Below are 118,715 nucleotides of genomic sequence, written 5' to 3' on the forward strand. Positions count from 1 at the left end.
CGTGAGTGCAAGCGTGTGTTCACGTGTGCGTAGCCCCCAGGCCAAGGCACTAGAAAGCATCGAGCGTCCTTGGCCAAGACCTTGGTGGAGGGAGGCCCCTCTGCTGCGCGCTCCTTTCCACACAGTGCAGAGGAATCTGGCAGTGCCCGCAGAGGCAGCACTGGATGTGACACAGCTGGGGAAGCGGGACCTGGGGGCAGTGCCTATGTGGTCTGCTTCACCCAGGTGGGGAGGTTGAGAAGAAGTTCTGTAGCTGAGATTTCTCACCTGCCTTTCATCTGCTGGGCTCTTAGGATGCTCTTCTCTCTATAGCCATCATATGAAGTCCCAACACCTCAGCTGGATCGAAACCCAGCCTGAAAAGACACGAGCGGTGGAGCGATGGGTAAGGACTGGTGCGTGGGGAGAAGGTGAAAGCCACCTACTTCTTTAAAGGACATTACCACACCTGCTCTGCCAGCTGCTGTCGGTTCGGTGCTGTACTTTTCATGTGAAAAGCACACTCCTGCTCCTTGTGCCATCTCTCGCTCTTTCCTTCCAAGATTTCCAAAGGCTGAAATTTCAGCTTGCAGAAGGGGCTGTAGCCAGTATTACCCCTGTCGTAGCCAACTTCAGAAGGTGCATTTGAACTTGGCAGTTGTTTCCCATGCCTAAGCTGGGAGATAGAAATGTGTATGGGGAAGAGAGTCCCAAATCCGGTACCTGTTCTTTCTTACCCACCACAAATCACTCCAGTCTGGCAAAAACACGTTCTTCCACTGGTCTTGGGCACTTCAGAAAAGGGATCTCCAAGCAATGGGACAATTACCGGTCTCCTCAACTAGGACATCGGACCCTTCATTGTTCTCCACCTTTTGACCTTAACTCCGTCTTGCCGCCTGGAACCTTGGCAAAGAAATCGGCTTCCTCTGAGCTTGGATGTGATGGATTGATGGAAGGACAGGTGGGGCAGCTCTGGGGGAAGGGGAACATCTACGTCAAACGTACAAATGCCCCTTCTTTTCCTCATCCCCTGGTTAAATCCAGAAATCCGGATCTCCTGGGGGCAGGCGGGAAGACTCCAGCTAATAGAAACGCTGAGGGTCTTAAAAAAAAAGAAAAAAAAGTTGTCAGACCTTAATGGATATTTTTCAGCACATTCCCACTGCCCCTAACTAGTTTGCACTATTCAAATTTGTCAGCAGTGGGTTTGTGCTGATAGTACTAGAAAAGCTTGTTATAGGCAAAACTCATCTGCTAAATATCTTTCTCCCTTTTTATTTTATTTTATTATTTTTTTTTTTTTTGGTTGGTTGGAGGATTGTCACCACAATGGTTGAATAAGGCTAAAAGGAGAGAAAAATACCTTTCTGATCTCAGCCTCCAGTTCTGTGAACTGGGCAGAACACTGCTGTCTGCTCAGAAATATATATATATATTATATATATATATATAATTTTTTTAATAAAGAAAAGCTAATGTTTTAACAAGGTTAAGAAGCTATGGGAAAGATGGAGATGGCAGCTAAAAGTGAAAATGCAGGAAAAAGAAAAAAAAAGTCTCCCTTCCTTGCGGTCTCTGCAGCCCGGGCCTCGAGAGGAGCGCTGAACCACTGCCGGCGCTGGCGCATCCCTGTCCCCAGCCAGCTCCCGCGTCACTCGCGGGCGGAGCCCGGCCACCTTCCATCCGCCTGGGACTTGCAAAACGTGACTGCGATCTTCCAGTTGCAAATGGTTGGACTCTTAACGTTGGCTCCCTGGCCCCAAAATTCCTGGCACAATTGTGTGCTTGCACTTTTTTTTTTTAAATTTTTTTTTCTCCCCTTCGCAGCTGCGTTGTTCCCCGTCCCCTCTGCGAGCAGAGGTGCCACCCAAACCGTCCCGGCACTCGGAGCCTCTGCTCAGTGCAGGAGCTGTTTCTGCCGCGGGGGTCTTGCCTCGCTGCCCGAGTCTCGGGCTTGACAGCAACCGGCAGAACGGCTGCTTCAGGGCTGCCGTGCTAAATTCCGCCCTGCAGTGCTCTATACACGTGAAGGCCGGGCCTGCTGCCCTTTGGCAAAGCAACAGGTCCTTGGGATTTGGGAACAGGCATTCCTTAGCGCTGGTTTGGGTCAGCAGGACGGTGGGCAGAAGTGCTAGGGGTAAAATAGTGGCTGTTAAATGTGCAAATGTGGTCTCTGCCTGCTGCTTGCCCAACTGCGTTTGTCTGAGGTTTGATTTTCCTTTTATTTTTTACTTATTTTTTACTCCAAGGTCCCAAATTTGCATTGCTAACCTGTTTTGCTGTCACGCTGACCATCAGCACAGCCTTCACACCAATCTGTAGCCACGAGGGTCTGACATCGTGCCCAGACCTGGTCAAATTCTTCCAAAATTTGGCCGCATTTCACGCCCTGGAATTAGAAACAAGCCAGGACCAGGAAGAGAGGGGACGGGAAGGAGGGAAGGCCGGTTAGCACCTATCCCTCGTGTAGCGAGCGGTGGTACAACACGCATGGTCCCCCCGGACAAACAAAAACCTTGTTCTGGTCAGTGGTTCAGTGCCGAAATCCCTGGGCAACAACAAAATAAACTTGCAGGAGGTTGGGGAGAGGTACTTAATGGTGAGCTTGCAGTCAGGAGGCTGGAACGTGCTGTACCGGGCTCCGCACCCCTACTGGGAAAATATTTGGGAGCCCACCCATCAGCAGAGGTTGGAAAGAAAGGGCTGAATTCAAGGAACGGGGGTCGCAGGCAGGATCGCTGTTAGAAGCGGGGCGGGCCGAGCTGCGCGGCATCCCTGGGCCCCCCTGCTCGGTGCTGGCCGTGCCGTTGATTTTTTTGGTGGCAACAGTTTGAGCACGAAGCCGCTCCGCTCGCCGGGGCTCCCTGGAGCAGGGAGGGCGGAGGCTGGAGAGGACGAGTCGGGAGGAGACGTATAGCACTTACCCATTCTCCGACACCTTCCAAAGGCGCCCGGCCCCTTTGGGTGCTCCTTGTCCGATCACCTCAACCTGTCCCAGAGCCAAAGGTCCCTTTGGCAGATTGAGGGCAGAAGAGGGGGGCACTGCTGCAAGGTCGACATCAACCATTTGTATCTCTCTGAGAAAAGAAAAAAGAGGGAGAGCAGGGGAAAGAAAAAATAAAAGCTAAAGATTATCTGTGTTTCAGTTGCACTGGGGTACGTTTCTTTACCCGTTTTGATGCTAATGTCTCATTTAGTATGTTGCATGTGTCTTTTTTGTTTTGTTTTTTTATTAAATAAAAGAGAAAGAATGTGTATATTTTTGGCAATTTAAGGTAATGTAGCTAAGATATATTTTTTTCACGCTGCTTGACTGTTCTTTATTATAATAAATAATATTAATATTAATATCAAAGACTTTTTCAATACAGCTAAGGTTTCAAACATGCAAACGAGAAGAGGGTCTGCGTGATTAGCTTCCCGTGCACGTGCCGAGCGCGGTCCCGTTGTCCGCAGCGCGGGAGCTGCACGCCCGGCCCCGTCCCGAGCGGGCGACGCTCTCGAGGCAGCGGCGAGGCCCAGGGAGGGTTCTCAGCCTGGCTTTGCACCCCAGCGACGACGGGCGACCGAGGAGCAGCTGGGTGCTGTTCCTTAGCAAAAAGGCCCCTCCCAAAAGAACAGCGGTAGCCCGCGCTGATCCGCAGAGATGCCCAAAACCACACTTTCCAGCTGGCTCCTCCGTCCGCCCCTCTCCCAAGAGTTTGTTTCTCCTCAAAGGGAAGCGCCCGCGCTGTTTCTGCTTTGTTCCGTTTCTGGGTGACGAGGTCTCCTCCACTACGGTTTGGAGAGGTGGCCTGCTCTTGAGAAAACCAGCTTCCCCTCTCCAGCGCTCAGCTCTTGATCTGGCTTGGCACTTCGACGGGCCGTGCTTCAAAGCCGCGTGCTTTTCTGTCTCGTAGCCCGCAGGCGCCATGGCTCTGCCTTCTCTTTCCGCTTCTCAATCACAGGCGGGTTTTACTGACCTTGTGCTTTTCCCCAGCCACACGTGCCCACATCCCATGGGTGAGGTGGGTTCTGCTTGCCTTCTGGCTTCACGGGCTCCTTTAAAAGGCCCAGGAGAAGTCCTCCCCCGGAGCCGATCCTTCTGCAGTGCTTTTCTCTCCCTTACTGACCAGCAGTCAGCATTGCCACCTGGGGCGGGGGGGAATCGGAAGCCAAAGCATTTGCCCAGGTTTCTCCAGACAGCCCAAGAGCTGTCAGGAAGGGAGCTCAGAGTGAACTGGAGACGCACGGGTTGAGAGTTTTATCTTTCAGAGAGGTTTTGGTCAGTCAAAGGGCCATCCAGAGGAAGCAGAATTTGGCATGCAAAGGCTGGTCTTGCGGAATTGGCTCATCGAACGCTCTGGGTCTTTGCAGGGAACTTCCAGCTGGTTTTTGAAGGGAAAAGGCGGTTTGGTGGCCGGCTCTGAGGACTCGGCTGCTCTCTGCAGCAGCTCGTAGCTGCAAAGCCTCTTCTGCACCCGCGAGCGGTTAGTGCTGGGGTGCAGGCTGGCAGGGAGAAGCAGGGGATGCCTGCGGAGCACCAGGGTCATGGATCCAGTTCTGCTGCGTTTCTTGGAGCCCCAAAATATGAAAAAGCTGAATATTTCCACAGAGTTATGTTGGCTTATTCCTGGCATGGTTCTTCTCTTTCCACTGTTTGGCTCTTAGTAGCATTTCTGTTCCTGTTTTGCATGGATGGGGACTGGAGAGGCAGGAGAGGAAGGTGCTGAGCGATGTTTGATGGTTTTGTGCCCAACGAGCAGGTCATGGCACTTCTTGGACCAGGATAACGGGAGAAACGCATCTATAGCGGGTGCATGAAACGCGGCTGTCCCAGCAATCCTGCGCAGAGCCCCTCTCTTCCACAAGCTCAGATCCTACGTGCTCGGCTCCAGGTCTCTCCCCACGGGTCACCGGTGTCACCTGGACGTAGCTCTTGCAGGAACGGCGGCTCCCTCAGCCCTGGCACCCGCCGAGCTCTGCAAACCCCAGGTTTTCTCTCTGCTTCCACGCTGGCACAGTGCTCCAGCTGCGAGCCGGCTGCCCCAGCGGGACAGGGCTGGTTCAGGCTCCGGCACCGTCCCTGCGGACCGCAGGGATGCAGATGGCTTGAGCCCCTTGGCTCCGTACCAAAGACAATAAAGACATAGATGAGATCTTCTCACGTGCTCAGTAGGAGCCTCCCGAGGAGACATACCAAGCAGATGGTGTCATACATTTTGGGGTGAAACGTTCGGGCCAGTTGGCAGGGCGAGAGGTGACCATGCCTGAAGCGAGCAGGGATCCAGGCCGCTGCGGTGGCGGAGCGGATCCCTCGGGAGCTCGGAACAGGCTGCAGTTGTTTGGCATGACCGGCAGATTGGAGCTGGGACACAGAAGCTTTCGGGCTGCAGAGGAGAGCTGGAGAAAGGGACGTCTGCCTGGGGGCTTCTCTGTTCAGCGCCAGTCCAGCCCTTGGTCTAAAGCTCCTGCCTGTCCCCAAGACCTCTCTGAAGGACAGCGTAGGCACAGCTTGCACCAGGGGCCCGCTGCGCACAGCGGCGGTGCCAGTCGCTCCAAAAAAACCTTTCAAGTTTGTCATGGTTTAGCCCCAGCCAGCGGCTCGGCACCACGCAGCCGCTCGCTCACTCCCCCTGCCCCGATGGGATGGGGGAGAGAATTGGAGAAGTAAGAGTGAGAAACACTCCTGGGGTGAGATAAGAACAGTTTAATAATTGAAATAAAGTAAAATAGTAATGATAATAGTAACAGTATAATAATGATAATAATAATAATGATATCCAAAGCAAGTGATGCACAATGCAATTGCTCACCACCCGCTGACCGACGCCCAGCCCAGCCCCGAGCAGCGATCGCTGCTCCCCGGCCAACCCCCCCAGTTTCTATACTGCCCATGACGCCGTACGGTATGGAACAGCCCTTGGGCCAGTTTGGATCAACTATTCCGGCTGTGCCCCCTCCCAGTTTCTTGTGCCCCTGGCAGAGCATGGGAAGCTGCAAAGTCCTTGACTGGTGCAAGCAGCACTGAGCAACAACTCAAACATCAGCGTGTTATCAGCATTATTCTCATGCTAAATCCAAAACACAGCACTGTGCCTGCTACTAGGAAGAAAATTAACTCTATCCCAGCTGAAACCAGGACAAAGTTAAAGCCTGGTTTGGTTGCACGCCCCTCTCCAGTGCACGCGTCGCCCCACCCAGATGGGGATAGGGGCTTTGCTCTGTTTGCCGGTGCGGACGCCTGCATCGCCTGCCACCTCCCATGCTCTGCTGTCACGGACGCCTGCGTCGCCTGCCAGCTCCCAGCCTGGCTGGGGCCGAGCGGGCAGCCCTGCGCCCAAAGTGGTTTTTCGAGGGCTCTCTTCCAACCCAGCCGGTCCGTCAGAGCTGGCAGCTCACGCTGCTTCGTTATTTACCATTGCCCTTGGTATATGCTGTGCTGTGCGGTTTCTTAAGCCCATGTAAGTAAAAATAATCAAGTGCCTGTGATCAAAAAAGCCTCGAGGCAGGGAGCTGAATGGGTCCCCGGTGCCTCTCCTTTGTGCATTTCATCTAAGAAATGGAGTTGTCATAAAGGCTGTGGATGTCACCTTTGCAGGAAAGGGTGAGGCAGCAATAATTTTCATAGTAACTTTGCAGCAGTGTGTCTGGAACTGCAATTCAGAGGTGCCCTCTCTGCTCCCATTTTCCAGATGGGGAAGCAGAGGCACAGAGAGGAGGAATTTGCTCGGGAGCCCGGTCTCCTGCGCTTTGCTCTTCCCGCCCCTCCACCCAGCAAAGGGCCCCCGGCTCCGTGGTACCCACCAGCGGGAAGCGTGGGCTCCTGGGTGTCCCTCGTGGCTGCAGTCCCGCAGGGAAGCCTCCTGGGAGCCCGGGATGCAGAGGCAGCCCAAGAGCTGGCAGCTTTGCACAGCTGCCGGCCCTTCTGCTCTTTATAGCGGAGCATAACGGGCCCAGCCCAGCTCCGTGCCCGTCAGGGGCAGCGAGGGCAGGTGGAGCCTTTCCTTCAGCTCCGTGGGTTTTGCGTGAGGACCCTCAGCACAGAAAATCCCCTCCTCAACCCACTGCTGCCTGCCTCAGGACACCAGAGCCCGGCATCGCTGCGGAGGACAGGCGGGGGTAGGTGGGTGGGAGCAGCAGCAGCGGTGCTACAAGGAAAGGTTTGGGTTTTTTGCTGGTGAGGCTTTCGGCGAGGTTGTGCTCAGAGGGTTTGGTTCGGGCTCGGCCGAATCGCACGCCCCCTTTTAGCCCTGACGGGCTCCCCCGCGCAGCTCCTGCCGCAAACCCGCTGCTCAAACCGGAGCAACGTCTCGCCTGATGGAGGGAGGGAAGCTTCACGTGGGTTGTTTTTTTTTTTAATTGATATTTCGAAAACTATCAGAATTTGAAGAAATTGGTTTGTGCTACTGATGCTTAAAAAGTAGGAAAAATGGAAAAAACCTGTTTAGTTAACGATTATCATTTTAACTTTGGAAAGTCATCAGGATCCTGCCCAGCAGCGCCGATCTGTGACCGCGCTCCAAATTACGTCTGACATCGCAGCTGAAGGGTAAAGTGCAGAAAACCCCTCCAGGGCCTGGTTTGTATTTTTAATTTAAGCAGCAAATGCAAAGTTTTAGCACCTTGCCTGGGCTGTAGGGAGCCTCGGCTGACGGCCCCCCGTGGATGTAGCCTCTGCAAGACGGTTTAATCAGACGGCGCTTGCAGAGCTAAAAGCCGCAGCGAGCAGGAGGGGCCCTGACCCAGGTTTCGGGGGGATCCCACCAAATGATCGGCTGCAGACAGGTCCCTGCCTCGCCACGGCCTGGGCTGCTCCGGCCCCTCGGTAGCTGCGTGGGAAAGTGGAGAAGCTGCCGGGGTCCGCCGCTGCTCAGGACAGCCCCCACCCGCGGGCGCAGCCTGGATTGCCGAGGGCTTGGAGCTCGTCCGCAGAATCCGGAGGGCTCCCCGCGGCAAAGCGCGGCCAAAGAGGGATGAGCATGGAAAGCGAGCGGGGAGAGAAGCGGCCAGCTGCAAATACGAGAACATAAATGCATAAGGGGATATTTGTATGGTTGTTTTGGTTTTTTCCTAAGAAAACGTTTTTGTTTGAAAGCTACCCGGGCAGATCTGTAGCCGGGAACTTGCTTACGTATCTCTACAACTGCCGTGTGTCGGCGTCTTCCGCGCTCGCTGTGGGAGGCTGGCGGGGAGGACGCTTTCCGTTTTAATTTCTTCCTAAGGACAAAAACCAACTCAGGTGCTAAGGGCAGCAGGATGTCTTAGAAAACCGCGCCTGTTGACCCTTCTTCTGTCTTCAGCGGGAAGTCAGCGAGCCTCATTGGCTCTCCGTTGTGTGTAACGCAAATAACATCTTTGTATCATTGATGTATTTGTATGACAGGTATTGTCGCAGTCCTTGTTCTTTTTATTAAAAGAATGTTTTCAAAAAAATAAAAAGTAGGCTAAAAAGAGCCGCTTCCGTGTCCGCTGGTTTTCCCGGTGTTCTGGGCAGGCGGCAGCGCTCCGTGTGCCGCGGCAGGACGAGGCCGCTCCCGAACGCCTCGCAGCCCCCCGGTAATCCGGAAAGCCCAACCCGCGGCGGGCAGCTGGGCTGCGGAGTGACACGAGTGTCCTGGTTTCGGCTGGGATAGAGTTAATTTTCTTCCTAGTAGCTGGCACAGTGCTGTATTTTGGATTTACATGAGAATAATGCTGATAACACGCTGATGGTTGAGTTGTTGCTCAGTGCTGCTTGCACCAGTCAAGGACTTTTCCGCTTCCCATGCTCTGCCAGGGGCACAAGAAACTGGGAGGGGGCACAGCCAGAATAGTTGATCCAAACTGGCCCAAGGGCCATTCCATACCATGTGACGTCATGCCCAGTATAGAAACTGGAGGGGTTGGCCGGGGAGCAGCGATCGCTGCTCGGGAACTGTCTGGGTGTCGGTCGGCGGGTGGGGAGCAATTGCATTGTGCATCACTTGCTTTGGATATTATTATTGTCATTATTATATTGTTATTATTATCATTATTATTTCACTTTATTTCAATTATTAAACTGTTCTTATCTCACCCCAGGAGTGTTTCTCACTCTCACTCCTCCAATTCTCTCCCCCATCCCACCGGGGCAGGGGCAGTGAGCGAGCGGCTGCGTGGTGCTGAGCTGCTGCCTGGGGCTCAACCACGACAACAAGACAGCGAATTTCCAACCTCCTCCGTTGCAAATGTGCAGAGGTGGATGTTCGGATGCCTCCAAGGCACGCTGTGCGCCGAGGCAATGAACTTGGGGCTCGGCGTTTGGGAGTTGCTGCCCGGAGGGGAGTTTTCTACCCCTGCCCCGGGGACGGAGGCGCTGGGGAAGAGCCCTCGGGGCGGGGGGCACTTCGGAAAGGCAAATAAAATGCCCTTGGGGTGGGGTTTGTCATTCTACCATTCTACGACATTGGGCTCGACGCCTCTGCAGGGCGACGCGCTGGGCGCCCGGGCCAGCCCCTCGCTGCCGCGGGAAGCTGGGGCGGTGGGTGCCGAGCGTGGGGTCCCCCCCGCAGGACCGCGGGGGGCCGGGGGCGCTGACCCCCGGGCCGGGTGGGCTCCTGCCCCCGGGGGCAGCTCGCCACGGCCGCCCGCAGAGCTCGGTCATTGCAGCTGTCAAAAAAGCGCATTTTTTCCCCGTAGTGAAATGTTTAAATAAAGACGGGGGGGCGTGGGGGGAGCCCAAGCTTTTGATAGATGGGGGGGGGGGCACCATGTGGCGAGCAGAGGGGGGACCCCCCCCGCCTGCAGCTCCGTGGGGGGGCCGGGGCGAACCCCCCAAACCCCGCGGCGGGGGGAGATGGGGGGGGCGGCACCAAAGGGCTCTGCACGCCCCGCGCCCGCTTCGACCGGACCCCCCGGGGGGGCCGCCGGGCTGGGGGCGAGGGGGAACCTTTCTGCAGCGAGCAGCCCGGCTCCCCCGAGCCCGGCCCGCCCGTTCCTTCCGGCGGGGCCGGGGGCGGAGCCGCTCCCGGGAAGGTGACCGGCTGCGGGGGCCATGGCGCTGCTGAGGCCGGCTGCGCTTGTGACACTGATGAGCGCCGCGGCGGGCGGCGGCCGGGGGCGCCGGGCCCCCCCGGGGGGGCTGCAGAGCCCTTCGCTCTCCTCCTCGGCCCCCCCGCAGCCGCTGATCGCCGCCAAGCAGCCGTTCCCGGTGGAGCTGAAGGCGGGGAAGAAGTACGGCTGGTGCGCCTGCGGGCACAGCAAGAGCCAGGTCGGACCGGGGGGCTCCGCTCCCACCCCCGGCCGGGATGCGCGGGGAGGCGGCCCCACGGGGACCCCCGGCCCGGGGGGTGGGGGGGGGCTCGGAGGCTCCGCCGCCCCCCCCCGGGGCTCCCGCAGCACCCCAATGCCTGGGGGATGTGCTGGGCCCTGGGCAGCGCAGGCTGGGGGGGCATGGAGGGGTCGCGGTGCCCCCCGTTTTGTGCCCGGAGCGGGGGAGAAGAGCGCAGGCACCCCCCAAACCCCCCCCGTCACCTGCCCCCCGTTTGCTTTGCAGCCCTTCTGCGACGGCACCCACAAGACAGCGGCCCCGGGGATCTCCCCGCTGCGCTTCACCCCGGAGAAGGACGGGACGGCCTGGCTCTGCGGGTGCAAGCGCACCCGCTGCCCCCCGTACTGCGACGGCACCCATAAGGACGAGGCCGTGCAGGGCGCCCGGCTCCCCGCGCAGCCCTGACACGGCTGCACCCCGCCGGGACGGAGGTCACGGAGCCCACGGGAGCTCGGGGCCGCAGGGATGCTCAGCCCTCTGGGGAATGGGAGGGAGCGGGGAGGCGATGCCCAGCTCCCACCCCAATTAACCTTAATTACCGAGCCCGGAGGGCTGCAGAAAACCAGCCTGACCCCACCGTGGGGACAGCAATTTTGCTTTCTGCCCCGCTGGGGCCCTGCCAGGGATAAGGAGGGCTCAGCAGTGGCTGGGGGGGGGAAAAAAAAAAAATCCGCTGGATAATGGGACTTTCAGGAGTGGTTTCGCACTGCCGGAGCTGTGGGTGCCCATCGGGATGCGGGACGGAGGGACCCTGGCAGCTGCATCTGTATGCGCAGACGAAGGGAAGGACGGTCTGCAGCATTTATTACATTTACAAAGCTGTATAGTTATACAAATGTTTAACCAATAACGATATATGAAGATCAGAATATATTACAAGACATTAAAACGTCGTACAGGATGCAAACATACAGAGCAATTTGGTTTGTACCATATAGGAAAAAACAGAAAACAAAACAACCCCCCCAAAGAGCCCCACACAAACCCCAGACCGAGGCACTTCAGCTGCCTCCCTCAGTCCATTCTGGCCTATTTACAAGGAGAAAAGGGGTGTCCAAGTCGAGACGAACGGAGCCCCCCGACATGCTTCGAGCCCCTCGCCCAGCCCTGGGGTGGGGTGAGAGGAACGCAAGGGCCCCCGCCGCAGGGAGCCTCCCCGGGCCCCATCCCCGGCGCCCGGAGGGCAGCGGAGCCCGGGGCTGTGCTATAGCAAAGGTGCCGCTGGCGAGTCCGTGATGGGGGTGCGGTACTTCCAAAAAAAAAAAAAAAAAAAAATTTAAAAAAAATACCATAACAACATCCCATGTTTCCTGACCTTTGGAGTCGGGCTGTTCATACAATTCCCGTGCCGCTTTCCTTTGGTTCTCACCGTGCCGTCGCGGGCGGCCGCAGCCGCTGCCGGGCCGTGGGGTGCCGTCCGGGCGCTGCAGGCACTTGCTTTTTTTTTTTTTTTTTTGTCATTCATCCCCCTCCCCAGCAAGAGATGGAGAGAAACCCCTGGGGTCTGCACTCCCCGGGGCTTGTGTGCTTTTTTTTTTTTTTTGTCAATGTAGAAAGTTGGTCCCTTCCCCGGAGCGCACGGGCAGCCAGCGACGCCAGTGCCGCTCCGCTCCCGCCCGAAACACGGCAGCACCTTCCCACGCTCGCCCCTCACCGAAGCCTCCTGGCTAAAGGCACTGTAGTCTTATATTTTTATTTTTTCTTAAAAAAAAAAACCAAAACACCCAACATGGGGGCAGGAGAAGAGGGTGGGAAGGGCAGGGTGGGGGGACAAAAAAGAAATGTTCTGAAATGTGGCGTTGAAGCCATGGGGGTGAGCGGGGAGCCGGCAGCGTGGGGGTCCCGCACCCCCAGACCGGGTGCTGCACCCACCCTGCGCTTGGGCAGGGCAGCGGCGTTTGAAGCCCCTGGATCCCACGCAGACTCACCCAGCGCTGCCAAAGCAGCCCCCGACGGTTTAGATGCCCCCCCAGCCAAAATTTGCCAGCAGTGCCCGGCGCTGTTGGCACCCGGCACTGCCCGTCTGCCCCGGGGAGGTGGCAGCTCCCTCGGAAAGGAAAAAATATTTAGCGGGGATTGTGCTCCCCCCCCCGGTACGGCTGGCCCTTCACCGCCAAGTTGCAAGCATAATTTTTTTAAGCTGGGGGGCAATAAAAAAAAAAAAAAAACCCCAACCAAAACCAAAGAGCCTACTTACTGTGCATAAAGGGAAGCGTCTGTGTGAGGCTTTGCTAGATCAGAGCCTGAAACACCGTCCAGAGACAGACAGGAAAAGCAAAAAAAGGAACAGAAACATGCACGGCAAGGCAAAGCTGCGGGGGGCAATGCAGTGAGCAATGCGCGGTGCCAACAAATGGACCCCCGGTCCCAGCGGGCCACAGGCACCGTGTTAGCAAACCTGGTGCCCAAAAAACCCCAAATGAACACAGAAAAAGCAAAAAAAACCCCAGGGCATGGCAGAGCTGGAGGGCAGTTTTTTTGGCTTCTGTGCTTGGCCCTTACCTGTGCTTGGCCCTTACCTGTGCAGCCGGGCGTCCCCGCTCACGGCCCCGTCTCGCTCCGAGCAGGCGCGAGGGGAGAGGGATGGGGAGGAGAGTGAAAAGCGTTAGAGAAAATGAGCAAGGAAGGCGGCAGCGCCTGCGTGGCTCCCAGCTCCGGCATGCAGCTTACATTAAGTTAAAATTTAAAAAAAAAAAAAAAAAAAAAAAAAAAAAATCATTTAAAAATATTCAACCACATTTATGTGTCTTATTTGCATTTTAAATTAATCTGGTCAATCAATAGAAAATAAGTATGTATAATTTTTTTTTCTCCCTATGTACACATATATATTTATATATGTATATATATAATATATATAGATATATAAAACCCAGCCAGGAGTCCCTGTTTCGTCGTCGTTTAGGTCAAGGCAGAGGCCGTGCTGCCGTTGACAGTCGTTTTGCGGCACCGGCCAGCGGCGGGCGGCAGCGGGTGGCAGTTCGAGGTGCCGTTGAGCGCGGTGCCGGTGCCGGTGCCGGCGGGACCGCTGCCGGCGGTGGAGCTGGGCGAGCCGTGGGACGGGGTGCCGGGGCTGGGCAGGGAGGAGGAGGTGGCGGGCAGCGTGGCAGGGCTGTGGGCTTTGTCGCTGACCGACTCGCACTCGGAGGCGCCGCTGGTGTTGATGCACTCGGAGGTGGCCGGCTGGGACAGCTTGAGCCGCTTGCAGGCGGGTTGGACGCGGTATTTCAGCGGCAGGGGCCCGTTCTGCAAGCGGGAGAGGGGCAGACGCGTGGCACCCGGCACCCCACAGCAGCCCCGGCGTGCACCGCCGCACCGGCCGCCCACGCTGGCAGCATGGCCGGGTGCCGGCCCCCAGCCCTCCCGCCTGCCCCGGAGAAAGGGGGAGAAAAGCACGTGCAGCCCCCCCAGCCTCCTAAAAATCACACCTGGAGCAAACACCTCGAGAAGGAGGGGGCACCTGGGGTTTATTTGTTAACGTGCTCCAATTTTTCAGCTCTCCAATTTTTCAGCTCCCCAATCTTTAAGCTCTCCAATTAAGCCCTCCAATTAATATTTTCAATTCTTAAATTTTTCAATTTTTAAGTTCTTCAATTTTTAAGTTTTTCAATGTTTAAGCTTTTTAATGCCTTCAGCCTTCCCCTAAAGGTCTGCTTTTCCAAGCCTTTCTCCAAGACAAGCCCCGGCCCCGGTGCCCATGGTGTGGAAGGCAGCAGCTCCGCTTACCCTCCTCCAGGGATAGATGTAGGCGATGTCCATCAGGGTGTAATACTCCTTCAGGGGCTCGTCTTCGTAGAGGACTTCCACCTGGCGCAGGGGACAGCGTCAGTCCCCCGGCACGGCGGCAGAGGCACCGCCAGCCCCCACCGGAGCCGCTCACGGGGCATGGGGGCTTTGCCGTCCCTTGCCAAAACCCGGAGCGAGTTCGCAGTTCACATGCAATGCGCCGTAAGGGACGGATCCTGCCCCAGCACCCACCCGCTGATGCAAAGCCTGGGCTGCCGCAATATTTGGGAGCCAGGAAAGCACGGCCTGTTTGCAGCAGGGGATGCAATACGGGACGGCCAAAATGGCATCGTCCCCTCCGAGCCCACCGGAGCGCTCCGAAAGCCGGGCAGTGAGCGGACCCCGGGCACACGCTCACCTTGTACTTGCTGGGCACGTCCATCTTGTTGCGGAGGAACTTGGCCAGGTGCATGATGGTCATCGCGGCGGGACAGCGCAGGAACCGCACCCCATTCTTCTGGGGACGCAGCGGGAGGGGGCCGGGGGGAGAGGCGTTGCTGAGAGTCCGCCGTGCAATTAATGGGCAGTTCCCACCTCCTTCAGCAGGCGGTTTGGGGTGCCCTCCTGTCCCCCCCACACCCCCAAAGCCCGGGAGGCAGCTGGACACGGAGCTCTCCATGCCATGGTCCCACCACACTCACCTTCTCCTTCTCCAGGTCCCCGTTCTCAACAGGCCCTTTCTTCTCCTCTCTGGCGGGAGGAAAGCAAACACAGGACAAAGTTTATGGAGGAATAAAAAGGCGGAGAGAAAAAATAACCCATCAGAAGGGCTGTCCATGGAGGGGCTACAAGGGGAAACATCCAGTGACCTTCAGCCAAGCTCTGGCTTCACCACCCCTGACCACATGCATGCCCAAGTTGCTGCATTTCCAATCCAGCACGCTGCAACCACTGCCCAGGCTGCCGCCTTCCCTGCATCCCTCTGAGCTGCCGCTCCGGATGCCGGTGACATCCTCAGAGGCCACCACCGGCACCAGGGACGCGGCAGCCCTTGGGCTCTGCTGCCTGGGAAGGAGCCTTCCCCTGCCTGCCTGGGGAGTGGCGATGCAGGGACCCCGCTGCATAGCAAGCACCCACAGAGGATGCAGGGTAGGGGACCAGGGCGGATGGGTTTTGGGTGCTCCCGTCCATTCAAGCACCCCAGGAGATGCTGAGCCCCGAGCAGGGGCTGTGTCAGCCATCACCACCTGGCATCTCAGCTCCAGGCGGAGCTGTGGGAGTGGGAAGAGAGGGGGCGAGTTTATTCACAACCCCCAAACCCAGGCAGAGGCACAGCAGCAGCCAGAAAACGATACCTGGACCCTTCATAAAACTCTATGGACAGGCTGACGATCTCATCGTCCGTCAGGTTCCCCTTGTCCTGCTCAGAAACTTCCCCGCGATCTTCGTTGGACCCATTGGGAACTGTGGGAGCAGAGGGACGAAGAGGCTGAGCCGCTGAGGGGGGCACAGCCGGGGCGAGGGGGGTCCCCGGGGCTGACACTCACCCTCTGCCATGGGGTAGGCTGCATAGAAGTCGCGCCGCCTCTTCATCTCATCTGTGGGAAAAGGGAAGAGGAAGGTGAGGGGGGAAAAAAAAGTCACACCAAGGGGGGAGATGGGTGCAAAGAGAAGGGAGCAAGAGGAAGCCCCAGATTGCCGAGAGCCTGCTCCCCGCCAGCAGCTCAAGCAGGAGCTGCCTGGTGCAGATGGACCCGTAGGAGAGCAGTCGCTTCAGCAAGCGCAATCGAGTCGTACCAGTAAAACCCTCAGAGCGGCTGCAAATCCGCTGCTGTGAGAATGCCTTTACGGCGGCTCGACTGTCCTCAGTCTTTCCACACCTGCAGACCCCCACACTTTTTCCCCCGAGGACGGGCAGGCACTTGGAGAGCAAATCCGCAGCTCCTGCTCCCAGCTTTGCTTTTCGTGGTTCCCCCCAGCAGCAGCCCCCGGGCTGCCGGAGCGCGGGATGGGCACTATCCGGAGGGACCCATCCCTGTCCGTTCGCATCATGCATTTTCCTGCTGTCCCCGTTACACGGGCAGGGGCGTGCGTGGGCAGCGTGAAATCCGGGGGACCGGTTTCACTGGTGGGTGGGAGTGAGTTACAAACAACCTCAAACCCACACAGTTATAACTGTCCATGGCTGTACCTTTGAAAAGCCCCGGGACCAGTTTGTACACTATGTCCTGTAGGGTTTTGTCCGACCTGGGGGGAAAAAAAGAAATAGGAAAAGAGAGAGAAATCAGCTGGATGGGAGCAGCTGGCTTCCCCGGGCTGCCGAAAGCTGCCCTGCACCACGCGTGCCCCGGCCAGCCCGAACGCTCCCCATCTCCCCCCCAGCACAAAGCCCCAACTCCCCGTCCCGTGGTGATGCCACAACCCTGTCTCGCAGGCAAACCCGTCCGCCCTCGCGCTCACCGCAAAGGGTTAACTCTGGAAAAAGAAAGAAAACCGTTTCAAAAATCCTTGTAATTGCTAGGGATGATGACAGCAGGATTTTGGGGCCAGGATCCATTTCAGTAGTCAAAATGATTACAAAAACACACCGAGAACTTACAAAAAAAAAGAAAAATATCTGAGATCAGCAAATGTTTCTGCAAGTTTTAATTTGCATCTAATTTTATTTTTGGACTCGGCTGCACTTCAGGGCTGAGGCTTTGACTTCCCTCTGCTGTAAGGGTGTCAGGACAGCCTCCACTGTCAGGTTGTTACACAGGAAAGCAAAGCGGATTCCCTGAAATGTGAACATCCCAAGGCAGGATCTTCTAAAGCACTCGAGGAACTGGGGAAGCTCAAGTCCCATCCTCAGCACAGAGCCGGGAATGGGATCTTGCTGGAAGGCTCAGGCTTGGGACCCTGCAGGCACAATTTAAAAGCAGCAGCTCAGCCGAATAAAAAAAAAAAATCTCAAAGCAAGAGCAGTGGGACGGGTGAAAAGTAAATTATATCTGCAATTATTTCCATTTTAATAATAAGGCCTTTATTTTAAAGAAAAACAAATGACCGTACCCTATATTATTTTTAGCTTAGCCATGTCTTTCATCCCTAATTCCTCGGTGATGTCACTCTGGTTCGCGAGGCCCCGCTGTGATTTTATTTATAATACATACCCAGGGAATTTGCTTTATAATTTACAGCAAGCTAATGAAAAAGCAACCTCAGCCGCTTGATTGGCAGTTTAATTACCAGCCGGTCGCCGCTCTTGCATGAGTCAACCCCGCTCAGCCCAGCGCGGCGGCGCTGGGTGGGGGCCGGGGTGCCACAGGGGATGCGGTGGCCACGCGTGGGCAGCACCCTTGGCACCGCGCAGCATCACGCCCGGGGCGCGGGTGTTTCGGCGCTGCCGCGGCACCGGTTTGGGAGGCAAAGGGGAAAGCAAGCCCCTCGTCGGTGCGGAGAGTTTTCTATGGCACCACGTCTGGATGAGGCCCCTGTCACCTGCAGCAGCACCTCTGCCCACACGTGCCCCGTATTTCCCCCACCGGGACCAAACGGGACGCGAAGGCACCGCACCGCCACGACAGCCGGGGCTCGGGGCCGCCGGCGCAGCACCGTTGGCGTGCGCGGTGCCCGTCTGCGGCGCGGGCGGCTGCGTATCCATCTCTGCACGCAGGCAGGGATGTTTCAGCGAGGGAGCCGTGGGAGCCAGAGTGTAAATATTTCATAGTGAACCAGAAAAAAAAAAAAAAAAGAAGGCGGAAAAAGTGTTACTACAGAAACGGATTTACATGGAAGAGGCTAAAAAAAGGAGGGGAAAAAAAAAAAAGCCGAGTGATGTATTGCAGCCTTTCATGGTTTCTATGCCAACCACCTGCAGAGCCAATTCCACAACTGACGGGACGTGTCTGGCTTTCCCCAGCCAGATGCGGGGCCGGGGCAGAGCCGGCGTGAAGCCACTGCCACCGCGGCCGGGCACCCTTTCACCTGCACCGCTGCGAGCCCACCCTGGCATCCCCCGAGGGGCACAGCACCATCCCCACGGGGGACAGCAGGGAGTTAGAAAGCACAGGCGGTCCCGGGTTAAACTGCTCCTGGTGGGACAGCAGGGATGGACAGATGGATGTCTGTGGTCTGGGATGCGCAGGGATGGGCGCAGGGCAGCCCCTGCTCTGGCTGGCACCTGCACCAGCCGCTGCCTCCTGCCACAGAGCCGTCCCTGGGTCCTGCCCCCTCCACCACCCCTGTTCCCCTTCCACCCGGACAGCACCCCAAATCCCCACTGCTGCAGGGAGCAGGGTCAGGAGCAGAGAGGTTTCACGCTGCAAGAGATGCAATGGTCCCTGCTCGGCTGCACCACCACGCTGCTGGCTGCGGAGCCCCGCTCCCCATCCCGGGGCGCTCAGGGCTGCACCCCAGAGCAGGCACAGGCTGCAGCGACACGGGGCTCGGCGCGACGCAGGGGCATGGCGTGCGGGGAGCCCCCGAAGCTCACCTGATGCTGAGGAGGGGTCTGGTTTTGTGCACTTGGACATCACACATGGGGCAGTACTTATTCGTCTCCAGGTAGCGAACGATGCAGGTTTTGCAGACTGTGGGGAGAGACTCAGCATGAGCGGGCGGACGGACAGACGAGGGGGCAGAGCCCCCGTGCCAGCCCAGCGAAGCACCCCACACCCCCGCAGCGGCTCAGGGCCGGGACCCATGCTCGCCCACCCTGCTCCAGCCCTGACCACACAGCACAGGACCGACCCCGCAGCTCCGTGCGGCAGCAACGCCCGACGCAGGATGGGTTTGGGCACTGCGGGAGGGTCTCGGCGCAGCACGGCCACCCTTCCCGGGGCTCGGGGCACCCTTGGGTGCAGCACAGCCCCAGCCGGGGCCCAGGACACTCACAGGAGTGCAGACACTCCACGATGGTCGTGGCGTCTATGAAGTAGCCGCCGCACAAGGCGCACATCAGGTGGGGGTTGAGCTCGGTGATCTTTATCCTGGTGGTCCTGTGCATTTTGGAGCAGCGCCGGGGCAGATCCTCCCTGCAGAGAAACACCCGGGGCCACCCTTAGCGGCCGCTTCGTGCCAAGGATGGGACCTGCGGGACCCACTTCAGCCTTTAATGGACAAATGCAGGGCAGGCTGGGGGTGCCGGGTGCTCCCCCTGATGTGCCGCACTTGGCCCTGGGAGCACTGGGGCAGCCCCAGCCCTGCACCCTGCCAGCTCCGGGGGTGCACAAGCAGCACCCCCACACCTCCCCGTGCAGCCCCCGGCCCCAGGCACTGCCCAGCTCCCTCTGCCTCATGTTTGCATCTTCTGGGGGTCCCCAAGTGGGTCCCCACCACGCTGAGACGCCTCTGAGAGGGGACAAATCACCCCTGTTAGCCAGCCCCTTGCCTGCAGCTCCCCGGGCTCTGCACACACACACACACACACACACACAAAGTGTATTTTTGTTTTGTTCGATGGAAAAGGCATTTTCAGCCACCACCTCGCGGTTTCTATAGAAACTCCCGAGTCCGGTGTTGGCCACCTGCCCGCGGCCAGGAGCACCCACAGCACCTGCGCGCATGGGTGCGCGTGGCCGGGTGCGCACACGGGGCACAGGCAGCGTCCCCCGGCGCGGGGCGTGGACATGGGGGAATCGCTGCCTGCCCGCTCCGGCGCTTCCACGTTTACAATGGGAGACGGCAGAGCCGGAGCCCGAAATCGCTGCAGTTTTATTGTTTCCATGGCAACCCCGATACTTGGCGAGGAGCCAGAATATTATTACAACCATCCGAGGCGAGGGGGAGAGGGGAGAAGAAACCCTGGGTTTGTGTAAATGAGCGTGGGCGCGATGGCAGCACCAGGGCGCACCGACAGCAACACCCGTACGCACCCACACCCCCACCCACACACAGGGAGACACGCACACATGTGCGTACACACATACTACACGTTCACGCACGCATCCCCTACGTGCTCGCGGGCGGAGGTACACACGCACACACCTGCACCCCTGCGGTACAGGCACCCGCACATGGCCAGGCGTGGAGTGGTGTGACCGGCCGCCTGACGCGGGGCCAGGCCCTTTGCAGACACCCGACTGACAACGAGACAACAGCCAAGACGACCACCGAAGGCACAACGGCTGCCGTGCGGGCACCGCAAGCGGGCGAGGAACGGGGTGAACCCCATGCCCAGGGAGCACACGGGATGCACACGCATGTGCGTGCACAGGGCTGCGTGCGCAAGGCTGTGTTTTTGTGTGTGCGTGTGCAGGAGCGTGCGCTCGGGGCTGCACACGGAGCGGTGCGTGTGGGTGTTGGTGCAACGCCGGGTCCGGGCCAGGCGCCTGCCCTGGGGAAGCCGCCCCGCGCTCCCGCTCGCTCCCTGCGGTGCTTCTCCGGGCTCCGGTCTGGGTCCCTCATCTCCTTCAGCCGCCGTGGAGTCCCTGGGGGCAGGTGTGCAAGGATGGGGACACCATGGGGACCGGGATGGAGACACTACAGGGATGGGGACACCATGGGGACTGGGATGGAGACACTACAGGGATGGGGACACCATGGGGACTGGGATGGAGACGCTGCAAGGATGGGGACACCATGGGGACCAGGATGGAGACACTATAGGGATGGGGACACCACGGGGACCGGGATGGAGACACTATAGGGATGGGGACACCATGGGGAAGGGATGGAGACACTACAGGGATGGGGACACCACAGGGACTGGGATGGAGACACTGTGGGGATGGGGACACCACAAGAACTGGGATGGAGACACTGTGGGGATGGGGACACCACAGGGATGGTGACACCACAGGGACGGGGATGGAGATGCTGCAGGGATGGGGACACCACAGGGACCAGGATGGAGACACTGTGGGGATGGGGACACCACGGGGACGGGGATGGAGATGCTGCAGGGATGGGGACACCACAGGGACCAGGATGGAGACACTACAGGGATGGGGACACCACAGGGACCAGGATGGAGACACTACAGGGATGGGGACACCATGGGGATGGGGATGGAGATGCTGCAGGGATGGGGACACCACAGGGACCAGCATGGAGACACTGCGGGGATGGGGACACCACAAGAACTGGGATGGAGACACTGCGGGGATGGGGACACCACAAGAACTGGGATGGAGACACTGCGGGGATGGGGACACCACAAGAACTGGGATGGAGATGCTGCAGGGATGGGGACACCATGGGGACCAGGATAGAGGCACTGTGGGGATGGGGACACTACAAGAACTGGGATGGAGACACTGCAGGGATGGGGACACCATGGGACCAGGATGGAGACGCTGCGGGGATGGGGACACCATGGGGACCGGGATGGAGACGCTGCGGGGATGGGGACACCATGGGGACCGGGATGGAGACGCTGCGGGGATGGGGACACCATGGGGACCGGGATGGAGACGCTGCGGGGATGGGGACACCATGGGGAAGGGATGGGGATGCTGCAGGGATGGGGACACCACAGGGACGGGGGTGGAGATGCTGCGGGGATGAGGATGACACGGGGCTGGGGACCACGAGGACACCCCTGTGCTGGCGGGGCAGGGGCCAAGCTGAGCCCCAGGGTCTCCTTGCAGAGAGCGGCCCAGGGGTCCGGGGGTGTTTAGGACGGCCCAGGCCCCCCGGGCTCAGCTCGCACCCCTGGGCACCCCCGGGCGGGCACAGCGGGGTGCCCTGCACCTCGCTGCCCACGGGTGGGTGCCCTCAGCCCTCCGCAGCCCACGGGGGATGGGGGGGGCCACTGCCAGGCTCCCCCCGGCCAGCAGAATACCTGGGGGGGCCATGGTTCCCAGCCCCGGGCTCCCCCACCGACCCCCACCGGGGGACCACAGCGGGCACCAGCCGCCCACGCCGGGCCGCAGGACCCACGGCTGCATTTTGGGTGGATTTTGGTGCTTTTGGCGCTCGCAGTCACCAATGGCGGCCCGGGTCTCCGCGGGAGGGGGGAGCCTGAGCCACCGGCGCAAACCAGTTCTAATAAACCGGGTGATAACAACTGCGATTTCCTGCCGCGGGGGCGAACAAAGCCCCGGACCCCCCCGGGTCCCCCCCGAGCCCGGAGCCGGCCGCAGCCCCGGCCCCACCGGAGCCCTCGGGGCCGCCCCGTCCCACCGGCAGCACCCGCGGCCGGCTCCCCCGCACCTCCGGCCCCGACTTTCGGGGTCTTTTGTCTCCCAGGGCGGTGGCCCGGCACGGTGTCCCCCCACCCCCCTCCTCCCCAAAATCCCCCCGGACCAGGCACGGGTGGGGAAGGACGTTTCAAAGTCACCGGTAACTTGGAGCCGACCGGCTGCCCCCCCCCCTCCCCGCGGGTCCCACCGGCGGCGGCGAGCCCCGTGGGCCGGGAATAAACCGGGACGGCTCTCGCCGGCACTGCCCGCTCGCTCGCACGGCGGCCACGGGCCCCCCCCACGCAGCGGGAACACGACAAAAAGGCGCCGGAGCGTGAACCCGCGCCCCCCGCCCCGACGGGACACCCCCCCCCCCCCCCCGCCGCCCCTCCCGGGGTGCGGGACGCGGCCGCTGCCGAGGAGCAGCGCGGGGAGGGCACGGACACGCGTGGCCACACAGCCGCGAAGGGACAAGGACACGCACCCCCCCCCCCCCCCCCCCCGCACACACACACATATGTCCCCGCGGCGGGACGTGTCCGCGGTGCGTGACACCCGCCGGGCAGCGGCGCGCGGGCGCGGGCACGCCGTGGGCACGGACACGCCGTGGGCACGGACACGCCGTGGGCACGGACACGCGTGGCCCCGCGCTGTGCCCCGGGGGTGCCCGGTTGCAGCCCGGCGGGCAGGCCCGCCCCAGCGCCTTTTTTTTTTTTTTTTTTTTTTTTTTTTTTTTTTTTGGGAGGGGGGGACACGAGCACACGGACGACGACACCGACACGATTTGGGGCCGGGGGTGGGGCAGCCCCGGTGAGCCCGCCGCGCTCCCGGTGCCCCGCAGCCCCTTGCACCCGGGGCCGCCTGACAGCCCGCCCCGGGGCCCGGCCCGGCCCCTCCGCCCGCCCCGGGGGGGGGGTCCCACCGCGCCCCCCCCCCCCCCCCAAATCCCGGCCGTACCGCACTGCCCCGCTCCACGCCGCGCCGGGCCCGGGCCGGGGGGGGGGCGGCGGCAGCCGGGGCTGTCAGGGCTCCGTAGCCCCTCGCCGGTGCCCGCCGTGGCGGGGGGGTGGTCACGGCCCCCCCCGGGCAGGAGCGGGGCCGCGGCACAAAGCGGGGGGAGGCGGCGGCCATCGGCCATCTTGAACGCGGAGAGAAAAGGGCGCGGGGGGGCCCGGCGGCGGGGCCCGGCGGCGGCGGCGGGGCGGGGGGGGGCCGGGGCCGCGTCCCTACCTGGTGGCGGCGGCGGCGGCGGCCCCGCGGCCCCTCCGCTCCCGCCGCTCGGCGCGGCTCGGCTCGGCTCGGCTCGGCGCGGCGGCCGGGGCCCTTTTTTCTCTCGCTTGGGTTTTTTGGTTGTTTTTTTTTTTTTTTCCCCCCCTTTTCTTTTTTTTTTTTCCCTCCTTCCTCCTCCTTTTTTTTTTTTTAATTTTTTTTTCCTCCTTTTTTTTTTATTTTTTTCCCTCCTCCAGCCGCCGCCAGGCCCCGCCCCGCCTCACGTGACCTCATTCCTTTGGGGTGTTGCGGAGGAGGGGAGTGAGGGGCCGAGATTGGGGGGGGTCCCGTGTGTGTGTCCCCCCCCCCCCGCCGCCCCGCCCCGCCGGGACACGGCCCCCCCCTCCCCCCCCCCCCGCCTCGGTGCCGCCCCCCGACGCTGCCCCGGTGCTTGCGGAGGCCCCCGCTGCTGCCGCCCCCCCCCCCTCCGTGCCCCCCCCCCCCCCCGGTTGTGCTCAGGGAGAAAAGGAGAGCACCCTAAAACCCGCTGGAATGGGCCCAAAATCCGCCCCGGGGCGGCGGCCGCGCTCCGCTCCCCGCTAACCGGTCCCCGTGTTCCCCCGTCACGGCGGCACTGCTCGGGTGGTCCCCCGGGAATCCTCCCCCCCGCCGACCAGCGCTGGAGCCATTTTCGGCCCCAAATTGGGGGAATTCCCACCCGGGAGGCGACGCGGGGCATCCCGGGCCCCGTGGGTCCTTCCCCGGGACCCTCGGGCGGGGGTCCGGTGGCTGCCGGTGCGCGGCGGGGCCGGCGGGAGGGGAAAGCAAAGGGAAGGGGGGAAGAAAAAAAAAAAAAAAAGGAAGGGAAGAAAAATAAAGGGAAATTAGAGGAAGAAAGGGGAAAATGGAAAAGGAGGGAAGAAAAGAAAAAAAAGGGGATGGGAGGAAAGGAAAAAAGGAAGGAAAGCAAGAAGGAAAGGAGAGAGGAAAAGAAAAAGGCAGGAAAAAAGGGAAGGAGCGGGGGGGAAAGGGAAAAAGCGGGAAAGACATAAAAGAGGGGGAAAGGGAAGGAAGGGGAGCGGGGCGGGCGGGCTCCCGGCGCCGGTTTCCCCCGCGGGGAGCTCACGGGGGTTTTGGAGGGGTGCGGGCAGCCCGGGCGCCCACGCGTGTCGGCGGCCGCTCGTTCCCGACGTCCCGCGGCCCCGCTGCCCCCCGCGCGTCCGCGGCTCCCGCGCGGGTCCGGCCCGGGCTCGGTGCGACCGAGGGCGCTTCCGTACACCCGGGGTACCGGCTGCCCGGCCGGGCGCAGCGCCCACGCGCGTTTCCCTTCGGCTCACACGGCTGCGGCCGTGTGATTAATTCCCCGCCCACTGCCGGTGTCCCGGTGCCGGTGTCCGGTGCCCGTGCCCGGTGCCCCAGTGTCCCGGTGCCAGTGCCGGTGTCCGGTGCCCGTGACCAGTGCCCGGTGCCCCAGTGTCCCGGTGTCCCGGTGCCGGTGTCCGGTGCCTGTGCCCAGTGCCCGGTGCCCCAATGTCCCGGTGCCGGTGCCCCGGTGTTGCGGTGCCTGGTGCCAGTGTCCCAGTGCCCGGTGTTCTGGTGCCGGTGCCTGGTGTCCCGGTGTCCGTGCTCAGTGCCTGGTCCCGGTGCCTTTACCCAGTGCCGGTGTCCTGGTACCCGTGTTCAGTGCCCGGTGCCAGTGTCCTGGTGTCTGTGTCCCGGTGTCCGGGTGCCGGTGTCCCGGTGCCCGTGCCCGGTGTCGGTGTCCAGGTCCCGGTGTCCCGGTGCCCATGCCCAGTGCTGGTGCCCGGTGTCGGTGTCCTGGTGCCCAGTGTTCCGATGCCAGTGACTGTGTCCTGGTGCCCGTCCCGGTGTCCCGGGTCCCCGTGCCTGTGCTCCGGTGTCCCAGTGCCGGTGTCCCGGTGGCCGTGCCCAGTGCTTGGTGCCGGTGCCCGTGCTAGTGTCCCGGTGTCCCAGTGCCCATGCCCAGTGCCTGGTGCCGGTGCCCGGGTCCCGGTGCCCGTTCTCCAGTGTCCCGGTGCCCGTGCCTAGTGCTTGGTGCCGGTCCCGGTGCCCGTGCCCAGTGCTTGGTACCGGTGTCCCGGTGCCCGTGCTGGTGTCTCGGTGTTCCGGTGGCCGTGCCCAGTGCCTGGTGCCGGTGTCCCGGTGACCGTGCCGGTGTCCCGGTGCCCGTGCCCAGTGCTTGGTGCCGGTGCCCGGGTCCCGGTGCCCGTTCTCCAGTGTCCCAGTGGCCGTGCCCAGTGCCTGGTGCCGGTGTCCCGGTGCCCGTGCCTAGTGCTTGGTGCCGGTCCCGGTGCCCATGCCCAGTGCTTGGTGCCGGTGTCCCGGTGCCCGTGCTGGTGTCCTGGTGTTCCAGTGGCCGTGCCCAGTGCCCGGTGCCAGTGTCCCGGTGACCGTGCTGGTGTCCCAGTGCCCGTGCCCAGTGCTTGGTGCCGGTGCCCCGGTGCCCGTGCTGGTGTCCTGGTGTCCCGGTGCCCGTGCCCAGTGCCTGGTGCCGGTGTTCAGGTGCCCGTGCCCGTACCCGGTGCCTGGTGCCGGTGTCCCGGTGCCCGTGCCCGTACCCGGTGCCTGGTGCCGGTGTCCCGGTGCCCACGGGCGCTCCCGGGGCGGCTCCACCTGAGTGCGGCGGCCGCGGCGCAGCTCCTCGCCGCGGTCTCTGTGGCGCAATCGGTTAGCGCGTTCGGCTGTTAACCGAAAGGTTGGTGGTTCGAGCCCACCCAGGGACGGAGCGAGTTCTTTTACCTCGCTTCTCCTTTTTTTCGCCCCACTTTTTCCAGGGCCGGTCCGAGGGAGCGGCCGAGGCTGGAGCGGAGGTGGCTGGTCCCGGCCCCCCGTGGGACGGGCAGGGTGGGTTTTTGCTGTGCGGGAGCTTGGTGGGGCTTCCCCCGCTCCCTTGGGGTGCCCCTCGCCCTCAGGACCGTGCTGAGCTGGATGGGGAGAAGGTGTGAACGGGCAGAATGTGGCCCCGGTGCTCCCCGTGGGCTCACCGCTCTCTCTAAGGTGCTGGGCAAGGGGGAAACGAGCCCCCAGCGTGAACAAAACCATTTCTGCTCAGCCTGTGATCCCCTCCACACCGCAGTTTCTCCCATAAGCAAAAGGACATGTTGGGACATTAAAAATGGAGCAGTTGAAAGCCTGTTCCCATCCAGAGTCCATATTTTGCCTTAAAAATAAGCTGAAGAGGGTCCAAAATCTGTATTGCTGAAGTTCCCCTCTCTTACAAAGTCTTGTAAAATCTATTTATGTTTTCCGCTTGCCCTGATTTTATTTTCATACCAGAAATAATGAAGTTAATGTTTTAACGCAGGGCATAAAGCCATGCCATGAAGATCCCTGTTGTTTCAAAAGCCCAGAGCCACAAAATGCTCCCATGGCCAAGCTCAGTGGTGCTGGGGCTGGGGAAGCACTGGGGCTCTCGGGCCAGGGAGGGGGATTGCTGCTGCCTTCCTGATCCGAGAGCACGAGCCCGACTGGAAAGCGAAGAGAGAAGCAGTGCCCAGCGGGGATCAGCTCCCCGCTGCCACCCGAGACAGCCAGCGCTGCCGAAATCTGCCTGTGGAGCTATTCCCGTCCAGCTCTGCTGCTTGCGGGGTGTTCCCACCAGACAGAATGCGGCCTCTGACTTCGTGCCTGCAAGAAACTTTTTACGATGGGAAACACTTTAAAAATACAACTGCCACGGGACGGGCTGCGCCTCCGGGGCTCGGTCCTGGGCGGATGAACAGCCCCTGTGCGGGCCGGAGGTTTTCATTGAAACCAGGCGGGCTGATCTGTTGCGCACTTGAGAGCGTTTCCAAACACATGGATCTCTTTCCCTTTGGCACAACATCACTCCCCTAAATTAAACGTTTAATCCTGTCTCCTCCAGGAGAGGGGAGAGCTTTCGAGTGGGGATGGGGAAGGAAATCCAATACTCTGCAGAGCGCAAATCCCCCTTTCAGTTGCTCGCTGAATAAAAAATGCCCTCGCAGCCACTTGCCAGGCCCCTTCCCCTCCCTGGGATGGGCCGTGACTCACTGCTTTACGGAGTGACTTTACAGAGTGACTTTACAGCGCGACTTTATTGTGCGAGCATTTCCCAAAGAGATTTTTTTTTTCCCCTCTGAGGAGACTCGCTGTCCCTGGCCCCCCAGGGCGAGTTTAGGGGATTGCCCCTGGGTCCCAGAGGTGCAAAAGCGGACAGTGGGTGTGCGAGGCCTGACACGCACCAGGGCTCCGCACGGTGCAGTGGTGTGGGCTGGGTTTCCTAGCGTGCACATCCAGCTGTGCCGTGCCCTGCATGTCCCTCCAGATGTGCTGTGCCCCCAGAGGCATATCCAGCTGTGCCATGCTCTGCATGTCCCTCCAGCTGTGCCATGCATCTGTGGGCATATCCAGATGTGCCATGCCCTACACAGTCCCTCCAGCTGTGCCATGCCCCTTGCATGCACATCCAGCTGTGCCATGTCCTGCACATCCCTCCAGCTGTGCTGTGCCCCCTGTGCACACATTCAGCTGTGCTGTGCCCCCCTGCGCACATCCAGCTGTGCCATGCCCTGTGTGTTCTTCCAGCTATGCCATGGCCCTGCGTGCACATCCAGCTGTGCCGTGCCCCCTGCACGTCCTTCCAGCTGTGCCATGGCCCTGCGTGCACATCCAGCTGTGCCGTGCCCCCTGCACGTCCTTCCAGCTGTGCCATGGCCCTGCGTGCACATCCAGCTGTGCCGTGCCCCCTGCACGTCCTTCCAGCTGTGCCATGGCCATGCGTGCACATCCAGCTGTGCCGTGCCCCCTGCACGTCCTTCCAGCTGTGCCATGGCCCTGCGTGCACATCCAGCTGTGCCGTGCCCCCTGCACGTCCTTCCAGCTGTGCCATGGCCCTGCACGCACATCCAGCTGTGCCATGCCCCTGCGTGCACATCCAGCTGTGCTGCGGCCTGCATGACCTTCCAGCTGTGCCGTGCCCCCTGCGTGCACATCCAGCTGTGCTGCGGCCTGCATGACCTTCCAGCTGTGCCGTGCCCCCTGCGCGCACATCCAGCTGCGCACCCCGCTGGGCCCAGCTGTGCGAGCCCCCCCCCTCCAGCTGCGCCCCCGCCCCGCCCCGCCCGCGCAGTCCGCCGCCGTCCCGGCATGCCCTGCTCGCTATGACTCTTCAGTTTTCTCCCCCTCCCTCAGCACCGCCGCAACCAACCATCTCCGCCCCGCGGCGAGCCGAACTACCAATAGGAAGCGGCGGTTTGCCGGGAGGCCGCGGCGGCCGCCAATGGGAAGAGGCGGGAGGCGGGAGCGGCGGGGCGGTGTGCGGCGCGGCCGGAGCAGCGGTGCGGGGCCTGCGGGGTCTGTGCAGCCGGCGCCATGGTGAGCGCCGGGACGGGGCCGGGACGGGGCCGGGACGGGAGCTGGGCCCGGCAGGACGAGGCCCGCGGGTGCCCGGGGGAGGCGGGTGGGCTGGAGGCCTTCCCCATCGCCGCGGCGGTGCGTCCCCGTGGGCCTTCCCTCAGGCCGGGCCTTGGCGGGCGGCGGGAAGCAGGGGCCGTGAGCCACCCGCTGTGGGGTGGCCCCCAACAGTGGAAAAACGAAAGGCAAAACAGCGAGGGAGAGCGGTGCTGGCTGCCCCCCGGGGTGGCGGCGGCTGCCGGTGCTGGGCTGGGGCCGGAGGGGGGTCCCCGGGGTGCAGGAGGCCCCTCCGGCCTCACCAAGGAGCCGGCGCGGGAGGCGCACCCCGAACCGCGGCCCCGGCGGTACCTGCTGTCCTGCTCTCTTCCAGTCTATTATGTCCTATAACGGCGGGGCCGTAATGGCCATGAAGGGGAAGAACTGCGTGGCCATTGCTGCGGACCGGCGGTTTGGGATTCAAGCGCAGATGGTGACCACAGACTTCCAGAAGATTTTCCCTATGGGAGAAAGACTGTATATTGGATTGGCAGGACTGGCCACGGACGTGCAGACGGTGTAAGTGAGACTCCCGCCCGCCCGTGTGTTCCCATACTGAGCCTGTAAGAGGCATATTTACAATAAATACCAAGTGGCAGCCTATGTTGAGCATAAATGTCTTTGTTTTTTCGTGGGGGAAGATGTAACAGCTGGGTGCCAGCACTCCTTTTCTTGGTCTCCCTTCAGTGGGAGTTTTTTAAATAAAACTGCACGTGATTTAAGATCACGTCACTACTAAGATTTAATAACTTCAGGTATAAAAGGAGCTGCATCTGGAATACCTACCTGCCTCAGGCATGCATCAGGAGCTGCTGTCTGTCAGCGTGCAGTAGAACAGTTCAGACCTGGGTGAAGATGAAAGAAAAAGGGACCTGCTTCTGCTTTAACGCTGATTCTTGTCTCTTGCAGTGCCCAGAGACTGAAGTTCAGGCTGAATCTCTACGAGCTGAAGGAAGGCAGGCAGATCAAACCTCAGACTTTTATGAGCATGGTTTCCAATCTGCTCTATGAGAGACGGTAACTGTCAAACAACGGAGTCACTGTTTACGTGTCAGTGAATGCTGTGGTTGTTGGGGTTGACCTGATTCTAGAGAGGTGGGAGGCTGAGGAGGGCTCCGTGAAGACTGCTTGTGGTATGGCAAAAGGAGACTTTAATCTAGTGACAATGTTATCTTCAACCTCCTTGCAAAAGAATATCGAGTATTGTTAAATAATCCTGTAGCAGTACAGGTTTGTTCTGCTTGCCATGCTAAATCCATTGCAGGGTGCTTCCAGGTTAACCTGAAAGGTGTCCGTCCCCGTCCCCCCAAAAAAAATCATCTGGGGGATGTTTTCCTCCTGTGGATATTTACATGGGATGTGGAACTGCGTCGAGGTGGCTGGACTGCTCTATGCCATGTTGTTCTTTACAGGTTTGGACCTTACTACACAGAACCAGTCATTGCCGGGCTGGACCCCGTAACACACGAACCTTTCATCTGCTCTCTAGACCTGATCGGCTGCCCAATGATAACCGATGACTTCGTGGTCAGCGGCACCTGCTCCGAGCAGATGTACGGCATGTGTGAGTCCCTGTGGGAGCCCGACATGGTGAGTGAGGTCAGGCTCAGCTCCGATTCTTGGATTCAGCCTCCTGCTGTTAACTGCAGAACCTGAGATAATGCAAGTTGGATGAAAAGCTCTGTCCTTTGGTACTTCCCGAAGGAGAACAAAGAGGCTGTAGCTTGCAGGAACAATCTTGCAGCATCTTGGATGATACTTGGGGTTTGAAGTAAATCTGATGACTCAACATTCAATTTTTACACCAACTAAAATAGCTTCTGTTCCTCAGGAACCCGATCACCTCTTTGAAACGATCTCGCAGGCCATGTTGAATGCAGTGGATAGAGATGCCATATCTGGAATGGGCGTGGTAGTACACATAATGTAAGTGCTGCTCTCCTCCCCTACAGAACAGAGGTAGAATTCAACAAGCTGTGTGTTAAAGTCAGTTAAGGCATTGGCTTCCAGGGTATCCCTTAATCCTGCTCCCCTCCAGCAGTATCCTTAGTAATGTTTTGTCCATTTTAAGTGTTCTATTTCTCATGGCTGCTCTCTGTTGCAGTTCAGGGTTGTTGCTAGAACTGCAGGAGCCATGGGAAATGAATCCTAGAGTTAGACTCTTGCTACATAGGGATTCCCTAACTGCATTCCCATTGGCATTTAGGAGCGTGACTCCTCACATATGGCTGGCACTGGCCAAGAGGTTGCTTTTTGCCACAGCTGGGTGCAATGTAAACTTCCAGACTGCAACCAGACTGACTTCTGAAGCAGCTTATTTTTTTTGCAGTGTTGTTTTCCTGGGGTATCCCAGGCACTGCCGCTTACTGAACCTACTGGAGCTCCCTGGGGTGAAGCGGCAGGAGGGTGGGGTTTACTCGGTTGTAATGGCCACCTTCAAGTTCAGATGCTGCTGCCTGTACTAGCAAACAAACCACCTATGCACACTGCAACTTCCTAATGAAGGGACAACCTGTATGTAGGTATTAAAGGTGGATTTACTAATAGTCTTCTCTCTTTCCCCCTCTAGTGAAAAAGACAAGATCACCACCAGGACCCTGAAAGCCCGCATGGACTAGCCCAGCACATCTGCTCATGTGTTTCACATCCCAGTCTGCTTGGAACTTTTTTAAATAAAACCCTCTATTGTAGTGAACTTTCCTTTTCTTGAGTCTGAACGCTAGGGTTAAGTTCTCATCTCTAAAGCTATCGGAAGGAGCTTGGGTTTTACACGGTAGCAGAGCTTACCCTTCTCTCTGAGCCACCTATACTAATCTCCTTCAGTGCACCCAGATGTGCGAGTGACTAAGCTAAAGCTGCACCCTAGGGAGTCAGCAGCATCTCCTTCAGACAGCGTGGCAGTATTAACTTTTCCTGTCAAATCTAATTTGTTCTCATATCCAGGACTCGGTACTTGGTAAAATCAGTTCTCACTTAAAACCCCCATTTTACAGGCACATATAAAAAGACTTTTCCAATTGTGGTTAATCTAGGACTTAAAACGACCACATACCTCATGGAGTAACAGTTGATCATTAGAAGACACTTTAAAGAGGACAGCAGTAAGGAACAGATGTACACAAAGTTTTAATTTTATTTTTCTCTGGTTGGAGACTCATCTTGTAACATGCATGCATTTCAAAACAGTAACAGTGTCTCAAACTGCTCCTAGCAAACAGACAAGCACAGAGGACTTAAAATTCCTATTTAAAAAACAGCAGTGAAAAAACCTAGAATGCTTTTTTTCTTTTTTTTTTTTTTCAGTTTTAAACTTAATTTATTCACATTTTTTCAGTTGCACCGATTAGCCCTGCCCACCCTTGTGACCTGCGTGTTATACGCTCGCTTGACACAACTCAATCCAGCTGCTTTTAGCATTGTGCAGCTAAACAAAGACCAGCACAACTTCCAAGTGGCAAAAACCAAAACCACTAAAAACGATGGATGACCAGCAGTTGGTTCCCCGAGCTTTGCCATTGCTATTTCGCAAGAATTCATCTCAAAGAGCAAGAAAAATCGGTAGCGGCTAATACGGATACTGGAGAATGGCTCTGCAGAAGTAGGGGAAGTTACCAGGCAAACCTGAAACGGGGCGTTAAGACACAGATGGGGGGAGGATAGCTGGTTTGTTTTTGGAGCTATTTTAAGGGCGATCTGTCTCAGATCGGTTACGCAGTGTTGCAAACCAAGTTTAGGACACACACACACTGACTTCTGAAGGGTTTGTACCACCTCGAGGTTAAACGCTTTGACCTCTGTGCAGCTTGAAGGGAGACATCTTGTAAAGACTGCATAGTAGTCACAGGACTGGGAGGCATCCGTCCGTCGAGGCCAAGACACAACCCCTACCAAACACGGCCCGTAACTACAACACAACCTTGCTTCGCGCCTTTCCTGGGCTAAGAGGCGAGTCCCCAGCTGACGTCCCCGCTGAAGGTAGCTGCGGCAGCGCTCTGGAGGAGCAGGAGCTTCCTCCCAGCAAGGGAAAGACAACTCAAGTGTTTTAGTGTTCTTGCTGATTATGATAATCCAATTCAAAGCTAGGATTCTCGGATGTGGGAGTACAGCCTCATTTATGCAGGAAATCTGAAGTCACCTACTACCCCAGAAGTTCTCCCTGGGATGAATTTCAGGATCGTGGCTTTTATAATTAAAACCAGGTCAATCAGAGGCGTGTATGAGACCAGAGGGAAGGATCCCACCGCTCCGTGCTGTGAGAAGTGAACTCCTGCTGACATTCTTCTTACATAGAGCAAATACCCGGCCCTCTTCCTAGCGCTGACACCAAAGCTGACACAAGGGGCGGGTGCTGCCTGGTACCTCCAGAACACGTGGGTCCTATTAAAGGGTGACCCAACGTGTTCTCGAGTGGTTTTTATTGCACTGTTGGGGCAGAACAGCACCCAAACTGTGACTCCGCACTCTGCCTTCCCTCTCCCGCTCTTATTTACGCTGTAGGAGTTATCTCAATGGGGAAGATACAAGTTCTAGGTTCAAAGCAGTTTTTAGTTCTTAAATTTTGACAGATTAGGCTCACGTTCAGAAAGAGAGACACCCTCGGTACAGGCAGGACTACAGATCCTGCAGCTCGCTTCTCACACAAACTCACCCTGCCTTTGGGCCCTGGAGACACTGCACACTGAACAACTTCTTTTTCTTTTTGAAACTTCAGTTGACCAAAGAATCGCACTGCAATTTCTTGAAAAATCCTGCACTCTGACCAGGATCTGAGCGATCCGTCTACCTACTGCAACTCTTTCAGCCGAGGGTGGTTTTCAGTCAAATGCACTTCAGTGTAAAGTGTTCCGCAGGGTACATGCTACAGACAGAAATATCTACATTCAGCAAACTAGAACTAAATTCACACTGGAAACAGACAACAAACTAGCACAAGCAGTTGTAAAACCAGAATTGAAAGGGCTGGGTTTTCCTTTTAAATACTTGAGTTAAAAAAGTGACCTAAAACAAGATTTAAAAAAAAAAAAACAAAACCCAAAACAAAACAACAAAAACAAAAGAAAAAGTCCCTTTTAAAAACAAATCAAATATTTGCAGCTTCACTTCTTATTCTGGTAATAAAAATACTGTCTAGAAACAAAAATTAGCATTTTTAACGTAATGCTACCTCTCAAAATGTAAACAATATACAAAACGCTTATGTTAAACAAAGTTACATACCTGGGTAATACATCATTAAGTGAGAAAATTGCATTTAATTACTTTAATAGACACAGTATGGCAACTTGACAGAAGTGGCAGAATTGGGGAAGTGCTAAAGTGAATAGAGTTTATGGGGCTTTTCATATCACTTGAGCCAGAGACAGCCAATTGAATTCTAGCAGGAGTTGCTTTGGAGTGGAATCAGAAAATACAGTCAACTGCTCTTAAGCCCTTAGTATCATGACTTCTGTAAAGATCGTTACAGGAACTAACTGCATTTTCAGTTCATTCCCGCTTATGAAATTCAGTGAATGAGACTGTTGCTCCTAGTTATGCAAGCTTCATTCTTCTACTTTGAGTTGTTTGTTTTGTAGTGTCTCACTGCAGGATGTCTGCAGTTCACTAATTTCCCTCTCTTCCTCCCCCCTTTTTCTCTTCTCTTTTTAATACACGATTTAAAGATAAACAGTTTAAAAGGTACGAGCTAGTTTCCCCAAAGGAGAATGGCAAACTTACCAGGCCAAAGTTGCAGATTCAATGCAGATTTTTAAAACTGTCAAGAATAAAAAGTGATTGGTATTTAATTTCTAACCGATAGTAAACTTAAGTGCTTATTGTTTAAGAGAGAAGCAACCAACATAATGCCCACGAAACTAAGCTGGTGATACCCTCTAAGTCCTCCCTTTTTTAAAGTATTCTCATAGCTGCATTTGTTTTGTGGCTTTTCCAGCTACACACCTTAAGACGTGAGACTCTTCAGCCTCCCAGACAACGGTGTGTTAGCCTCCACATCACACAGACTAGGGACTGGACTACAGCGGCAGAAGAAATTTGTCCCGTGTCAAAGGGAATGACCCATGAATGAATAAAAAGATTCGTATCCCATTATGACCCCTAATATTAATTTTTGATTTTTTAAAGACTCTATTTACAGTGCACTCTTATGGGCTGAAACTTTAGCCCCCTTTTGTCCCCTTCAAAGTTGAGACCTGTGGGATTCACATCACGAATGTGGGTATGAACATAAAAAAACCCAAGCCCACATTCAGAATCCAGACCAGAGCTAACATTAGTCTAGGGAAATTACCGGGATGTGATGAGCACCAGTTATCTCTCAAAAGGACCAAATTCCACACAGCAAACTGTAGCACGCGTTACAGCACAGGACAGACATTCGAAACAGCTTATTCCCGAAACAAAGGCATATGTGAAAACAGTTTCAAGGCAGATAAGCAACATGTTTCAACTGCAAGAGGTTTGTTCGAAACACTAAATCCTGCTTAAAAAGAAAACAAAAACTAAAAAAAGAACCAAAAGATCTGTAACTGTTGTGCAGCAGAGCTAACAAAACCCAAAGCAAGTCTGACAAGCTTGGCTGTGAAAAATATTACAAGCGTTCTGGAGACAAAACAGGACGTTATTCAGTCACGCAAATCAGTTCCAATTCCTTACGGGGGGGAAAATAATCTGGCGCAAGTGTTCAAACATTTCCACTCCTTGACTGTCGCTCTAGAGAGGGGTATGGAGCAGAGGAGAGTAAAAACAATCACGGCTCAAGTCCTGAGTCCTCTTGAGCAGTGGAACTTGCTCCACAGTCACAGCTCCCAGCACTCCCCACTGGTAGCGAGTCCAATTCCTTCGTGTGCAAGTCACATTGCCATTTAAAAAATAAACCAACTAACCAAAGAACCTCTGTCGGGAAACAAATTCAAGTACCTGTTGCAGATCGGGCAAGTAAGGAAGACTGAACATTAGCTAGATTAACACTGGCAGAACTGCGATGTGAAGCTGTAATCTAAGAGACACGGCAATTCCTGACTGAGGTGCGACAGGGAAACGTTCCAGATAGTCAAATGCTATCCCATATCTACAGGTACAAAATGCCTTTTTTTTCCTTTTATGAAATCTTCATAGCTGGCCAATTCAAAGCACAATGGGTCCGAGCACATTATCATCTGAGGTTGTTCAATGCCTCTACTACTTCTCACACTGGTTTTTTTTTTTAGGTTCTAGGAGTTACACCTTTTTAAGCAATCATCTTTGGTAGATGTTCATTTCCCTCGTCTTTCTTGTAAATCAAGTGCAGTTACAAAAAAAGTTTTTGTTACTTAAATTAACCAAAAAATATAAAGTGTCCCAGTCTGAATTTACCTAAAGTTCAGCGACTCCTCCTTATCAGAGTAATATTTTCCGGCCTTGAAATGGTGAGCTATTTTCCTTCCAATTCCTACCAAAAGGGAAATAAAAGGGCTTGTATGTCTTTCTGGTAGAGACAGTCCAATAAAAAAAAAAAAAAAGTAGTAGTTTGTGGAATCAGGCACTGCTTCACTCCCACTGAACGTGATCTAGAGCGACCCCTTTTATACAGTGCCACATATCATATCCCTATGGGATTCTCTTGATCAGAGAGGAGAAAATGTCATTACAAAGAGAAGTGCTGAAACAATGCACTTTTCTTGTTTTAAAAAGCCCTCAAATCTATGTCTGGGCACTTCTGTAACATAAAAACCCACTTTTCCACCTGGGTCAAGTGGACTGTTGGAGGGTGCACCTAGAATTAGTTTTCTCTTAAGTCACACAGTGCCACACACTCACTCTTGCACACACACACACACATGCACACCCCACATGCTGCTACAGTGTCTGTTGTAGTGTCACAGGCTGCATTCTCTGTTAGGAAGTAGCCCCTCTTCTCTTCATTTCTCGCTGAAGGCTGAAGACGACTATGTCAGGATATTGGAGATAAATTCATTGAAGCGTTTAGAGTACTGCTCTGGATTCACGGTGGAGATCTCTGCCCCAGCCTGCAAGGCAGAGAGGAGAGAGAAGTCACAACACCCTCCTCGAAGGGCAGACCCTGCAGCACTGCAAAGGGTGGAGGAGGGAGGGAGGACAGCAGGGAGCCATCATGTCAGCACAGCCTGTTTCTGCCGGGAAAGACCGATAACAGCTTGCAAGTTCTAGGAAAAAACAACATCCAGAGAGGTCTAGAGAGATCCCCAAGGAAACTGATTTTAGCTCCAGCTGGATCTTCTGCAGACCACTGACTCTGATTTGGATTTGCTCCCTCATGGTTTAAAGGAGATTTGGAAGAAGCATGAAAAACGCCATGTCCCACTAACCTGGGCTTTTTTCAAGCCCTTTTGGGAAGTTCAGGATTGCTGCCAGGGAACAGGACTGGCCCCAGGAAGGGAGCAGGGTAGTATCTCTGCCTGCAGCCAGTCCATTCCTGCTCTGTGAGCCTGTTGGTGCCACACCAGGGAAATCGAGCACCTCCCAAACTGGGACATAAATGCAAGTCATCTCCAACCAACCAGAGGGAAAGCCTTTCCAAGACAGTCTGAGGAGACAGTAAGCAAGGGAAGAGCTGTTCTTGGGCACAGCATCACTGGAGAATTTCCATACTGGTAGAAAAATCAGTGTCAGGAGATATCACACAGACACACGCAGGCATGCAGGCAAAGCAGAAGCCCCAAAGCCCATCCTCCTTGCGGGTGGCAGGCTGCTTACCCCATGTTTCACTGTTTTGGCAGCATGTGCAGCTTTCTTCTTCGCATCATATGGCGTAAGAATGTCTATAATGGCCATGAAGTACACTTCCTTCTTGGGGGCACCTAGCAAGGCAAGAGAGTCGCTAGCACACCCTGAGCTGTGAGCAAAGCCCAGCTGCACCCCCCTCCTTTAGAAATACACAGCAGATCTGTTTTGATGCAACTAGCAGAGAAAGCAAGGCAGCTGGAGGCTGTAGAAGGGCAGAGAAGAATGACTGGAAACAGCACACCAGAGGCCCACACGTTCTCTGAACACGCCACCACTCTCCAAGCACCACTTCTACCCGTTCCAACTCACACCATCCACGACAAGGGACTGCACAGCGAAGGAGAGACACTTGGCAGGGTCTCTCCCGCTCTCTCCCTGTGGACAGTCCTCCCACTCCATTTAGACCAGCCAGACCACAGGACACCTCTGCCCTCCAGACCTTCTTCAGGGCAATATTCCATGATACTCACTTTCATGGCTTTTCATGGCGTAGACGTCGACAGAAGGATCGAACTCTCCAGGCCCAAAGAAGCGAGGGTAGTTGAGGAGATTGCCAGGGCTGTCAGGGGGTGTGCCATAGGAGGAAATGGGGTTGCCTCCGAGACCATCGTTCTCACACTCCTCATCCTCTGCCCGATCCTCCACTTCCATCTCTTCCTGCTCTGCTCGGTCAACATCGTGGATCCCAACCAGCAAGCTGTAGTCCATAATCTTCAGCTGAGCTAAAAACTGGGAGAAAGAGATCAGTGAGAACAATAGCATCCACGTGGGATCAGAAATCCTTAGTCCTACCCTGCCCATATCTCCCTAAAAAGGGCTGGAGTGAAAGCTAAACCCTTATTAGACTCCAGAGAATCTACAGATGAGCTCATATGCCCACTGCTCCCAGCATAACCCTGACTGTAATTGCTTGACTGATCCAGGAATGACTTGCTTTTCAGTCACTGCTGCACCCCTTGAGCCAGAGGCCACAGTGAGGATCCAGTTATGGGAGACAGAGTGAAAGCTGTCCCCCAGGAAACTCTACCTCCACGTCCCGCTTCAGCTTTTCAAGGAAGTTCTTTTTACTCTCTTCTCCAACATGCAGCTTCTGACCCTCATTCAAGAAGTCGTTGTCCTTGAACGTTGGTAGATCCTTGGCCTGCAACAAAAAGCCTGTGTCAAATTCTCCAAACCCCTGCTTCTTGGGGGAGGACGGGTATGCTGATCCATTAGCAATACGTTGATTGCACAGAGACTCGGATCGAGTGTGGGGTTGCACCAGGATCTTTTGCCTGTTTATAAGGTGAAGTGGCTTATCCTGTCCACTAAATATGAAAACAGCATCAGGCAGAGCACAGTATTTGTCAATGAATCCATGTGCTGAGCTGCACCTAGGGGGAAACTGAGTGGAGACACAGACAGCAACTCAACTTTAAAGACTCAACTCAAAGGAAAGATGTGCTGCAGGTTGAAAGCTTGACAGCTGGGCTCCAGCCAGCGATGCTCCAACCAGCTCCCAGAATAGAAAAGAAATGCATTTTGTTGGCTTCAGACTGGGGGGAAGGGGAGAGGGCTTGGCAAAAAAATGCTTCTCTCCCTAAAGACTTGAGGAAAAAATTAAAACCACGGCTCTTTGAGGAATCTGCTTGCAGCAGGCCCTGAGGATTTCTCAGGGATGTGGAAGAACATACAACCCCTTTGGCAACTGGGAATTAAATTATTTTGTTCTTAGAATGACATATGAGCATGTGGTGGCTTTATATAGATCTACTATGAATGGTCTGAGACAAACCACAAAAGCAGAAAACTAGAGAGTAAACAGCCAGCAAGCCAGGGACACTTGGGTATGATGAAGCTGTGCCTTGACGCCAGAGCATTTGGTATAAAAGGGAGTTCCTTGGCTCGTGCCAGAGATCTAATTTTAGGGCAGGCTGGAGTAGACTTACTCTGCGGTCCCAAACCTGAAAATCCCATGTGCATGTGCAAAATGTAGTACCATGAGTTACTGCTGTGATTTCAACAGGACTTTCCATGGCAGCATCACAGCCAAAGCTTTGCAAAGGCAGGATTCTCAGTCAGAAGTTCCCCTAATGGCACCAGAAACCAAACTTACAAACATGCTGAGATATGCCAAGAATCTGAGAGGAGCTGGTCGGGTTTATAAAAGCATCTGTTGCAAAAGCTAACTGCTGACCTGACTCTGTTTGGTACACTGGGAGTGCTATGAAGAAATCCTTCCATAAAGACACCATTGCACTAATGTGGGTTTTGGTACTTGTGGGGTTGTCCCCCAAGAAGTTCCCCCCACTCCTAGTAGTGTCAACAGAACAGGGAAGGGCAGGGCAGCAGCAGATCTGCACCATCTCTTCCTGAGCAGTTACTGAGCACAGCCTGAAAGGTGGGACAGAAACAGGTTATTGCTTAGGGCCCGTTTAATATCCCCTGCTCAATACCCCTTTGGAAAAGGGAAGTCAATGGATCCCATCTGCTTCCAACCACCAGGAGGAAAGAAAGGCTGGCCAGGAAGTCCATACCTTCTCTTTATCGCTTGCTTCCCTGGATACTGTTGAGCCCTGATAAAAGAATAAAGAAAAGAGCATTGCTGCACTATGTGTCATATTCCTGAAGAATTCATTGACATCATTTAATTCCTCCATGAAGAACAATAATGAAAGTATTTTTAAAATCAGTGCTCAACCCCTTTTTCATGTCTGAGATAGACTTACAGATCTCCCTGGTGTAGTGCAGGCCACTTGGGATGGGGGAATGGAACAACAGTTGAGCCTCAAGTGAAGCCCCATCCAGAGCCCCCAAAACCTAATCCCCTGAACAAAAAGCAAAGCCCAGGACCTTGTCAAGTAGGTGTTACAAACACCAACTCCCACCCTCCTTGAAAAAGAGCTCTCAGCTCCATGACTGCCCTCCAAACACTCACCTTCAGGTCGTATTTCCGGTGCACAGTCAGCCTGTGACTAAACACGTTTCTGGTAACCACCATGTAGGTTTCCACTCCGTCCACGGTGAGCCGGTACATGCCAAGGAACTGGGGCAGGAGGGTGTTCCCATGACACTCCACTATGAACTGGAGGAGAGCGGGCAAGGGAAGGGCAGAGAAAGACGGTACTGTCACACACACCCCATCTCTGACAGAACACAAGCTCAGCAAGAAGCTGATAGCAAAGCCTCCAGTTCCAGCCATCTGACACCGATGGTGAAAGGAAAGGAGGCTTGCAAACGGCTCCTAGGGTCTCAAGAAAAGCAAGTTAGGGCATTGTAAGAATCTTCTGGCCCTGAGCTGAGACAGAGCATCCCATTGTCTGTGCATGTCCAGCCTGCTGTAACAGGCTAGGTGTGCACGTCCGTGACTCAGTCTCAGCGGGGTGAGTCCGTTGTTGGCACTGGCTAACTTCACTTCTTGTGGTTATGTGAGTGTATCTGAAAGTAAAGAGCAGACGGACTGGCAGATAACGTGGACCGGGATAGAACATTTCCGGCTGTCCCACTTTGCTCCCCCTTCCCTCCTGCACATAACTGTCTGCCGCCGGTCGCTCTGGAAAGTCTGATTCAAAGGACTGAATTAGGAGCGTGTTTACAGATCTCAGGTACCAACAATCCATAATTCATTGATGTAAGGAACAGGGTGAGCTGTGAAGGGGCTCAGCACTGTGAAGAAGCAGGCAGCTGTGCCATAATTGGCTCTCAGAGGCTAAGGAACACTGTTTTCTTTTGCAAAAGCTATTTGCAAGCTCTGCCAGGTTGCACACTGTGAATCCAAGCTTCAGTTCCCCAGCAAATCACAAGATGCTCCCCAAGGTGTTTGCGACCTCCCCTCCCAGGGTTCCAGACTCACCGTACCTGATGGTACTTCTTTAAGATGTTGTGCATCTCTGCTACATCCTCGCTCGACACTGCCTTAATGACAAACCTCCTGTCGTAGGTGGTGAGGAACCGGGCCCCACATCGGCCCTGGCTGTCACTGTTCACTGGGGCGCTTCGTGTCACCGAGTTCTGAGGGAACCAGAACAAAAAAGTGGGGAGGAGAGGCAGGAGCTGCCACCTCCCTGGAGAAGAAAGAAGAGCAGTCTTGGAAAGCAGATGAGACATGGGTGACCAGGGCCAGCTCCACAACCTGGCTCTGGAACCACAGACATCCCAGAGACTTTGTGCTCCACCTTTGTAACTGTGACAGTGTCCTGGCCAAGCTTCAGAGCAAACTTGCAAACACACTCCAATCGTGACCGTTAATAAGCAAGCATCCCTGAGTGTTCAACACTACTGAGGTTAACCCAATTGTTTAGAAGTCTGGACATGGAGTTTAGAGCTTTCATCTGGGTCTTCTATTTGTTTACCCGTTTTACCCCAACACCTGGCATGCATTTTTGAAAATGTTTTGGTTTTTACTAATGAGTTATTAAGGAGGCAGTATACACAGACCAAGACTTCTTAGCATTTCCTCCTGGAAATACAAGAACTGTCAGGATATTTCCAACATTTAAGGAAAAACAGAACAAAACGAATGACATGGCCTGCCTTCTTTTCCACCAAAAGGTAGTCTAAACTGGTAAAAGTCTCGCTGTTTGAGAATTCTTTACAGGTCACCCTGAAACTAAAAGCCACCCTCAGCCTCTGCTATTCTTACAATTGGATGAAAAAGATTGTGAGTATAAATAGCTTGGTTGTTCTTCCGACAACCAGCAGCATCTGTCTTTATATCCCTGTCTCCATCCTTAGCAACGAAACATCGCAGCTTCTTTTCATACTTGCAGCACAATTGGAAAATCCCATGCAAGCTGCGGAGCAAGTATCTACCATGTTCCCTGAGCCCCAAACATGAGCTCTTTGTTCTGATCCTTCTCCCCAGGTAGGGGGACTTGCTGTGAGCCTCATCCCACTGTTAGAGCCACTGCTCTTCACACCTTCCAGACTGACCCAAGCGGGTCACCAGTCTCCTGCTTGTCTCCTCCACCACTTCTCAGCAACTGCCTTCCAGCTCCACCACCCCAGTCACCAAGTGTCTGTTCAGAAGCCATTTTGTCAACCAACAGCATAGGCTCTCACTAGCTTTTCCTTGCCGCTGGCGCAGACACATGGGGAGAGTTGTGCTCTGAAACACAGCGGTACTGACACCTGGGTAGTGGTCTTTAGCTCAAGGTAGATGTGGCTTTCAGGATCTCAGGGCTGGACAATGCATTTCATGATGTATTTTTTTTAGTTACACTGTTCTCTCTGAAGAGCAGACAGCAGAGGGAGCCTGCTCGTCTGCAGACGCAGACACGCAGGCAAGCAGAGCCTGCTGCGAAAGAGGGATTTGTCGTGTCAAGCTGCAAGTGAGCCGAGAGGTTTCCTTTCAGAATGAAGCATTTAAAGCCTTTAAAACTTTAATGAAGCAGGGGAAAAACTCTACTCCTGCCAACGGCTTCAGAAACCATCAGGAAAATAAAGGCAAACAAAAAAACCCCCTTGCTTCTTGCTGACATTTGCAAATGAGTCTGCTACACAGTTTAATCACCCCTCACCTCAAAACCACAGAGCTTTTCTTCTAGACGAGATGGGAAGCAGAAATCATGACCACATATGGACATTACCAAATTCATAGCCCTTAGGTTTACTTTGTTCCCTTCCTGTCACTCCCACCTCTTCCACAGCTCGGGTGTTATATTTAGCCTCCTGGCTCGATTCCCACTCAAGCCATCACATTTTACCCACCTGAATTTAGCTCAATGAATGTTTGCTGCTTTCTGTTCTAGCTGGACACTTTTCAAGAGCCAAACTGCTCTACCCCAGAGACGGGAGAAAAGTAATCCTTCAGAGCAACATGATGATAAACCAGGTATTGAGAACCAACAAGACTGGGGGTGCTTCTATGTAAGTTACTTCACATGGTTCTGATCGTTTCTTAAAAGAAACTGAGAAAAAAAATTCTAAAATCTACTACAGCGGATGGAGCAGGAGAAAAAATAATTAGGAGCTAATGACTTCACTGCATGCAAGTACGTTGAAGGGTATGGGGGAAGCCAGCACACAAAGTAATTCCCTGGTACAGCCAGCCCCCGAGGCAGGGTGTTGCTGGCTAAGCAGTCTCCTCAAGAGCCAGACGCAGCCTGGCATGCACTACTGTCAACAGACCAGGAGGCAAGGGTACTGCTTCTGGCAAAACGCCATCGCTGCCTAGAGAACAGGCCTGACGGTAGGAGGGAAAAAAATAAAATTAATAATCTAACAGGCATGTGCTCAAGAAAAGCATGGACTGAGCAGACGTGTCCTGAAGAGTTCTTCCATCACAAGCAGAAGAGATCTGTGTGCGCAACTCGCGGCTCGCAGGTAATTACAAGGCACTGAGCACGCACAGGCACAAAGAACGGCACCTGCCTCCTAACGCGGGGCTCAGCTCTATCTCCGTCAGCAGATGGGCAGTCACCCAGACCAGAGCTGCGACAGGCAGCCACGAGGCAGCAGCCAGCATTTACTATTCCTCCTGGGGATGGCCGGCCCCTTGCAGAAGAAAAGCAAAGATGACTGTCAGTTCTGCTCGAAAAACGTGTCTCACTTTGAGCAAACACCCTCAGAGTGCCCAGCATGCCTGAGAACACGCAGCAGAGTAGGATGGGCCCTGGCAACCAGGAGAGAGGCAACTGAGACAGCTACACAAAGAAACAAAAAGCCTCAAGCACTGATCCCGGTATCCTCAGAGGTCATCCCTTCTCACAGAGGGACCTGCATGCTCCCGCCTTGGTCTGGGAACAAGGGGCAGAGGATGGGATGCAGGTGCTACACATCTGCTCCTTGCCCCATACCACATGGAACCAGAAACTGGATCGAGTAGATCCAGCGTCTCACCAGTGCAACGAGCCATGCAGCTGGAGTAAGAAAACAGTTCTCTCTATTATATTAACCTTGAAACAGGGGGAGATCAGGCAATAATCTAGATATAATCACAGAGAATTTTGACACTCTTGGGGAGGGCGTATACACAGCTGTATGTGGACATGGGCACGCACACACACACAACCAGAAGGAAGCAGGTTGGTGGGATTAGCAGGAACAGCTCTGCTCCCATCTCCTCTCCCCACAACACAGGCAGCAGGGAGCATGGCTGGGCTTGTACGTGAAGGAAAGAAGGGAGAGAGCAAGAAGCTTGCACCACTCACCTGCTGCTCCAGCGCTAACGTGCCGCTCTGGGCTGGCGTATTCCAGTGAATATTTTAGTTCAAGCCCGCGACCAGTCAGTGCTGGCGCACTGCCAGCCTTTATCAACCGCAGTGGAGTGCCAAAGATACCACGTTTAATTGCCTAACACTCGGCCTGCTAAAGGCCACGCAGCTATCAAAGCCACCCTCTTTTTCTGCACTGGCTTTTCCCTCATTTAAGAGGTCTCTAAGCAGCCTGCTACTACACATCTCCTGCGTGCGTAAGACTAAGAGCTGTGTGTTGGAAGGGTGGCTCTGCTGTAGCAGCAAGAGTTGCGACACCTCTCTTTCACTGGATTTAATCCCAGTGGTATTAATACAAGAAAATGTCTCTCCCCTCCAAGGCAAGTCTGAGCCTCTGGCCTTAGGGGACACGTCCTAAAGCAGCAGTCACTTCGATAAACCAAATTCAACAGCACCAATGCTTGGCACTCGCACTTGGTTAAAGCAGCACCCGAATCTGTAAAAACATGACAGACTCATTTTCCTTGCAGATGTTCCGCACTAGATCATTGTTATCCTCAAGATCCTGCCTGCCTGCAACCATCTGCTGCCTCTTATTTTATGCCTAGACTGTAAGCGCTCTGGAGCAGGGACCATCTTTTCATTCTGCAATGGCCCAGTGCCTGGCACAGCAAGACCTACTCTGTTGCTGGGGGCCCTTAGGATTATGGTAAAACCATTCAAACCATGATTATAAGCCCATAAAAACTGACCAAATAAGAATGTTGGTATCATAGTTTCTCTGCCAGCTTGGTTATTCTGTCCTAGGGAAAGGTGTTAGGAGGGCAGGGAGAGAAGAGTCGGTACCTGGTAGTCTTGATCGTCAATCCCAAATCTTTCTCGGAGGTTTCGGAACACCAGTGGACAATACTCCTTAAATTTAAAGCGACTTGGCAAGTTTTCCCTAGGGCAAAGCAGAAAAGATATTCTTGTGCAATGATCAGCTTGTGAAATCAAACTCTATTCTTCTCCCACTTCACTGCTAACCCCCCAGGATACCCAAGCCCCCTCCTACCTACAAGGGCCCTATTCTGCAATTATTTACCCTCATTAGGGGAGCATGTTTCTTTGGATGCCCACAAAAGTCATCTGTTCACAGAAATGCTTGCAGGATCCAACTTTTGCCTAACAGGCTCTTTGGATGAGGATGTCTATCTTACAGAACAAATCTCCCCTGTCACAAGCACAGATTTGACAGAATAATTTCTCTCTTTCCTCCTCCTTTGTTGCTTTGTTCCGTTCAGTAACACAGCTGCCCCCTGCAACACACTGTTACTGTTTAAGATGAAAAGCTGGAGGAAAGTGGGGGGGGCTCTGATTTCAGATCAGATCAGATCAGATCACTCGTGCGTCAAAAGAAAGGTCAACACAAGACAAACCATCTCGCCCAGAACGCAAAGGAGAGGGGGTGAATCAGGTCCAGTCTGGCATTTTCCAGACCAGTCCCAACCATTACAGAGTGAGCTTTGCTGCCAGGCCTCCCCAGCTGGGAACGGGGCCTCCCCAGAGCACCGTACGGTGGACACCAACAACGTTCCCCGTCACTGAGGGATGCTGCATCCACTCCCTACCAGAGCTCTTATTCTGCCCGGTGGGAAGAAGCAGAGAGGATGGTCCTGCTTGGACACAGTGGGAGATTTTGTCAGCTCATTCTCAATGAGAATCCTTTGCAGCAATATGCGGGCAACTAAAATCTATGTAGGAGAAGAGGGAAGAGTAGATACTGCAAATTGTAGGTGCCAGAGAAGACAAACTTTTGAATCACACTCCCACTCTCAAAAGCTGATCCCTGTGAAATTTAGTGAAAATGAAGCATTAATCAGGGAGCACTGCAGACCTGCACACACACAGAGCCAGGGTGGAGAACACAGCTCTGAGCACCAGTCACAACCGTAACTTTAAAAGGGCTTCCAAAAATGGATCTTTTGGGAAAAGGAGAAGGGGGTAACTCCATACAAACCCCGCAGGCCATGGGTATAATGCAGCTTCACGGCTGCCTCCTGTGAACAGGGAACCTAGCAGGTCATGGCGAGCAAACTCCTGCCCTCTCCTCCATGGTCTTGGGATTTGGGTTCTGCTGGTCAGGACAGGACACCCAGACAGGGCACAGCAGGAGTCAAGGGACAGTCCTGCGTCAGTTTTGTGCATAACTGTTGTGGTCTAACCTGGCAGGCAGCTAAACACCACACAGCCGTTTGCTCACAGTGGGATGGGGGAGAGAATCGGGGGGGGAGGGGGGGGGGGAAGTAAAATTTATGGGTTGAGACAAAGACAGTTTAATAGGACAGAAAAGGAAGGGAAAATAGTAATAACAGAATATACAAAACAAGTGATGCACAATGCAATTGCTCACCGCTTGCTGACCGATGCCCAGCCAGTCCCGGAGCAGCGATCACTGCCCCCAGCCAACCCCCCCAGTTTCTATACTGCCCATGACGCCGTATGGTATGGAATAGCCCTTTGGGCAGTTGGGGTCAGCTGGCCTGGCTGTGCCCCCTCCCAGCTTCTTGTGCACCTGGCAAAGCATGGGAAGCGGAAAAGTCCTTGACTGGGGCAAGCAGTACTGAGCAACAACTAAACCATCAGTGTGTTATCAGCATTATTCTCATACTAAATCCAAAACACAGCACTGTGCCTGCTACTAGGAAGAAAATTAACTCTATCCCAGCCAAAAGCAGGACAATAACCAAGATGTGCAGCAAACTCCAGCCCTAGGACTTTGGACAAGTTACACTTTGTGAACTCCAAAATATTAGTTGTCTTCTACACAATCCAGCGAATATCTATGTGTAACTAGCTTTGTTTTTAAGCAGTGCCACTTCTGAGCCTGGCCTTACCAGACTTCTCATCACTCAAAGGATATAAACCAAACCACAAGACATCATCTCAGTGACAGACTGACCCCCCCGCCACGTCCTGTTGAGTGGTGTGGGCAGGGCACAGACTCAGGGCGTGTGTCCAGCCAGGCCAGATCCTCTTGGCATTACAACAGGGAACAAACCAAAAGGCCTTCACCATGCCAGTTTGCCCCCCCAGCAGAGGAATTGCCTAATTAGAGACAAACAAGTTGGGAAGCACCTACTTACTTGTTGAATAGATGATTGTCCACCTTAATCTTACTGTAGGCTTTAAAGTCATCGGGCATTAACATGACAGGGACGGGAACATTGCTGAGTTCATTGATCTGAAAGAGAAAGGAAAAGGAGACTCAAAACCCAAGCTCCAGTACCCTGCAGTTTCGTCAATGGACTTATGGGGATGCCAAATACCCCAGAAGCTGCTTTTGAAGCAATATAACCCATTAGACTTTCAGAGCAACTTGCTGTGCTGAAGCAACCTGGAGAACACTGTGGTTACAAGCCACAGAAGCATCTCAATCATGTGGAGAGTACTCCCAAGCCAGCCTCGGCTCTTTCATCTGTTCACCTTCCACTGATCATTCAAGATACAGCTTAGAATCGAGACAAACCTACAGACCAAGAAATAGCAGATTTTATGTTTTAGATAAATCACCTTTGCTTTTATTTAGGAAAATTTGCATCCACCAATTTCTTAACTAGTTCTCACTGTTACAAATCACGGATGACCAAAGTCTTCAACATGGCCAGCCAGAACAGGCTCTGGGTAGCTTTGGTGCAGCACAGCACAGCTCCCCTGTGGATGCTGTTTCTAAGCTTGCTGTCTCTTGTTGCTCTTATCCCACCTTCTCTAAAGGGATGAGTCACTCCACTAGACTGTTTTTGCTCCTCAGTCATGTGTGGCAGCCACAGGAATACAGGGAAGCAGAAGAATGAATGTTCAGCTACTACTGTACAGACAGGCTCATGCTACAGCACCCAGCAGCGAAAGCACAATAGTGTGTGTGTGGGGAAATCCACCTCTGGCTATATCTGGCTACCTTGCTCCAGACAAGCCCATGCACTGACAAGGATGTGCCAGCGTTCAAGAGCAGGTCAAGAGGCAGCACGTTCCTGAGCTGCCTTTTCTGAGGACGGCCCCAGTGTCATTTATTCATACAGACTTCACAGGAATCACACGAGTCCCATCTAACTGAGCTGCTCTTAACGTGCTGGATTTAGGAAGTGGTTTCATTACAACTTCATTCCCATAACTACTGTGCCAAGCAGGTAATGCTGGAGAGAAGCAGACAACACTGGCAACAGCAGGCTTTGGCTAGGAGTCAGGCCTGGGGTCTGTTCCCAGTACCAAAACCTTCGGCAGGTCAAGCGACTTCCAGCACGCTTGGAAAGCACGCAGCATTTCCCTGCTGCCTGGGAACAGGGTCCAAGCCATCAGCCTAAGGAAATGGACTCCAGTTCTGGGATTCCCCACTCCTTGCGTGCAAGAGGACACACGATACCGTCCAAATAGCTGCTGCCACATCTCCTCCAAGGAGGTGGAGATAAAAGGAGGCGTGAAGGAGCAACTCTGCAGCAGGATCTGTGGCACAGTTCAACTCTGCAAGGACCAAGGAGGTCCCAGCTCTGGAGATGGGCAGTGAGCTGTCTAATTATATGAGCAAGCCTTTGATGAGGTACATATTTTTCACATCCTCTCTCCATCATTACCAATGAAAAAACAGACCAGATTTAACAAACGTCAGACTGGAAAGAAAGACACATACACACTGCAAAGAGAAAAGATGACTATTTTCAGAGACAGTCATCCCACACAACAGATAAGCGGAAAGTAAACCGGCCACCGCTCCGTTAAGAGCAGAGATGGTGCTCTTTAGAGCCCTGCCCTGTATTTACTTCACAGCAGCACCGAGGAGCATTAAGCACTCCCATAAAGTGCTTTGGGAATATGGCAAATACTGCACAGATGAATGAATAAATTATGTCATACGCCTCCCATCATTTGTAATCACAATGGAGCAGGGAGGCCAATACCCCCCAGCTTAAGCTAAAGGCTCAATCCTGCACTGAGCCGCTCCTCGAGCTGCAGCTGGAGGAGAGGAAAGGCAAGGGGACCGCAGGTGAGGAAGGGATCTCCCAGATCCTGGTGTCCAGCTCCCAGCTACTGCAGGGAGCTGTATCAGAGAGCCCCATGCAGTGATTTCCCCCAGGGTGAAGTGGGGGGGGGGAAGAGAAAACAGCAAATTCTGTATCAAGAAAGAGGCGCTGCCTCCAGCCACTAATTATTGCTGTCTAACAGGAGGGGAAGCCCGACAGCACAGCTCCTTAGACACGCCTGTTCTCAGCCCTCTTCTCGGCGGTGGGTAAGGCACAAACAAGCTATTATCAGCTTGTTCCAGAGCGGAGGAAGGGTGCTGACGGCTGAGAGGGAACAGCGATTTGGAGATTGTCTCCTCCCTGCCAGAAATTCAGACACAAATGTTAGCAAAGTGAGATGTCAAGACGTCTCTAGATGTCCTCATTTCTGCCAAAGCAGAAACCTCAAAGCAAATGTCGTACCTGTTGCAAGTCTCCTGACTGGCAGAAATGGTGCGTCAGGATACCTCATCTCATTTAAAAGATGCCCCCACTCTTCCCAAGATAAAACAGCCTGACAACAGCCGAAAAAAATCCCCCCTGCCTTTCTCCCCTTCCAGCTGTGTACAGCAGAGCTTTCTGGATGCTTCGGGATTCCAGCTCTGGAGGAGATGGGGAGAAGGAAGGGATTTGTGCTGGGGACTAGAGTCACTGCCAAAGAGCTGAACTGGCCATTTCTAGTCCCAGCACTGACAGCCTGCCCTCCACCGCACAAGGCAGCTCTTGGTCAGATGGCTACTGGGCCTTTGTTCCTGACGCCAGGCAGGTGTGTGTTTGTTTTTTTGTTGTTTTGTCTGTCTGTTTTTTAAGTAAGAGGGATGTGCACTGTCTGCTCCCACAGTAACTCCCATGCTTGACACTTTCCTCAGGATCCCAGAGGGAGAGGAGTGAAAAGCCCCCACGCTGCCTTGGAAAAGGGATATCCCAAACTCTGCCTTCTCGTAGGACAATCCGCAGCATCCAGTGCCCCTTCCTAAGGCTTATCAGGCCAGGTCCTGCAGCACGGTGCCAAGTGAAACACTAGGAGACCTCGCCCAAACAAAAAAGCACCGCTCTATAGGGATCCTCTCCTGTGCCTATCATGGTGGAATCTGAGCAGCCCCCGAGAGCAACGTGACTAACGCCTGGCACATGTCTGCTCTCTCGCCTTCTCCCCAGGGAGAGGCGTGTAGCAGATTATATATAGCAGAGTGTGTGTCTCTGTATTTACGGTACAGAAGGCAAGGTCACAGCAAGGTGCATAGCAATGAGGTGCCCAGCAACCCCTGGCTCCTGGGGAGCCTGTTCCCATGGGTCTGAGCCGCCTGTCTCCCACAAAGAGATGTCACCCAGCTACAGAAAGTTTGCCTGTACCTGGAGCTTTGGAGATCTCCGGGGCTGGTGCTGGCCATAAGATGGACAGCGAGATCTTGGGCTCGGTTCTTTGTTCTGGAAGAGGTGGCTGCAGAGAGCAGAGGTGCAGCAGCAGAGAGCACGGCAGGCACACACCTGGGTCCCTCACCGCAGGGGTCATGGGCTATTTTGAGAAGCACAGCAACTGCGAAGAGCAGGTCTGTGCTGTACAGCAGTCTGCGCCTGGGGTATTTCCACACCTCCACTAAAAAGGCTTTAGAGGTCCGCAAAGCGGAAAAAGTTAAGAACAGCTAATTTAGAGCACAAGCTCTTCAGACCAGGGATCTGTCTCCAGACCCAGCATGATGCTGGTTTTCTGTAAGTCATCCAGCTTTTCAGACCTAATCTGCCTTTGAATCCTCTTGAAAATAAGCCCATGTTTTTGCACAGTCCTCTTATGCCAGGAGTTTTCTATTCCCCCACTGGGCAGAAAACACAGACAACCTGACAGGGACAGTCCGGGCTGAAAGCACCATTAAGAAGTGCCTTTTGCCACTGCAACCTGCATTTTGCAGAAAGACACAAGACATTGGCCCTGCCCCTCCCCAGGCCAGAGAAAGCGTGAATGGCACATGCCCGCCAGCCTCACAAAAGACTCAGACACGCACCAGGCTCGGAGGATCTCAGTGGAGCTCAGAGGCTTTAAAACCAAGGCACATTTTAGACAAACCAATTGACATCTTCACTAGGCAACAGCAGGGACACTAGGAAAGAGATGCTTCACATTTCTCTGCTGGTTTCACCATACTCGGAGAACAAAGGAGCAATTTCCCAAGCAAGGCAAGCAACCTGGTACGTCCGGAGGTCACCCCAGCAAGGAGAGGGGTAAGGCAGCAGGTTGCCCGGTGTGTCAAAACAGCCACGACCCCAGCCAGAGCCCTGGAGGGAAAGGCAGCCTGATGCCACTGAAGGAGGGACCAGGGCTTGGGGCAGCAGCCGTAGGTGACGGAGAGAAGACCCTCGTCTCTCCAAAGCCACAGCTGCCACCCTCCTCCTCTATTTGCCCAGCAGCCAGAGGAACCGCAAGCTCAGCTCCGCTGTTTCTCCAGCTTCCCAGCCAGCAGCTCTCCCCTTCCCCCGCAGCAGTGGCCGGGCCCTTCATCCTCAGTCAGCAGATTTCATTTTTGCCTACACCACTGAGAAGTCTACAGCCACCCCTGGCCTTATAGGGCTGGAAAAATACCACCTCCCCTCTGTCTGTTCAGCTTGTATTTCCTGGTCACTTGAGCTCTTGAGCAACACCAGTCGGTACAATTCTGGGTTTATCTGTGGTTGATAATTTGTCTTCCCGAGCAAAGCCAATTCCTTTTTCAATAAAAGATGCATCAATATTCTGTGTCATTCAGGGACAGCTGTTAGAACGAATGGGCCAGGCATAATTTTGTTTCAAAACCTGACTGTAGCCTCAAAGTGGCAATTACCATTAGTAAATTGATGGGAAAACGCAATTTGTTTACTAACAAGATCCAGATGACAGAGTGTATGAGTCTACTCTCTAGGATTCTTTACAACAGGAATTTGCTCAGGAAAATAAAAATACTTTGTTCCTCTCAAAGCCTTCCAATCAGGCATCTCAAAGTACTTTGTGAGCATTAGTTAAACTTTATAATACTCCAGGGAAGTAGGTAAGAGACACATAGCAAAATCACTTTAACTAGCATGGAGACAAACCCATATCTGCAGCAAAACTTTGCCGCTGCTTAACACAGCAACCGGGCAACACTTTGAGAAAAAATTACTGTTTTCCATGAATTAGAGCATGATTAATCAGTATCCAAGCTCACAAACCCCCCATGCAATGCTATGGAAGCATGAATCTTGTAGTCAATACAATTCTATCGGCGCTCTAGGGACATCAGCATGCTTTACAAGGGGAAAAAAAGCATCCCCTAGTGACAGCGAACCCACCTCTTCCTGAACAAAGTACTTTGGAGCCTGCTGGAAAGCACTCCTGCGTCCTGACGGAGCCGCAGCACAACGCTGCGTCACAGGCAGAGGAATCAGTCAGCGCTACCTTGCTGCCCCGCCAACGCAGGGCAGCCCGTCACCCATGGCGTCAGCACAGCCCCGGGACCGCTGGAAAGCATCCGTCCTCCCAGTCCACTCGCAGGCAGGCAGAGCTTGCCTTGGCTCAAACAAGAGCTGAGGAACGGAAAGGTTAAACGACCCACCCACGGCCACACGAGTCAGTGGCAGAGCAGGCAACTAAGCCCCATTTTCCTCGCTGAACTACCCAGGAAAATCTTTTCTCTCCATAGCCCAGGAAAGAAATGGGCTCCTGGAATCTCTGCTTTAACAGGAGGTCCCGGGATAAGAAGGTTCAGAGCCACGGGCCTCGATCATTAACACGGGCTATCACGGCCATCGCCATATGCTGCACTCTCCAGAGGTCAATTAGAGCCACAGCAGACAGCGAGTGTTGGAAAGGACAAATACATGCTGTTTACCCTGTGCCAGTACCAATTTATAGGACTTCAACATTTGATATGTGGCAGATGCTGCTCTGGCTAGAATTAACATGGCAACACCAAAAACAACGCTGCAGAGAAGGGAGAAGCGTGCTGCAAATCCCAATTTTGCTATTTCACTTGAATACTAAATAGCTGTGTTTTGTACTGGCTGGCACCACTCCTAAAGGTCCTAGGAGATCGGCTGGTGCTTCAGCCAGCATCGGAGCCTCTGGAGCGCAGGAGGCTGCCTCAGGCAAGATCCACACAGCCAAGAGATCTACCCATTTCAACAAAAATGGGATTTGTTTATGCCTACCCACTGCCCCTGCCAACATCCACAGAGCTCCAGGGATCATTTCCAGTTGATGAACTGCCACCTAGAGAAGCACCATCACGGCCCGTATGAACTCAGCCGTTCATTTAACAAACAGAAACAAGAGTCACCGCTCCAACAACCCCTGAACTCACTGGGATCCCAGTGCCTTGTATAATCAGCACCTTACAACCGTTTCTATGGTTTCCAGAACATCACACAACACTGCCGTGTTCATCTTGCTGTTCAGTGCGAGATGGCTTCTCCCTTCCAGAACCATCACAACTTTCCCTCCGCCGCTGGCGAGCTCCTATGCACGGGGAACCCCAGCCAGGGCACGGAGAGCGTGCATGGAGCAACGTGCACATAACTAACACCGAGGAGCTGCTTTTCCTCTTCCAACACCATGACAACAGCGGTCGCAAGCAAAGCTTCCCCAGGAACCATCTCCACGTTTGCTGAATTTTACATTGCCTTACAGAAAACTCAGAAATCAAGGGTGAGCCTCTGTGACTCCACTTTCTTCTATCTGCACGAGTTCTCCCCTCCCCTCCATGGCTTTCTATTTCAAAATTTAGCTGTTGGACTAATACCACCCACGTTTGGCCCCGCTTACACCAGCCACAGCCCCACCCTGATCCCAATTCACTCGGTTTAAACACTGGCTGGGGACCACCAGGACAGCCAAGACCCAGCTCGCTGTTTAAACAGAAATGCTTAGAACTGTTGTTCCAGAAACCAGTTCCTGTTCTTGGTGTGCTAACATCATTGCTCCTGATCCTCTCCAGGCCCATCACCGCCTGTATTCACACCAGCTGCTAACAAGCTTGTTTAAACACAAGGCAGGGCCAAACTGTTGCCAGACTCGGTTAATGGACCCGAGGGAATTTCTTCAGTCAACAAAAATGGTGGATTGCATAAAATGGTTGTTTGTTTGATTTGTCCATGAAAAAGTTCATCTCTAATGCGAGTATTTTTGACAGAATCTTCCTGGCACGGCCCTGTAGTTTGTGCTGATAGCAGTTTTCTCCCCCTCCTACTGCAGGGATCCCAAGGCAGGGCTCCACAGACACTGGGATTCATCCCGCCTTGTAAAACCATGGTTCAGGGGCCAAACATTAAACAACCCCCCAAAAGATTTCTAACAAAGTCCAAAGAGACTCCTGAAAATATTTCTAAACTGTCCAGACCCATCTGCCGGAAGCACAGAAGCAATTCCACCTCCCCTATAAGCAGGGCACCAACACCATCTCCCAAACGCAGACCAGGACGAGCAGCTGCTCACGCGTTGAGCAAACAAAGCCACCGCGGCTGGCAGCCTGCTCTGCAGCACGGCCACAGCCACCCGCCCTCTTCGGCACTCCCAAGGCTCACCCAAACGCAGACCGAGATGGGTGGCAGAAAGGTGGAGGAAAAACGAACCAGGAAGAATTTGCTGGGAAATCTTGGATGCCTGTCCAAGGGGAAGGAGGTCACAGCTGAAATTTTCTAACCCCCTTCCCAGCCCCTCAGGATACCGTCCTCCTTTCCGGCAGCAATTTCTTCATAATATGCATCCAACATAATCTCATTACTAGCTTAGTGTTCATACAGAACTGTCAGCTTGCCTTCCTCCCTTTGCCTGAATATTTCACAGCCAAGTGCTCCAAAAGTTACAGTGTCCTGATCCAGCGCCTAAAAAAGTTGCCAGATTCCTAGTACCCAGACAGCTACAAAGAAAAGGCTAATTGCCACCAAGCAACAACCGTCCCCGAGAGGCCACAAATGAAACTCAGAAGAATCCTACCAATTTCCATTTCTTCAGGGCTCCTAATAGCAGCACTGATCAAAGCCTGATTAAATTCATTATCCTGCTGCCTGGGCAAGGCTCTGAGCAGCAAGACTTGGAACATCCTTTGACTCAGAAAGACAGCACCGTGTTGAACTACATTTGGAAGCTTTCACTCCATCATCAGGCAAGCCAGAAATACAATTCTAATTCTTTGTGTGTTATTTGTTTCTGCAAAAGTTAAACCTAAATCCCCTTCACTCTCTAGGAACCATCCATTAATCCACTGGAGAAATAGGTGGCTTGAGCCCTAAAAGCATATTAATTTAGGAAGGGATGAGGTTTCTGAATTTCTTTGACCGCCTGAATAGTCTCCCAGAACAGCGGCAAATCAATTCCAGTACGAGATTTGTGCCTGCCATCACAGACGAGGGAGAAGTTTTAAGAGAAAAATGTAAAGATGGTCTTAGGAACCTCCAGAGAAGGTGGATCAAAGAGCTGAGCTTTCACTGGCATTTCCAAGGGACCCTCTCCTGGCTCCCTCTTAACTCGTGCCAGCCCAGGGAAACCGAGGCCGAGAGTCTGGGGGATACACATGGCCTGAGTTCTGGTAGCTGAAGCCTGAAGTCAGAGGGAGACAAGGCTGGACAGATGGGGCCAAAAAGACCCTTTTATGGTTTGGGATGGAGAAGAGAGACACATGTAATTCTCCTCATACGGCCAACTGAGGAGCAGGATTGTCACTGTGTGCGTGGGACACCTGCGTCGTGACATGCGGGGGGGGGGGGGGGTGTCCCCTCACCGTTACGGGGCCACAGGGACTGCCCTGAGCGAGAAAGCCAGGGGTTGTGACAGGGGACAGCGCTGTGGGTGTCGAACGAGTGTCCCCAGGGCCTCCGGTGCCAGGGCACGGGTGCACCAGGGCAACAGGGACACGAGGGGACGCAAACCAAAATGGCATCACACACACACGACCCAGCAGACCTGGGAAAGCGAGGGGAGCGCGTTGGGGAAGAGGACAGAGGCAGACGGGTGGGCGTGAGGGGGCTGCCGTGCTCTGGCAAAGAGAAGTGTGTAGCAGCAGGGAAGCCTAAAGCCAGCCCAGGCATGGGGAAGGCGATGTCTGGGAGGGACAGCCTGATGCAGGGGCTGGACCCAAGGTGCCCGGAGACGGGGATGCTCTGGGGAAGGAGCCCCAGCCCCAGGAGAGCGGCACCACCAGGGACAGGGACACAGGCGGGAAGGAGCAGACCCCACGGACACCCTCCTGGCAGGGCGGGCATCCAGCAGGACGAGCGGCCCTGACACCGGGGTGCCCCGGGAGTGGGAATGCAGGGAAGGACCCGGATTAGGGAACGGATGCCAGGGGGAGGGAAGGCTGCGATTCAGGGGGGAAAGTGGGGGTGGGGGACGGAGCCCGGCCCGGGGAGCGAGGGCCCTGGTCTGAGTGGGGCGGGAAAAGGCCCTGCCTGAGGGAGAGGGGGGAAGGGCCCGATCCGGGGGGGCGAGGGAGCTCGCTGAGGGGCAAGGCCCGGTCTGAGGGGGGCGAGGGCCCCGACCCGGGGGGGGCTGGGGAGGGCCCCCGACCCGGGGGGGGCTGGGGAGGGCCCGCCGCGGGCCGCGCTCACCGTGTGGTTGGCCCCCCACATGAGGACGCTGAGCAGCGGCTCCGAGGCCCGGAACAGCTTCACCTTCTGGCACACGAAATGTTTCTTCTTGGTCTTGGTCTTGCTGGCGCTAAGGGCCGAGCCCAGCGCCGCCCCGACGCCCCCCGCCGACGAGCCCCCCGCGCAGTTCGAGGCCATGGCGGAGCCGGACCGGCAGCGGCACCGGGAGCCGGACCGAACCCCCTCCCCCGGGCTCCCCCCTACCAGCGCCTCCGCATGGTTCCGCCCGGCCCGGCACACGCCCCCCACCCCCCCCTTTCCCCAGTGGTACCGCCCGCCCCTGTCAGCCCCTGCCCGTTGGTCCGGTCCGGTAGCTTGCCCCTCGCCGTCCCCCCCGCCGCTGCCGCAGTGGTTCCGTCCCGGCCCCCCCCACCCCGCCCCCGCAGTGGTTCGCTCCACCGCTGAGGAGGAGCCGCCGTCGCCGGCCGAGCGCGCCCCGGCCCCGCGCTCCGAGGAGGCGCCAAGATGGCGGAGGGCGGAGGAGGTGGGGAGCGGGAGGGACCATGTCCTGGCCGAGGAGGGGGAGCCGCGGATGGCAAGGGGCGGGAGCGTGGCGCCGGCCGCTGGTTCTCCCCGACTCAACCCGCGGCAGGAACGGGGAGAAGCGGAGGACGGCTTGGGCTGAGAGAGGGAGCAACGGGAAGGGCTGGACGGAGGGAGAGGGAGAGGGGAGAGAAAGCGTCCTTCCCTCCTCCTCTTCCCGGAGATGGTCTCGCCCAGTTGGCGTGACGTACCCGCCCCGTTCTGAACGGGCCAATAAGCAGCAAGGCGCCTGGAATTATGAATGGGCTGCTACACACGTCACAGGCCGCCGTTTAAAGGGCGAGGAGAGGGCCCGGGGCTGCCCGGGGACCCCCCCCCCCCCGGGACCGGCGGCACCGGGGCCGGGCCCCGCGGGCTGGAGCCAGCCAGGAGCTCGGATCGGCCCGAAAAGGGGCTGCTAGCGGCAGCGCCCGCCGCCCGGGCCCTCACCAAACCTGCCCGCTGCCAGCGGGGCTTGCCCCCGCCCCTCCCGCCCCCAAAAGCCACAAAGAACATTTAAAAACGACAGTAAAGTTTCTTAAATTTTGAGGGGGGGGGGGGGGGGAATCTACACTGCTGTACATATACACATTACTTACATTACAAAATCCCAGAGAAATATCTGCTGTATCAGCTATGCTCTGCTCATTTCCTCTCCCTGCGAAGCGGCTCCCTTTGGGTCAAACACCGTTCCAATCTGTGAGCAATTAAGTAACGGCTACAGGTATTTTGCAGACTCGTCTGACATCACGCTCCAAACCCACACCTGAAATAGCAACAGTACCGAGCAGGATTCTGTCTGCCACTCGTGTAGCTGTATCGCATTCCATGAAATTAACTCACATGTGAATTTGTTCTGCTCCGATTCTTAAGGACTAACAAAAAATAGGTCTTTTGCTCTGTCATATAAAGAGCTCAGACAATCTGCCCAACGTAGAAAGCAGTTACCACCCGGCATAATCTGGTAATAACAATATACAAAAATGATACCAGTCAAGGTGGAGGGAGAAGGAAAAGATCTGCCAATACGTTAAAAATAGAATACAAGGGCTCACAAGTTCCCCAGCAAAGGTTTGCTTGCAAGGTCATACTCATTACAAACGCATTCACAACGCCCGAAGTCCAGAACACGCTGTGGGCTGCAGCGCAGAAATCCAGCGCCTCGCAGGGAGATGGTAACAGTTCCTGTAGAGAGCAGCCAGGCTGTGCTGGAGGTCTCTCACCTTTGGGAATAAGTGTCCGTTTAACTTCTGCACAGGAGCAGAGGAAGAACAAGTTTCATCTCTGCATAAAGTTTTTTTCCAAGGCAGCAGGCGTTCTCTGAAGGGAGTGGATATTGCGTTTCACCCGATCTTCTAGGGTGGAAGTAGATGCGCTCTCTAGTTTTAAGCGACTGTAGAGAATTGAACCAAAGAAAGATATCAGAATCTCTTCCCAAACATTACACCATTTCTCGCAGGATTCACCGTCCCCAAGTCATCTACCTAAATCTAACATCAAAAAAATAAATTATTTCCTATTAAAATCTGCACTGAAAGAACTGAATACCTCTTAGTTTGGCTTGTAACAGATTCAATGCCTTATTTAAGGTCAGTGCTCAGAAATATATTTTCAGTAGCTCTCAAGTCTCTCTGTCTTCCAAATATAACTAAGTGTTAATTACAAACATTAAGCATCCCTCACAAGGGACTTGGTTGCTTTCTGCGAAGCAAACAAGGGAAAAGCAATGCCTTCCTGAACTGAGGGCCGCGGTCCTCTGGGAGCCTGAATGCCAGAGCTCATGCTGTAAATGCCTACGTGAGCTACAGGAGAGACAAGGGATCCTCATGACCACTCGTTGTCTTTTACTGCATCTTTTTCAGCTCACACTGCTGTGTGTGCTTTTCTGAATGATCTCCTCATGCCCATCTCCCTCTTCAAACAACGCGCCAATAAACACAAAGTTTGTTAGCTCAACCAGTTGCTTCTGCACAGGGAAATGCACAAAGAACTCTCTCCACAAAAGATTTTGCTCATGGAGGAAAATCTATTGTGATTTTAAGCCACTCTTATGTGATCCCAGCTCTGGGCAGCTTCAGGAATTAAGCATATGTTCTCCTCTGATTAATTTATAGAGCCCGGAGAATGCTATGCTGCAGCAACTCCAAAATACGTAACACTGCCACGGGATCTTTCTTACACGCCACTGGACTTTCTGGAAGGCCTTGTGCCACTCCGATTTCCTTTGCCTGCTGTGTGTACAAGGGACTGTAAGTTACCACCTGTGTTTAGAAACGGTCTTATTTCTTGCTGAGCACAGGTTACAGTCCCACAAACTTTTGGCACACAGACTCCCAGTGGATTTGCAGGCCTAAAACTGTTTGCAAGCTCCTAAAAACAGAGAACTTTTTAATATCTGCATGTAAAACACTACTAGGCATTTCTACAGGACGGCAAAAAAATACCGATTACCGGTTTCAGAGTCTGACTACCAAGGCCATCACAGAAAGAGCTATCTTTTGCATTAAGAGAAGGATTTGGGAACAGTAGACATCACTAGTTGTACCGTACAACACAGCAGAGACGGATCGTATACCATAATCTGAGATATCTCAAACGTTGAGGCCACGACTCACTCTTCAGAAGCTGTGGCCTGTATTTCCCTTGAATGAAAAAGCAGGTAATAAAAGACACTCACTTGAAGAACTTCCCATCTCGGGAGTCAAGTTTCTCCAGTTCTCGCTCCAGCTCCTCCTCCTTTCGGTGTTTCCTGAGGTTGTTTGCTCTCTCCTCTTCCCGCCACTTGGCATTTTCCATCATTTCCTGGCGTTTACGCTCTAGTTCCTCTGGAGAGATCTTTCTATTTGTGTAGAAAACACCACTGCTGTGAATCAATAGCATGCTGGGCCCCACCCCCCTCTTGCTTTCCATTCTTTAAGATGATTTACAATCCCCTAAATTAGGGGTGTTTAACATGTTTTTTTCTTTGGTAGCCAACCAGCAAAGCTTGTAAATACGCATCTAAATGTTCCGCTTTACCACGCCCCTAGCAAGAGTCTGTTTTCTCCCTCTTTTCAGCCTTCTTGTTTTTAATTGACTGGTAAGATGATGCTGTCAAGGTCATATTTTCCTGATGACAGTGAAACAGAATGCTTCTAATTAACAGTCCACGGGACAAAGACTGACTTCACATTACTGCCTTGCACAGTGATGCAAGACACATGGAAAACCAACAACCACATGAATCAGTTTGGGAAGCTGTCCAAGATGTTAACTAACAATCAAGCTCAAGAGCACTAAACTGAGCACTTTAGGACGCTCTGTCCAATCTTCTGGACATCCGATCCAATCTATTTTACTTAAGAGAATAAAATTTGGTTCACGGATTACACCCAGAAGTTTCACAATCGCCAGGGCAACTTCCATCCAAAAGCACAGGGAGAAGATCTTGCTTACTTTGTGTAACCCGGAGCATGCTGTCGTCGATAGCTCTTCTTAGGGGAAGGGCTTCTAGCTCTCCCTTTCTCCTCCCGACTACTATGTCTGTAACCCAGAAATACCCTTATTAGGACAGAATAACATCCTTTATCACACCTCTAAACTTTCCCCGGATTTTTTTAATACATTCTGAAACCAAGATGTCTCCCATAACTGCAGGACTGTCACCTGTCCACTTTGAAAACAAATGCTAGTGACCCTTAATATACCACAAATTGCCATCTATTTTTACTCAGTTTTAATTATTTCATCAGCAAACAATAAATACCTGGTACCTGATTTTATCAGCATTTAGTAAAGATAATTCAACAATTAGAAACACATTTTAAAGAGAATTGGTGGCCCAATTAAAGCACAGTTACAAGCAATACCTAAAGGGTGTACCTAGAAAGAGTGTCCCAAATGAACAGTAACTGCAGACAGCATGTCCCCTCCAGGAGCTGACCTGGGCGCTTCTGCATTCTTGCACAAGTGCACCCAGTTTTTACTTTGCTCCTGCCTTTACACCCAGAACTGAGCAATAATGTGGCCAGAACACTAAAGTAGTAGGAGGAGACTGAGTAAGAGGGATTTTGATCCTAGAGTCCTACATTTACATTATCCAGGTTAGCCACACTCACTGTTTGCTGTGTCTAGAAGGAGATCTTGAGCCCCTGCATCCAGATTGTTCTGAATTCTTCTTGCTAGAGCGTCTCTGAGGAGAGCGGGACTGGCTCCTGGACCTGGAGCGATCCCGGTGCTTGTGGGGGGCCCTCTCCTGGACGGCAGCTGGAGAGCTCCGAGACCTGTGGCTCTGGTCAGAGTTTCTAACCTGGAATTCAAAAGTGTCTTTCAGGAGAGACGTCTTGTAAGAGCACAACAACAATGTACGGCCACACAGGAGACCTCAGACTAGGCTAAGTGCAGGAAGGAGTGCGCATTGTGGTTTGCTTTTACTTATCCCACTTACCAGGTTCTTATTAACACCTGTGTCTGAAAAGATTATTTCCATATCACGTTCAGTAAACTAAACTGCCAAGACAGCCCAGCAGAGTATTTAAACAGATGTGTGACAATGAAAAGAAACTGAATAAAACCTAACTTGAATTCAGAGCAGACAAAAGCCCTACCAGGATCTGAACAACTTTAATTTCAAGGCTTAGATGGCTCCAAACTGAATATGAACTTTACTATACCATGTCCCTCTCATAATCCTCTTCTAGCCGGTGAAGCAGTCTTGCAAAAAACTGCGAAAACTCTTGTTCTTCCTTAACTCAGGGCACTTGCTACTGAAAGAGCTGTGCGAAACACATGTACTTACTTGTAAGCCATATCCCGGGACTTTGGAAGGAGCAGATTTCCAGGAGGAGCTGTTCATCCTCTTCTGAGACCTAAAAACAGAATAGTACTTTTGAAGCAGACAACATTCAAGAATACAGTATTTTTTTAACAGAAAAATGTCATTAAAATAATTTAATGATGCAAAAACAATGAAGTGACATATAGAAACATTTAGGCAAATGAAGAGCATTAATTAGAAAGGTAAGACCCAGAGGGATTAGAAAAAGACATGAAAACCAAACAAGTTAACCAGGAAACATGGTATTTCCTACAAAACCTCAAAACATACCTATTTTTGCTTCGATCCTCATCACTGCTGTCACTTTCACTGCTAGAACTGCGATGCCGATGTTTCTTGTGCTTCTTCTTCTTCTCTTTCTTCTTCTTTTTCTCCTTTTTATCTAAACTGTTTTGTAGCTATAAAGCAAGACATCGTTTCATTAGTAATAATTACTGCCTCTACACTTGGGCAGTCAGTATCACAAGGCAAAGTAAGAGTTTTCTGTGGAAAGGCTCCTGGAACAAAACCTAAACCATTTAACAAGGTTCTCTCTCAAAACTAAAGACCTTAATGGAGTCTACCCTCGTGTCAGTTTGATATAGTGCATGTCAAATCCTATGTCTGCAATCATTCTGCAGTACTAAATCATCAATTAATCACTAGCTCAAAAAAAAAATAAGCACACCAGAAGAGCAAGAAGAGTAAAATAAAACACTGAACTTGAAAGGAAGAAATTAATTCCTGCTGAGAGACTGATACAGAACCTTGTTCTACTATATTAGGATTCTAGAAAGCTAAATTTATTCTGTTTTTCTGGGAAGAGTCAGGAAACGGAACTCGGCTCCTTATCCTAAACAATACTAGTTTTGACCTATGATCCTCCCCTTGGTTCAGTGTATTCTGTGCTTTGCGTCTGTAAAGGAGTACTGAGATACACCTACCAATTCTTTGATTTTCTTCATTTTAACAGGATTATTCAAAACTTCTCTCTTCTTTTCCTCCTCCTTCTTTCTAAAGCAGAAAAAGACCCCAGTATTTTCAAACAACCGAAAATACCATATTTTCATGAAAGATACCAAACAAGTGCAAGCTCTAAAACCATACAGAGCAGGAAAACAGGCAAGTTTTGTACATTCAGCAAAACAGATCCAACTAAGGAGGAGTCTGTCCTTTTCTTCTCCACTTAAGAGTGCAACTACTAGGGTAAACAAAAATTTGTTCTGTTACCATCAATCTGCCTACAACGCTAATACATGCCTGAACTATCAGAGCAGACCAAATATATTCACATACACATAAAAGGGTGAGCAAAGCTGGTAGAGACAAATCAATGTGGAATAACAATCTCTTCAATTACATGTATTTACCAACTTACAGCTAGATGATCTGTAAGATGATCATCAGCTTGTTCAGATCACAGAATCTTAGATTTGAAATCAAGTCAGCAAAATTATCCAAAAGCAGCAAACTGACTCAAATGCGTTATTTGACGTTATGTTACTGTGTTTAGAACACACGACCAAAACCCTCTTAGTAATTTAAGTGGCTGGTGACCTCTCTGCAGCCAGGACTGCCACCTACGGCCTAGAGCTCACAAGCAGGCAGACACAGCTTTGAGGAAAAGACACAATAGCAGTCTTTACAAAGACAAATGAGACAGCTCTTTGTAAGCTGCTAACACTGATGCTTTGCCTCATCTACTACTGCTTTGAGCTCTACATTTAGTACCTTATCATGAAAAGTGGATCCTCACGGATTTTGTTTGCCATATCTAGGACAGAATTGGCACCTGTCTTGGCAAAAATGGAGCCTGGGAGAAGTCCTGTCTCATTGGAACAGCCTGCATCCTTATCTTCTGTCTTCTCAAAGACGTATTTGTCCACAGGGCGACCCATAAGATATTCCTCTCTGTTCACCATGCCTCCAGGACCCTGGTACATCCACTCCAACTTCTCTTCTCTTTTCCTATTGCAAAAAAGACCACCTCATTTATCCTTCTCGCAGTCCTAAAGTTACATTTTAAGGCACTGGCTTATGAATGCGAGCATAAACACTTTATCACCCGAAACAGCAAACCCATGGCTCTCTCAGGGGCACTGAGAGCACCCATACCACCTCACCGGACAGTGCTCGCCTGCAGAGGCTTGCAAGGGCTGGTAACAACCAGTCTGGAGGGCACCAGCCCCACCTCACCTGACGGTGCCCATGTCCTCAGCGTATCGCTGCATCTCCTCGCGTGCTCGCTCCTCCTGCAGCTCCCGCTGCAGCTCCTCAATCTTCTTCCGCTCGGCTTCATGTTTCTGCTCGGCTTTCCACACCTTCTCCACATTGCGCAGGGTCTGGGGGTGCCAGCTCTTCTTCAGGTTCTGCAGGAGGGCACAGACCGCACCGCGACCCTTAGCAAAGGGCCGCCGAGCCCCGCCCGCGGGGCCCCACAGGCCTTCCCTCGCCCGCGGCCACGGGGAGCGGCACGCTCAGAGCCCGCCGCCCTTCCACCCCGCGACAGAGGCCCGGACAATGGCACACGCTTCCTACCACCCCATCGACACACGCCCGGAACCGCGGCCCCGATGCCAGCGCCGGGGAACGGCCGCAGGCCCCGGACAACCCGCCCGCCAGCGAGCCCCGGCCCCAGCCAGTGCCCGGAGCCCCGGGGGCGACTCTCAGCCCGCCTCGGCCCGGCACGGCCCGACCGGGCCCGGGCCTGGGCCCTTCCTCACCAGGTCGCCTCCCCCCATCGCGGCAGTCGCCCGAGGCCTCTCCCGCCGCTACCGGGACCGGACGTGCGTCATCACACCGCGACCACGCCGGCGCCTGTGCGACGCGACGCGGCGCGGCCCAGAGTCGTCACTTCCGCCGCGGCCCTGACGCCAGCCGGCAAGATGGCGGGCGAAGGCGGCCCCGCCGCGCCTCCCGCTGCCGTTCGGCGGGGAAAAAGGAAAGAGGGAAAGCGGCGGCCCGCGCTGCCCCGGTAAAGGAGCAGCTGAGCGGCGCGGAGAACCCGGGGCTCCGCTGCCCCTGCGGGTGCGGGGCCCCGAGCGCCGCCGGTGCGGCAGGACACGGCCGGTGCGGCCGTGAGCGGGCCCGCAGGTTGGTTCCATTTCTTTCCCACACCGGTGGGGACACGCCCAGGGCTGCAGCTCAACCCGGGGCGTCCCTGAGCGAAAGCTCTCCGATGCTGGTACACGCTTGCGTTCACAGAGAGTGTTACAGGGTTCCGTTAGCCTCTGGCGGCAGCTGAGGCAGGGGTTAAAACCGGTGAGCTCCCCATTCCCGACCCGGTGCCCCTGAGCCAGCTCTTCCCTCCAGATGCTTTCTGAGACAGCCCCATGCCAGGACCACAGCTCAGGGGCAGAGCAGTTGCGACACATTTCAGCAGAGATTCTCTTCTCAAAAGGCATTCTACACATTGTTTACTCTTTAAATGCAGGGCAGCGGCTCAAACAGGAAAAACGAGACCAGTAGCACCTGTGTTGAGCCGGCTTATTTGTGTGTACACGCAGCATATGGGAGAAGAGAGGGAAAAACCTCTGATTTCAGGCTTGCAAAAGATCATCAAGTGATTTACAAGACCACAGAGGGGGAAGAAAGTCTCTCCATAGTCAGTCTGCGGGGAGATTCTGGAAGAAGAAACAGTGAAAAAGCAACTAAAGAGGGGGCACCTGGAGTTGAACCAGGGACCTCTTGATCTGCAGTCAAATGCTCTACCACTGAGCTATACCCCCTGGCTTAGCACTCATACAAGGAGCAATGAAAAAAAACCCAAACCATAATGCAGAGCTCACGGCTTATGTCCACTGGTTACATTCTGCTACAGGACAGCACCCTCTTTTGCACTCCACAAGCAGAATTCTGCACAGAAAGTTACTGTGGACAATGTGGAGACAAGCACACGCAGACAGCATCCACGTACGCACACAAACTAGATCCCCAGCAGTTTCCACGTTGATCAAAACAACCACTGCTACGGCCAGGCAATGAACATCATGTCCCTGCTTCGTCGCAGGCACGGACATTGATTTTCACAGGAAGCGTTTAGTTGAGTGCTTAGTACCCTGAACACTGAAGTTCAGAGACCCGCATTCTGTGCACAGCACAAGCCCAGCGGATGTAAAAGCGATGACCCCTCCTCCTACTTTTTCCTGGAAAAAGCACAAGGCAAAGGGGGCATCCGGATTTGAACCGGGGACCTCTTGATCTGCAGTCAAATGCTCTACCACTGAGCTATACCCCCTCGCTCAGCACCTTTCACATGGAGATTTTAAAAATATTTATCTACAGGGACAACGTTTTATGTCCACCAGTTAGATCCCTTTACTTGACAGCCCCCTGTGCACCTTAAGGTGCCTGCCAAAGACTGTATGTCGGGTTAAATATCATAAATGATGATAAAGATCATGACTCCAAAGAAGGAAGAACTGAGACAGCACATACAGCAGCGAACGGTTACTCACACATTGTACAGCCCCTACAGTTTCCCAGTACTTAGGGCCTCAGTTCCTGCAAGAAAGGAGCTCAGAAAGCAGCCTTCACTGCACAGCACAAGCCCACAGGACCCCAGGAGATCTCTCCATCTTCCTTCCGGGACAAATGTTGGCCAAAGGAAGGTTGAAGGAGGAGAAAAGAGGGGGCACCTGGAGTTGAACCAGGGACCTCTTGATCTGCAGTCAAATGCTCTACCACTGAGCTATACCCCCTGCCCGCACACCTGCCAACTTGCCAACAAAGCAATACTTTGAAGTAGCTTCTCCCCCAGTCTTTGACCTCTCTGCTCCACAGGAATCAAATCCTGCTGAAGAAACTGCAAGACTCAAACGAGACAGCAGCAAAGACGCTGAGTGCCTCCACTCCAACACAGGAGACGGACGCTGCCCTCTGCTCCCTTACCAGGCCACCTTGGCCCAGTCCCTCTCCATCCATAGCTCCCTTGCCTCTCCTCGTCCCAGTCCCTTCGCTTTCAGCAGGCTGTGACTTGACACAGCAACTGCCTCAGAGTCTTTGACATTTTCCCCAGGCTTTTGAGCTCTGACTGTAACCTGAAAAGGAATTCTTAGCAGAGGAAGCTGTGATGATCATATCAGTTGGCCTTCCAGTGAAAAAAGAGCCCAAAATCCCAAGGAAAAGAGGAGCTTCCAAGGGGGCACCCGGATTTGAACCGGGGACCTCTTGATCTGCAGTCAAATGCTCTACCACTGAGCTATGCCCCCTGGCTTAGCACTCACATAAGGAGCAATAAAAAAAAAACAAACAAACAAAAAACCCATACTGCAGAGCTCAGAGCTTATGTCCACTGGTTACATTCTGCTACAGGACAGCACCCTCTTTTGCACTCCAGTGCACAAGCAGAATTCTGCACAGAAAGTTACTGTGGACAATGTGGAGACAAGCACACGCAGACAGCATCCACGTACGCACACAAACTAGATCCCCAGCAGTTTCCACGTTGATCAAAACAACCACTGCTACGGCCAGGCAATGAACATCATGTCCCTGCTTCGTCGCAGGCACGGACATTGATTTTCACAGGAAGCGTTTAGTTGAGTGCTTAGTACCCTGAACACTGAAGTTCAGAGACCCGCATTCTGTGCACAGCACAAGCCCAGCGGATGTAAAAGCGATGACCCCTCCTCCTACATTTCCCTGGAAAAAGCACAAGGCAAAGGGGGCACCTGGAGTTGAACCAGGGACCTCTTGATCTGCAGTCAAATGCTCTACCACTGAGCTATACCCCCTGGCTTAGCACCTTCCACAAGGACATTTTAAAAATATTTCTATAAGAGAGCCAAGTTTCTATGTCCACCAGTTAGATCCCTTTACTTGACAGCTCCATAGCACCCTAAGGCTCCTGCCAAAGACCGTACATGAAGTTAAATATCATAAATTATGATAAAGATCATAACTCCAGAGAATTAAGAACTGAGACAAGCACATACAGCAGCGAATGTTTACTCACACGTTGCACAACCCCTGCAGTTTCCCAGTACTTAGGGCCTCAGTTCCTGCAAGAAAGGAGCTCAGAAAGCAGCCTTCACTGCACAGCACAAGCCCACAGGACCGCAGGAGATCTCTCCAACTTCTTTGTGGGACAAATGTTGGCCAAAGGAAGGTTGAAGGAGAAGAAAAGAGGGTTGAAGGAGGAGAAAAAGAGGGGGCACCTGGAGTTGAACCAGGGACCTCTTGATCTGCAGTCAAATGCTCTACCACTGAGCTATACCCCCTGGCTTAGCACCTTTCACAAAGACATTTTAAAAATGTTTATCTAGAGAGACAATGTGTTACGTTCAATGATAAGATCCCTTTACTTGGCAGCCCCTGTGCACCTTAAGCCTCCTGCCAAAGGGCATACGTGAAGTTTAATATCATAAATGATGATAAATATCGTGACTCCAGAGAATTAAGAACTGAGAGAAGCACACACAGGCAGCCAGTAGTTATTCACAGTGCACAACACCTGCAGTTTCCCAGTACTCAAGGCCTCAGTACCTGGGATAAAGGAGCTCCGAAAGCAGCATTCACTGCACAGCACAAGCCCACGGACCCAAGGAGACCTCTCCAACTGCCTTCAGTGACAAATGTCAGCCGAAAGAAGGTTGAAGGAGGAGAAAAAGAGGGGGCACCTGGAGTTGAACCAGGGACCTCTTGATCTGCAGTCAAATGCTCTACCACTGAGCTATACCCCCTTGGCTCAGCACGTTTCACAAGGACATTTTAAAAATATTTATCTACAGAGACAACCTTTTATATCTACCAATTAGATTCCTTTACTTGACAGCCCCCTGTGCACCTTAAGGCACCTGCCAAAGACCATACGTGAAGTTAAATATCATAAATGATGATAAAGATCATGACTCCAAAGAAGGAAGAACTGAGACAGCACATACAGCAGTGAACGGTTACTCACACGTTGCACAACCCCTACAGTTTCCCAGTACTCAAGGCCTCAGTACCTGGGATAAAGGAGCTCAGAAAGCAGCAATCACTGCACAGCATAAGCTCACAGGATGCCAGGAGATCTCTCCATCTTCCTTCTGGGACAAATGTTGGCCAAAGGAAGGTTGAAGGAGAAGAAAAGAGGGGTGAAGGAGGAGAAAAAGAGGGGGCACCTGGAGTTGAACCAGGGACCTCTTGATCTGCAGTCAAATGCTCTACCACTGAGCTATACCCCCTGGCTCAGCACCTTTCACAAGGACATTTTAAAAACATTTCTATGAGAGCGCCAAGTTTCTATGTCCAGTGGTCAGATCCCTTTACATGACAGCCCCCTGTGCACCTTAAGGTGCCTGCCAAAGACCGTACACAGAGTTAAGTATCATAAAGTATTATAAAGATCATCACTCCAGAGAATTAAGAACAGAGACAAGCACACACACAGGCAGCCAGTAGTTACTCAAAGTGCACAACACCTGCAGTTTCCCAGTACTCAGGGACTCAGTACCTGGGATAAAGAAGCTCAGAAATCAACAGTCACTGCACAGCACAAGCCAAGGAGATCTCTCCATCTTCCTTCTGGGACAAATGTTGGCCAAAGGAAGGTTGAAGGAGGACAAAAAAGGGTTGAAGGAGGACAAAATAGTGGGCACCTGAGACCTCTTGATCTGCAGTCAAATGTTCTACCACTGAGCTATACCCCCTGCCTGCCACACCCCTGCCCAGCAAAACATCTCCCCATTAATCGCTGCCACAGCAAAGTTTGGCAAATTAATCCCAGCGCAAAAGCAGCTTCTCATGAAACGCTCGTCTCTTTCCTTACAAATACCCCACTCACAGTCCTCTCCCCTGGCAGGAACCTACTTCCCTACCTCTGCCCTGCACCCGATCGAGCGCAGGATGTAGCCTGCTGATGGTTTATGGCAGAAGCACTGAAATAAAGAGCTCCAAAACGACTTTTCCTGGATGAAGGGAAGGAAAAGGGAGGGGGCACCCGGATTTGAACCGGGGACCTCTTGATCTGCAGTCAAATGCTCTGCCCCTGAGCCATGCCCCCACCTGTGCAGCAGGACTGGCTACGGCTCCCTGTGGGCACCGACCAGGCCGCTCGGCTGCATTCCACTGCACCGCTCGCCGCACCTGCAGTGCTGCCTCACACACAGCGTGCCTCGCATTGCCCCTCCTTGCACCCACAACTCCACCCCACGCCTCTCACCACACTCGCAGCAGGCTCCTGGGGCCAAGCCAGAGAATGCCCAGGGAGCTTTCTCCAAAACATCCCAGCACGCAGAAGAAAAAAGAACCTTTTGAAACGCCGACTTCTAAACACCACTGAAGGCACTGGGATGCACCTCTCTTGTGGTCTCAGCCTGCGCCCGGCCAGTAGAGACCACACCAGCCTCACAGAGGGATTACCTGCTGCAACACCTCCCATGCTGCCCACCCAGGGAAGGGGACAAGGGAAAACAAACGCCCAAAGCGTTTCATCCAACTATCATGCCGTGCCCTGCCTCAGAAAAAGCCTTCACAAATCAATCATCCAGCACAAGCTCCTAAACTAGATCAAGGGAGAACACCTTTATTTTAGTGGTGGTTTCTTACTCATAAGCAGGTCTCTGCATCTCTCCCCAGCTCTGAGGAACAGCTCCATCACCAGTGGACTGGAAAGACGGTCACCACTCAGAAAGAAAGAGATCCACTTCAGCCACAGGTTTGGAGCGCTGCGGTGACGGCCAGAGCACCCGTTATACCCATCCGGGGGTTCCAGGTCTGCTGGGAGGAAGCCACAACCGCTGGCCTGCTCCATGGAATGGCCTGTAGAGAAGAGAGCTGCCCTTAGTCCATGTAAATCCTTTCCCAAGTTCCCCCTCCCCAGCTGCTGCCAGTGCACAACTCCCGATTATCCAGCAGGAATGTCTGAGAAACAATTTTCAGGCCATAATTATTTTGCAGAGTCATGTTGGTTAGGCCAAACAGCTGTTTAAAAACATCTAGATTCAATTGTTATGTGACCATTTCTGAAGCAAAGCGTTTCACTCCAGGCAGCCCCATCTGAGGAGCTGCAAGAAGGACACGTACCAGCACCTCCAAAATGCCTCCTCAGGTACCTCTGTTCTGCCTCACAGCTGTGGAATGAATCCGCTATCCACCCCGCCCTGCATGTGCGACCATGGCGCTGCAAGAAAGAGAGGAAGAACAAAAAGCGAGGACTGAATCAGGCTTTAGTAGTGAGAATAGGAGAAACCATGCAGGAGTTAGAGGAATAGGGCAGATGATTCTTGTGCTCATTGCAAACTTTTGCACTCAAAAGCAATTTGGAACAGGGCTGTGCAGAGAAATAAGCCTGAAAGCTGGTTCTTTATTACTCGAGTGCCCAGCAGTGCAGATCCTGCCTCCCTACAAGCCTCTTCAGCAGCAGCAAAGGAGGAAATAAAGAAGCCGTGGAGACAGGAATCATTAAATCTTGCAGGACAACTACACTTTATAATCCCTGGTACATCCACACCAAATTCTATTTTCCTCTTGCAAACAAGAGCATTTTATTTTCTCTCACAGACTTCTAAAGCGTTACGGAGTTTCAGGTGCTAGCCTATGGAGGTGAGAAACATCAAGCAGACGTTTCCATATAAATGGAATCATTTTAGCATCAGAGATGTTCAACTCCTCACCCTTGGCAAGACAACTTTGGGTTTTTTTTAACATGAAGTTATGCATCACACCTACAGAAAAACACAGCTGGTACTTAACTTAATGAAACCGAGGAAGAATGCAATTATAAGCGTCTCCTACATAAACGTTGCCACGCGACTAACTGGCTAATGACAGATTACAGTCTGTTATGCACAGAGCCAAAACAGTTACAAACAAAGCCCCAAGCGAGTTTAAAGAAAGTTTCCCTATGCACAACCTCCTCCGGACAGAATAAAGCAACCAGGTCCCGAAAACAACCACCTACCTCGGGGGCACTGGGAGCCCCCACACCCCCTCGCCGCATGGCGCCCGTGTCCGCAACCATCGCTGCACCTCCTCATGCGCTCGCTCCTCCGGCCGCTCCTCCATCTTCTGCCTCTCGGCTTCGTGCTTCTGCTCGGCTTTCCACACCTTCTCCACATTGCGCAGGGTCTGGGGGTGCCAGCTCTTCTTCAGGTTCTGCAGGAGGGCACAGACCGCACCGCGACCCTTAGCAAAGGGCCGCCGAGCCCCGCCCGCGGGGCCCCACAGGCCTTCCCTCGCCCGCGGCCACGGGGAGCGGCACGCTCAGAGCCCGCCGCCCTTCCACCCCGCGACAGAGGCCCGGACAATGGCACACGCTTCCTACCACCCCATCGACACACGCCCGGAACCGCGGCCCCGATGCCAGCGCCGGGGAACGGCCGCAGGCCCCGGACAACCCGCCCGCCAGCGAGCCCCGGCCCCAGCCAGTGCCCGGAGCCCCGGGGGCGACTCTCAGCCCGCCTCGGCACGGCACGGCCCGACCGGGCCCGGGCCTGGGCCCTTCCTCACCAGGTCGCCTCCCCCCATCGCGGCAGTCGCCCGAGGCCTCTCCCGCCGCTACCGGGACCGGACGTGCGTCATCACACCGCGACCACGCCGGCGCCTGTGCGACGCGACGCGGCGCGGCCCAGAGTCGTCACTTCCGCCGCGGCCCTGACGCCAGCCGGCAAGATGGCGGGCGAAGGCGGCCCCGCCGCGCCTCCCGCTGCCGTTCGGCGGGGAAAAAGGAAAGAGGGAAAGCGGCGGCCCGCGCTGCCCCGGTAAAGGAGCAGCTGAGCGGCGCGGAGAACCCGGGGCTCCGCTGCCCCTGCGGGTGCGGGGCCCCGAGCGCCGCCGGTGCGGCAGGACACGGCCGGTGCGGCCGTGAGCGGGCCCGCAGGTTGGTTCCATTTCTTTCCCACACCGGTGGGGACACGCCCAGGGCTGCAGCTCAACCCGGGGCGTCCCTGAGCGAAAGCTCTCCGATGCTGGTACACGCTTGCGTTTATAGAAAGCGTTACAGGGTTCCGTTGCCTCTGGCAGCGGCCGGGGCGGGGGTTAGAACCGGCCAGCTCCCGGTTCTGGAGCCGGCGCGGTGCCCCTGAGCCAGCTCTTCCCGCCAGATGCCTTCTGTGAGAGCCCTGTGCCGGGACCACAGCTCAGGGGCAGAGCTCAGCAGTTTGAGCCCCGGGGGATCCCAGCCGCCACACTGGGGGCTGGTCCCGTCGTTGAGCAACCCTGTCACTGGCTGCTTTATCAATCACAGCCCCAGGTCCCATCGCAACACATTTCAGCAGAGATTCTCTTCTCAAAAGGCATTCTACACATTGTTTACTCTTTAAATGCAGGGCAGCGGCTCAAACAGGAAAAACGAGACCAGTAGCACCTGTGTTGAGCCGGCTTATTTGTGTGTGCCTGCAGCATATGGGAGAAGAGAGGGAAAAACCTCTGATTTCAGGCTTGCAAAAGATCATCAAGTGATTTACAAGACCGCAGAGGGGGAAGAAAGTCTCTCCATAGTCAGTCTGTGGGGAGATTCTGGAAGAAGAAACAGTGAAAAAGCAACTAAAGAGGGGGCACCTGGAGTTGAACCAGGGACCTCTTGATCTGCAGTCAAATGCTCTACCACTGAGCTATACCCCCTGGCTCAGCACCTTTCACAAGGACATTTTAAAAACATTTCTATGAGAGCGCCAAGTTTCTATGTCCAGTGGTCAGATCCCTTTACATGACAGCCCCCTGTGCACCTTAAGGTGCCTGCCAAAGACCGTACACAGAATTAAACATCATAAAGTATTATAAAGATCATCACTCCAGAGAATTAAGAACAGAGACAAGCACACACAGGCAGCCAGTAGTTACTCAAAGTGCACAACCCCTGCCGGGCCTCAGTACCTGGGATAAAGGAGCTCAGAAAGCAGCCTTCACTGCACAGCACAAGCTCACAGGACCCCAGGAGATCTCTACATCTTCCTTCTGGGACAAATGTTGGCCAAAGGAAGGCTGAAGGAGGAGAAAAGAGGATTGAAAGAGGAGAAAAAGAGGGGGCACCTGGAGTTGAACCAGGGACCTCTTGATCTGCAGTCAAATGCTCTACCACTGAGCTATACCCCCTGGCTTAGCACTCATATAAGGAGCAATAAAAAAAACCAAACAAACCATAATGCAGAGCTCAGAGCTTATGTCCACTGGTTACATTCTGCTACAGGACAGCACCCTCCTTTGCACTCCAGTGTACAAGCAGAATTCTGCACAGAAAGTTACTGTGGACAATGTGGAGACAAGCACACGCAGACAGCGTCCATGTACGCACACAAACTAGATCCCCAGCAGTTTCCACGTTGATCAAAACAACCACCGCTACAGCCAGGCAACGAACATCATGTCCCTGCTTTGTTGCAGGCACGGACATTGATTTTCACAGGAAGCGTTTAGTTGAGTGCTTAGTACCCTGAAGTTCAGAGACCTGCATTCTGTGCACAGCGGATGTAAAAGCGATGACCCCTCCCACCCACTTTTTCCTGGAAAAAGCACAAGGCAAAGGGGGCACCTGGAGTTGAACCAGGGACCTCTTGATCTGCAGTCAAATGCTCTACCACTGAGCTATACCCCCTGGCTCAGCACCTTCCACGAGGACATTTTAAAAATATTTCTATAAGAGAGCCAAGTTTCTATGTCCACCAGTTAGATCCCTTTACTTGACAGGCCCATGTGCTCCTTAAGGTGCCTGCCAAAGACCATATACAGAGTTAAATATCATAAATAATGATAAAGATCATCACTCCAGAGAATTAAGAACTGAGAAAAGCACACACAGGTGGCAAGAATTTACTCACAGTGCACAACCTCTGCAGTTTCCCAGTACTTAGGGCCTCAGTACCTGGGATAAAGGAGCTCAGAAAGCAGCCTTCACTGCACAGCACAAGCCCACAGGACCCCAGGAGATCTCTCCATCTTCCTTCCGGGACAAATGTTGGCCAAAGGAAGGTTGAAGGAGGAGAAAAGAGGGGTGAAGGAGGAGAGAAAGAGGGGGCACCTGGAGTTGAACCAGGGACCTCTTGATCTGCAGTCAAATGCTCTACCACTGAGCTATACCCCCTGCCCGCACACCTGCCAACTTGCCAACAAAGCAATACTTTGAAGTAGCTTCTCCCCCAGTCTTTGACCTCTCTGCTCCACAGGAATCAAATCCTGCTGAAGAAACTGCAAGACTCAAACGAGACAGCAGCAAAGACGCTGAGTGCCTCCACTCCAACACAGGAGACGGACGCTGCCCTCTGCTCCCTTCACCAGGCCACCTTGGCCCAGTCCCTCTCCATCCATAGCTCCCTTGCCTCTCCTCGTCCCAGTCCCTTCGCTTTCAGCAGGCTGTGAATTGACACAGCAACTGCCTTAGAGTCTTTGACATTTTCCCCAGGCTTTTGAGCTCTGACTGTAACCTGAAAAGGAATTCTTAGCAGAGGAAGCTGCGCTGATCATATCAGTTGGCCTTCCAGTGGACAAAGAGCCCAAAATCCCAAGGAAAAGAGGAGCTTCCAAGGGGGCACCCGGATTTGAACCGGGGACCTCTTGATCTGCAGTCAAATGCTCTACCACTGAGCTATACCCCCTGGCTCAGCACCTTTCACATGGAGATTTTAAAAATATTTATCTAGAGACAACTTTTTATGTCCACCAATTAGATCCTGTTATTTGACAGCCCCCTGTGCACCTTAAGGTGCTTGCCAAAGACTGTATGTCGGGTTAAATATCATAAAGTATTATAAAGATCATCACTCCAGAGAATTAAGAACAGAGACAAGCACACACACAGGCAGCCAGTAGTTACTCAAAGTGCACAACACCTGCAGTTTCCCAGTACTCAGGGACTCAGTACCTGGGATAAAGAAGCTCAGAAAGCAGCGTCACTGCACAGCAGAAGCTCACAGGACCCCAGGAGATCTCTCCATCTTCCTTCTGGGACAAATGTCAGCCAAAGGAAGGTTGAAGGAGGACAAAAGAGGGTTGAAGGAGGAGAAAATAGTGGGCACCTGAGACCTCTTGATCTGCAGTCAAATGTTCTACCACTGAGCTATACCCCCTGCCTGCCACACCCCTGCCCAGCAAAACATCTCCCCATTAATCGCTGCCACAGCAAAGTTTGGCAAATTAATCCCAGCGCAAAAGCAGCTTCTCATGAAACGCTCGTCTCTTTCCTTACAAATACCCCACTCACAGTCCTCTCCCCTGGCAGGAACCTACTTCCCTACCTCTGCCCTGCACCCGATCGAGCGCAGGATGTAGCCTGCTGATGGTTTATGGCAGAAGCACTGAAATAAAGAGCTCCAAAACGACTTTTCCTGGATGAAGGGAAGGAAAAGGGAGGGGGCACCCGGATTTGAACCGGGGACCTCTTGATCTGCAGTCAAATGCTCTGCCCCTGAGCCATGCCCCCACCTGTGCAGCAGGACTGGCTACGGCTCCCTGTGGGCACCGACCAGGCTGCTCGGCTGCATTCCACTGCACCGCTCGCCGCACCTGCAGCGCTGCCTCACACACAGCGTGCCTCGCATTGCCCCTCCTTGCACCCACAACTCCACCCCACGCCTCTCACCACACTCGCAGCAGGCTCCTGGGGCCAAGCCAGAGAATGCCCAGGGAGCTTTCTCCAAAACATCCCAGCACACAGAAGAAAAAAGAACCCTTCTAAACACCACTGAAGGCACTGGGATGCACCTCTCTTGTGGTCTCAGCCTGTGCCCGGCCAGTAGAGACCACACCAGCCTCACAGAGGGATTACCTGCTGCAACACCTCCCATGCTGCCCACCCAGGGAAGGGGACAAGGGAAAACAAACGCCCAAAGCACTTCATCCAACTATCGTGCTGTGCCCTGCCTCAGAAAAAGCCTTCACAAATCAATCATCCAGCACAAGCTCCTAAACTACATTCAAGCATTGGAACAGGCTGCCCAGAGAGGTGGTGGAGTCCCAATCCCTGGAGGTGTTCAAAAAAGGGGCAGACGTGGCACTTTGGGACATGTTTTAGTAGGCATGGGGGTGTTGGGTTGATGGTTGGGCTGATGATCTTAGAGGTCCTTTCCAACCTTAGTGATTCCTAGTTTTTACTTCCATTAAAAAATAATCCAGCCACCAAGGCAGGAAACATGAAATTATTTATTACTCTACCCTTAACTGTTTTAGTGGTAGACTTGGTAGTGTTAGGTTACTGGTTGGACTTGTTGATCTTAAAGGTCTTTTCCAACTTAAATGATTCTGATGCTAAGGGAGAACACCTTTATTTTAGTGGTGGTTTCTTACTCATAAGCAGGTCTCTGCATCTCTCCCCAGCTCTGAGGAACAGCTCCATCACCAGTGGACTGGAAAGACGGTCACCACTCAGAAAGAAAGAGATCCACTTCAGCCACAGGTTTGGAGCGCTGCGGTGACGGCCAGAGCACCCGTTGTACCCATCCAAGGGTTCCAGGTCTGCTGGGAGGAAGCCACAACCGCTGGCCTGCTCCATGGAATGGCCTGTAGAGAAGAGAGCTGCCCTTAGTCCATGTAAGTCCTTTCCCAAGTTTCCCCTCCCCAGCTGCTGCCAGTGCACAGCTCCCGATTATCCAGCAGGAACGTCTGAGAAACAATTTTCAGGCCATAATTATTTTGCAGAGTCATGTTGGTTAGGCCAAACAGCTGTTTAAAAACACCACCCCTTTAGAAACCACTGCAAGAGTCCAGTGTTCTTGTCCATCATTACCTATGTTTGCGCTACAAAATGTCCGAGGCTTTGCTCCCTTCACCACCCTCTTTCCTACACTATAACATGCTTGCACTGAAAACATTAGGAGTAACACAAAAGTTATCTCAGAACCTCCACAGAAGGGGAGCACGCTGGGGGAACCGGTAAGAGCCAGGGCAGATGGCAGCAAGCCCAACCACACCAGGGGCTGCCCGAGTTGCAGCTGGTCCTGGGAGCCAGTCAGGGGGAGCAGCACCTGCAGCAGCAGGATGCATGCTGGGCTCAATCTGGGTGTTACAGGGCACCGGGGCCACAATATCCACGACAGTCACCCATTTTCACTTGTGAGCCCAGGTACAAGGCAGCCTCCCTACCCCTCCAGCAACCATTGCTCAGGAGGGCCAGAAAACAAGCTGACCTGCCCTTCACATCCAAATACATTCCTTTCTCTGTCTCAGCCAGAGAGGAACACCAGGAAAATCACAAGAAACTTCACACAGCATAAGCTTTTGCTTAGACATACCTTCCAACTCTGATCTTGAAGCCTTTCAGCTGATCTTGAAAGTTCAGATCACCCATTCTATCTGCAATTAACAGTCAATGATCTTAGGGCCTGTTTCACCACCGATGGAGGGTTTAGGGGCACATGCTTCAGCCACAACCTCAGCCAGCAGCAGTGGGCTTGATGTGTCCTTGCATATCTTCAGCAAGGTCTAAGAAACATCCTTCCGAGGTCACTGTCCAGAATGAACTCTGCAGCTCGCGGTACAGAGCAGTTTCAGGCAGTATTTCCACCCCCCGCCACAGAATCAGACCAGGATCTCTAAGGAGTTAAATCACCCATTCTGGAAGAAAATTCCAGACCTACAATCTTGAGAACCCCTGTACAAAGGCTTCTTGTAGAAGGGCTTTCACAGACACCTCCTCATTTCTATCCGTGCATACCTAAATTGAATCAATTCAGTCATTACTGTTAAAATTTAAGTCATTCCAGTGCAACCCCCTTCCAGATATTTTCCAGTAATACAGGAACCTGCCTGAAAGAGAGACTTATCATTGGATCTTGAAACTCCAAATCCCTTTTTCCTGCTGAAGCATACATACACGCACAGAGTTCTGTGAAAAGGTTTCCCAGAACTAAGTCCCTCATTGTAACACCGTCCTGGCTCAGGAGAGGAAGGCGCTTTGGCAAGAAAGACACTACTTATTTGGTACAAGGACTTTTATTTTATCTCTATGAAGATGAACGCGTTTATGCAATGCTTCCTGCATTGGAGGCTATCCTGGGCCACAGATCTGCACACTCCTTAGCCACAGGGCCTGTGATTGCAGAGCCTGGAAAACAGAAAAAGACAATGGCGCATTAGAAGACTGAGTAGGTGCAGAGATGGTTCAGGGCAACGTTTTACACGAACGCTACCTCAGCCCGATTGCAGTCTCCTGAGTCTGAGGAGAATCTGGATCTTTTTGCCCACAACAGCGCAGCCCTCTAACTGGGAACACCAACCTACCACCCCTCTCTGCATTCCCCTTCCGCCCCGTGCAACAGGGCTCTTGTCCGTACCTTTCATTTCACCTTTATTATTTACTATCACTCCCGCGTTGTCTTCAAAATAGAGGAACACCCCATCTTTTCTCCTGTACGATTTCCGCTGCCGAATGACCACTGCTGGGTGGACTGCAAAGAGAAATGAGCGGCTCGGTATCGCAAACATCGTGTTAAGCACACAGTCCAGCAACAGATACCCAGAGGAACTGTTCTGCTGCAGCATCTGACTCAATGCACGGGTTTGAGGTTTTTTTGCATCTCGTATTTGCAGTGCTTCGCTAACAGCTACAGTTTATAGTCAAGAGTACACTTAAAACTGTCTAACGTTTACAGCTGCATCCACACTTGGACAGTTCAGCATTTTTCCGCTTTCCTGCTTTTATTTCTAAATATACCACCAATTCGCAGACAATACTCAGCAAGAACATCCCCCCTTCCCTGCCAGAGCGGCACCAAATGTGTTTTTCCAAAGCAGAATGTCACACCGCTGATTGAAATAAACAGCACAGGCTGCCACTTCACCCAAAAGCGATGCCTTTGCTCTGCCCTTCCACGACAACTCACTGAGCCACTGCGCCCAGACCCAGCAAGTGCTTTTTAGAAGGGTGGAGGTGACGCTCCAGAGATTCGGTGCCCACTTTCTGCGCCAATTTGAAGGAGGAATTGTCCTCCCCTTGGACGAGTGGCCTGTCTCTCTCCATCCGAAGGAGGGACGCTACGGTGCGGGCAGGCTCTCAGCAGGAGCTGCCTGTTGGTGCAGCGGGACCCAGCACTCCTCTCCGCACTCACCCTTCTTCCTCAGCTCTGGCTTGCCCTTCTTGACGGTCGCCATCACCATGTCGCCCACGCCAGCCGCCGGCAGCCTGTTCAGGCGCCCCTTGATCCCCTTCACGGAGATGATGTACAGGTTCTTGGCTCCTGCGGAGAGAAGTGCCAGGATTAACTAGGCTGTCTGGCAAAATGCTGCCCCGACGCTTGCCCTGTCAAATCACCAACCAAGGCAAACGGCGCGGGCTACCGCTTCACCCCAAAGCGACGCTTTCGCGGTCCCCTTCCATGACACCTCGCTGAGCCGCGAGCGCAGACCCAATAAGAGCTTTTCAGAAGGAAAACTGTTTTTTACAAACTCGTTTAACAGCTGGTTGCCCTCTGCGTTACGACGGGCGGCTCCGTCCCGCTGGGCTCCCCCGGCGCCGGCCCCGGACGCGGGCGGAGGCAGGGACACGGCGGCGGCCACGCTCACCTGTGTTGTCGGCGCAGTTGATCACAGCTCCCACCGGGAGACCGAGGGAGATGCGGAATTTCGCACCGGAGGAACCGCCGCGTCCTGCGGGTCGAGAAGAAGATTAAGACCGCGGTGACGGAGCACGAACGGGCTCCAGGCAGCGGGGAACCGGCCCGGCCCGGCCCGCGCCGCCCCGGGACGGGGTTAACGCTACCGGCTGCGGCCTCGGGGACTGGACGCCGCTCCCCAGCCCCACCAGCCCGCGCCGGAGCGGCGATGCGGGCTCCGCCAGCCCCGGGACACCGGAGAGAACCGGATGGAGCCGGATGAAGCCGCCACCCCCCGGCCCGGCGCCCGCCTCACCTCGCTTCGACATCTTGGCGCCGGAAGAGAGGGCGGCGCCCGGGGCACGCCGGGATATGGGGGTTGTCCCGCCCCTCCCGCTCCGCCGGAGGTCACGTGGCGAGGCCGGCCCGCTTCACGTGACGGCGGGGGAAGCCACGTGACGCTGGCAGCGGCAGGGGCCCGCGGCGCCCCCTAGCGGCGGCGGGGAGCGGCGCCCCCCCGGTACCGGGGGCAGCGGGGGGGGAACGGGCGCAGCCGCGGCCCCCGCAGGGCTGCGCTCCCCGCTCCCCACGCGTGCGCCTCGGGCTGGCTCGGAGCGGGCGCTGCGCCGCCGTCACGGGCAACGGGGAAGGCTTTCGGACCGGTTCCTGCCGGAAATAATTTGGGGTCAAAATCCTTCTTTTTAGTTTTTTTTTGTTTCGGGGAAGGGGAGAAGATAAGGAAAAAAATTAAAGGAAGGAAATTAAAACAAGGGGGCACCCGGATTTGAACCGGGGACCTCTTGATCTGCAGTCAAATGCTCTGCCACTGAGCTATACCCCCGCCCGCACCGCACTCCGCTCCGCGCCCTCTTCCCCCGCCGCCGCCGCCGCCGCCCCGCCTCGGCTCGCTCGGCAGCGCCCGGGGAGGCACCGGCGGGCACGGCCCCCCCGCCCGCACCGCACCACGGGGGCTGCGGGGACGTTCGCCCGGAGCCCCGAGCAGGAGGGCTGGGGTGGCCCGGGGGGCCCCGTCGCGATGGGCGCTTTGGGCACCGGCAGAGCCCGGGGTCGCCGAGGAGCCGCGGGCTCCGGTTTGGGGACCGGGAGCGTTGGCGGAAAAGCAGGAGCAAGAGCAGGAATTAGTTATTTTCTAAGCTGGTGGAAAAACGTTTGCAGGCAGCCGGTTTATGCCCGCGGTTCGCAGCTCCTGCCGGGAGCAGCCGTAGCGGGAGAGCGGCCGCGGCATCGCTCGCCGTGCTCTTGACGACAAGTCAAGAAGTGAATTTTTCTGTGTTATCAGAAGGAATTGCCCTTGTCTGGGCTTTGCCTCCACGGGAATTTTTCACCCGTGATGCCGCAAATTCCAGTGTAATTTAACCACAAAGTGAAAGAGATTTTTGCCTAGTGGCAACAAATGATTTTTCCTTTAGTCAGGGATTGCCTAAATCTCATTTCAGGAGGAAAGCACAAGCGACGCTGCTTGCAATATTTCATCTGCCTGGTCCTCTGAGTGCTCTGCATAGAGCTAAGAAAGCATCCCGACAGCTTGACAGCAAATAACAGGAAATATACGTTTAAGGTAATAACTTCAGAAAGCAAAGAAGTATCCTGTCATGATTTCATGCCAACAGTAAAAGCGTGGTTTGTAGCTAAGGAGAGGCAAGTACGGAAGCATTGGCTGGCGTAACAACGTCAACGCATCGCAACGCGGCGCTCCCCGGCGCGTCTCTTCAAGCGGGCTCCCGGGACACCAGCTTGCACCCGTCGCCTGTACGAAGCGCGGGCCACGCTGTGGCGTCAGCCCCATCGAGGGGCCGGATGCTTCAGACGCCAGACACGACGCAGCTCGCGAAAAGAATAAAAGAGAAAGAAAAACTGCAGCTGGAGCCGGGCCTCGGCAGAGCGATGCCCTCGGCCGCCCCCGGGCAGCAACAGCAGCTTCGCCGCGCGCAGGGGTGAGGCTGAACCGGCGGTGCGCGCCTGAAACATCTGGGCGATGAAGAGCCTCCCTCGCCCAGCAGCGGCTCCTGAGCCAAGAGAGGAAAAACCACCCACAGCACCCCAAAGAGCTGGATGAGCAGAAAACTGTGTCTTATTTTAATCCGCGATGGGCCAGGAAAGGGTGGGAGGCTGGTTCGCGGGGCTGGGAAGCGTTGGGTGAGGTGATCAGAAAGGGAAGGAGTGGGCGCCTTTGTGAGAGGATCAGATAAGCTGCTTTTAAAACTAAGGAAGCCAATTTTAAGCCGCATCCTGAAATGAATAAGGGGGAAGAGAGGCGAGCGCAGCCTTGTTTGATGTGGGTGTACTTTATTAAAGCCTGCCTGCAAATAGCGATTGCCAAGGCTTGTTCTTCTCTCGCAGGCTCCAGGGAAGGGGAATTAAGGTGTCGTTATCTCCTGATAGAAATTGAATTAATGTTCTTACTGAGGCTTTTGTAACGTAATAACCCGAATCGACCGGAGTTGACGCTGCCCGTCACCGCGGAAGGGCCGTCCTGCACACGCAGGCAGAACCCGTGCAAACCGGGGCTGTGTGTGACCCCACGGGGCTGGGGCCGGCCACGCCGAGGTCCAGATGCTTCTGCTCGCGTTCGTGTCGATGCATTTTGATAAAATTTGGCTAAAAATTGAAAGCTGGTTGGGAATTGGATTTGGTAACCACCTGCCGAGCGCAGACCCGGAGCGTGTCCAGAGAAGGGCAATGGAGCTGGGGAAGGGTCTGGAGCACAGGGCTGGTGGGGAGCGGCTGAGGGAGCTGGGGGTGTTCAGCCTGGAGAAGAGGAGGCTGAGGGGAGACCTCATCGCTCTCTGCAACTACCTGAAAGGAGGGTGTAGCGAGGTGGGTGTTGGTCTCTTCTCCCAACTAGTCAGCAATAGGACGAGAGGAAATAGCCTCAAGCTGCGCCAGAGGAGGTTTAGGTTGGATATTAGGGAAAATTTCTTCACGGAAAGAGCGGTCAAGCATTGGAACAGGCTGCCCAGAGAGGTGGGGGAGTCCCCATCCCTGGAGGGGTTCAAAAAACAGGAAGACGTGGCACTTTGGGCCATGGTTTAATGGGCATGGGGGTGTTGGGTTGATGGTTGGGCCGATGATCTTAGAGGTCCTTTCCAACCTTAATGATTCCTAGTTTTTACTTTCATTACAAAATAATCCAGCCACCAAGCCAGGAAACATGAAATTATGACTCTCCCCTTAACTGGTTTAGTGGTGGACTTGGCAGTGTTAGGTTACTGGTTGGACTGGATGATCTTCAAGGTCTTTTCCAACCCAAACGATTCTGCGATTCTATGAGGGTGCACCCTCTCGCCCACGCAGGCCTCTTCCCTGCCATCACGGAACCATTTCCCCTTAAAACACCCAGTCGTTTTTCCTCGCAGCTGCGCTTTCACGCCTCGCCGCCGCGGCGCCTGCCCGAAGCGACGCCTCTCCCCCCCGTTACGCCGGCGCGAGGGCCGGCGCGGCGTCGCGTAAAAATTATTAAGTGTCGGAAGCACGCGTGGTGGTGGGGAGGGAGGGGTGGAAAAATGAATTTTAAAAAAAAAAGCAAAACAGGAAAATTCTAATTTTTTTGGTTCATGTTTCGTTTCAGGGGGCACCCGGATTTGAACCGGGGACCTCTTGATCTGCAGTCAAATGCTCTACCACTGAGCTATACCCCCAGCTGCCGCCTTGGCCGCCCAGGCGCTCACTTACTCCGGTCCCACGCGTGTGCAACCCCCCCCACCCCCGTTCCACGCGCGTCCGCGCGTGGAACGGGGGTGGGGGGGTTGCACACGCGTGTGCAACCCCACGCGTGTGCACGGAGGAGGCGGAGGAAGGAAGAAAGAAGGGGAGGAGGGTGTAGCGTGCATGCACGCACGCGTGGGTGGGCGCCACGCCCCACCCCGGAGCCCCTCCCCTCCCCACCCCCTCACACCCCCCCACCCCCCCCCCACTATTTAGCGTGGCAGCGGCGCGGGCGGAGACCCAGAAGCAGCGGTGGAGCCGGGTGGGAGGTGAAATCCTCCCGAGTTTTTTTTTTTTTTTGTGTGTGTGTTTTTCCCCTCCCACCCCCAGCCATGAACCCCAACTGCGCTCGCTGCGGTAAAATCGTCTACCCCACGGAGAAGGTGAACTGCCTGGATAAGGTGAGCAGCACGCCTGTGGGCCGGGAATTCCCCCGTGGGAGGGGTCTGCGAGGTCTCCCGTGGGGCTGCTCCTGGGTGGGATGCTCCCCCCACCCCCCCCCATGGGGTATCTCCACGCTGCACACTCGTATTTTAAGGTTTTGGGGGTCCCCCGGTTGTCCCGTGGGATTGGCACCCACGCTCCTTCCAGCCCCGGGGGGACGCGGCCGGGAGCCCTTTCCCCGAGCGGTCATATATATATTTTATACATATATATATTCCTTATATATAATTAAAAAGCAGCAGCCCCAGCGGCTGCAGAGCCGGTGGAAAGCAACAGTTAACGCTGCCCCTGCAGCCGGGAACCTCATCTGGTTTGCATTAAGCCCAGCTTTTTGTTTTGTTTTATTTTGTTTCCCCCCCCATCTTCCATCCCAATTGCTACTTCTCTCTTCCAGAATTCAATCTTTTATAGTTTGCGCTGCCTGCCTTAACGTGGTGCGCAAGTGCTTTGAGTGTCTCTTTTTTTTTTTTTTTTTTTTTTTGGAGTCTTTCCTATCCCCAAAAAAAAAAAAAAAAATCAATCTCTGGATGAAACCTGTCTCCGCCGGTGCTGGAGGTGAGGTCTGGTGAAGGCGGCGGTGCTGGTGGGATTTGCCTCTGAAGCAACCCCCCCCGAGAGCGGAGCCACTCTCCTCCCCCTCCTCACCCAGGCTTCTGGGGCGACCAGTTTAGGGACTAAAAAAAGTAACTCCAAGAATGCGTGGATCTCGGCAGCGGCATTCCTGAGCTTCAGCAGACCCCGCTGCTCGCATTTTTAACAGATGATGTTTCTTCCCTTACGCTGGGAATGGCTTGAAGCTGAACCCTCAGCCCTGCGTCCCAGGGAGCATCCCGGTTGTCCGGAGCGGTGAAGCGGCTCCGTCTCCTGGAGCCCGCGCCGGCCTCCAGTAGCTGTGGGGTATCCGAATCGCAGATCATCGCAAGGGAAGCGGGGGATGATGCATTGCTTCCTCCTGCGTGGCCGGCGTCGCGGGTTTGCGCCGCTTCTGAGCCGGCGGTTGCGCGCTGCCGCGAGGGCACGGCCGATGCGCGTCCTGGGACCGCGTACGCTAGCGCTCTGGGAGCAGGCGGGAGGCTGCAGCCGTCATCTTGGACTTCTGGGGGGTTTTCCTCGCTACAAATCATTGCGCGGTCGGCCTTGCGATACAGCACACCCCTAACCGAGCGGCTCCCCCCTAACTCCCCCAGTGTTAATTTTTCCTGGGGTTTCTGGCTGGCGAGGTGGTAAGAGCCTACCCGCTTCCCGTAAAAGCCTGGGATAAGCAGGGCGTTAGCGTGGCTGTCGCCCTGGTTTTGCTCTACCCCAGGCAAAGTCGAAAGGGCAGTTCTGGCGTTGTTCGCGTAAGCGCCGCTAGCGCCGGAGCTGAGCCGCAGGCAGCAACAGCGAAGGGCTTCTGGGAGGAGAAGTGTGCGTGCCGCGGCCTTTAGGCTTTCGGTGCCTGCGCTGGTGTGTTGACAAGCAGATTGCTTGGCTTTTCTCCTGGTAATGAAATCAGCAAAGTCCATTCCCCTTCTGAGATTTATGGTAAATGAGGAAAACTTGCTGCTTCATCAGGCTTTACAAATGCAGCGCAGCAGCTAGAGGAGCGAGGCTGCCTGCTGGCTGCTCCGGCTTGGGTAAAACTCCGAGTTCTGCCTCTTGACTCTTCACTTTCTCACCTTGCGAAAGGCAAACACCCTGCCTGGGGCTTGGGGAAATGGGCGTTGGTCCCTCCCCGGTGCCTCCCGGCCAGCTCCCCAGATACGGTGCTGGGTGATGTGGCTGGCTTCCGCTGTGGAAGTGACATCTCCTGCGCCGCCCGTCGCCGGAGCGGGCGTCGCAGGGTTTGGCGCTTGCAGCCGCAACCGCTGAACCCACGTAAAGCTGATGTCAGACGGCTTTTTCTACAGCGAGTAGGAGTTACAATTAGCTGTTACAGCGCGTTAAACCCGATCGAGGATTTGCCTTTAGCCCCGGGAGCCTCTCCTTAATGTTGTCGCCTAACCCTTAAGTCTCAAGCGATGCTTGCTCCCAGGTGTGGAGCAAGGGCTTTGCTTGGTGGAGGGCTGTTGCGCGGCTGTAGCGTGAGCTACAAAGGGACACGCCGACGTGTGCGGTGGCTGTGAGCCCTCTCCCCAGATCCAGTCTGCGGCGAGTGGCGGAGTTGTGTAAAGGGCTGCATCTCTCCGAGAGCAGCCTGGCTGGGCTGCAGCCAGCGTGCCGGGACGTGGGGTGAGCTGCACCGCGCAGTTGTACCTGGGATCGCCTCCAGATGTTCGGAGCACTTCAAGCTCGGAACTGGAAAGCACGGGCGTTAATGCTTCTCTAAAAACCTATTTGAAACTTGTCCTCTTTCTCCGCAGCGGTGATGAGGGTGAGCGGCGGCGTTACTGGAAGCCTACATAACTGCTGCTCCCCTGTGTCAGCTCTGTGTTGCAGCCCTCCTTTTAGTGCTGCTGGTTTAGATTCCTGGATCTGGCGTTAATGCTGTCAGCGGTAAGATGAAGTTTAGGGGCAGCAAGGCTTAGAGATGGGGGCAATAGTGCTCTCTGAGTAGCTCAGCTGCCCGCTCAGGCTGCAGAGCATCCTTTGTAAGAGCCGCAGGACAGAAACACCTCTGCTGAACAATGCCTAATGCAAACTGAGGCAAGAATGTGCATTAATTGCTCCCTGGCTGGGGGTAAAGGCCGCCCGAGTGCATCGCTTCTGCTGTGCTTATTGTGGAGGCTGCCGCGGGCGGGGGGACAGCTGGCCTTGCCAGATACTCCTGGGCTCTTGGGAGCCAGGGTATTCCTCGGAGGAAGAGGCTCTGAAGTCGTGTTGGCTGTCAGTTCAGCTCTACATATTTATAGTGGCATCTCTGGTATTTATGCACAGCTATTACGGCGCTATGAATGGCTGACAGGCTTGGAGAGGTCTGTTAATTACCTCTAACGTGGCAGAAGCTCAACTGAAAGGCTGTAACTCTCAAGATGCCTGAAGACCTCCGGACTCAGCTGTTGATCTGTCTGTCCTTAAAGAAACTGAAAGCTGGGAGGGTGGGAAAACAACCCTGCGCAGGCTGGGTGCGAAGGAGGGTGTTGGTACCGAGCAGCGCGTGGTGCGGGAAGAAGCCCCCTCTCGTCGTTAGCGGCAAGCGCTGGAGGAACTCGTGTAACTAGAGGAAAAGAACAAATATGTTGCTCTGAGCAACTGAGATGAGGCAAAATTGGACTTCTGGGCTGAGTCATAGTCTCGTAGAGCCGCCGAGGTGTTTGTGCACCGGGGTGTGGTACCTGCGGGTAGGTGGCACAAGGGCTTAGGCTTGGCTCTTGCCGTCTCCTTGCAGGAGCACGGACTGAGCCAGTAGGTGCAGTGGTGGAAATGACTTTTTAAAAGCTTAAGGGTGGAAATCATAGCAACAACCGCCAGCTGTTCTCCCTGGGTTTGCTCACTGCATAGTAAATGTGTGCCTGGCTCCAAGTCCTGGGCGTCACACTGCAGGCTTGTTGACTGTAATCTGCTTGGTATTATGAGCTGCTAATGTGGCTTTCGGCTTCTTATTTCCCTGTTTTTGCAGGGCGATGCTGGGCGGTTTCTGTGCTGTGCAGGGGGGGTCAGCTGAGCAGGGAGGGCAACCCTAGGGCAGGAATGCCTTGCCTCCAGTGAGCAAAGGCATTGCTTCGGGCTGTGCTTTCCCTGTTGCACCGCTCCCGCCTGTGGCTTTCCTTTCCTTTCTGCGGTGCCTGGTCTGGTCCCTGGGAAGCCCCTCAAGTCCCGATGGCTGTGGCTGCCGGAGGAAGCACAAAGTCTGGTCACTTGGGGACGGGCAGCACATCGGCCCTGGTCTGCATGGGGTAGAACTGCAGAATTGCCTGGTAGCAGCGCCGAGCTGGTCTCGTAGGGCTCCCTCCAGCCTAGAAAACTACTTGGGCCAAGTGGAAGTCGTTTCTTTGAGTAGCCCTAAAAACTTGAAACATTCCTTTAGAGTTCATTAGGCATTGCAACCCATACTGTCGGGTCATGATCTGAATTTCAGGGTATATGTCTTTGGCCTTGAGTCCGAGCGTGCCTCGCTGGTTAAAAGGAGAGCTGTGCTGCTGTACAGCCGTGTTCAGGTGGCAGACCCCAGGTGGGCTGTGGAGTCAACTTGGGGCTGCTGGTGCAAGAGCTGTGAGGAAGAGGATGCAAAAACTACCTTCACCAAAAGGTTGGGCTAGCAGCTCCTCTTCCTTGTTGCTGTCTCCCCAGCCCTACCCTGCGTTAGGACGCAGCACCGGCAAGAGCAGTCATAGCTCTTGGCAGCCCCATGGTGGGGAGAGGGGGGCTGAGGAGTGCTTGGGTGATCCTGCATCCTCTGGGGCCGTAGTTGGTGAGGTTGGGGATTAGCCACCCACATGGCAGGCAGAAGGGTGCTAGCTGTGGTGAGGACCTTTGAGCTGTCTGCTTTTCATGAGAACCTTTTCTTCTCTGTCTTTGTTTCCTTGGCTCGGTGTCTGCCTGCCGCCTCACCTGACCTGCTCTTCTGGCTATCTCTTGGCTAACATCAGCAAAAAAAACTAAAGCAGCAACTTTGAAGCCTGCAAACCACAGCTGTTAACTCTGCTGACAGTCTCTCTGCTCGCAGGGGTTTATGTTGTGCCTCTTTCATAGTAGGAGGCTTCTCCTATCCTGTCTTTGGCTGAGCCAAACAAATTCCTGGTCTGGAGATAAGGAAGCAAGATGCTACTACAATGCAGGTCACAAACGTTGCTGCTCTGTTGAGATAAGATGCATTGGGAGGGTCAGGGGGGATTTATTTGTGTCCTAAACTAGCAAGAATATTGTCTGTCCTCTAGGTTTTGCAGGGGTCATGGATGTTACCGCTGACATCTCTAGGCTGGAGGAGCTGCTGAGTTGGAGTTGTGCGATTCTAGTGGGACGTGGCCCTGTTTTGCAAGTCACTTGTGTTAATGATTCTCTTGTCTCTGTTTCCAGTTCTGGCATAAAGCATGTTTCCACTGCGAGACCTGCAAGATGACCCTAAACATGAAAAACTACAAGGGCTACGAGAAGAAGCCGTATTGCAATGCGTAAGTCCCTGCTACCTGCTCTTGTTGCCACTGAGAAAGCGTTGGGCCTGGGAGATGCTGTAGGACTTGCTGGACCCTTCTCCATCTTAAGCACCGGTCCTTGCCTCTGGAAATGAGAGCTGTGGGGAACCCTGACCTCTGCAGAAACTGTCTTTCTGTGCTGCTCTGCAGCATTTTCTGGGAGTGCATGCGAAGCCCTGGCTGAAGGAGGCACACATGCCAGTTAATGCCAGTATTAAGCCTGTTTTCCAGGCTTAAATGCCAGCTGATGGCCACAGCTCCAGTTCCAGCTTAGGCAGGCAAAAGGTGAATAAAATTCAAGTACAGGCAGGCATTTACATGGAGCTGATCTTGATCTGTATCCCCTTAAAGAAGGGGAAGTAAAAAGGTGTTTATACCACCCCAGCTGTATACAGGTGTTTGGGGAGAGGAGAAATGCCCTTTTGTGCCAGGGGAGTGGGGGGTGAGACAGCGAGGGACACGGGTGTCACTGCAGCCGGTGCTCTGATGGGCTCAAGGCCAAAGGCATTCACCCTAATCTGCTGGCATTTGCCCTGGATGTTATGAGGGTAAATGCATCTGAAGGTAAATACAGCTTGAATCCTTCTCCTGAGCGGCGGGGGGAGATGGAGCCAGAGCAGGGTACAACGGGAGCAGCTGCCTGTGCCACACCTCAGTTTGCTTTCCTGGCTCTTTCAAGCTGCTTTTGAGTGGTGGATGTTCACTGTTCCCCCTTTTTTTTTTTTTTTCCTTATCAAGAAGGACCCTTAATTGTGCCCAGCTTTCTGGGCTCTGCTGCTGCATAATGAGCTCTAAGTCCCTACTCAGCCAATAGGGAAGCACTGAGCTCTACGTACCTGACATGTTTCTTAATGTCTATAAAGCCGCTTTGCGATAAGATTTTTTTTTTGTAAAGGCTTTTTTTTTTTTTTGCAGGCTGTTGCTTCCTATATATGACAGTACTTAAAAGGAAAATTAGATAACATAATACTACTTAGCACTTGCATAGCATGGTCCATTCACAGAGTACTTTAAAAACATTAATCCTGACAGCATCCTTGTAAGATGGCTATGCCCTATTAGTGTCTAAGACCAGTAGAAAGGAGAAGCGGTAAGACCATCAGCCATGCGGTGCCTTAGCAGAAACTTCCCATTTCTGTAGCTCTTCTGTAGGTTGGTTATTGCTGATATCAGGTGTTGATGATGACCTTGGAGGAGTCACAACCAAAACTTCTGTGGAACTGGGATGAGACTTGTGGCATTCAAGTCTCAGCTGGTAATGGTTGTGTCTTGGGATCTGCCTGAAATGCAGGGTGGCAATCGTGTGAAAAGTAGCACATAACTCTTGGTTATCTAGCTGTATGGGGGCCACCAGCACCATTAGAGCTCCAGCTTCTGAGGTGGAACTGGGAACTTGCTGGAGCACCGGAGTAGTATGAGGAGGAAAGCTGTGAACTGTTGATCAGGGGGACGCTTGTTCTTGGGCTGTGCAGGTCTCTCAGCCTACCCTGACAGCCTGGGATCTGTGAGCTTGAGACCTTGATTTGCAGAGAGCTGCAGGAGATAAGACCCCGAGCTCTTCTTAGTGTCCTGAACCAAAGCTTTCTTTGGATCGTGGGCACCCGGATACCAGCTCTGGCAGAACGCCTTGCCTGGCGCGCAGCGCCGGGGCATGCCCATCCCTGGTGCTTCTGCCTCTGGCCGTAGGGATGGGCCTGGGGTCCGTTCTCCTGCTCTCTCCCTCCAGGCTGCTGGAAGGGAAGTGGGATAATAATGGGAAATTCCTGAGATTCCGAGGAGTCTGCGCAACCTCGACCCATCTCAGTTTCTCAACCCCCTCTGCTGAGAACTGCCTTTGATGCTGGCTTGCTGTCTTAACCCTTTAACAGCCTCCCTGAGAAGAGGCAGCCGTCTGTCTTGCCTCTACCCCAGGGTACCCCTGGCTGTTCAAATTGTGCACAGAAACCTGCCTTAAATGCTTTGTTCTTCCCATCTTGCCTGGCCGTGCCTTAAAGCAAAGGGAAGTGAGAGCAGCTGAAAACTGCTGGCCATGGGCTTTGCCTCGGGGAGCTGCCAGCCCCGCGTTTGCCAGGGTGGAGGCTGCTCGGTTGCGATTGCAGCGCCCAGATGGTTGCGAATGCAATGCCCAGGCATGGGGTGAAGGGAAGCTGCAGCCAGAGGATGTGGGTTTGGCTTGTTCTCAGCCGGTGCCCCCGGAGTATCCTGGGGAGGAAGAAATGTCCAGGCAAGGTGTCTGGCAAAGGACAGCCCAGAAGGAGTGACCCTTTCCAAACAGCTTTTGCTGGTGTTGGGGTTGAGGGGCAACATCTATCCCCCAAGAAGGGGGTGGAAAAGCAACGTTTATCCTGGCAGGGAAGAGGCTGCTTTTCTGAACGTGCCTTAGCACAGGGTCTCCTCTGTTTGAGCCGTGGCCTTCTGCCAAATTCCTGAGTTTCTTTCTTCAAGAGAGCGGGAGGAAGAGGGCTGGGCTTCCTCCCTATCTGACATTACCCCAGCAATAAATCTGTGTGAAGCTTCTCAAGAAGGTGGCTGGTTAACTCTGCCCTCTACCCTCCCATGCCCATTAGTGTCAGGAACTTGCTCGGTGGCAGATGTGACCGTCTCCACCCTCCTCACCGTTCCTCTTTGACTTAGCTGGGTACTGGGGTGACTGGTTGTTCACTGGAAGCTGCGTTCAAGGCTGGGCTCATCTCTTTACATGAGCACTTTGAACTGAAGGAGGGAGATGTGGAGGAAGGGCAATATCCAGGTGAAGCTTGAGGCTTCTGCACATGAAGGGTGGGGAGAGCTGGGCTGCGAAGGACAGGCAAGACTGCGTGTGAGTTCAAGGGGACCAGCTGCTCCCAAATATGCATTATGTATAGGCTTTAATTTCTTACTTGTTGAGCTGAAGTGATAACAGAGCTCTGCTGCAGCTGGCAGGGCTGAGGCTGGGTGACCGGGGCTGTGTCCCTGCGCTCTGAGTCCCAAATGGAGGTGGCACCTGCAGCAGCAGGGCTCTGCTCCCCTCCTTCCAGACTGGCAGCTCCGCTTTGCCTCGGCGGTGGCTCAACGTGCAGCACAAATCTGTGCCTTGAAAATCCTGTCTGAGAGTTCAAAGATGTATATTCGGTCTGGGGAGTCGGCATCTTCGGAGACATCGCTGGGCAGCACTGCTGCTTGAAACGCAGAGAGGAGCTCGCGTACGCCTGGGTGCGGAGCTGTGTTGAGGTGGGGAGAAGGAGCAGCATCCTGGGCAAGGGGCTCCTTTTCTGCCTCCGTCTTGGCTACAGGGTTGTTCTGCTCATCTCCCTTGAGGACATCTAGACGAGGCCCGAGGCTAGACTTTACCTCAGAGCTGTGGGTTTGCCTGAATTCGTGCTGATGGACGAGCAGTTGCCCTGTTGGATGTAGCTCTGCTGGGAAGCCCTGCTATGGCTGCGTGTGCGTGCCCTGCGCTGGCATCCTGCCGCTGGAGCACGGCTGAGCAGAGGGGCTGTCTCTGCTGCCTGCACACCCCACAGCACTGGATTTTTTTTTCTATTTCCTTACTGCTGCAGACTAGCTGGCAGGAAGTTAATGGCCTACTTGCTCGGCAGTCCCTCCTCCCCCACCGAGCAGAGGCCGCCTGGCCTGAGGAGCGCAGCATCCTTTGTTTGAGCGTGCACGGGGAGATGGTGCTGACCGAGACCTGCTGCTCGCCGCTGCTGTGGTCCTGGCTCCGGCCGCCCTGCCAGCGCAGAGCGCAAGGAAATCGCTGCGCTGTTGCATCTCCACGTCCCCCTGGCTAAAGTGCATTTTTTTTCCTCCTCAAAAGGGGGCTAAAGGCTAAGCGAGACTGCCAAAAATATCTTACGTAGGTGTGTCGGCGGGGTCCCCGCTCCCTCCATCTGCCGTACTTGCGTGACTTCAGCTTTCCTTCAAGGAGTTGACTTTCCTTGCAGAGAAACCACACCCGGCAGGCGGTGGCGTGTGTGCCGGAGGATGTGTCCCAGGGGATCGGGGATCGCGGGGCTGGCATTCCTCTTTGCTGAGTCAGGGCAAGCGGCTTCCGGCTCGGCAGCTGCCCTGCCCAGCTTACCTAGACCTGGCACCTGGTGTTACTGGGGCACAGCGACTCTGAGCGGGAGCTGTAAACCCTCTAATTCCTGGTGATGACGACCCAAAGAACCTCCCTGGCAGATTTCTCACCATTAAGATCCTTGCCTTTCCATGCAGAGCAAGCAGTCCGATACCTCTGGGCTAACTCCTTGCTTGGAAAAAGTTAGTGAGCGGCTCTGAGCTTCATAAGGAGCTAGTGATCTGTTCTTGGCGTTCCTCTCCGTTCCATCTGGTAGCAGCCTACTATGTTAATAAAGTGATCTTCCAAGTTTGGGGGGCGGGCAGGAAGGGAAAGAGGAACAACTGTGTTGCTGGGACAGAGTCCGGGTGTTTATCCCATGCTTTATTTGTGCCGAGTTGCTAGCTGAGAAGAACTGCCTTTCTGTCTTGGCGTGCGCGCTTTGCACGCCGTGGAGCTCCAAAACAGACTCTGCTTTTTTGTGTTGGCGTAAATGAAAGCTGGCCTCCCCGTATTGCTGCTGGGGGGGCGGGGGGGGACCCCAGCACATGGCTTTGAGGAGCTGGGGGATACAGGGTACTTCTGCTTCGCCTCTGCTGTGTTTGGGGAAGGGCTCGCTGATGCATCTCCTGTGGGGGAGAGGGGGTATGGTACATGGGAAAGCTCTCCTGAGTAATGCCGTGATTAATGGTTGGAAGGCTGCAAATGTTAGTGAATCCTCTTTGGGGTGGAGCCTCTGGTTTCTGAAGTGTTTGGGGATGACTTGCTCCAAGCGCTGTCCGTGTACCACAGACCTCTCGCAGCTGACACTGTCCCTCCTGGAAATCCCAAATCCTTCTCTAGGGCTCTGCTACCCTCCCTCCAGCCCATCCACAGCTCTTACCTCCTCTCCGTGGCTGCAGATCAGTTTAAACCAGTGATGCCCCGGTGTGCACAAGCCAAAGCATTTGTGAGTGAAGCCCCTGCAGAGGTGGGAGAGGGGGCAAGGGGAAATCTCACCATGACTCTTGCAGGTAACTCCTCTCCCTCCCGGGCTCACCCCGCATTGCTGTGTTGCTCCTTCCCAATAGCTCCTGGTGTCTTCCACCCACCCGGTAGATGCTTCCCAACTCCTCCTGGAGTTAGGAGGAGAATACGTGCTCCTGCTTCAGGGGGTGGGTGCCTGTTTATTGTTAAAGACTAAACCATCTCATCCTAGCAAAGCAGATGGTGAGTGAGCTCGTTCTCCAAGAAACACTATCCCCTGTAGTCGGGGTGTGCTGCCTCGGTGGGTGAGGGTCCTCCCGCTGCCACTGTCCTGCTGCGTGTGGAGAGCAGCACAGCCCAGCCGCCTTCCCCGCTCCTCCTGCCCTGGGCTGGTGGGCAGCAGCGCAGCTCGCCCTGCACGGGTGGGTTTGTGGGTTCGGGCAGAGCTGCAGGGTTTGGCAGCTGCCTACAGCCCTGCCCAGGGGAGGGGGCAGCAGCCACGCAGCGTCCTCGGAGCCAGGAGCGCAGGGTTTGGGCTGAGTCTGCAGCAAGGGCTGCCCAGCATTGACCTCGCTGGGGGGGGGGGGGGGGGCAGGCTGCAGATGAATGTTGACTTTCCTAAACTTGCTTATCCCTGCCTGGAGCCAAAAAACCTTGTGGAAAAACACAGCTCTGTTGCGATGCCTGCCCTGTTCCCATAAACGGCGGCGGGGGGAGGACGGGACAGGCACTGCTCTGTTTTGGGGGCTCGGCAATGGGAGGGGGAGCAGCGTGGCAAGCAGAGCTCTTTCCAGAAGCCACTTCTGACTTCACAGCTTGGCAACCCCTGTTTTCCTGCATTCACTTGAAATCTTTCCATTATGGATTAAAGCAGGTTTGTGAAAACAGGCTGTTTCTTACTTAGGCAGCGTGCTGCTCTGCGACACCCTCGGTAAGCGCTGGCAGCGCCTTTGGGGACGGGGGTGAGATGGATGCCGCCTGTGCTCGCGGGGAACAGAGCTGGCTGAGCAAAACCCTGCTCCCCACCGCTGTCCTGTGCCGAGACAGCGTGCAAGAGCTGGCGGCCATGGGTTTTGCTTCTCCTGCCTCCTCCAGTCCTGTGCTAGCCTGGCACCGGTACGCTGGATGGGCAATGGGAGGGGCTTTGAGAAAGTGTCCTACAAAGTTGTGTTCCGAGTTACGTTACGCAAAGCTGTTTTTTGAGGCAGGCTGGGAGCAGATGCTGGGAGAAGGCAGCAGCTGCACACGTGGAGGGCTGGACCAGCCATTTTGGCAGCCTCTCCCCAAAAATGCTGGGAGGAACTGAAGTTGTTCTCTGCAGCCTGCTCTTTTATAGTAGGATGTTTGCAAGCCCTCTGCAAAGCGGCATGGTGCTGCTTTTATTATTTAAAAAAAGAACGTTTTTTTTTTTTTAAGCTTGTCCCCAAGAATCAGCAACTCTTTGAAAGGCAGGATGTGAACTTGGGAGCCTTTTGGCAGAGCAGAGCCTATTACTTCCTTTGTTTAACTCTTCTTTTCCGAAACCCTGATACAGCTGCACAAAGGTGACTGTCACCTCTCGGAGGTGCGCGTTTGTGGGGGAGGGAGGGACGGTGTATTTGCATCCAGTGCTAAAATCTGAGCTGCTGCTTGCTGGACAGGTCTGCCAAAAGCACTTGCTTAAAGCAGCCTGTATTGAGTACAGGCAACACTTTGAGCTATAGAGGCTCTTCTGAATGCTCGGTTATCTCACACATGATCTATGGTGTAAATGAGCCTTGCTGGAGGAACAAATACGGGTTTGAGTCATGCTGAAGATGCTGAGCCTGGGTCCTGTAGCTGACAGTCCTGCATCAGTTGGCTCTTTGTAGAACAGCTGGATGGTGCCGTGATGCGCTTAAATGAGTTTTTACAGATGTGTCCCACCAGTCTCTTTATTGGAGAAGTTTAACTCTGTTTCCAGCTGGTACAAAGCTCCAAAGGCAGAAGTTCAAGTGCTGCCACTTAACTTGGCTTGCTGGGAAGGCAGCTCTCGGGGGCAAATGCTGCTTTTTGGGGCAGGACTGGGGTGTGATGGGGTGCAAGTGCTTGGAGAGTTGCGTTGACCTGGAGGTGAGATCACTGGCAAACCCTTCACGCTATTGCTCTGGGTCCGGGAAGGTGAAAACGCTGCCCAGGTGTCATCAACTTACAGGTCACAAGGAAACTGGGACCGAGGTGCTGGTGTGGGGCTGTTTCTGGTGGGTGTACGGGGAGGAGGGGTCTGTGCTCGCTTTCTAATGTCACTGCCAAAGGAGTTTCCTGCCTTAGCCTTGCCTTCGGTCATGCAGCTATTGCTGGTGGTCCTCGAGTGAACCGGGCGAGCTCTTTCTGCCGTGGCTGTGCGAGAGGTGTCCGTAGCGCTGCTGGGGGAAGGGCTGCGAGATGCACGCAGCAGACAGACTCTTATCCCACAGGTACCCTGCGACTCGCCGCTAACAGCGGGGTAAACTTCCATCTGCCTCGGAGATGCCGTGCTCAAACAACTCCTAATGTGGGAGCCAGATGGGCTCTATCTGGCTGGAGAAAACTCGATTGACCTGAATTTAGCAATGCAGCAGAAAAATGCCTCATCTCTGGTGGCTGTGGCTTGGCCAGCGCAGCCTCGCTGGGGTATCTTGTCATCGGCTCGTGCGCAGGGTCGTGCTGCAGGCCGTGAAGCTCCTCTTTTTGGAGGAGGAACTGCGTGCACTGGGGTTTTGTAGGTTTTTGAGGGTGGTGAGCAGCCGTCCCCTCTGTGAATAGCACCTGCGTGGCCGGAGGTGTTGCTGTGATGCAGACAGCAAATGGTTTGGGACTGTGTCTCCGGGAGGGCAGGTGCCCTGTGCCGAGCCAGGGGCTGGCTGCCTGCACCGGGCGGGTGAGCTCTGGAAAGCGGGGCTGTCTCTGCCATCGCTGTGCTCCTCCCCTCCTTAGCTGCCTGTTCGATTACTTTTGCAGCGTGTGAAATCTGGGGTGGCTTTTCTTGGCGCATCTCTCCTGATGGGTGTAATCACCCGAGGTCCTGCGGAGCTGCTGATTAAAGGGGGTATTTTTCTACCAGCCCCGAGCAAGGATGCGACGCTGGCGTGCGCCGAGCCTTCGCTCCGTCACGTGTCCCGCTGCCCCACATATTCGCGTGCCACTTGCCTTAATCTGACAGCAGTCCCCCGCGGCGGGGGATCGGGCTGGGGGAGGGATCCCGTGTGTCCAACTCGTTAAACACTAATCAGGCAGAGGATGGAAGCCGGCGGTGTCTGCGAGACCCCGAAGTGCAAGACCAATCCACCGGCTGTCTGGCGGCTCTGCCCCCGAGACCAGCAGGCTCCTCTCCACCAGTCGTTAAAATAATCCGTGTCTGCCTGGCTGATGGGGCAGCTGCAGGGATGCCGAGGGCTCGAGGTGCTCTCGCCCTGCCTGGGCTCTGCACCCCTTCTGCTTCGCAGCCACCGGCTCGGCTGCCACAGCAAAGCTGCAGAGCACCAGGCGGTCCCTGAGACCTGCCGAAACTTGGCTCCCTTCCTGCTTCACCCTCCCGCATCCCTCTACCCTCAGGCAGGGAAAACACCGTGATGCTCCTACCAAAACAGGAGCAAAGCGTTTGGATCGTATTGTAGCATCAGCCAGAAGCAGGAACCAGGGGCACCTCCCTGCAGGTAGCTCGCACGGGTGTTTTTTCCCTGGCTCCTATTTGTTCTTGAAAGGTTACGGGTTTTGCCTCAATAGCTATTACTTAGCAGCAGACTTTACACAAATGTCACATCTAAGGGTGCGTGGGACTAATTATTTCCTTGCAGTTTGTCAGAAGAGGGATGGTTTGAAGCATCTTCCCCCAATTTGTCTTCTCAGCTGCTTGTGCCTGAAGCCTGTGGAACCTGGACGTTTTTTCTAATGGCCCTTCAGGGCTCCATCTTCCCTTCAAGTGACTTTTGTTCCCTGCACGGTTCTCTACCTGTTGCACTAACTTAGGAAACAAGTGTTTCTGCAGCAGAGGGAGGGAGCGAAGGGCATCAGGGCAGTTGTGCACGTGTTATGGGAGCGCACACGAGCGTGACGCTGGCAGGGGCCCCGCTGGCAGGGGCCAGGCGAGCTCTTGCAGCACGATCCCTTCTGCAGCCGCTGGCGGAAAGCCTCTTCCCCTTGGACTTTGGGCTCAGCACTGCATGGAGGCTGCGGTGGTGGGCACTGAAATTCCTGCTGGTTCTGGTTTGGGAAGCCTTCGGCTCTGGTGCCTGTTGGCGAGGGTGGCTGTTTGGTAATTGCACGGGTGGATTTGGCGTGTGTTGCTCACGCTTTTTCTGAAAGAGCGAGGCAGGCTGAGCAATAAACGCCCTCCCCCTTCGCTGCTTCCCCAGCCAAGACTTATTTATGGTGACGGCTGGGGGAGGGCAGCGAGGACCCACAGCTCGGCTCCTTCCTTGGCTTTGACTGTGAGAAGGGGAAGAACCGGGAGGAGCCCATCTTCGCTGCAGATCCCGCAGACGCCCTGTTCCCACGCACACGCTGCCTCCCGCGCTCCCAACCCAAGGCAATTCACTCGCTGCTTTCTCATTAAGATTTAATTTATTGCTGACTATTACTGTGGCTGATTCTCATGCATAGGAGATGGTTTTCCCCTCTCTGGTGTGTGGCCGGGATCTGGGTGGCTGTGTTTGTGCTGGCTGGGCAGGGGGAAGCGCTGGCTTCGGCGGTGGGGGGCTGTCGCCACTCCTGCATCAGGAACCCCTGGCCTTAAATTCCCCAAGGACTGAAAAGCCTTTTCTTTATCAGGCAGATCTCACGAGCTGGGGAGAAAAGCGATGCCTAATCTTGGGGGAAGACACTCAACTCGAGCGTTTCTTCCTATGCCTAGCACAGATGGACAGATTACTCCTGCCTCCTAACAACAGTCTGTAGGGGCCAGAGGCTAAGTAAAAAGCTGCCTCAAATCCTTGGGAGGTTTCCTCAAAATCTAACAGAAGCGGAAACCTAATTCTAGCTTAGTCTGGGCAGTCCATGGCTATCTCTTCCTCGCCAGACTGCAGCTATAGCAGGGCACAGCCCGCTGTGGGTACGGTGTTCCTGTAAATGCAAGAAGCAGGGCTGTTAGCTGGCTTTCAGATTTTTTTTTTTCCCCTCCCCTACAACCATGGCTTTTCAGTTTCTGAGCTCCACGAGGATGAATTTCTCTTGTTTCCAGCCCTCGCAGTGGCTGGGGCTTCCCTCCTCCCTGCATCCGGAGGCTGCTGCTGGGGACTCGTCTTCTCCCAAGCGTTATTAGCATGCCCAGGGCATGGGATGCGGTTGCCATGGCAATGGGATGATTTCAGCTCGCAGCACCGGCAGATAGTACGGGAGCTCCTGGGCCATGGCTGAGCCGTAAATGCAGCTCTGGGCTGGCGGTGCACGCAACTTAAAAATGGCATTTGCCCTTCACAGGAGCCATATGTCTCGCTGTGTGGCTTTCCTGCCAGCCTGGGGGCTGCGTGCAGCCCTCCATCCCCCTGCCCTTCAGGGGATGGGGCTGTTAAAATTGGGGATCTCTGTAAAAGCCGCTGCTGAGCAGCAGGAAAAACCTTCTGGATTGGCAAAGACCCTGGGCAGTGGCGATAGCACTTGGCTCTCCTCATAGGACTGGGACAGAGCTCTGTTCCCATCCTCACGGCAGGTCTGGGGCTGCTCTGTATAGCCTGTTGCCTTCCAGACCTGATCCGCAAATGAAGAATTAGCAATCTGGGTGGGCATTTGGGTTTTGAACTGTTTGCACTTAAAAGGTGGCTTTGTTTTCTTTGACCTTGGCATGAGTCAGGCGGCGACTTCCAAGAAACTCGGGAAAGGGCTCCAGGATGCGAGTGGTAACTCGGGTAAAACAAGAGACACGTCTCAAGACTGTCCTCTCGTGCTCCTGTAAGCTGAGGTAGTGCAATTACTGGATTAGTGCTACTGTTAATGAAGCCTCAGCTCCCCCAGCAGCTGCCTAATGGCACCTGGGTTTGGACAAAACAGTGCCCATCTCCTGCTGCTGATGCTTGCTCCTGGCTCTGCCCAGCAGATCCCAGCCTCCCTGTAGCCGTAACACGTGCGGTCCCTTCGGAAGGGGACAGGAGTCGTCCCCGCGAGCGGCCGAGGTGCAGCACCCCTTGAGCAAAGGCTGTTAAATGCAGGCTCCTTCGTGTGCTGCCTTGGCCACTGAAGCTTACGGGCTACTAAGAAGGGTTTTTGTCACCTCTGCGATGACCGCTTCTCTCGATGTCGTCTCTTCAAGGTCTGAATGCGTTAACCCAGCAACCAGTGCGATTGCAGCAGCCTTTACAGGAGCAATCTCTGCTAACCAGAGGCCGAGCTGGGCCAACGTAACTTAGACCGAGCCCCTCCCTCGCCAGCCCCCCAGGCTGTTCATCTCTGCTGGCAGCAGACAGCAGCTGCTGTGGGTTTGGTCCCAAGGTGTCTTACGCTGTTTTGCTGCTTCTCAAGTGTCATTTGCCCGTGCAGCTCGGTGGCAACGGGCCGGCTACCGCCACTGCTGAAGTGTCCGGCAGAGAGGTGGGCCAGGATAGCACCCACCCGGACAGCCACACTCCGGTAGCACTGGAGATCAGGAGCTGTGGCCAAAATGTCCCGAGCACGTCAATAAATGGCAAACCTGTGCCCAGTTCTGCAGTGTGGGGTCCACCCGGTGTCTGTCGCTCCCGGTGAGCGCAGGACCCTCCTGGAGAACCAGATTTTATCATTAGCAGAGTCTTAATGCAGGAATTTCTCTGCAGCAAGCTGCAGGCAGTAGCTTGGTGAAATACCTGCCTTGATATTGTATCCCAGTGTGAAGCGTTGACATACCAGTGCCTGAAGGTACTGGGGAAGGGAGCCTGAACATGCAGTATTATATCCCCTCTAATCAGATTAATCTAAACAGAGATTAAACTATATCCTTCAAGCAGTTGGTGATCTGCTGTTTGTCTAAAACTGATTCTTGTCCTTTTGGATCTTATTGCTGGATGTTTGGGGGGGCTGTGGAGGGTTAATTTAGGCTGCTTTGGTGTGGCTGCGGCTGTGTCTCTGCCCCCGCACATGCTGGTGAAGGATGAGGGCCGGCTGGGGTCTCGTGGCCGATGCCCATCAGATGCTCATGGGATGGCTGTCCTCAGATGGGCAGAATATTTCCCATCCCTCTGGGACCTTGGTGTTGACTCCCACCTCCCCTAAAGCAGCAGGCAGCTGGGATGGTGGTGATGGGCCATGGCAGCAGGTAAAGTCCCACAGGGCAAGACCTGGAGCAGGGAGGTGGTGTATTTTGGGCGGGGGGGGAGCTGGCTGTGGCTGGAGGGTGGGTTCCCCTGCCATGCCATGCACCGTGGGGCTGGGGAGGGGAGCAGGCAGCGAGCTGCTGCTTGCTGAGTTGTCTTTTCCCCTTTCTGCAAACCACATCTGCATTGTTTGGTTTCTGTGTGTGTAGGGGAGGTTCTCTTTATTTTTTTTCAGCGAGGCTGAGGCAGCTATTTTTATTCTCGAGTTTCCTGCATTGCTGCTTTACTGAGGTATGTGCTGCTCTTGCAGGTCTGTGGTTGCCTATCTGTTGCTGTCCTGTTCCAACAGCGTTGCTCTAAGGCAGTAGCTTTCAACCAGACTCCTCCACATGCAGCTGGCTTTCTGCTCATCTACCCTCATTTGACCACACTTGGGTTAGCCTTGGGCAGAGGTGCTAATGCTGATTCTGTAAATAGATAATCGCTAATGAGTAAGCGAGCTCCCGAAGCACAGCCCAGGGGCTTCTGAAGACCCACAAAGGCCCATTTCATGTGGTCGGGGAAGGGACAGGAGCTGCCGCTATCCCACAGTTTGCTGTGTAGCCCTCAGCTGGGAGGTTGGTTCAGCCACCAGTTGGGCTACCAGGATGGAGATGTGGGAACTGGAGGCTGCACAGTCTAAGTTATAGCCCTGAGACTGGGATCGGCGTCATGCTCAAAGCCTTCGGATCCCCAAGAGTGGCTGGGAGCTCCCAGTTGTCCTCTGCGAGGAGCTGCAGTCTGCTTTCAGTGGACTGCTTAGCCCTGGTCACCTCACTCAAGAGCTACTACAGTGAGACAGATTGCCTGGCTTTGCAAGAGAATTTATCCAGGTTCTTGCACGTATTCGAAAGTGGAACTGAGCTGCAGCATCACATGCTGCGCTGCCCTGGTGCCACGCATGTTCGGTGTGAACCGGGGGTGATGCTGGTGCTGGCTCTGCCTCCCACCCGCTCTCCTGTGCCAGGCAGTAACTTTCCTAAAATCCTTCAATCTTTCTGCCGCTGAATTTGGGAGTCCTGCTTTAACTCTTGTGAAAAAGAAACCTCTGACCCTTTCAAAAGGCAGTTTTTTTCCCCCCTTCTTGCTCTCTATCTGCATTATAAACCCCAAGTGCTGCCGTGGGATGTCTTTGGTTTCTTTGCCATCCCATGCGAGCAGTTACCATCTGTTCAGTGTCAGATTTCCTCTCTGGGCACTTCCTGGGGAGCGTTGTGTGCGGAGGGCTTTGCCTCCGTGGCGGTCGGTGCTGAGCAGGCTGGAAAAGTTCCTCTTGCAAACAGTTTCCTCTGCACCACTTGTGTAGTCTTCCAGATACAGCGAGGCTGGCTGCCAGGGCTGGGTCTGGCCATGGGCGAGAGCATTCCCAGGTGCAGGACGCAGCTGACCCCAAGTGCAGGACCAGCACCGGGACCCGAGCGGTGAAGCATCGCGGTGTTGGGACTGACCCTGCCGCTTCTTGGCAGCATGAGAGACTCCAGTAATAACTGCTGTCGGGGTCTGCTCGAGCCCAGCTGGAGGTGTTTGCTCCCCCGTTACGGCAGTGATTTGCCTCTTGCTGTTTCCGTGTCTCCTGGAGGTGGGAATGGCCACGTGAAGTTCACCCACCTGCTTGGACAGGGCTTTTGTAGCAGCCTCCAGCTTTAAGGATTAGGTATTTACTTTCTACCAGTACCTGAGTTCTTCTGACTGTTTACTTACGTTGTCTACAGCAAAGGCTGCGTGCGCTTTCAGAAACTGCTGTATGGCACTTCAGAACAATAGCTGCTGGCTTGTAGCCAGACCACGGCAGAGGTCTCCTGCTTTACCCTGCCATTCCAGGCATGTCCTAAGGATTCGCTAAACGTGTTGAACTGGTGCGGATAAGTCGTGCAGCCTCTGCCCCAAGATGGGCACGGTTGCGCTGACATGGTCTATGTCAGGGTCGTGATACTCTGCAGTACCAGGAAACCGTAACGTGAGGCTTGGGTGGCTGAAACTTCAGTAAAATAAGCAAGTAAAACCACACCGCTCCCCTCTGACCCTTCACAGCTGGAACGGTGAAGCGGGTGCAGTCGTAAACCAGAGCGTTTGCAGCATTTACTTGGACTAATGTTACCCTGAGGGCTCTTTAATGAAAAATTGAAGATCTGTTGGTCTCTCCAGAAATCAGGCACAAACCTTGAATGGCATTGACCCCTGGGGAAAAAACCTCCCCTCCCCCTTTTTTGATAAAATTGATAATAATGTAATATCTCGAGACTGGGAGAGAACCCAGTGAGAAATGTGCGTCTGCTGGGGAAGGCGTTGGGCGCGGGTGAGCATGCATAGTGAGAAATACCATCGTCCCAAACGGCCACCGCTAAGCCTGCGCGTTGATGCCTCTGCAGCCCTGGTTGTGCTGCTGCCGCTCGCCGTGACGCTCCGGAGCGGGGCCGCAGCACTTGGGTCTCCTGGTACTTGCAGGGGGCTGCTGGTCGTGGGTTGGGTGGGAGAGGGCAGCGAGCAGGGTCGTGTCCCGTAGGAACGCCGTGACTAATGATCTCCCTTCTCTCCCCAGACACTACCCGAAGCAGTCCTTCACCATGGTGGCAGACACTCCTGAGAACCTGCGTCTAAAGCAGCAGAGCGAGCTTCAGAGCCAGGTGAGCGCGGGGGTCTCTCCACGCCCGGGGCTGCCGTACTTTGCCCCGTCGCCCTACGTTCTCCCCTGCTCCGCTGCTTTCCTACGCCCTCACACAAGGGAGGGCGAGGCGGGTTTGGGGCCGTGGGTCCCTGCTCTCAGGTCTCACCCATCTCAGCTATGTTTGCTCTTCCCCTTCACCTGTGGCTGCTGTGACCTCCCGGAGGTGGGAAGGGTCCAGCAGGCAGTCTGCTGCTCCCGGTCCGTGCCTTGCACCAGTTTATCTTTTCCCTGCTCCTATCCAGCAACAAAATCAGATGAAATGGCAAACGGCCTCATCTGGACAGGCGTTGACTCTCTAGGCGAGTATTTCAGGTAAACCCAAATCTTGTAGGGCTTGAAAGCTCTGGCAAGCAGAAATAAACAGATAGAAGGGATAACGACTGGCACAGATAAGGGTTTCTTTCTCTAGTGGGAAGAGAAGAGCCTGTTTGAGAAGGGTGTTGTCCAGACGTGTCCTGTCTTATACCCTGAAGGTGTCCCTGGATCAGCAAAAGTCCCCAGGCTTGACGCACAGCTGCAGGCTGGGTTCTTGCACCAATATCTCCTGATGATACGGTGGGAACTGCTTGGCTCTTGGTCCCTTGGGTGGGCCAAGGAGCAATCCCTGGTTTCCTTCTCTTCCTCCAAAACACTGAGAACAGAAATGCGAGCGTCAATTTTGCAGAGAAACAGCTGGCAGGGTGAGGTTAGCGCAGAAACGGGCAGCTTTGGTGGGTGACCTTTCTTCATGGGGCTTTGCTCTGCTGAGAGGCTGTGTTGAAGTGTCTCGAGACGATGCCCTGAACCGTTGTCGTGAGCTTCGATGTTGCAGAACTGCAGGTGTGTGCTCAGAGTACGCTGCACTGGAAGAAAATGCAATTTTGGGTTGAGTCAGCGTCTCGCAGGAGAACACAGGATGTGGCAACTGTTCTGGGGATCTATTTAATTTCTTTTTTCCTTTGAAAAGGGGCAAAAAGGCTGCCCGGAGTGTTGTCAGCAAGGCATGTTGGCTCAGCTCGGCATTGTAGCAGTGCTGGTCCTGGGCAGAGGGAGGACAGCACAGGATTTGCTGTAGTGCCGTTTTCAGGGTGAGCAGTCATTTTTTGGGATCAGTGCACTCCTCTCCCTGCTGCGCTATGAAGGATGCTGTGACCTTCCTTCCTTCTCTTCTCATTAGCCTGAGAGTGCCAGGAGCCAAAAAGCAGATTGCCTGGGAATGCATCCCGCCGGAGGAGGAGGAGGGGGAGAACCTCAGGACCTCACCTGTTAGCAGATAGAGCTGGTGGTGCCTGTGCGGCCAGCGTCAAGTTTTGAAACCTTGACTTTTGTAAGGTCTCTTCCTCAGAGCACGTTGCCCAACAGCTCCCTGGCTTGCACAAGCAGAGCTTGGCTCAAGCTTAGAGCTAGAGCTCAGCCTGGGGCTGGCTTTGTGCTTCAAGAGCGGTTGAGGGGACACGGTTGCTTTTCCATGGTAACAATCGAGATAATGCTGTACCGAGCGGTCTGGAGTCTCCAGCGCTGTTCTTACAATGAATTCAGGCTCTTCATTAGTTGCTGCTTATTGAAGGAGACCCTGGGGAGGGAGTGTGCTCTGCTGCCTGGGCTTTTCTGTAGCTGGTTGGGACTTTGAGCTCCTTGTGGTGTGCAGGAGGTGGCTGGAGGCAAAGCCAGCTGCCTTGCAGGGAGGGGGTGTCTTTATGGCTTTATTCTTTCGAGCCTGCACCCAGAAGTTGGTCACTACAACTCAAACGCCAGCAGGACCTCTGTCCCTGGGAGAGAAGCAGCCATGCCCAGCTCCTGGTGGTCTTCTGGACTTTGGGGGCTGCAGCTGGGGTAGCACGGACCTGTAAGAGCCTTCTGCGCTCTTGGTTGCGTGTGAACGTGTCAGAAGGGCTGGGGTGCAGGCAGGGTCTTCCAGTCTGCCAGGCACCAGCACTTTTCAGTGCTGATTTCACAGCAGGATGAGCTGCAAAGTCGGATTTCTCTGAGTGGGAGGGAGAAGAGGCTGCTGGGGGGTGCTGGCTGTTTGGGTGCCGGCAGAGCCCCTGCAGAGGGGGCTTGGGGAGGGGTGCAGGAGCAGTGGGAGGGAGGTGGCGTAGCTGAACCAGGTGGAAAGTGCCAGGCTGAAGCGCCTGGAGCCCTGGGGAGGATAGATCCTAAACACACTTCAGATAACATCTTAATTCTTCTCTGCCTTTGTTCTGCCTACAAAGGGAGTCTCCTCTTTTCCCAGCGCCAAACATTTGTATTTCTTGAAGCACTCTAGCTAAAACACTAGCAGCCGCTCTGGTTTATTGACAATCCCTTCTTACTAATTGCAGGAGCTGAGCAAACCCCTGGGGATGGGAATAGGTCACTTCAGCCCTTCCAGAGCAGGCAAAAGGGTTCACAGTCTTGCAAATTAACTGGATGAACTGGAGCTGTTAGCTGAGACAGGGAAGGGCTCGCTGGCTCTGCTTTGCCTAGTAGGAGGGCTTCTGCACCGCAGTTTGCCGGTTCAGGTGCTACCTAAAAAGTGCATCCTGGCTAACGCTGCTGGGACAGGCAGAGCCCTGCGCGTGGGTCAAGTGGTAAAATCCCCTGTGGAGTAAGATCAGGGTTATGTGAGCAGTCGCATCTTGCCTTCAAGCTTGCGTTTGCCAGCCAAGCTCAGCTCTGGCCGAGCCTTTGGTCCTCGGCGCGAGACTTCCCCGAGCGCGTGTCCCTCCGGAGAAGCTGTGGCTGGGAACAGCTGGGAGCTGCAGTAGAAGAAGGGGAAGTCCCTGGGTCTGTGTCCTCTGCAAGGGATTTCTAACTGGTGGAGGGTCATTCCCTGGCAGTGGGAGTGATGCTCCCCAGCAGTTTTGCCCATTCCTGTGGGGCTGGAGAGTCGCTGTCCTTGTGGGTGACCCTGAGGAGGCTGATCCTATATTTCTTCCCACCAAAAATACATTCCCAGTCCACCCCGGTGTGCCTGGAAAAGCCAGTTGTTTGCCAGGAGGGTGGGGATGGGGCAGCTGTGCGCCGAGCTGGAGCGGTTTCACATCGCTCCCAATGCCTCCGCTATTTGTGTCTGCTGAGAAGGCGTCTTCTGTTCCGGTCACTGGTAGCCGCTGAATAATGGTGTCTTGTGCAGCTAAATGAGTCTCCAAAGTGACAGCTTTGACGCCTGTAGCCTTCTCTTACACCCCACGTGCGGGAAGAAAATTGCAGGTTCCCGTCCTGTGGCTCTTCTTTCAAACTCTTAAAATGGGTGTTTTTGGGCAAAACCCTTCCTGCCGGAGGGTGGAGGCTCCCGTGGCGTGGGAGGCAGGTACCCGTCTCCTGTCCCTTCTGCGGCCCTGCGTGCGTCACCTCGGGGAGCTGCCGTCGGTGACACTGAGGATACGGGCGCGAGCAGGGTGTAGCGTGCTGAGCCGAGACCCGCGAGGGGCTGTAAGGTGCGAAGGGCCCTTCTCCAGCCCCCTTCGGATAACGCACGGATGCATGAGTTGTTGCTGCCCTTACCATAGAGGGAACAATTCCTCTGGGGAAATGAATTGTGGATCCCATTTTATTATTATTATTATCGTAACGAGGCGTGGATACGGCACTGTCTGCATCGCTCCGCTCCTTAGTACGGCGTGCGGATGAGCGGCAGCTACGGGCAGAGCGACAGGAGTGGGTATGTGGGTTGGCAGCTGTGGCAGGAGGGGCAGGACCCGTGGCTCTCTGCAGCCCCTTGCGCAGCGCTGAGCTGGTTCCCAGCAGCGCTGAGCTGGTTCCCAGCAGCGCTCGCGTGCCCTGTGAAAGCGCAGCGCGACGTAGCGAACCGTGCATTTCTGTCCCTCTTTATCACCCAGGGTCACCTGCACTCGAGTTTCCGAGGGAGAGGAGGGAGCGGGACCCTGGGAATGTGGCTGGAGCAAGGATTTGTGCCTCTCTAAGGGCAGCCTGTGCTGCAAGTGGGATTCCTCTGTGGCCGGGGGTCGCGGGTCATCTCTCCCCACCCAGCACTGCCTGCCAGACTCCTGCCTGCGCAACCCAGTGTCCATATAAGGGCAGGGAGAAGCTGAAAGGCGCCTTGTCTGAACACTTCCTCCCTCCTTCCCAGCCTTCTCGCTCAGCCTGGGTGATGGCTGGAGCCTGGCAGGACCCGGCCGCTCCTGTGCCAAAGCCGGGAAGGGCCGTGGATCCCGTTAGATTGCAATTCCCCCGTGCTGAGCACGGGGACGGTGTCTGCCCGATGGCCTCCCTTGCTTCCTCCCAGCATCACCCCGATGCTCGTGCCATGCTGATTGCCACAGCCAGGCGTGCTGGGGTGCAGGACCCCCAGCTAGCTGGGAGCACCAGCTTTGGACATGTGTTTCGGGTTAGATCTGCCCCCAGCATCTTCCCCCACAACTCCTGGATCGGGTCCCCCCCTGCAGTCAGGCATCGCTGTATGGTACTTTTATAGGGCCAAGTTCCTGTGTCCTGAAAGTTAGAGGGGTAAAAAAAAAAAAAAAAAAAACAAGGAAGATGGGGGTGGGATTTAGGAGGGTAAAAATACAGAACTTTCAAAGGAACTGCTTAGCTTTGTGATGAGCTTCTCACTTGGTGACTATCTTTCTAGCCTGGATTTTTTTTTTTGTTTGTTTTTTAAAGCTTGTCAATTTGTGCATTTACAGCCAGCGCCTGGTGCCCCCTCTTCGGGGCCAGCTGAGCAGGAGGCTGCGGGATAAACCAACCCCCTTCTTCCGAGCAGCATCTCCCAGCTCAACGGCAGGGCCAGCATCCCACGCCCAGGCTGCAGAGCTCTGAAGGAAAAGAGCCTTTATGGAAAGCGGAGCAGATAAAGGACGAGCACAGCCCCGCTACCCGCCAGCCGCTGCCGCTGAGCAAAGTGGGGCTGGCGCTTTGCGGAGCTGCTCGTGTGGCTTACTCACCCCCTCCTGATCCCCTGTCTGGGTGTGTGTCAGAGGTTTTATGTCGCTGCTCCGTTAACCTTTGGTTCCTCACGCCCCATGGCCAACACTTTGAGGCTGCTCCTTCCTTATTGGTGGTGTTCAAGATGTGTTCTTTAACCCGGCTAGCAAAAGTTTTTTTTTTCCCCTCCCTCTCGTTGCTTCAAGCAAAAGGAGACTTCTGCCTTGAAATTGGTCTCTCGTGTTCCTCTGATGTGCTTTGGCATCTTGGTTGTATTAATATCCTCCCAGGGTGGACTCTGCAGCCTGGTTCATCAAGCCTTTGCTTTCTGATGTTGCTTTCTGATGATTGTTTCTGATGTTGGAGTTAGAAATCCTGCGCGACTCGGATCATTCCATCTATCTAAGGGTTTCTGTGATACCCTATGGCTGAGAAGAAGGGGTTGGGGCTCTGAGGTGCTTTCAAAACTTGCATTTCTCCTGGTTCGCAGCATCGGAAGAGGAAATGCGTTTGCAAGCAGAGCACCGAGCTCTGGGGTATCTGCACCACTAACCCATGCGGCCAGCGGCGAGCTCTGCCGTGTGCCTGCCGGTGCCCGTTGCAGAGCTGGGGCCTGGCATCCCCTCCTGCGCCAGACAAAACCCTCGGAGCCGCGGGCACTGCGGCCTCTGAGCCGCCCCAGCCTCCTGGCAGGGCCAGCTGCAGGGTAGGAAGCCCAGAGCTGGCGTGAGCCTGCAGCCCCTCTGCAAAATGGAAACGGCAGTGTCTCATTTTCCCGTGGAAATCTCTCGTTTCCTGTGTTGTTCTGGACCAGAGACGGGGCAGGACCTGCTCCGTGATGTGCTGCGTGCCCTCAGCCGGGGCCGGCTCCAGCGCTGGAGGGGTCCGACCTGGGCACATCGGCACGGCCCGGACGCTGCCTGCCCCCCCCCCCCCCGTGCCAGGTCCTGCGCTGGAGCCGGGCAAGGCCACGGGAGAGCCCGGATGGTGGCAGAGGTGCGTCTTGGCTTCTCCAGAACATATTATAAAATGTTTGGCAGCCTTTCCTGAAAGGTGTTTCCAGACCGGGCTGGACGCACCGTCTGGATGGGAGGCAGATACGTGAGGTCTGAAGGAGCGGCTCCGTAGGAGCGTGTGTCGGGGAGAAATCAGCTTTATTCCGCCTCCCCCGCCTTGCTGCCGGTTCTCTGCCTCCGAGCTTTATCTTGGCACGGCACGTGAGGGCGGCGCCGCTCTGCAAGCGCAGCCCTCATCCTGCGAGCTCTTTCTTTGCGGGGCGAGCCCAGCTTCCCGACCATCCGTCTGGCAGGCTGCCGTCCAGCTGCGGGACGGGAAGCTGCCTGCGCTGGCCAGACGCGCCGGTGTCTGGCCTCTGTGCTTGGGTGAGCGTTTCCCCGCTCCCGCTCGGGGAGCGATGCGTGGGCTGCTCTCCCAGCCTGCTCCATCAAAGGCGGCTCCTGCTCCGCTCGTCCCCCTGCCCGCAGCCCCGTCCCCCTGCCCGCAGCCGGAGCGGGCGAGCATCCGCCTCGCCTTGCACGCACAGAGCCAGGCTGCTGTGCCTGTGCTGGTTGCACGGGCGGCCCAGAGGTTTGAATCTGCTCGCCTGAGAAAGCAGTGGTGACCTTTTCATTTTAGTGACAACGTACAACTGTCCGCAGTGCACAGGGCGAGCTCCGGGAAGGTGAATCCCTGGCGAAGGGCAGCTTTGCATGTTTGTACGCTGCCAGCAGACAGAGCCCCTAAGGCCCTTTCCTCCCCAAATGGGCGGAGGCAGCTCCTGACAGCCATCGGTGCAGGGCCAGATCCTCGCAGAGAGGATGGAGGGGTCAGGGTGTCTCTTTGCATACCTGCTTCCCCCCCCTCATGAAAATGGGGTGTCTTTTCTGGCTGCTCGGTTCTGAAAGTCAGCAAAGCCACTGTGTTGGGGCGGGCTAGGCAGCTGGGGACTGCTTCCTTCCCTGTTGAAGCCATCAAGTCAGCGGTTGGGTTTCAGCCTCTGCAGAAGCCGCTTCTGCTTCTGGGTGACCTGGGTGGAAGCAGCGGTCCTGCGCAGAGCGGGGCCAGCTGGGACTGGGACCAGCAACCCCCGGAGCTGACGCTGCTGGGGCTGTGTGCTGTGTTAGCTGCCTCCTGGGACAGCTGGAAACCCCAGCCTTAAAGCTGTGTAGAGCTATACTGGAAAAAAAAAAAAAAAAAGCAAAAAAAACCCAGGACTTCAGCTCCTGGGTGTGATGGCAAGGGATGCTGATGTCAGTGTCTGGCAAAGAGAAATGAGGCTGCTTGTGTTTTGCCAGCCTCCACCCTCCATGCTCCGGTTTCGTTATGGTCTTCCTGGGTGTATTCTTTCCCAGAGGCAGCTCAGTGTCCCCTGACGTGGAAGAGCTCTTGTACGGATTTAGCTCATAAAACACTCGGGGCTCTCAAGCAGGCAGTTTGCCATGGGTCAGCTGCTGCGTGGTACGTGACTTGGGTGCACTGGTAGCCCACAGGAAATTCAAAGTAAATTTGAGTTACCCCAGCCCCTGCTGAAAGAGAAGCAAGATCAGCAGATGCATAGGAAGCCGTTTGCGTGTTTCAGCTCTTGGCAATACCACATTTTGCTGTTACTGGACCCATCGGAGGCGTCTCTTGAGCAAGGTAGAGGTCCTGTTAGAAAGCTGCCACATCTCATGAAGCGCATGGGTTCTAAATATGTTTTTTTTTTTTTCTTGCCTGTACCCAGATTCGCTACAAGGAAGAGTTTGAGAAGAACAAGGGGAAGGGCTTCAGCGTGGTGGCTGACACCCCGGAGCTGCAGAGAATCAAAAAGACTCAGGATCAGATCAGCAACGTGAGTAGCTTCTAATCTCTGCGTGTGATATTGCCATGACCTTCCTCCTGCCAGAGGAGGCTGGGGGGGGCTCTGCCCGAGCGGACCCGTGCTCTGACGGCTGCTAACGAGCATGCGAGGCTGCAGCATCTTGAAAGCCTGGCTGCATTAATTCTCCAACCCGTTTGTCCGGGCATCTTGTGACCATCTTGCACCTCTCCCGGCTCCTCCACGCTGGCAGACGCTGCAGCCGGATCCAGAGGGGTATCCGAGTCCTTTGCTTCTCCCGAGGTGCTCAAGTCCACGGTGACTGTGAGAAGCGAGGAGGGGAGGAGCAGAGAGTGGCATTTGGTGGGGGCAGATGTGGACCGGGGCAGTCCCATCCATCCCTGGTTGTCACCGTAATCCACAGCGTGGGTGATGCTGCAGGGTCCGGGCTCGCTGGGGCCAGCCCCGCGCTGCTCCCACTGAGGGACTCCAGTCCCTGTTGTGCTCTCTCCGGTTTGTGTTTGTGTGTAGGAACCCCAGCCAAAGGCACGTCTCTTCCTCCTGTCCCTTTGCAGCTGTGACTGTCCTCTGCCACGCTCCGCTTGCCTTGACCCCTCCTCTGACTCCTGCAAAGCCCTTTCCAGCCATCCGGCTGTCGGGATTGCTTGCTGCAGCTGCCGCTGCTGTTGGTTTGTGCCGAGGCTGCGCACGCTCCCCAGGGTCTCACCACCTGCTGTCACCCGCCCCGAGGGTAGGACAGGCGGTATCATCCGCTTCCCTACCTACAGCCCATGTTTTGTAGCCAGACTGCACCAGAGCAGCCTCGCAGGGAGCTCCTCAAGGTCCCTCGGCCATGCACAGCTTCCCTCCTGCCTCGATGGAGGGGTTCCTGGGGGCTGTGCACAGCAGCATCTCCATCCTCCCTTGACCTCCTGGAAGGGGAGCTCTGTCCTGTGTCTGCAAGAGACCCAGCTCTTCCATTTCTGAAAATTATATTAAAACCGTGCCCAAGTTCAGCGGCAGCTGGCCCGGGAGCTTGTGCTTCACCCAGCAGCCTCAGCCCACGTCCAGGTGCTGGTGGTGCGGTTCGTGGCAGACGTGGACGTCTGTGTGTTGCCATGGCGAAGGAGGAGGATGCACACTTGCACGTATAGCTGCAGCACTGGGTGCAGCAGACGTGGGGTATCTCTGTCCTCTGCCCAAACTCGACCCTGCCGCTCCTCGTGGCGCAGGAGCCCGCAGTAGCCTCTGCCCTCAGCAGAATGCAGGGAGTTAATTCACCTTTAGCCGCTACTGAAAGTCATGAGTGTTCCTTATCAAATGCCCAGGAGCTGTTGCGAAACCCTGGCAGGGCTGGGAAGGCTGCTTTCTCCTTGACCATTAAACCCGCCCCTGGAGCGCAGCTTTGCATGAGAAAACTCTTGGGTGTCTGCTCGAGGGGCGTGAGCTGCTCCCAGCTCCGAGCCCTGCAGCACGCTGAGCTGCTCTCCCTGGCTGAGCCCCGGGCAGTGCCCAGGGGACAAAAACCTGATGCTGTTGGGTGCTGCAGGGGTGTGAGCCAGCACCCCTACAGCTGAGGCCAGGTGAGACGTGGTAAAAACCTGTCCTGGAGCTTTTCTATCCTTAAGGATCCTTACCTCAGGGACAAAGCCGCTGGCTTGGGAGCTGCTGTTTGCTTCCCTGGGGTGTCCAGGGGCTGTGGGTCTGGGCTTGCAGGAATGCAGGGAGAGGGAGGACGGTGCCTGCGCCCGCAGTGGGAGCTCGCACACATGTAGGAGCTCACACGCATACACAAACGCGCATACAAACACGGGAATGCCTGGCAGGGCGGGAGGAGGTTGTTTATTCCCTCCTCTTCTGATCCCATTGTGCTTTTCACTGGCAAGTACTGATCTGCGAGAGCTGCAGGGTGTTATCCGCACACCAAACCCCAGGACAGCGAGGGCTGGGGAAGGCTTCCCACTTGGGAAATGGACCTGGCTGGAAGATTTTTCCCTGGGGGCAGCTTCTCGATGAGGTCTGAGCTGGCAGGAGATGAGCATAGCTTCCCCGCCATAGAGCAGGGCTGTGGTCTTTGTTGCAGAAAGCACCACTCTCTTTTTTGAGAGAATCTGTGGAGGTTTGGGGGCGTTGAATAACACGGCAGAGAGATGAGAGCAGCCTGTGTCCCTCTGCTCTGCGCCCTTCACCCTCTCTCAGCCACGGGAGCAGTTTTCAGCAGTTTCCCTGTGGGCATCTGGCTGCCAGCCTGGGGTTGCATGACCCACTTAATGGATGCAGAAACAGACCCGCTCCCTGTGGAAAGCCTGGCTCAGCAGGCAGCGTTCCGCTCCCAGGGGTGCAGCCGGGCAGGCACGCGGGCAGCAAAGGGGGCTGCCCGGCACGGCAGCGCTCGCTGGCGTGTGAACCCCTCCGCAGCGCAGAGGTGCCCCAAACCGCCCTCGGTGGAGGTGCTGATAGGGTCCTGCGCGTGAGGAAACCCTCCTTGCAACGGAGCTGCGCAAAGCCTGAGCCTCTGACCGCTGGGAAATGCCGTCCTGAGGCTGTCCCGGCTCAGGCTCCCTGCAGCGGACGGGGGAGCGGGGTGCTCCCCTCGGGGTGCTCCCCTTCCCGGGAGGGCAGCTCTGCTCCAGGCTCTGCCTCCTGCCTGCACAGGGAGCCTGCCCTGGTGCCCTTCAGTAAATAACTGTTTAACCAGCAGACAGGCGGGCTCCAGGTGCTTTCCGATGGCAGTGCATTCATTAACACAAGCGGCTATTAATTTTTACACCCACGCCCAGGCGGTTGGGTTAACCCTTCCCTCCTGCCCGCTGCAGGGGGGCCTCTCTCTGTGCTGGCTGCGGGTGTGTTTGGTGGTATCTGCTTTGAGTCTCCTGCAACAAAAAACCCCAAAGTCCTCTCACGCTTAAAGAGGAATCTGGGGGTAGGTGTTGGAGTGGTGCCTCCATGGTTGTGCCCAGCTGTAGGCTGGGGAGTTGCACGCCAAACTCGGCGTGCGCTGGGGGGACTTCCTAAAGGTGCCTTTGCTCCGCGCTCCTGCAGCCTGCAGGCTTGGGAGCCTGGTCTTGAATCTCATCCACACCTGAAAAAATTGCATATCCCACCCTTAACTTAAACTTTCTCCTTCCTGTGCCACAAACGGGTCTGAGCAAATGTCCTTGGGGCTGTGAGATGGCTAACGCCGAGTCCTTGGTGGCAAAAAGGAATGAGCTGGGATGAGGTGAGGGACGTTGCTGGTGCTGAAGGGCTGCAGGAGCTGCTGCCATTGCTGGGCTCCAGGCTCAGCCCCGGGGCTGGCGCTGCAGAGCTGTCCCGGCTGCGCTCTGACCTCTCCTTCCTCTCCTGTCACCGCAGATAAAATACCACGAAGAGTTCGAGAGGAGCAGGATGGGCCCGAGTCCCAGCGAGGGCGCCGAGCTGGAGCGCAGGAACTCCCAGGAGAGCACCAATTACCGGAGACCCGCAGAGCAGCAGCAGCAGCCGCCTCATCACGTCCAACCCAGCAACCCAGGTAAGGCGGGGAGGGCTGCGGGCGTTGCAGCCTGCCCCGTGCACGGCCCCGTGCTTGCGGGGACAGCAGCCGGCCCTTCTTTGCGAGGGGCTTTGCGTGTCCCCCCCCGTCCCAGCTCTGGCTAACGGAGCCGTCTTTCCCTCCCAGTCTACCAGCAGCAGCAGCAGCCGTCGTCTCAGTCCTACGGCTACAAGGAGCCTGCGGCACCAGCCTCTACACAGCGCAACGCTCCTTCTGGGGGGGGGGTGAGTACAGCCCGAGGGCCCACAGCACCCACCCCAACACCAGCCCCCCTACTTTCCCCCCCGGGGGGGTTCCCGTTTGCTCCATTTGCTCCCCACTCCTGCAGACCGTGCAGGGGAAGAGCGGCTTTGAAGGCGCTGGCGGGTGTAATGCTGGGTGCCTGCTTTCTGTTTGCCACCGCTCTTGCTGGCGCCAGCTTCCCTGCGCAGCTCCCAGTGGGAGCCTCCCGGATCCGGCACGGCTCCTCGCCCCGGGGTGCCCCCGTGGATGGCGGCTCTGCCTGCCTGGGGCACGGGGAGCGTCCGCGCCTGCTGACCCCTCTCTCCCCACAGAAGCGTTTCCGCGCCGTCTACGACTACAACGCGGCTGATGAAGACGAGGTCTCCTTCCAGGATGGCGACACCATCATCAACGTGCAGCAGATCGACGACGGATGGATGTACGGCACGGTGGAGCGCACGGGCGACACGGGCATGCTCCCTGCCAACTACGTGGAGGCCATCTGAGCCACAGGAGGGGACAGGGCACGTGGCTGGCAGCTGAGCCCCCAGCCCGCGCTGGCCCCCGTGTTTGTGCGTGCGTCTCTCTCTCTGCCCCAGCATCCCTTATCCCGCGTGCTCTGCCGGAGCCGCATCCTGACATCTCGGTTACTCTGTGTTTCTGCAGCCGCCTCCGGTTTCTCTTGCCAATTTAGCTTTGTTCTAGCTCTGTCGGGACTGAGGGACTGTCTGCAAGGGATGCTGGGGGCTCGAGAGACCAAACCGCCGCAGCTTTCCTTCTCCTTCGGTCTCCCTCCTCTCTGGCCATCCCAGGTGCTCCGGCATTTCCCGGCTGAGGGGAAGCAGTCGGAGTTGCCAGGACCCCAGCAAAGGGAGGAGGAGAGCATCTCTTAGGACCAAATTCTCCCCCCTCTGGTGGGGATGGGCAGAGGGGCAGCGCTGTCTGCGTGGAGGAGGTGAGGGGTGCAGTAGGTGGGGGCTGCTCGTCCCAAGGGCCGCCGTGGGCTGACAGGAGGGACGGGCCGCCAGCCTCCACCCTGCACCCGTTGCTTCTCCCGGCTCCTCTGTGCAGTGTTCCCATTCAGTCTTGGCTCCCTTCAGTCCTCAAAACAGAAAAACATTCGCAGTTCAAATCTTAAACAAAATCTTTCTCCTTGGGATTCAGAGCGGCTGCTCTGGACGGCCCTGGCAGCGGCTCTCGCTTCTGCCTCGGGCTCTGGCTGCCTTGGTCCACATCCCCGCTCCCTCCGGGGCTGAGCTGGGGCCGTGCTGGCGCAGGTAAAGGAGCAGCCGCAGCCTCGCTGCGCCCGGAGGCTGCTGCTCCCGCTCCAGGGCTGGAGCTGGGTCGCGGTCCCGGCTCCTCTGCACCGAGACCTCATGTCCCCTGGCAGCTCCAGCTTTCTCTCTTTGGACAGGGTCTGGGGATCCCCTGGGCCCCGCGTGCCGGGGCAGCCTCTTCCTCTCTTAGCCAGTGGTTGCTCCCCAAATTCACCCAGAATCTTCCTGCTTTTCTCTTGCTGCTGCTGGGCTTTTGGGACCCTCCTGAGCCCTCCGCTCACTGGGTAGATGGTCTGGGGAGCCAGCAGGATCAGCCCCCATCCCTGGGCCTCTTCTGAGCCACGTGTGAAAGACCCTCCCCCTCTGCCACCGTGCTGGGGACCATCCGGGGTGACTGTCCCCTCCGGCAGCTTGGTCTTGAGTGGCAGAGACCAGGGTTTGGCACCCTGAGCCACCCTGCACCTCTTGTTGGTCCCCAGCCATGGTGGCTTTTGGGGCCGCCGCTAACTTGGGATCACATCATGGACCAAAATCTCAAAGCACATCCCTGTCCCCTTCTCTTTTGGGCTCCGAAGGTCCTGGAGCTGGACAGGGGCAGGTATAACTGGAAGCCTGTGTGGGGAGGGCAGGAGCGCGATGCTCTTCTCCCGGCTCAGAGAAGCCAAATGCTGGGACATGGTGATGCCTTCGTGCTGCCTCCGGTGCTCCTGCTGCCCCGTGCCCGCTCACAGCCCCGGCTCAGCCCGGACCATGGCAACCGGGCCACCGGAGGAGACCGTCCCCTTGCCGGGCTGCTCGGGGCTTTGGCTGCGCTGCACCGCGGGGCTAGGGTGCTTCCAAGGGGAAGCTGCCACCTTTGCTATTCCCAAAGGAAAAGAAGGAATCTAGGGACCAAAGCGGCCGAGTTGAGACATT

General features: G+C 54.9%; 8 protein-coding genes and 19 non-coding genes across 33 annotated transcripts; 4 read left to right on the forward strand and 23 right to left on the reverse strand.

Moving 5' to 3' along the window:
* Positions 1-9,976: 9,976 nt before the first annotated feature.
* Positions 9,977-10,657, forward strand: CISD3 (CDGSH iron sulfur domain 3). The gene is made up of 2 exons (XM_075723069.1): positions 9,977-10,192; positions 10,478-10,657. The coding sequence occupies exons 1-2, from the start codon at positions 9,977-9,979 to the stop codon at positions 10,655-10,657; spliced, it is 396 nt and encodes a 131-aa protein (XP_075579184.1).
* A 2,496-nt stretch (positions 10,658-13,153) lies between these two features.
* Positions 13,154-18,965, reverse strand: PCGF2 (polycomb group ring finger 2). The gene is made up of 9 exons (XM_075722824.1): positions 18,854-18,965; positions 18,453-18,549; positions 16,170-16,225; positions 15,526-15,576; positions 15,334-15,442; positions 14,680-14,728; positions 14,397-14,495; positions 13,979-14,059; positions 13,154-13,498 (listed from the first exon to the last, which is right to left on the reverse strand). The coding sequence occupies exons 1-9, from the start codon at positions 18,963-18,965 to the stop codon at positions 13,154-13,156; spliced, it is 999 nt and encodes a 332-aa protein (XP_075578939.1).
* A 6,997-nt stretch (positions 18,966-25,962) lies between these two features.
* TRNAN-GUU (transfer RNA asparagine (anticodon GUU)) lies at positions 25,963-26,036 on the forward strand. Its single transcript has one exon. It is a non-coding gene; the product is annotated as a tRNA-Asn (tRNA).
* A 2,587-nt stretch (positions 26,037-28,623) lies between these two features.
* PSMB3 (proteasome 20S subunit beta 3) lies at positions 28,624-31,420 on the forward strand. The gene is made up of 6 exons (XM_075722857.1): positions 28,624-28,650; positions 29,060-29,244; positions 29,635-29,742; positions 30,138-30,315; positions 30,557-30,651; positions 31,295-31,420. The coding sequence occupies exons 1-6, from the start codon at positions 28,648-28,650 to the stop codon at positions 31,341-31,343; spliced, it is 618 nt and encodes a 205-aa protein (XP_075578972.1). The 5' UTR covers positions 28,624-28,647; the 3' UTR covers positions 31,344-31,420.
* Positions 31,421-36,209: 4,789 nt separating this feature from the next.
* On the reverse strand, positions 36,210-57,358 carry PIP4K2B (phosphatidylinositol-5-phosphate 4-kinase type 2 beta). 2 transcript variants are annotated; one of them, XM_075722932.1, is made up of 10 exons: positions 57,182-57,358; positions 47,723-47,820; positions 45,444-45,540; positions 41,302-41,454; positions 40,382-40,528; positions 39,981-40,019; positions 38,492-38,605; positions 37,935-38,193; positions 37,435-37,538; positions 36,210-36,728 (listed from the first exon to the last, which is right to left on the reverse strand). In XM_075722932.1, the coding sequence occupies exons 1-10, from the start codon at positions 57,356-57,358 to the stop codon at positions 36,648-36,650; spliced, it is 1,269 nt and encodes a 422-aa protein (XP_075579047.1). In that variant the 3' UTR covers positions 36,210-36,647. The 2 variants fall into 2 exon arrangements, with proteins under 2 accessions (XP_075579047.1, XP_075579048.1); XM_075722933.1 differs by lacking the exon at positions 57,182-57,358 and adding an exon at positions 47,906-47,938.
* CWC25 (CWC25 spliceosome associated protein) lies at positions 47,783-65,312 on the reverse strand. Of its 4 annotated transcripts, XM_075722935.1 has the most exons (12): positions 65,261-65,312; positions 64,734-64,906; positions 64,269-64,505; positions 63,482-63,551; positions 62,829-62,956; positions 62,520-62,589; positions 61,840-62,030; positions 61,178-61,264; positions 60,420-60,581; positions 58,966-59,135; positions 58,342-58,439; positions 47,783-47,820 (listed from the first exon to the last, which is right to left on the reverse strand). In XM_075722935.1, the coding sequence occupies exons 1-10, from the start codon at positions 65,276-65,278 to the stop codon at positions 59,021-59,023; spliced, it is 1,251 nt and encodes a 416-aa protein (XP_075579050.1). In that variant the 5' UTR covers positions 65,279-65,312; the 3' UTR covers positions 47,783-47,820; positions 58,342-58,439; positions 58,966-59,020. The 4 variants fall into 4 exon arrangements, with proteins under 4 accessions (XP_075579050.1, XP_075579049.1, XP_075579051.1 ...); XM_075722934.1 differs by having other exon boundaries at positions 58,342-59,135; XM_075722936.1 differs by lacking the exon at positions 58,342-58,439 and having other exon boundaries at positions 47,784-47,820.
* An 881-nt stretch (positions 65,313-66,193) lies between these two features.
* On the reverse strand, positions 66,194-66,265 carry TRNAC-GCA (transfer RNA cysteine (anticodon GCA)). The gene has a single exon. It is a non-coding gene; the product is annotated as a tRNA-Cys (tRNA).
* Positions 66,266-66,702: 437 nt separating this feature from the next.
* Positions 66,703-66,774, reverse strand: TRNAC-GCA (transfer RNA cysteine (anticodon GCA)). Its single transcript has one exon. It is a non-coding gene; the product is annotated as a tRNA-Cys (tRNA).
* A 391-nt stretch (positions 66,775-67,165) lies between these two features.
* TRNAC-GCA (transfer RNA cysteine (anticodon GCA)) lies at positions 67,166-67,237 on the reverse strand. The gene has a single exon. It is a non-coding gene; the product is annotated as a tRNA-Cys (tRNA).
* A 438-nt stretch (positions 67,238-67,675) lies between these two features.
* Positions 67,676-67,747, reverse strand: TRNAC-GCA (transfer RNA cysteine (anticodon GCA)). Its single transcript has one exon. It is a non-coding gene; the product is annotated as a tRNA-Cys (tRNA).
* A 453-nt stretch (positions 67,748-68,200) lies between these two features.
* Positions 68,201-68,272, reverse strand: TRNAC-GCA (transfer RNA cysteine (anticodon GCA)). Its single transcript has one exon. It is a non-coding gene; the product is annotated as a tRNA-Cys (tRNA).
* A 414-nt stretch (positions 68,273-68,686) lies between these two features.
* Positions 68,687-68,758, reverse strand: TRNAC-GCA (transfer RNA cysteine (anticodon GCA)). The gene has a single exon. It is a non-coding gene; the product is annotated as a tRNA-Cys (tRNA).
* A 390-nt stretch (positions 68,759-69,148) lies between these two features.
* TRNAC-GCA (transfer RNA cysteine (anticodon GCA)) lies at positions 69,149-69,220 on the reverse strand. Its single transcript has one exon. It is a non-coding gene; the product is annotated as a tRNA-Cys (tRNA).
* A 414-nt stretch (positions 69,221-69,634) lies between these two features.
* On the reverse strand, positions 69,635-69,706 carry TRNAC-GCA (transfer RNA cysteine (anticodon GCA)). The gene has a single exon. It is a non-coding gene; the product is annotated as a tRNA-Cys (tRNA).
* A 746-nt stretch (positions 69,707-70,452) lies between these two features.
* Positions 70,453-70,524, reverse strand: TRNAC-GCA (transfer RNA cysteine (anticodon GCA)). The gene has a single exon. It is a non-coding gene; the product is annotated as a tRNA-Cys (tRNA).
* A 497-nt stretch (positions 70,525-71,021) lies between these two features.
* LOC142595221 (pre-mRNA-splicing factor CWC25 homolog) lies at positions 71,022-73,028 on the reverse strand. Of its 3 annotated transcripts, none has more exons than XM_075722941.1 (4): positions 72,972-73,028; positions 72,424-72,617; positions 71,547-71,643; positions 71,022-71,282 (listed from the first exon to the last, which is right to left on the reverse strand). In XM_075722941.1, exons 1-3 carry the CDS (start codon positions 72,987-72,989, stop codon positions 71,610-71,612), a joined length of 246 nt encoding a protein of 81 aa, XP_075579056.1. In that variant the 5' UTR covers positions 72,990-73,028; the 3' UTR covers positions 71,022-71,282; positions 71,547-71,609. The 3 variants fall into 3 exon arrangements, with proteins under 3 accessions (XP_075579056.1, XP_075579053.1, XP_075579054.1); XM_075722938.1 differs by having other exon boundaries at positions 71,547-71,677; XM_075722939.1 differs by lacking the exon at positions 71,547-71,643.
* A 984-nt stretch (positions 73,029-74,012) lies between these two features.
* TRNAC-GCA (transfer RNA cysteine (anticodon GCA)) lies at positions 74,013-74,084 on the reverse strand. Its single transcript has one exon. It is a non-coding gene; the product is annotated as a tRNA-Cys (tRNA).
* A 399-nt stretch (positions 74,085-74,483) lies between these two features.
* On the reverse strand, positions 74,484-74,555 carry TRNAC-GCA (transfer RNA cysteine (anticodon GCA)). Its single transcript has one exon. It is a non-coding gene; the product is annotated as a tRNA-Cys (tRNA).
* A 427-nt stretch (positions 74,556-74,982) lies between these two features.
* On the reverse strand, positions 74,983-75,054 carry TRNAC-GCA (transfer RNA cysteine (anticodon GCA)). The gene has a single exon. It is a non-coding gene; the product is annotated as a tRNA-Cys (tRNA).
* Positions 75,055-75,468: 414 nt separating this feature from the next.
* On the reverse strand, positions 75,469-75,540 carry TRNAC-GCA (transfer RNA cysteine (anticodon GCA)). Its single transcript has one exon. It is a non-coding gene; the product is annotated as a tRNA-Cys (tRNA).
* A 439-nt stretch (positions 75,541-75,979) lies between these two features.
* On the reverse strand, positions 75,980-76,051 carry TRNAC-GCA (transfer RNA cysteine (anticodon GCA)). Its single transcript has one exon. It is a non-coding gene; the product is annotated as a tRNA-Cys (tRNA).
* A 752-nt stretch (positions 76,052-76,803) lies between these two features.
* On the reverse strand, positions 76,804-76,875 carry TRNAC-GCA (transfer RNA cysteine (anticodon GCA)). The gene has a single exon. It is a non-coding gene; the product is annotated as a tRNA-Cys (tRNA).
* A 2,337-nt stretch (positions 76,876-79,212) lies between these two features.
* RPL23 (ribosomal protein L23) lies at positions 79,213-81,346 on the reverse strand. Its single transcript, XM_075722729.1, has 5 exons — positions 81,297-81,346; positions 80,952-81,035; positions 80,498-80,626; positions 79,724-79,837; positions 79,213-79,494 (listed from the first exon to the last, which is right to left on the reverse strand). Exons 1-5 carry the CDS (start codon positions 81,307-81,309, stop codon positions 79,412-79,414), a joined length of 423 nt encoding a protein of 140 aa, XP_075578844.1. The 5' UTR covers positions 81,310-81,346; the 3' UTR covers positions 79,213-79,411.
* LOC142595343 (small nucleolar RNA SNORA21) lies at positions 80,183-80,315 on the reverse strand. The gene has a single exon (XR_012831750.1). It is a non-coding gene; the product is annotated as a small nucleolar RNA SNORA21 (small nucleolar RNA).
* Positions 81,347-81,749: 403 nt separating the features above from the next.
* On the reverse strand, positions 81,750-81,821 carry TRNAC-GCA (transfer RNA cysteine (anticodon GCA)). The gene has a single exon. It is a non-coding gene; the product is annotated as a tRNA-Cys (tRNA).
* A 2,746-nt stretch (positions 81,822-84,567) lies between these two features.
* Positions 84,568-84,639, reverse strand: TRNAC-GCA (transfer RNA cysteine (anticodon GCA)). Its single transcript has one exon. It is a non-coding gene; the product is annotated as a tRNA-Cys (tRNA).
* A 399-nt stretch (positions 84,640-85,038) lies between these two features.
* On the forward strand, positions 85,039-117,056 carry LASP1 (LIM and SH3 protein 1). Its single transcript, XM_075722833.1, has 7 exons — positions 85,039-85,107; positions 90,086-90,180; positions 105,002-105,086; positions 112,695-112,802; positions 116,124-116,280; positions 116,428-116,525; positions 116,856-117,056. Exons 1-7 carry the CDS (start codon positions 85,039-85,041, stop codon positions 117,027-117,029), a joined length of 786 nt encoding a protein of 261 aa, XP_075578948.1. The 3' UTR covers positions 117,030-117,056.
* The last annotated feature ends 1,659 nt before the right edge of the window (positions 117,057-118,715 follow it).

This window comes from Pelecanus crispus, chromosome 18 (assembly GCF_030463565.1).
Source record: "Pelecanus crispus isolate bPelCri1 chromosome 18, bPelCri1.pri, whole genome shotgun sequence".
Taxonomy (NCBI): domain Eukaryota; kingdom Metazoa; phylum Chordata; class Aves; order Pelecaniformes; family Pelecanidae; genus Pelecanus; species Pelecanus crispus.

Excerpts from the sequence above, each read along its gene's own strand:
- RPL23 (XM_075722729.1), bottom strand. Across the intron at positions 80,627-80,951 it reads CAACTGCGCCGACAACACAG|GAGCCAAGAACCTGTACATC; the intron begins GTGAGCGTGGCC and ends TTCTCTCCGCAG. Across the intron at positions 79,838-80,497 it reads GCCAGAGCTGAGGAAGAAGG|TCCACCCAGCAGTGGTCATT; the intron begins GTGAGTGCGGAG and ends TTCTCTTTGCAG.
- LOC142595221 (XM_075722938.1), bottom strand. Across the intron at positions 71,678-72,423 it reads GGGCTCCCAGTGCCCCCGAG|TCCTCGCTTTTTGTTCTTCC; the intron begins GTAGGTGGTTGT and ends AGCCTGATTCAG. Across the intron at positions 71,283-71,546 it reads GAGGCATTTTGGAGGTGCTG|GCCATTCCATGGAGCAGGCC; the intron begins GTACGTGTCCTT and ends TCTTCTCTACAG.
- PSMB3 (XM_075722857.1), top strand. Across the intron at positions 29,245-29,634 it reads GCCACGGACGTGCAGACGGT|TGCCCAGAGACTGAAGTTCA; the intron begins GTAAGTGAGACT and ends TGTCTCTTGCAG. Across the intron at positions 29,743-30,137 it reads AATCTGCTCTATGAGAGACG|GTTTGGACCTTACTACACAG; the intron begins GTAACTGTCAAA and ends TGTTCTTTACAG.
- CISD3 (XM_075723069.1), top strand. The coding sequence starts at position 9,977 with ATGGCGCTGCTGAGGCCGGCTGCGCTTGTGACACTGATGAGCGCCGCG. Across the intron at positions 10,193-10,477 it reads GCGGGCACAGCAAGAGCCAG|CCCTTCTGCGACGGCACCCA; the intron begins GTCGGACCGGGG and ends TTTGCTTTGCAG.
- LASP1 (XM_075722833.1), top strand. The coding sequence starts at position 85,039 with ATGAACCCCAACTGCGCTCGCTGCGGTAAAATCGTCTACCCCACGGAG. Across the intron at positions 85,108-90,085 it reads AGGTGAACTGCCTGGATAAG|TTCTGGCATAAAGCATGTTT; the intron begins GTGAGCAGCACG and ends CTCTGTTTCCAG. Across the intron at positions 90,181-105,001 it reads AAGAAGCCGTATTGCAATGC|ACACTACCCGAAGCAGTCCT; the intron begins GTAAGTCCCTGC and ends TTCTCTCCCCAG.
- CWC25 (XM_075722935.1), bottom strand. Across the intron at positions 62,590-62,828 it reads GAGGATCGAAGCAAAAATAG|GTCTCAGAAGAGGATGAACA; the intron begins GTATGTTTTGAG and ends TTCTGTTTTTAG. Across the intron at positions 60,582-61,177 it reads CATGCTCCGGGTTACACAAA|AAAGATCTCTCCAGAGGAAC; the intron begins GTAAGCAAGATC and ends CTACACAAATAG.
- PCGF2 (XM_075722824.1), bottom strand. The coding sequence starts at position 18,965 with ATGCACAGGACCACCAGGATAAAGATCACCGAGCTCAACCCCCACCTG. Across the intron at positions 16,226-18,452 it reads AGACCCCTCCTCAGCATCAG|GTCGGACAAAACCCTACAGG; the intron begins GTGAGCTTCGGG and ends TTTTCCCCCCAG. Across the intron at positions 13,499-13,978 it reads ACATCTATCCCTGGAGGAGG|AACGGGCCCCTGCCGCTGAA; the intron begins GTAAGCGGAGCT and ends TCCCGCTTGCAG.
- PIP4K2B (XM_075722932.1), bottom strand. The coding sequence starts at position 57,358 with ATGGCCTCGAACTGCGCGGGGGGCTCGTCGGCGGGGGGCGTCGGGGCG. Across the intron at positions 40,529-41,301 it reads TCTTAAAGAAGTACCATCAG|TTCATAGTGGAGTGTCATGG; the intron begins GTACGGTGAGTC and ends GCTCTCCTCCAG. Across the intron at positions 38,194-38,491 it reads AGCTGAAGCGGGACGTGGAG|TTTTTAGCTCAGCTGAAGAT; the intron begins GTAGAGTTTCCT and ends TCTTTCTCCCAG.